General features: G+C 49.2%; 1 protein-coding gene across 1 annotated transcript; it reads left to right on the forward strand.

The window, feature by feature from the left end:
• Positions 1 to 54,418: 54,418 nt before the first annotated feature.
• Positions 54,419 to 118,695, forward strand: LOC145339540 (neuroligin-2-like; the record flags this gene model as incomplete). Its single annotated transcript, XM_080184019.1, has 5 exons — positions 54,419 to 54,439; positions 55,435 to 55,642; positions 58,479 to 58,571; positions 80,629 to 80,778; positions 118,510 to 118,695. Coding segments are annotated over exons 1-5 (658 nt in total), but the record flags the coding sequence as incomplete, so codon positions are not given.
• Positions 118,696 to 123,882: the final 5,187 nt, after the last annotated feature.

Consider the following 123,882-nt stretch of genomic DNA (forward strand, 5'->3'; position numbering starts at 1 on the left):
AGAGAAACGGGGTTCCTGGTTAAAGGTGACCTGTAGTCTCTCGATCCCACAACCCGGACGGTTATAAATTACTTCCAGTGACACTGCTTCTATATTCATGTTTCTACGTTGTTCTGGCGCATATGTGTGTGTGTGAGTGTGTGTGAGTGTGTAAGAGCATGTGCACATGTGTGTGTGTGTGCGCGCACGTGTATTCTCATGTGTAACAGTGTGTGTGCCTGTCGGTGTGAGTTGTGCGAGTGTGTGGAGGTCTGGATGTGTGTGCATGTGTGTGTGTGTGCGCGTGAGTGTGTGGAGACGAGTGTGTCTGTGTGAGTGTGTGTAACTGTGTGTGTGTGAGTGGTAGAGTGTGTGAGAGTGTGTGTGTGTGAAGTTTTGTGTGAGTGCGTGTGTGAATCTGTGTGTTTGAGAGTATGTTTGAGTGTGTGTGTGTTTGCGCGTGTGTGTGTGTGTGTGAGAGTGTGTGTGAGTGTGTGTGTCAGTGAGTGAGCTGGTGTGAGTGTGTGTGTGTGTATGAGAGTGTGTGTGCGAGAGTGTCTGAGAGTGCATGTGTGTGTGTGTGTCTGTGTGAGTGTGTATGTGAGTGTGTGTGAGTATCTGAGTGTGTGTCTGTGTGAGTGAGTGTGTGTGAATGTGAGTATGTATAAGTGTGAGTGTGTGTGCGAATCCTTGTGTAAGTGTGTGCGTGTGCACTTGTGAGAATGTGTGTGTGTGAGTAAGAGAGAAAGTGTGTGTGTGTGAGTGCGTGTGTGAGTGTGTGAGCGGATACGAATGTGCGTGTGTGGGGGTCAGTGTGTGTGTGTGTGTGTGTGTGTGCACGCGCGAGTGTGTATATGGGTGCGCGTGTGTGTGTGAGCATGTATGAGTGTCTGTGTGAGGGCCTGTGTGTGTGTGTGTGTGTGTGTGTGTTTGTGTGTGAGTGTGTGTGAATGTGTACCTCTGACTGTGTGTGTGTGTGAAAGTGTGTGTTGAGTGTGAGAATGTGTGAGTGTCTGTGTGTGTGTGTATGTGAGAGTGTGTGTGTGTGTGAAAATGTGTCAGTGCATGTGTGTGTGTGTGTTTGTGTGTGTGCACGCGCGTGTGTGTGTGTATATGTCTGTGTGTATGAGTGTGTGTGAATGTGTGCCTCTAAGTGTGTGTGTGTCTGTATAAAAGTGTGTTGAATGTGAGAATGTGTGAGTGTCTGTGTGTGTGTGTGTGTGTGTGCGTGAGTGTGTGTGCGTGAGTGTGTGTGTGTTTGTGTGCGTGTGTTTGTGTGCATGCGTGTGTGTGTGAGTGCGTGAGTCTGTGCATGTGTGAGTGCGTGTGAATGTGTGCCTCTAAGTGTGTGTGTGTGTGAAAGAGTGTGTTGAGTGTGAGAATGTGTGCGTGTGTGAGTGCGTGTATGTGTGAGCGTGTGTATGTGTCTGTGTGTGTGACTGTGTGTGAATGTGTGCCTCTAAGTGTGTGTGTGTGTGTGTGTAAAAGAGTGTGTTGTGTGAGTGTGTGTGTGAGTGTGTGTGCGTGAGAGTGTGTGTGCGTGAATGTGTCAGTGTATGTGTGTGAATGTGTGTGTGAGTGCGTGTATGTGAGTGTGCGTATGTGTCTGTGTATGTGAGTGTGTGTGAATGTGTGCCTCTAAGTGTGTGTATGTGTGTGTATGTGAAAGAGTGTGTTGAGTGTGAGAATGTGTGAGTGTGTGTGAGTGTCTGTGTGTGTGTGTGCATGAGAGTGTGTGTGTGTGTGAATGTGTCAGTGTGTGTGTGTGCTGGTGTGAGTGTTTGTGTGTGTGCGCTCGCGTGTGTGTGTGTATGTGTGTGTGTGAGTGTATGAGTGAGTGTGTGTGTGTGTGTGCTGGTGTGAGTGTGTGTGTGTGTGTGAGAATGTGTGCCTGTGAGTATGAGTGTGTGTATGCGAGTGTGCCAGTGTGTGAGTGTGTGTGTGTGTGTGTGTGTGTGTGTGCACTCGCGCGTGTGTGCGCGCGCGCGCTGGTGTGAATGTGTCAGTGTGTGTGTGTGAATGTGTCTGTCCAGTGTGTGAATGCATGCCTGTGAATTTGAGTGTGTGTATGTTGACTGTGCCGGTGTGAGTATATGTGTGTGTAAGTGTGTGTGCTTGTGTATGTGAGAACATGTTTGTGAGTGTGTGTGAGCATGCATGTGAGCGTGTGTGTGTGCCTGCGTGTGTGAGTGTGCGTGTGTGTCTGTGTGTGTGTGTGAATGTGTGTGTGTGTGTGTGAAAAAGTGTGTGTGTGAGAAAGTGTGTGTGTTGTGAGTGTGTGTATGAGTGTGTGTCTGTATGTGTGTGTGTGTGTGTGTGTGTGAGAGTGTGTGTGTCTGCGTGTGCATGCGTGTGTGTGAGTGTCTTTGTGTGTGTGTGTGAGTGAGTGTGTGTTTAAGTGAGTGGGTGTGAATGTGTGTGTGAGCGTGTGCCTGAGTGTGAGAGTTTGTGACTGAGTGTTGCATGAGAGTATGTGTGTGTGCGTGTGTGTGTGTGTGTGTGTGTGTGTGTGTGAGAAAGAGTATGTGTGTGAGTATGTGGGTGTGTGTGTGTGAACGTGTCAATGTGTAGGTGTATGTGTGAATGTGTCAGTATGAGTGTGTGTGAGAGTGTGTGATTGTGTGCGACTGTCAGTGTGTGTAACTGTGTGACTGTGAGTGTGAGAGTGTGTGAATGTGTGTGTGAACATGTGTCTGTGTGAATGTGTGCCTGTGAATTTGAGTGTGTGTGAATGTGCCTGAATGTGTGTGTGTTTGTGAGTGTGTGAATGTGTCAGCATGAGTGTGTGTGTGTGTGAGAGTGCCAGTGTGTGTGTGTATGAGAGCGTGTGTTTGAGCGTGTGTGTGTGTGAGTGTGAGAGTGTGAATGAGTGTCTGTTTGAGTGTGTGTGTGTGTGTGAATGTGTGTTTGAGTGTGTGTGTATGTGTGTGAATGAATGTGTGCGTATATGTGTGCGTGAATGTCTGTGAATGTGTGTATGTGAGAAAGTATTTGCGTGACTGTGGGTGTGTGAATGGGTGTGTGTGAGAATGAGTATGTGTGAGAATGTGTGTGAGTGTGAGAGTTTGTGTGTGAGAGTGTGTGAGTCTGTGAATGTCTGTGTGTGTGTATGTGTGTGTGAGAGAGAGAGAGAGAGTATGTATGTGTGTGTGTGTGAAAGAAAGAGTGTGTGTGTGAGTGTATGTGTGAGTGTGTGTGAGTGTGTGTGTGAGTGTATGTGTGAGTGTGTGTGTGAGTGTATGTGTGAGTGTGTGAATGTTTGTACGTGCGCGCACCTGTGTGCGTGAGTCCTATTTTGTGGTCCGCTGATGAAAATAGTTGGTTATTGTTGATAAAAATACGAAGTGTTATAAAGCACTCACATAGGTGCGATTCCCAAAGCCAGGAGGACATCTGTTTCTTATCAAATCCCTGTGGCTCCTCACACACACCCAAACACAAGATCTCCTCGAGTGAAGGTTCAATACTTAGGCTAGCTTGACTCTCAGTTGAACAAATGGCTGTTGAGCATCGGAAACGGGTTCTAATTCAGGTGAAGGTACCTATTGTCTCAGTGGGGGGTTGCAGTGGGTCACCCCTTCATTGCAATCTTTTGGTTGTTCTGCTCCATCAGCCTGCACTGGGCAATCCCTCTTTCCATTTTGGCACTCCCAGTCTTGTCAATCAGCTTCTCGTCTGAATAACTGTCCCTGTTTATTCACTGCAAGAGTCCACCATTGCTCTCCAAGTTCTTGGTCCGTGGGGTTGTTTAGTTTGAAGGTGAGTTCAAAGGGCAAGTGAGGCGGGCCTGTCGTAAGCCTTCAAACCAATCAGCAAAGACCCTTCGCCCATCCCCTGCAGCCGCAGCCAATCCAGATCTCCGATCCTTTTTGCTAGCCTCCATTGACGGGAGGAGTACTTGATTGTCCAATCACAGCCTCTCCTTTGAAAGCTGCCATCTTGGATCCAGTTCCTGTGACTCTGGGAATCTCCGCGGGATTCTTGCGTCCGCTCAGAGAGAAGGGGGGGTGGGGAGTCCGGTCAGAGGGATCGAGGTGTCTTCACTGAGTAATCCCCTTCAGTCCTGGTCCAGCTCCTATGGGGGGGGGTGGGTGGGTGGGTGGCAGATGTGGGGGGTAAGGAATGAAGAAAGCTCGTTTTGTCCCCACAACAGCTACTCGTGCCCCCCTAGAGTCATAGAATTACAGAATCCCAGCAGTACACAGGGAGGCCATTTGGCCCATTGAGTCTGCACCGACCACAATCCCACACAGTCCCTATCCCCGTTAACCCATGCATTTAGCTAAGGGGCAATTTAGCATGGCCAATCCACCTAACCTACACATCTTTGGACACTAAGGGGCAATTTAGCATGGCCAATCCACCTATCCCGCACATCTTTGGACATTAAGGGGCAAGTTAGCATGGCCAATCCACCTAACCTGCACATCTTTGGACATTAAGGAGCAATTTAGCATGGCCAATCCACCTAACCTGCACATCTTTGGACATTAAGGGGCAAGTTAGCATGGCCAATCCACCTAACCTACACATCTTTGGACACTAAGGGGCAATTTAGCATGGCCAATCCACCTAACCTGCACATCTTTGGACATTAAGGAGCAATTTAGCATGGCCAATCCACCTAACCTACACATCTTTGGACATTAAGGGGCAATTTAGCATGGCCAATCCACCTAACCTCATCTTTGGACACTAAGGGGCAATTTAGCATGGCCAATCCACCTAACCTCATCTTTGGACACTAAGAGGCAATTTAGCATGGCCAATCCACCTAACCTGCACATCTTTGGACACTAAGGGGCAATTTAGCATGGCCAATCCACCTAACCTACACATCTTTGGACACTAAGGGGCAATTTAGCATGGCCAATCCACCTAACCTACACATCTTTGGACACTAAGGGGCAATTTAGCATGGCCAATCCACCTATCCCGCACATCTTCGGACTGTGGGAGGAAACTGGAGCACCTGGAGGAAACCCACGCAGACACGGGGAGAATGTGCAGACTCCACACAGACAGTGACCCGACGCTGGGAATCGAACCAGGGTCCTGGCTGTTGTGAGACAGCAGTGCTAACCACTGTGCCACCAGTGCTGCCCATTTCCTGATGCTATCCTCACCCTCCACTTTTTGTAATCCAACAGAAATAACTGTATTTTATGATGGCTCTCTGATCCCTCATTGGTTGACTGGTTCACTCCAGGTTGGCATTACTGTCCAATCAGAATCATTGTTACTAGATTGTGCAGAATTTATTATTGGCCAATCCCGATCTCTGCTACTGACCAATCCCAATCACCGTTACTGACCAATCCCGATCTGTGTTACTGACCAATCCCAATCCTTGTTACTGACCAATCCCGATCACCATTACTGACCAATCCCAATCTGTGTTACTGACCAATCCCAATCCTTGTTACTGACCAATCCCGATCACTGTTACTGACCAATCCCGATCTGTGTTACTGACCAATCCCAATCACTGTTACTGACCAATCCCGATCACCGTTACTGACCAATCCCAATCTGTGTTACTGACCAATCCCAATCACCGTTGCTGACCAATCCCGATCACTGTTACTGACCAATCCCAATCACCGTTGCTGACCAATCCCAATCACTGTTACTGACCAATCCCAATCACCGTTGCTGACCAGTCCCAATCACTGTTACTGACCAATCCCAATCTCTGTTACTGACCAATCCTGATCTCTGTTACCGACCAGTCACAATCACTGTTACTGACCAATGCCTATCACTGTTACTGACCAATCCCAATCTCTGTTACTGACCAGTCACAATCACTGTTACTGACCAATGCCTATCACTGCCACTGACCAATCCTGATCTCTGTTACTGACTAATGCTGATCACCGTTACTGACCAATCCCGACAATGTTATGAACCAATTCTGATCACCATAACTGACCAATCCCAATCTCCACAACTGACCAAACCTGATCACCATTACTGACCAATCCCGATCTCCATTACTCACCAACCCTGATCACCATTACTGACCAATTCTGATCACCATTACTGACCAATCCCGATCTCCATTACTCACCAACCCTGATCACCATTACTGACCAATTCTGATCACCATTATTGACCAATCCCGATCTCCATTACTCACCAATCCTGATCACCATTACTGACCAATCCCGATCTCCATTACTCACCAGTCCTGATCACCATTACTGACCAATGCCAATCTCCATTACTCACCAATTCTGATCACCATTACTGACCAATCCCGATCTCCATTACTCACCAATCCTGATCACCATTACTGACCAATGCCAATCTCCATTACTCACCAATGCCAATCTCCATTACTGACCAATCCCGACAATGTTACGAACCAGATCTGATCACCATAACTGACCAATCCTGATTGCTAGTCCTGATCACCATTACTGGCCGATCCCAACCTCTGTTACTGACCAATTTTGGTCACTGTTACTGACCAACCCCGATCTCCTTAATTGACCAATCCTGATCACCGTTACTGACTAATCCTGATATTTGGTACTGACAATCCCTATCACTGTCACTAACCAATCCTGTACTCCAATACTGACCAGTTCCAATCGTTGTTACTTACCATTCCCGATCGCTGTTACTGACCAATCATGAACACCATTAGTGACCATTCCTGATCTCTGTTACTGACCAATCATGATCACTATTACTGACCAACGCCTATCACTACCACTGACCAATCCCGATCTCTGTTACTGACTGATGCTGATCTCTGTTACTGACCAATCCCGATCGCTGTTACTGACCGATCCTGATCTCTGGTACTGACCAATCCCTTTCACTGTCACTAATCAATCCTGATCTCTGTTACTGACCAATCACAATCACTGTTACTGGCCAATGCCTGTCACTGCCACTGACCAATCCTGATCTCTGGTACTGACCAATTGTGATATCTGTTACTGGCCAATCACAATCACCGTTACTGATCAATGCTGATCTCCATTACTGACCAATCCAAGTTGCTTTTACTGACCAATCCTGATTACTGTTACTGACCAGCCACAATCCCTGTTACTGACCAATCCTGATCAGTGTTACTAACCAATCCCGATCACCGTTATTGACCAATCCCGATCTCGGTTACTGACCAATCCCAATCTCGGTTACTGACCAGTCCCGATCCCTGTTACTGACCAATCCCGTTCTCGGTTACTGACCAATCATGACCACCATTAGTGACCATTCCTAATGTCTGTTAGTGACCAATCATGTTAACTGCTGCTGACCAATCCCGATCTCCGTTACTGACCAATCCTGATCACCATTGCTGACCAATCCCAATCTCTTTCACTGACCAATCCCAATCTCTTTCACTGACCAATCCCAATCTCTTTCACTGACCAATCCTGATCACTGTTACTGACCAATCTTGTTCACCGTTACTGACCAATCTTGATCACCATTACTGACCAATCACAATCTCTGTTACTGACTCATCCCAATCACATTTACTGACCAATCCCAATCACTGTTACTGTCCAATCCGGATCACCGTTACTGACCAATCATGATCACCGTTACTGACCAATCCTGAACACCATTACTGATACTGTCACTAACCAATCCCAATCTCTGTTACTGACCAATCCCCATCACTGTTACTGACCAATCCAAATCACCATTACTGACTAATCCTGATCACTTTTACTAACCAATCCCGATCTCTGTTACTGACGAATCGTGATCTCAGTTACTGACCAATCCCGATCACCATTGCTGACCAATGCTGATCTCTGTTATTGGCAAATTCCGATCACCGTTCCTGATGAATCCTGATCTCCATTATGGACCAATCCCGATCTCTGTTACTGACATAAGAACATAAGAAATAGGAGCAGGAGTAGGCCATCTAGCCCTTCGAGCCTGCCCCGCCATTCAATAAGATCATGGCTGATCTGTCGTGGCTCAGTTCCACTTTCCCGCCCTCTCCCCATAACCCTTAATCCCCTCACTTATCAAAAACCCATCAACCCGCTTCTTAAAAATATTTAGCGAGGCAGCCTCCACCACTTCAACGGGCAGAGAATTCCAGAGATTCACCACCCTTTGAGTGAAGAAGTTCCTCCTCAACTCCGTTCTAAACCGCCTCCCCTTTATCTTGAGGCTGTGCCCTCTAGTCCTACTGTCCTTTCTGAGCAGGAAGAGTCTCTCCACCTCTATCCTATCCATCCCATTCATCATCTTATACGTCTCAATGAGATCTCCCCTCATTCTTCTAAACTCTAACGAGTACAGACCCAGTCTATTTAGTCTCTCTTCATAGTCCAACCCCCTCATCTCCGGTATCAGCCTAGTGAACCTCCTCTGCACTCCCTCCTAGGCCAAAATATCCTTTTGTAAATAAGGGGATCAAAACTGCACACAGTACTCCAGCTGCGGCCTCACCAATGCCCTATACAGCCGCAGCAAGACCTCCCTACTTTTATATTCAATCCCCCTCGCTATGAAGGCCAGCATCCCATTCGCCTTCCTGACCACCTGCTGCACCTGCAAGCTGGGTTTTTACGACTCATGCACAAGGACGCCCAGGTCCCTCTGCACCGTCGCCTGCTGCAGCTTTTCACCTTTTAAATAATAATCCCTCCGACTATTATTCCTGCCAAAGTGGGTAACCTCACACTTGCCAACATTGTATTCCATCTGCCAGGTCCTCGCCCACTCGCTCAGCCTATCCAGATCCCTCTGCAGAATTTCCACACCCTCCACGCAATTCGCTTTCCCACTCATCTTCGTGTCTTCAACAATCCCGGGACCAATCCCGATCACTGTTACTGACCATTCCTGATCTCCGTCACTGACCAATCACAATCTCCTATAGTGACCAATCCCAACCACCGTTACTGACCAATCATAATCACCGTTACTGACCAATCCCAATCATCATTACTGACCAATACCAATCACTGTTACTGACCAATCCTGATCACCATTACTGACCAATCCCGATCTCTGTTTCTGACAAATCCCGATCTCTGTTTCTGACAAATCCCGATCTCTGTTTCTGACAAATCCCGATCTCTGTTACTGACCAATCCCGATCTCTGTTACTGACCAATCCCGATCTCTGTTACTGACCAATCCCGACCTCTGTTACTGACCAATCCCGATCTCTGTTACTGACCAATCCCGATCTCTGTTACTGACCAATCCCGACCTCTGTTACTGACCAATCCCGATCTCTGTTTCTGACCAATACAAATCATTGTTACTGACCAATTGCGATCATTGTTAGTGACCAATCCCGATCACTGTTAGTGACCAATCCCGATCACTGTTAGTGACCAATCCCGATCGCCGTTACTGACTAATGTCAATCTCTATTACTGACCAATCTCGATCTATGTTACTGACCAATCCCGATTGCCATTAATGAGCAATCACTGTTACTGACCAATCGCAATCACCATTACTGTCCAATCCTGATCACTGTTACTGACAAATCTGATCTCCATTACTGACCAACCCCGATCTCAGTTACTGACCAATCCCGATTTCGGTTACTGACCAATCCCGATCTCAGTTACTGGCTGTTGCTGATCAAATTGCGATCTCTGTTACTGGCCAATCCCGATCCCTGTTACTAACCAATCTTGATTTCCAATACTGACCAATTCTGGTCACTGTTACTAATGAAATCTTGGTTTCTGTTACTGACGAATTCTGATAACCATTACTGACCAATCGCGATCATTGTTACTGACCAATCCCGATCATTGTTACTGACCAATCCCAATCACTGTTAGTGACCAATCCCAATCATTGTTACTGACCAATCCCAATCACTGTTAGTGACCAATCCCAATCATTGTTACTGACCAATCCCGATCACTGTTAGTGACCAATCCCGATTTCTGTTACTGACCAATCCCAATCACTGTTAGTGACCAATCCCGATCTCTGTTACTGACCAATCCCGATCACTGTTACTGACCAATCCTGATCACTGTTACTGACCAATCCCGATCTCTGTTACTGACCAATCCCGATCACTGTCAGTGACCAATCCCGATCATTGTTACTGACCAATCCCGATCACTGTTAGTGACCAATCCCGATCTCTGTTACTGACCAATCCCGATTTCTGTTACTGACCAATCCCGATCTCTGTTACTGACCAATCCCGATCTCGGCTACTGACCAATCCCGATCTCGGCTACTGACCAATCCCGATCAATGTTAAGAAACAATTCTGATCACCGTAACTGACCAATCCCAATCTCTGTTACTGACCAATCCCTATCACTGCCACTGACAAATCCCGATCTCTGTTACTGACCAATCCATCTGTCTCTTAGTGACCAATCATGATCACAGTTACTGACCAATCCTGATCTGTGGTCCTGACCAATCACCATCATTCTTACTGACCAATCCCGATCATTCTTACTGACCAATCCCAATCTCTGACTGACAAATCCTGATCTCAGTTACTGACCAATCCCAATCTCTGTTATTGATCATTCCCAATCTCCGTTACTGACCAATCCCAGTGTCTGTTACTGACCAATCCCAATCTCTGTCACTGACCAATTCTGATCAACGTAACTGACCAATCCCGATCATTGTTACTGACCAATCCTGATCACCATTACAGGCCAATCCTGAGCAGTATTACTGACCAATCCCCAAAAAACTGTTACTGACCAATCCTGATCACCGTTACTGACCAATCCCACTCTGTTTCTGACCAATACAAATCATTGTTACTGACCAATTGCAATCACTGTTACTGAGAAGTCGCGATCTCTGTTACTGACCAATCCTGATCACTGTTACTGACCACTCCCGATCACCATTACTGACCAATTCTGATCACTGTTACTGACCAATCCATATCACTGTTGATGACCAATCCCGATCAGGGTTACTCACTAATCATGATCACCATTACTGATCAATCCTGATTTCTGTTACTGACCAATTCCAATCAATGTTACTGACCAATCCTGATCTCTGTTACTGAATGATCCCGATCTCCATAACTGACCAATCCCAATCTCCGTTACTGACCAATCCCAATCACTGTTATTAACCGATCCCAATTACTGTTACTGACCAATCCCAATCTCTGTTACTGACCAATCCCGATCTTTGCTACTGACCAATCCCAATCTCTTTTACTGACCAATCCCGATCACCATTACTGATCAATCCTAACCTTAGTTACTGACCAATCCTGATCACCATTACTGACCACTTCTGATGATTTAACTGACCAATCCTGTTCACAGTTAGTGACCACTCCTGATCACTGTTACTGACCAATCCCGATCTCCGTTACTGACCAATCCCGATCTCCGTTACTGACCAATCCCGATCTCTGTTACTGACCAATCCCGATCTCCGTTACCCACCAATCATGTCACAATCTCTGTTACTGACTAATCCCAATCACTGTTACTGACCAATCCTGATCTCAGTTACTGACTAATCCTGAAGATTGTTAGTATCCAATCCCGATCCCTGATACTGACCAATCCCAATCTCTTTTACTGACGAATCCCGATCTCCGTTACTGACCAATCCTGATCTCTGTTACTGACCAATCCCAATTACTGACTGTTATGGACCAATCCTGATCACAGTCACTGACCCATCTCGATCTCTGTTACTGACCAATCCCAATCTCTGTTACTGACCAATCCCGATCACCATTACTGACCACTTCTGATGACTTAACTGACCAATCCTGTTCACAGTTAGTGACCACTCCTGATCACTGTTACTGACCAATCCCAATCTCTGTTACTGACCAATCCTGATCTCCGTCACTGACCAATCACAATCTCTGTTTCCAACCAATCCCGATCTCCGTTACTGAACAATCCCAAACTCTTTTACTGACTAATCCCGGCCTCTGTTACTGAATGATCCCGATCTCCATAACTGGCCAATCCCAATCACTATTATTAACCGATCCCAATTACTATTACCGACCAATCCCAATCTCTGTTATTGACCAATCCTGATCCCTTTTACTGACCAATCCTGATCTTTGTTACTGACCAATCTCAATCAATGTTACTAACCAATTGTGATCTCCATTACTGACCAATTCCAATCAAAGTTATTGACCAATCCCGATCTGTTACTGAACAATTCCGATCTCCATTACTGACCAATCCAGATCACTGTGACTGACCAATCCAGATCACTGTTACTGACCAATCCCGATCACTGTTACTGACCAATCCAAATATTCTTTACTGACCAATGCTGATCTCTGTTGCTGACCAATCCCGATCAATGTTACTGACCAATCCCAATCACTTTAACTGACCAATCCCAATCCCCGTTACTGAACAATCCTGAATTCTGTTACTGACCAATCATAATCATTGTTACTGACCAATCCGATTACCTTTACTGACCAATCCTGACCTTAGTTACTGACCAATCCCGATCACTGTTACTGACCAATCCTGATCTTAGTTACTGACCAATCCCGATCACTGTTACTGACCAATTCTGATCACCGTTACTGACCACTTCTGATGACATAACTGACCAATCCTGTTCACAGTTAGTGACCACTCCTGATCACTGTTTCTGACCAATCCCGATCTCTGTTACTGACCAATCCCAAACTCTTTTACTGACCAATCCCGATGTCTGTTACTGACCAATCCCAATCACTGTTATTAACCGATCCCAATCACTGTTACTGACCAATCTCAATCTTTGTTGCTGACCGATCCCAATCTTTGTTACTGACCAATCCCGATCTCTCTTATTGACCAATCCCGATCTCTCTTATTGACCAATCCCGACCTCTGGTTACTGACCAATCTCATTCTGTGTTACTGAGCAATCCCGATTTCCATTACTAACCAATCCTGGTGACTGTTGCTGACCAAATCCCATTTCTCTTACTGACAGTCCCTATCCCTGTTACTGACCAATCCCATTCATTTTTATTGGCCAATGCTGATCTCCATTACTGACGGATTCCAGTCTCTGCTTCCAACCAATTCTGATCACTGTTACTGACCAATCCTGATCACCATTACTGAGCAATTATGATCTGAGTTACTGACCAATCACAATCTCTGTTACTGACCAATCACGATCACCATTACTGACCAATCTTGATCTCTGGTACTGACCGATCCCTATCACTGTCACTGACCAATTCCAAAGTCCGTTACTGACCAATCCCATCGCCATTACTGACCAATCCCAATAGTTGTTACTGACCAACCCCAATCTCTGTTACTGACCAATCCTGATCTCCATCACTGACCAATCACAATCTCTGTTTCTGAACCAATCCTAATATCCGTTACTGACCAATCCCGATCTCCGTTACTGACCAATCCCGATCTCCGCTACTGACCAATCCCGATCACTGTTATTAAACGATCCCAATTACTGTTACTGACCAATCCTGATCTTTGTTACTGACCTGATCAGTGTTGCTGACTAATCCTGATCTCTGTTTTGAACCAATCCTGATCTCTCTTATTGACCAATCCCAATCCCTTTTACTGATCAATCCCAATCACTGTTAGTGACCAATCCTGATCTCCGTTTCTGATCAATCCCGATCATCGTTTCTGACCAATCCCAATCTCTGTTACTGAACATTCTCGATCACTGTTACTGACCAATCCTGATCACTGTTACTGACCAATCCTGATCACCGTTACTGACCAATCCCAATCACTGTTACTGACCAATCCCTATCACTGCCACTGACAAATCCCAATCCTCGTTACTGATCAATCCTGATCTCTGTTACTGACTAATCCCGATCACTGTTACTGATCAATCCCTATCACTGCCACTGACAAATCCCGATCTCTGTTATTGACCAATCCTTATCTTGCTTAGTGACCAATCACGATGACAGTTACTGACCAATCCTCATCTTTGGTACTGACCAATCCCAGTCTCTGTTAGTGACCAATCCCGATCTCTGTTTCTGACCAATCCCGATCATTGTTACTGACCAATCCGGATTTCCGTTACTGACCAAACCCGATCCCATTACTGACCAATCACGATTATTGTTACTGACCAATCCCAATCGCAGTTACTGACCAATCATGACCTCTGTTAGTGACCAATCCCTATCACTGTCGCTGACCAATTCCGATCTCCGTTACTTACCAATCCCGATCATTGTTACCAATCCTGATCACCGTTCCTGACCAATCCCGACCATTGTTACTGACCAATCCTGATAATCGTTTCTGACCAATCCCGATCTCTGTTACTGACCAATCCCAATCACTGTTACTGACCAATCCCGATCTCTGTTACTGACCAATCCTGATCACTGTTACTGACCAATCGTGATCTCTGTTACTGACCAATGCCAATCCCTGTTACTGACCAACCCCAGTCTCCATTACTGATCAATCCTAATCTCTGTTACTGACCAACCACGAGCACTGTTACTGACCAATCCCTATCACTGCCACTGACAAATCCCAATCTCTGTTACTGACCAATCCTTCTCTCTCTTAGTGACCAATCACGATCACAGTTACTGGCCAATCCTGATCTTTGGTACTGTCCAATCCCAATCATTCTTACTGACCAGGCCCGATCTCTGTGACTGACAAATCCTGATCTCAGTTACTCACCAATCGCAGTCTCTGTTACTGACCAATCCCAATCTTTGTTACTCAGCAATCCAATCTCTGTTATTGACCAATTCGATCTCTGTTACTGACCAATCCCTATTTCAGTTACTGACCAATCCTGATCACTGTTATGATGAATCCTGATCACTGTTACTGACCAATCCCGATCATTGTTACTAACCAGTCCCGATCATTGATACTGTCCAATCCTGATCACTGTTAGTGACCGATCACGATCATTGTTACTAACCAATCCCATCATTGTTACTGACCAACCCTGATCTCTTCTGATGACCAATCCTGATCATTGTTACTCACCAACCCCGATCACCGTTACTGACCAATCCCCATCATCGTTTCTGACCAATCTCGATATCTGTTTTTGAACAAACCCAATCGCTGTTACTGTCCAATCCCGATCACTGTTACTGACTAATCCCTATTTCTGTTACTGACCACTCCTGATCACTGTTACTGACCAATCCCTATTTCTGTTACTGTCCAATCCCGATCACTGTTACTGACCAATCCCTATTTCTGTTACTGACTAATCCCTATTTCTGTTACTGACCACTCCTGATCACTGTTACTGACCACTCCTGATCACTGTTACTGACCAATCCCTATATCTGTTACTGACCACTCCTGATCACTGTTACTGACCAATCCTGACCTCTGTTACTGATCAATCCTAATCTCTGTTTCTGACCAATCCCGATCTCTCTTACTGACTAATCACAAGCACTGTTACTGACCAATCCCTATCACTGCCACTGACAAATCCCGATCTTTGTTACTGACCACTATTTCTCTCTCTTAGTGACCAATCATGATCACTGTTACTGACCAAACCTGATCTTTGGTACTGACCAATCTTGATCATTCTTACTGACCAATCCTGATCTCTGTTACTGACCAATCCCGATCATTGTTACTGACCAATCCTGAAACACTGTTACTGACCAATCCCGATCTCCGTTAGTTACCAATCCTGATCATTGTTACCAATCCCGATCACTGTTGATGACCAATCTCGATAACCGTTGTTGAACAATTCTGATCAATGTTACTGACCGATCCTGATCTCTGTTACTGACCGATCCTGATCTCTGTTACTGACCGATCCTGATCTCTGTTACTGACCAATGCCAATCCTGATCACGGTTCTTGACGAATCCCAATCTCAGTTACTGACCAATCCTGATCACCATTACTGACCAATCACGATCATTGTTATTGACCGAACCCGATCTCTGTTACTGACTTATCCCGATCATCGTTACTGACCAATCCCAATCATCGTTTCTGACAAATGCCAATCTCTGTTACTGACCAATCCCGAATTCTGTTACTGACCAACCCTGACCGCAGTTACTGACCAACCCGAAACCTTGTTACTGACCAATCCTGATCTCTGATTCTGACCAATCCTGATCTCCGTTTCTGACCAATCTCAATCATTGTTACTGACCAAATCCGATTTCTGTTACTGACCAATCCTGATCCCTGTTACTGACCAATGCCAATCATCGTTACTGACCAATGCCAATCATCATTACTGACCAATCCCAATCACCATTACTGACCAATCCTGGTCACCGTTACTGACCAATCCCGATCACTGTTACTGACCAGTCCCGATCACCATTACTGACCAATCCCGATCATTGTTACTGACTAATCTCAATCATTGTTACTGACCAATTCCGATTTCTGTTACTGACCAATCCTGATCTCTGTTACTGACCAATCATGAGCACTGTTACTGACCAATCCCTATCTCCGTTACTGACCAATCCTGATCAACGTTACTGTCCAATCCCGATCTCATTTACTTACCAACCCCAATCTGTGTTACTGACCAATCCCGAGCTACATTACTGACCAGTCCTGATCACCATTACTGACCAATCCCAATCACTTTTACTGACCAATCCTGATCACCATTACTGACTAATCCTGATGGCTTTTACTGACCAATCCCAATCTCTGTTACTGACCAATCTGGATCATCGTTACTGACCAACCCCGAGCACTGTCACTGACCAAACCCAATCACTGTTTCTGACCAATCATGATGAGCATTACTGACCAATTCTAATCAATGTTACTGACCAATCCCAATCTCTGCTACTGACCAATCCCGATCACCGTTTCTGACTAATCCTGATCACCGTTACTGTCCAATCCCAATCACCATTACTGTATAATCCCAATCATCATTACTGACCAATCCCAATCACTGTTTCTGACCAATCCTGATCACCATTACTGACCAATTCCATTCAATATTACTGACCAATCCCGATCACCATAACTGATCAATCCCAATTTCTGTTACTGACCAATCCCGATCTCTGTTGCTGACCAATCCTGATCACCGTTATTGACCAATCCCAATCGCTGTTACTGACCAACCCCAATCTCAGTAACTGTCCAATCCCGATCTCAGTAACTGACCAATCCTGATCGCTGTTACTGACCAATCCCAATCTCTGTTACTGACCATCCCGATCGCTGTTACTGACCAATCCCAAACACTGTTACTGACCATCCTGATTACTGTTACTGACCAATCCCGATCACTGTTACTGACCATCCTGATTACTGTTACTGACCAATCCCGATCACTGTTACTGACCATCCTGATTACTGTTACTGGCCAATCCCGATTACTGTTACTGACCAGCCCCATCTCTGTTACTGCGCAATCCTGGTCTTTGTTTCTGACCAATCCCTATCAATTTACTGACCAATCCCGATCTCTGTTACTGACCAATGCCGATCTCTGTTACCAACCAATCCCAATCACTGTTTCTGACAATTCCCATAACTGTTTACTGACCTATGCCAATCTCCATTAGTGACCAATCCCGATCTCTGTTACTGACCAATCCCAGTCACCATTACTGACCAATCCTGATCACCATTACTGACCAATCCCAAACTCTGTTACTGACCAATCTGGATCATCGTTACTGACCAAGCCCAATCAGTTACTGACAAATCCCAATCACCGTTACTGACCAATCCCAATCACTGTTATTGACTAATTCCGATCTCTGTTACTGACCAATCCCGATCAATTTTCCTGATCAATCCCAATCTCCATTACTGACCCATCCTGTTCTCAGTGACTGACCAATCACGATCTCTGTTACTGATCCATCCCGTTCTCTGTTACTGACCCATCCTGATCTCAGTAACTGACCAATCCTGATCTCTGTTACTGACTCATCCTGATCCCCACTACTGACCAATCCCGGTCAATATTACTGTCCAAACCCGATCAATATTACTGACCAATGCCAATCAATGTTACCAACTAATCCTGACTACTGTTACTGACCAGTTCCCAATGTTATTGACCAATCCTGATCACTGTTACTGACCAATCCCAATCTCTGTTACTGACCAACACCAATCTCTGTTACTGACCAATCCTGATCTTTGTTACTGCCCAATCCCGATCAATGTTACTGACCAATCCCGATCAATGTTACTGACCAATCCTGATCTCTGTTGCTGACCAGTCCTGATCTCTGTTACTGATCAATCCTGATCTCAGTAACTGACCAATCCCAATCTCTGTTACTGACCCATCCTGATCTCCATTACTGACCAATCCCGGTCAATGTTACTGTCCAAACCCAATCAATGTTACTGTCCAATCCCGATCTCTGTTACTGACCAATCAAGGTCACAGTTACTAACCAATCACGGTCACTGTTACTGACCAATCACGATCACTGTTACTGACCAATCACAGTCACTGTTACTGACCAATCACGGTCACTGTCACTGACCAACACCAATCTCTGTTACTGACCAATCCCGATCTTTGTTACTGATGAAACCCAATCTCCATTAGTGACCAATCCCAATCTTCGTTACTGACCAATCCTGATCTGTTTCTGACCAGTCCCAATCAATTTAATTAGCCAGTCCCAATCTCTGTTACTGACCAATCCTGATCATGGTTACGGACCAATCTTGATCAATATTACTGTCCAATTCCGATTTCTGTTACTGACCAATACCAATCTCTGTTACTGACCAATACCAATCTCTGTTACTGACCAATCCCAATCCCTGTTACTGACCAATCCCAATCCCTGTTACTGACCAATACCGATCACAGTTACTGACCAATCACAATCACCATTACTGACCAGTCCTGATCACTGATAGTGACCAATCCTGATCACTGTTACTGACCAATCTCGATCATAGTTACTGAACAACCCCCACTCGTTACTGACCAATCCTGATCTCCATTACTGACCAATCACAATCACCATTACTGTCCAATCCCGATCACAGTTACTGACCAATCCCAATCACAGTTACTGACCAATCCCGATCACCTTTACTGACCAATCCCGATTACCGTTACTGACCAATCCTATTCTCTGTTACCGACCAATGCAGATCTCTGTTACTGACCAATCTCCATAACTGTTACTGACCAATCCCAATATTCTTCGCTGACCAATCTCCATCTCTGTTACTGACCCATCCTGATCTCCATTCCTGATCTCTGTTACTGACCAATCTCTATCACAGATGCTCACCAATTGTGATCACCATTCCTGGCCAATCCCCATCTCTGTTACTGACCCATCCCGACCTCTGTTACTGACCCATCCTGATCACTTTTACTGACCAATCGCGGCCTCTGTTACTGACCAATCCCGAACTGTTACTGACCAATCCCGATCTCTTGTTTCTGACCAATCCTCTGTTACTGACCCATCACAATCTCCATTACCGACCGATCCTGATCAACGTTACTGACCAATCCCGATCTCTTGTTTCTGACCAATCCTCTGTTACTGACCCATCACAATCTCCATTACCGACCGATCCTGATCAATGTTACTGTCCAATCCCGATCTGTTTCTGACCAATCCCTACCAATTTTCGTGACCAATCCCGATCTCTGTTACTGACCCACCCTGATCACTGTTACTGACCAATACCGATCAATGTTACTGTCCAAACCCAATCACTGTTACTGACCAACCCTGATCACTGTTACTGACTGGTGAGATCAATGTTACTGACCAACACCAATCTTTGTTACTGACCAATCCCAATCTCCATTACTGCCCAATACCGATCTCCGTTACTGACCAACCCCAATCACTGTTACTGACCAATCCTAATAAAATAAAGAACAAAAACAGCCTGGGAAACAGGCCCTTCGGCCCAATGAGCCCGCGCCGCCATCTCGACACCACCAGTCCCCCTCTCCACCCATGACCCTTGTCTAATGTTTTATGGCCATCCAGATTGAGGGAAACTGATTTAGGGACAATTTATTACTGCCAATCAGCCTAACAGCACATCTTTGGGATGTGGGAGGAAACCGGAGCACCCGGAGAAAACCCACGCAAGCACGGGGAGAATGTGCAAACTCCCACAGACACCGGCCCAAATCCACGTGTCTGCACAGCAATCAGCGATAGTCACTGAGCTGTCGTCTTGCCCAGTATCTGGTCCAGTTTAAGCACACACTAACGACATGAAGCACTAGGCCACCCTCAAACATCCAAGAGTAGCCCTCACACGACCCATCGCGTGTACGCCCCTCGTTGATCTCCATTAATGACCAATCCTGATCTCTGTTTCTGACCAGCCCTGATCAGTTTGATTGACCAATCATAATCACAGTTACTGACCAGTCCTGATCTATATTACTCACCAATCCTGATCACCATTACTGACCAATCCAGATAATTTTACTGTCCAATCCTGATCACCGTTACTGACCAATCCTGATCACCGTTACTGACCAATCCTGATCACCGTTACTGACCAATCCCGATCAATATCACTGACTAATCCCGATCAATGTTACTGACCAATCACGATCTCCGTTACTGACCAATCACGATCTCCGTTACTGACCAATCACGATCTCCGTTACTGAGGAATCCCGATCTCTGTTACTGACAAATCCTAATCTCTGTTATTGGCCAATCCCAATCACCATTGCTGACCAATCCTAATCTCTGTTATTGACCAATCCCAATCACCATTACTGACCAATCCTGATCAATGTTACTGACCAATCCAGATCTCTGTAGTGACCAATCTCTATCACTGTAACTGACCAATCCCAATCAACATTACTGACCAATCCCGATCACTGATATGGACCAACACCAATCTCTGTTACTGACCAATCCCGATCTCCATTACTGCCCAATTCTGATCACTCTCACTGGCCAATCCCGATCCCTGTTACTGACGAACCCCAATCACTGCTACTGACCAGTCCCGGTCTACGTTACTGTCATCCCAATCTCTGTTTCTGACCAATCCTGATCTCTGTAACTCACCAATCCTGATCAGTGTTACTGTCCAGTCCATTTCAATGTTACTCACCAATCCCGATCACCATTACTGACCATTCCTGATCTCTGTTTCTGACCAATCCTTATCAATTTTACTGACCAATCCCAATCTCTGTTACCGACCAATCGCGATCTCAGTTACTGGCCCATTCCGATCTCCGTTACTAACCAATCCTGATCAATGTTACTGTCCAATCCCGATCTCTGTTACTGACTAATCTCAATCGCTGTTGCTGACCCATCCCGATCTTTGTTACTGACCAATCCCGATCTCCATTACTGCTCAATTCTGATCACCGTTTCTGACCAATCCCGATCTCTGTTTCTGACCGATCCCGATCTGTATTACTGACCAATCCCGATCTGTATTACCGGCCAATCCTGATCTGCATTACTGACCAATCCCGATCTCTGTTTCTGACCAATCCTTATCAATTTTACTGACCAATCCCAATCTCTGTTACTGAGCAAGCTCGATCACCATTACTGACCAATCCCGATCCCTGTTACTGATCAATGCTGATCTCTTACTGACCAATCCCAATCTCTGTTACTGACCAATCTCAATCACCATTACTGACCAATCCCGATCAATGTTACTGTCCAATCCCAATCAATGTTACTGACCAATCCTGATCACCGTTACTTCGCAATCCCGATGTCTGTGACTGATCAATCCCAATCTCTGTTACTGGACCATCCTGATCTCCATTACTGATCAATCCCGATCAATGTTACTCTCCAAACACGATCAATGCTACTGACCAATCCCGATCTCTGTTCCTGACCAATCGTGATCAATATTACTGTTCAGTCCCAATCCCTGTTACTGACTAATCCCGATCTCTGTTACTGACCAACCCTGATCACTGTTACTGACCGACCCCAATCTCCGTCACTGACAAATCCCAATCACCATTACTGACCAACCCCAATCTCTGTTACTAACCAAACCTGACCTCAATTACTGCGCAATCCTGATCTCCGTTACTGACCAATCCTGATCTCTTTTCTGACCAGTCTGGTCAATTTAATTGGCCAATCCCAATCTCCATTTACTGACCAATCCCGATCAATGTTAATGACCGATCCCAATCTCCATTACTGGCCAACACTGATCACCATTACTGACCAACCCGATCTCTGTTACTGACCAATACTGATCACCGTTACTGACCAATCCAGATCTCTGTTACTGACCAATCCCAATCACCATTACTGACCAATCTCAATCTCCATTTCTGACCAATCCCAATTTCTATTACTGACCAATCCAGATCACCATTACTGATGAATCCCAATCACTGTTACTGCCCAATCCCAATCACTGTTACTGACCAATCACGATCACCCTTACTGACCAATCCCGATCACCCTTACTGACCAATCCCGATCACTGTTACTGACCAATCCCATCTGTTGCTGACCAATCCTGATCCAGATTACTATTACTTACCAATCCTGACCACTGTTACTGACCAATCATGATCACTTTTACTGACCAACCCCAATCTCTGTTACTGACCAATCCTGATCTCTGTTACTGACCATTTCTGATCACCGTTACTGACCACTACTAACCTCTGTTACTGTCCAATCCCCATCTCCATTACTGACAAATCCTGATCTCCGTTACTGACCAATCAATTCTCTGTTACTGACCAATCCCGATCATCATTACTGACCAATACTGATCACCGTTACTGACCAATCCAGATCTCTGTTACTGACTAATCCCAATCATCATTACTGACCAATCCCAATCACCATTACTGACCAATCCCAATCTCCGTTATTGAACAATCCCAATCTCCATTATGGACCAATCCCAATCTTTGTTAAGGACCAATCTCGATCACTGTTACTGACCAATCCCAATCTCTGTTACAGACCAATCCCAATCTCCGTTATGGACCAATCCCGATCTCCGTTACGGACCAATCCCGATCACTGTTAGTGATCGATCCAGATCACTGTTACTGACCAATCACGACCTCTATTACTGACCAATCGCAATCTCCATTTCTGACCAATCCTGATCTCCATCGCTGACTCATCCCGATGTCCACTACGGAACAACCCCAATGTGTGTTATGGACCAATCCCAATCTCGATTACTGACCATTTCCAATCATCATTACTGACCAATAGCAATCTGTTACAGACCAATCTCCATCTCCATTACTGACAAATCCTGATCTCTGTTACTGACCAGCCCCAATTTCTGTTCCTGACCAATCCCGATCATCATTACTGACCAATACCCATCGATGTTACTGACCAATCCTCATCTCCATTACTGACCAATCCTGATCTCTGTTACCTACCAACCCGATCTCTGTTACTGACCAATCCCGATCTCTGTTACTGACCAATCCCAAATCACAGTCGCTGATCCTAATCGATCCCTGTCTATGAGTATTCTAGATCTCCGACCTTCATCATTTGAGATCTGTGATCCGGTCGATTGTCACAGAAAGGGCATTGCAATGTTCTTGTAAGCCTACTTTTCACACTGATAATTAGACTTTAAAATTAAAAAGACCCCAGATCCCAGCTCACGATCACTCTTAATCCTTGTCTCTGAAGATTCCAGATCCCTGTCCCTGATCATTCCAGATCCCTGTCCCTGATCATTCCAGATCCCTGTCTCTGATCATTCCAGATCCCTATCCCTGATCATTCCAGATCCCTGTGTCTGATCATTCCAGATCCCAGTCTCCGATCATTCCAGATCCCTGTCCCCGATCATTCCAGATCCCTGTCCCTGATCATTCCAGATCCCTGTCCCTGATCATTCCAGATCCCTGTCTCTGATCATTCCAGATCCCTATCCCTGATCATTCCAGATCCCTGTGTCTGATCATTCCAGATCCCTGTCCCTGATCATTCCAGATCCCTGTCCCTGATCATTCCAGATCCCTGTCTCTGATCATTCCAGATCCCTGTCCCTGGTCATTCCAGATCCCTGTCCCTGATCATTCCAGATCCCTGTCTCTGATCATTCCAGATCCGTGTCTCTGATCATTCCAGATCCGTGTCTCTGATCATTCCAGATCCGTGTCTCTGATCATTCCAGATCCCTGCCTCTGATCATTCCAGATCCCTGTCCCTGATCATTCCAGATCCCTGTCTCTGATCATTCCAGATCCCTGTCCCTGATCATTCCAGATCCCTGTCTATGAACATTCCAGATCCCTGTCCCTGATCATTCCAGATCCCTGTCCCTGATCATTCCAGATCCCTGTCTCTGATCATTCCAGATCCCTGTCTCTGATCATTCCAGATCCCTGTCTCTGATCATTCCAGATCCCTGTCTATGAACATTCCAGATCCCTGCCTCTGATCATTCCAGATCCCTGTCTATGAACATTCCAGATCCCTGTCTCTGATCATTCCAGATCCCTGTCTCTGATCATTCCAGATCCCTGTCTATGAACATTCCAGATCCCTGCCTCTGATCATTCCAGATCCCTGTCCCTGATCATTCCAGATCCCTGTCCCTGATCATTCCAGATCCCTGTCTCTGATCATTCCAGATCCCTGTCTCTGATCATTCCAGATCCGTGTCTCTGATCATTCCAGATCCCTGTCTCTGATCATTCCAGATCCCTGTCCCTGATCATTCCAGATCCCTGTCCCTGATCATTCCAGATCCCTGTCTCTGATCATTCCAGATCCCTGTCTCTGATCATTCCAGATCCGTGTCTCTGATCATTCCAGATCCCTGTCTCTGATCATTCCAGATCCCTGTCCCTGATCATTCCAGATCCCTGTCTCTGATCATTCCAGATCCCTGTCTATGAACATTCCAGATCCCTGCCTCTGATCATTCCAGATCCCTGTCCCTGATCATTCCAGATCCCTGTCCCTGATCATTCCAGATCCCTGTCCCTGATCATTCCAGATCCCTGTCCCTGATCATTCCAGATCCCTGTCCCTGATCATTCCAGATCCCTGTCCCTGATCATTCCAGATCCCTGTCCCTGATCATTCCAGATCCCTGTCTCTGATCATTCCAGATCCCTGTCCCTGATCATTCCAGATCCCTGTCTCTGATCATTCCAGATCCCTGTCCCTGATCATTCCAGATCCCTGTCTCTGATCATTCCAGATCCCTGTCCCTGATCATTCCAGATCCCTGTCTCTGATCATTCCAGATCCCTGTCCCTGATCATTCCAGATCCCTGCCTCTGATCATTCCAGATCCCTGTCTCTGATCATTCCAGATCCCTGTCCCTGATCATTCCAGATCCCTGTCTCTGATCATTCCAGATCCCTGTCTCTGATCATTCCAGATCCCTGTCCCTGATCATTCCAGATCCCTGTCCCTGATCATTCCAGATCCCTGTCCCTGATCATTCCAGATCCCTGTCCCTGATCATTCCAGATCCCTGTCTCTGATCATTCCAGATCCCTGTCCCTGATCATTCCAGATCCCTGTCCCTGATCATTCCAGATCCCTGTCTCTGATCATTCCAGATCCCTGTCTCTGATCATTCCAGATCCCTGTCCCTGATCATTCCAGATCCGTGTCTCTGATCATTCCAGATCCCTGTCTCTGATCATTCCAGATCCCTGTCTCTGATCATTCCAGATCCCTGCCTCTGATCATTCCAGATCCCTGTCCCTGATCATTCCAGATCCCTGTCTCTGATCATTCCAGATCCCTGTCTCTGATCATTCCAGATCCCTGTCCCTGATCATTCCAGATCCCTGTCTCTGATCATTCCAGATCCCTGTCCCTGATCATTCCAGATCCCTGTCTCTGATCATTCCAGATCCCTGTCCCTGATCATTCCAGATCCCTGCCTCTGATCATTCCAGATCCCTGTCTCTGATCATTCCAGATCCCTGCCTCTGATCATTCCAGATCCCTGTCCCTGATCATTCCAGATCCCTGTCTCTGATCATTCCAGATCGCTGTCTCTGATCATTCCAGATCCCTGTCTATGAACATTCCAGATCCCTGTCTCTGATCATTCCAGATCCCTGTCCCTGATCATTCCAGATCCCTGTCCCTGATCATTCCAAATCCCTGTCCCTGATCATTCCAGATCCCTGTCTCTGATCATTCCAGATCCCTGTCCCTGATCATTCCAGATCCCTGTCTCTGATCATTCCAGATCCCTGTCCCTGATCATTCCAGATCCCTGCCCCCGATCATTCCAGATCCCTGTCTTGGATCATTCCAGATCCCTGTCTCTGATCATTCCCGATCCCTGTCTCTGATCATGCCAGATCCCTGTCCTTGATCATTCCAGATCCCTGTCTCTGATCATTCCAGATCCCTGTCCCTGATCATTCCAGATCCCTGTCTCTGATCATTCCAGATCCCTGTCTTGGATCGTTCCAGATTGCTGATCCTGATGGGAAGCTACCGATCTCCGTGTCGGGCTGGTACAGCTCTCCAGAGTGGAGAATTCTAAAGGGTCCCCAGCCTCTGGGTGAAGAAATTCCTCCTGATCTCAGTGCAGTGTCCTACCTCTCGTTCTGAGACTGCGTGCCCTGGTCCTAGAACCCGACTCCCCGTCCCCTCCCCCGCAGCCAGGACAAGGATACTTTCAAGAGAAAGACAAGATTTTTCCTCAATTTCCTGGTCCATGTTTATCAACCAATCCATGTCACAGGTAGAGTAGGAAGAGGCCATTCTGCCCATCAGGTCTGCACTGACCACAATCCCTCCCAGGCCCTATTCCTAGAAATGCAAATCTTTACACTAGCTAATCCCCCTGACACTAAGGGGCAATTAAGCATGACCAATCCACCTAACCTACACATCTTTGGACACTAAGGGGCAATTTAGCATGGCCAATCCACCTAACCTACACACCTTTGGACACTAAGGGACAATTTAGCATGACCAATCCACCTAACCTGCACATCTTTGGACACTAAGGGGCAATTTAGCATGGCCAATCCACCTAACCTGCACATCTTTGGACACTAAGGGGCAATTTAGCATGTCCAGTCCACCTAACCTGCACATCTTTGGACACTAAGGGGCAATTTAGCATGGCCAACCCACCTAACCTGCACATCTTTGGACACTAAGGGGCAATTTAGCATGGCCAATCCACCTAACCTGCACATCTTTGGACACTAAGGGGCAATTTAGCATGGCCAATCCACCCAACCTGCACATCTTTGGATACTAAGGGGCAATTTAGCATGGCCAATCCATCTAACCCACATATCTTTGGACACTAAGGGGCAATTTAGCATGGCCAACCCACCTAACCTACACATCTTTGGACACTAAGGGACAATTAAACATGGCCAATCCACCCAACCTGCACATCTTTGGATACTAAGGGGCAATTTAGCATGGCCAATCCATCTAACCCACATATCTTTGGACACTAAGGGGCAATTTAGCATGGCCAACCCACCTAACCTACACATCTTTGGACACTAAGGGACAATTAAACATGGCCAATCCACCCAACCTGCACATCTTTGGATACTAAGGGGCAATTTAGCATGGCCAATCCACCTAACCTACACATCTTTGGACACTAAGGGACAATTAAACATGGCCAATCCACCCAACCTGCACATCTTTGGATACTAAGGGGCAATTTAGCATGGCCAATCCATCTAACCCACATATCTTTGGACACTAAGGGGCAATTTAGCATGGCCAACCCACCTAACCTGCACATCTTTGGACACTAAGGGGCAATTTAGCATGGCCAATCCACCTAACCTGCACATCTTTGGACACTAAGGGGCAATTTAGCATGGCCAATCCACCTAACCTGCACATCTTTGGACACTAAGGGGCAATTTAGCATGGCCAATCCACCTAACCTACACACCTTTGGACACTAAGGGACAATTTAGCATGGCCAATCCACCCAACCTGCGCATCTTTGGACACTAAGGGACAATTTAGCATGGCCAATCCACCTAACCTACACATCTTTGGACACTAAGGGACAATTTAGCATGGCCAATCCACCTAACCCAAACATCTTTGGACACTAAGGGACAATTTAGCATGGCCAATCCACCCAACCTGCACATCTTTGGACACTAAGGGGCAATTTAGCATGGCCAATCCACCTAACCCAAACATCTTTGGACACTAAGGGGCAATTGAGCATGGACAATCCACCTAACCTGCACATCTTTGGAGACAAAGGGACAATTCAGCATGGCCAATCCAATTAACTCACACAACGTTTAGACTATTGGAGGAAGCCGGGGAACTCAGAGGAAACCCAGGCAGACGTAGGTGAGAACGTGCAAACTCCACAAAGACAATGACCCAAGCCTGGGATCAAAGCCCAGGTCCCTGGAGCTGTGAGGCAGCAGTGCTAACCAAACCCTACATGGAGTTGATGGAAATGAGCTCCAACAATGTTCGAGTGGTCAATGGGTTTCAGGATTCTCAGTTTGGCTCGATTCCCAATGCCCGAGGTGTGGGCAAAGACGTACATTTTTATAGCCATCTGTCCCATCCTCTTGAAGTGTCACCTCAGTCATTTCAAAAGGCTTTTCACTGTATCCCAATACAATAATAAATCAAATCCTTCTCCTGTATGTACTCTATGAACGGTATGCTCTGTCTGTGTAGCGCGCAAGAAACAATACTTTTCACTGTATCCCAATTCATATGACAATAATAAATCAAATCCTTCTCCTCTATGTACTCTATGAATGGTATGCTTTGTCTGTATAGTGCACAAGAAACAATACTTTTCACTGTATCCCAATACACGTGACAATAATAAATCAAATCACATCAATTAATAACTTAGCAGAAACTATTTGTATTCTATAAGTTGAAGGTCGTGTAGTCAAATATACTTCCTTGCTGCCATCAGACTTTTGAATGGACCTGCCGAACATTAAGTAGCTATGACTGTAACATTCTGCACCCTCACCATGGACAGCATAGTGGCACAGTGGGTGAGCACTGCTGCCTCACAGTGCCAGGGACCCAGGTTCGATTCCCCGCTTTGGGTCACTGTCTATGTGCAGTTTGCACATTCTCCCCGTGTCTGCGTGGGTTTCCTCCGTGTGCTACGGTTTCCTCCCAAACTCTGAAAGATGTGCAGGTTAGGTGGATTGGCCATGCTAAATTGTCCCTTAGTGTCCAAAGATGTGCAGGTTAGGTGGATCGGCCATGCTAAATTGCCCCTTAGTGTCCAAAGATGTGCAGGTTAGGTGGATTGGCCATGCTAAATTGCCTCTTAGTGTCCAAAGATGTGCAGGTTAGGTGGATTGGCCATGCTAAATTGCCCCTTAGTGTCAAAAGATGTGCAGGTTAGGTGGATTGGCCATGCTAAATTGCCCCTTAGTGTCCAAAGATGTGCAGGTTAGGTGGATCGGCCATGCTAAATTGCCCCTTAGTGTCCAAAGATGTGCAGGTTAGGTGGATTGGCCATGCTAAATTGCCTCTTAGTGTCCAAAGATGTGCAGGTTAGGTGGATTGGCCATGCTAAATTGCCCCTTAGTGTCAAAAGATGTGCAGGTTAGGTGGATTGGCCATGCTAAATTGCCCCTTAGTGTCCAAAGATGTGCAGGTTAGGTGGATTGGCCATGCTAAATTGCCTCTTAGTGTCCAAAGATGTGTGGGTTAGGTGGATTGGCCATGCTAAATTGTTCCTTAGTGTCCAAAGTTGTGTAGGTTAGGTGGATTGGCCATGCTAAATTGCCCCTTAGTGTCCAAAGATGTGCAGGTTAGGTGGATTGGCCATGCTAAATTGCCCCTTAGTGTCCAAAGATGTGCAGGTTAGGTGGATTGGCCATGATAAATTGTCCCTTGGTATCAGAGGGACTAGCGTGGGTAAATATGCGGATTATGGGGATAGAGCCTGGGTGGCATTGCGCTCAGTGCTGACCCGATGGACAGAATGGCCTCCTTCTGTAATGTGGGGATTCTATGATTCTCTAACTTCAAGGGCCAGCCTCTTCTCTCAGGACGATATCCAAGAAGTTGTGGTCACGACTGGGAGATGGCTTCCTCACCTCAACCGCCTGGAGTCTTGGCCAACATTCGCCCAACAGAGCCCCCAGAAACAGTTTGCCTGGTCACCCTCAGGTCAATCTCTTTGTGGGATCTTGCTGTGTGCAAATCATCTCCCCCGCACCCCCCCCCGACGCTGGCATTTCCCAACTGTCATAAGCCCTCTGAGGCGGTAGCCCCTTCACTCCAATTTCCTCCATAGCGAATGTTGTCCCATTGTTTAAGAAGGGGAACAGAGACTTTGCCGGGAATTATAGACCAGTGAGTCTTACTTCTGTTGTGGGCAAGGTTTTAGAAAAAATTATTAGGGATAGGATTTATAGTTATTTGGAGAGTAATGAATTGATTGGAGATAGTCAGCATGGTTTTGTAGCGGGAAGGTCGTGCCTTACTAACCTTATTGAGTTCTTTGAGAAGGTGACCAAAGAGGTGGATGGGGGTAAGGCAGTAGATGTGGTATATATGGATTTTAGTAAGGCGTTTGATAAGGTTCACCATGGTAGGCTTCTGCAGAAAATGCAGATGTATGGGATTGTGGGTAATCTAGGAAGTTGGATCAGGAATTGGCTATCAGATAGGAGACAGAGGGTGGTGGTTGATGGTAAATATTCAGCATGGAGTTCGGTTACGAGTGGTGTGCCTCAGGGATCTGTTTTGGGGCCACTGCTGTTTGTAATTTTTATTAATGATCTGGATGAGGGTATAGTTGGGTGGATTAGTAAATTTGCTGATGACACCAAAGTCGGAGGTGTGGTAGATAGTGAGGAAGGGTGTCATAGTTTGCAGGGTGACTTAGACAGGTTGCAGAGCTGGGCCGAGAGGTGGCGGATGGAGTTTAATGCGGAGAAGTGTGAGGTAATTCACTTTGGTAGGAATAACAGATGTGTTGAGTATAGGGCTAACGGGAGGACTCTGAATAGTGTGGATGAACAGAGGGATCTAGGTGTATGTGTACATAGATCCCTGAAAGTTGGGAATCAAGTAGATAAGGTTGTTAAGAAGGCATATGGTGTCTTGGCGTTTATTGGTAGGGGGATTGAATTTAGGAGCCGCAGCGTCATGTTGCAACTGTACACAACTCTGGTGCGGCCGCACTTGGAGTATTGTGTGCAGTTCTGGTCCCCACATTACAGGAAGGATGTAGAGGCTTTGGAGAGGGTGCAGAGGAGGTTTACCAGGATGTTGCCTGGTATGGAGGGGAGGTCCTATGAGGAGAGACTGAGGGATTTGGGATTGTTTTCGCTGGAAAGAAGGTGGCTAAGAGGGGATCTTATTGAAACATATAAGATGATGAGAGGTTTAGATAGGGTGGATGGTGATAGCCTTTTTCCTCGGATGGAGAAAGCTAGCACGAGGGGGCATGGCTTTAAATTAAGGGGTGGTAGTTATAGGACGGATGTCAGGGGTAGGTTCTTTACCCAGAGGGTGGTGAGGGATTGGAATGCCCTGCCTGCTGCAGTTGTAGATGCGCCTAGTTTGGGGGCGTTTAAGAGATCTGTGGATAGGTTCATGGACGGAAAGGGATTGGTTTAGGTTAGAGGGTCATTGTTTTTCTCTTAATTGGTCGGCGCAACATCGTGGGCCGAAGGGCCTGTTCTGCGCTGTAATGTTCTATGTTCTATGTTCCATGTTCAAGACCCAGCGACGTTGTAGAGAGCGCTCCCAGAATGCCGTGTCCGTCCAGGGTGCCAGAGGAACTGGCAGTCCTCTTCCAGTACACAGCACGGGCCTCCCTGATTGGCCCGTCAAGCTGGTCCTCGATCAAGGAGCCCATGCTCAGGGAGGGCCTCCTCAATTTGCCCGATTAAAAACCTCACGCCTCCACCGCAGAGAAGGGGGACGGCCCCCTCCCCAGGGGAAAAGGCGTGGGTGGAGGGGTGGGATGTCGGGGAGGGGGGGTGGGGGATGGGATCACAGAGACGGTGCCTTCGTTTCAGAGCTCCGGGACCACCGGAGCAGGAGCCACGGCCGCTGCCGTGAGGCCGGCAGCCGGGTCGCACAGCAAGATCCCAATCGTAACCCTACGCCATCCCGAGAGTACGTCTATCGGGCCCGACGGATGTCAGTCGAGGGAGGGAGAGGCTGCCCCTCAGGGAGTGCCGCCCTCCCATTCTCCTGGGGGGAAGAAAGATACACAGACTAACCAAACCCTCCCTCCCCCCCAAACCTCCACTCCACCCTAACCACACCCCCCACCCCCAACCCTCCGACCAAGAGAAACAACACTTCTCCTCATCTCCGTCCCAAATGGGAGACCTCCGATTTTAAGCTGGCATCCCCCCTCGTTCTACTCCCCCTGTCGCGTACCTCCCCCCCGCACCCCCCCTCCCGGTCCTCTCAGCCCCCACCTTCTTCAGACACCTCAGGGATCTCGGACCCTTCAATGAGATCACCTCTCAATGTTCTCCAACCTCCAATATCCTAACCACCCTCATAATGAACTCTCTGAGCCCAGGACCAGCCCAGTAAACCTTCTCTGATTTTCTGTCAAACTTGCAGAGGCACAGTGGTTAGCACAGCGCCAGGGACCCGGGTTCGATTCCCAGCTCCGGGTCACTATCTATGTTGAGTTTGCACATACTTCTCCGTGTCTGCCTGAGCTCCCTCCGGGGGCTCCGGTTTCCTCCCACAGTCCAAAGATATGCGGGTTAGGTGGATTGGCCATGCTAAACACTGTCCCCCCCATCAACTACTTCCAGGACAGGTACAGCACAGGGTTAGATACAGAGTAAAGCTCCCTCTACACTGTCCCCCCATCAAACACTCCCAGGACAGGTACAGCACGGGGTTAGATACAGAGTAAAGCTCCCTCTACACTGTCCCTCCATCAAACACTCCCAGGACAGGTACAGCACGGGGTTAGATACAGAGTAAAGCTCCCTCTACACTGTCCCCCCATCAAACACTCCCAGGACAGGTACAGCACGGGATTAGATACAGAGTAAAGCTCCCTCTACACTGTACCCCCATCAAACACTCCCAGGACAGGTACAGCACGGGGTTAGATACAGAGTAAAGCTCCCTCTACACTGTCCCCCATCAAACACTCCCAGGACAGGTACAGCACGGGGTTAGATACAGAGTAAAGCTCCCTCTACACTGTCCCCCCATCAAACACTCCCAGGACAGGTACAGCACGGGGTTAGATACAGAGTAAAGCTCCCTCTACACTGTCCCCCATCAAACACTCCCAGGACAGGTACAGCACGGGGTTAGATACAGAGTAAAGCTCCCTCTACACTGTCCCCCCATCAAACACTCCCAGGACAGGTACAGCACGGGGTTAGATACAGAGTAAAGAGGTGGATGGGGGCAAGGCAGTTGACGTGGTATACATGGATTTTAGTAAGGCGTTCGATAAGGTTCACCATGGTAGGCTTCTGCAGAAAATGCAGATGTATGGGATTGTGGGTAATCTAGGAAGTTGGATCAGGAATTGGCTATCAGATAGGAGACAGAGGGTGGTGGTTGATGGTAAATATTCATCATGGATTACAGTTACGAGTGGTGTGCCTCAGGGATCTGTTTTGGGGCCACTGTTGTTTGTAATTTTTATTAATGATCTGGATGAGGGTATAGTTGGGTGGATTAGTAAATTTGCTGATGACACCAAAGTTGGAGGTATGGTAGATTGTGAGGAAGGGTGTCATAGTCTGCAGGGAGACTTAGACAGGTTGCAGAGCTGGGCCGAGAGGTGGCGGATGGAATTTAATGCGGAGAAGTGTGAGGTAATTCACTTTGGTAGGAGCAACAGATGTGTCGAGTATAGGGCTAACGGGAGGACTTTGAATAGTGTGGATGAACAGAGGGATCTAGGTGTGTGTGTACATAGATCCCTGAAAGTTGGGAATCAAGTAGATAAGGTTGTTAAGAAGGCGTACGGTGTCTTGGCGTTTATTGGTAGGGGGATTGAATTTAGGAGTCGCAGTGTAATGTTGCAACTGTACACTACTCTAGTGCGGCCGCACTTGGAGTACTGTGTGCAGTTCTGGTCCCCACATTACAAGAAGGATGTGGAGGCGTTGGAGAGGGTGCAGAGGAGGTTTACTAGGATGTTGCCTGGTATGGTGGGGAGGTCCTACGAGGAGAGACTGAGGGATTTAGGGTTGTTTTCGTTGGAAAGAAGGCGGCTAAGAGGGGATCTTATTGAAACATATAAGATGATTAGAGGTTTAGATAGGGTGGATAGTGATAGCCTTTTTCCTCGGATGGAGAAAGCTAGCACGAGGGGGCATGGCTTTAAATTAAGGGGGGGTAGCTACAGGACGGATGTCAGGGGTAGGTTCTTTACCCAGCGGGTGGTGAGGGATTGGAATGCCCTGCCTGCTGCGGTTGTAAATGCGTCTAGTTTGGGGGCGTTTAAGAGATCTCTGGATAGGTTTATGGACGAAAAGGGATTGGTATAGGCTAGTGGGTCATTGTTTTTGTAGCTGGTCGGCGCAACATCGTGGGCCGAAGGGCCTGTTCTGCGCTGTAATGTTCTATGTTCTATGTTCTATGTTCTAAAGCTCCCTCTACACTGTCCCCCCATCAAACACTCCCAGGACAGGTACAGCACGGGGTTAGATACAGAGTAAAGCTCCCTCGACACTGTCCCCCCATCAAACACTCCCAGGACAGGTACAGCACGGGGTTAGATACAGAGTAAAGCTCCCTCTACACTGTCCGCCATCAAACACTCCCAGGACAGGTACAGCGCGGGGTTAGATACAGAGTAAAGCTCCCTCTACACTGTCCCTCCATCAAACACTCCCAGGACAGGTACAGCACGGGATTAGATACAGAGTAAAGCTCCCTCTACACTGTCCCCCCATCAAACACTCCCAGGACAGGTACAGCACAGGGTTAGATACAGAATAAAGCTCCCTCTACACTGTCCCCCATCAAACACTCCCAGGACAGGTACAGCACAGGGTTAGATACAGAGTAAAGCTCCCTCTACACTGTCCCCCCATCAAACACTCCCAGACAGGTACAGCACAGGGTTAGATACAGAGTAAAGCTCCCTCTGCACTGTCCCCCATCAAACACTCCCAGGACAGGTACAGCACGGGGTTAGATACAGAGTAAAGCTCCCTCTACACTGTACCCCCATCAAACACTCCCAGGACAGGTACAGCACGGGGTTAGATACAGAGTAAAGCTCCCTCTACACTGTCCCCCATCAAACACTCCCAGGACAGGTACAGCACGGGGTTAGATACAGAGTAAAGCTCCCTCTACACTGTCCCCCCATCAAACACTCCCAGGACAGGTACAGCACGGGGTTAGATACAGAGTAAAGCTCCCTCTACACTGTCCCCCATCAAACACTCCCAGGACAGGTACAGCACGGGGTTAGATACAGAGTAAAGCTCCCTCTACACTGTCCCCCCATCAAACACTCCCAGGACAGGTACAGCACGGGGTTAGATACAGAGTAAAGAGGTGGATGGGGGCAAGGCAGTTGACGTGGTATACATGGATTTTAGTAAGGCGTTCGATAAGGTTCACCATGGTAGGCTTCTGCAGAAAATGCAGATGTATGGGATTGTGGGTAATCTAGGAAGTTGGATCAGGAATTGGCTATCAGATAGGAGACAGAGGGTGGTGGTTGATGGTAAATATTCATCATGGATTACAGTTACGAGTGGTGTGCCTCAGGGATCTGTTTTGGGGCCACTGTTGTTTGTAATTTTTATTAATGATCTGGATGAGGGTATAGTTGGGTGGATTAGTAAATTTGCTGATGACACCAAAGTTGGAGGTATGGTAGATTGTGAGGAAGGGTGTCATAGTCTGCAGGGAGACTTAGACAGGTTGCAGAGCTGGGCCGAGAGGTGGCGGATGGAATTTAATGCGGAGAAGTGTGAGGTAATTCACTTTGGTAGGAGCAACAGATGTGTCGAGTATAGGGCTAACGGGAGGACTTTGAATAGTGTGGATGAACAGAGGGATCTAGGTGTGTGTGTACATAGATCCCTGAAAGTTGGGAATCAAGTAGATAAGGTTGTTAAGAAGGCGTACGGTGTCTTGGCGTTTATTGGTAGGGGGATTGAATTTAGGAGTCGCAGTGTAATGTTGCAACTGTACACTACTCTAGTGCGGCCGCACTTGGAGTACTGTGTGCAGTTCTGGTCCCCACATTACAAGAAGGATGTGGAGGCGTTGGAGAGGGTGCAGAGGAGGTTTACTAGGATGTTGCCTGGTATGGTGGGGAGGTCCTACGAGGAGAGACTGAGGGATTTAGGGTTGTTTTCGTTGGAAAGAAGGCGGCTAAGAGGGGATCTTATTGAAACATATAAGATGATTAGAGGTTTAGATAGGGTGGATAGTGATAGCCTTTTTCCTCGGATGGAGAAAGCTAGCACGAGGGGGCATGGCTTTAAATTAAGGGGGGGTAGCTACAGGACGGATGTCAGGGGTAGGTTCTTTACCCAGCGGGTGGTGAGGGATTGGAATGCCCTGCCTGCTGCGGTTGTAAATGCGTCTAGTTTGGGGGCGTTTAAGAGATCTCTGGATAGGTTTATGGACGAAAAGGGATTGGTATAGGCTAGTGGGTCATTGTTTTTGTAGCTGGTCAGCGCAACATCGTGGGCCGAAGGGCCTGTTCTGCGCTGTAATGTTCTATGTTCTATGTTCTATGTTCTAAAGCTCCCTCTACACTGTCCCCCCATCAAACACTCCCAGGACAGGTACAGCACGGGGTTAGATACAGAGTAAAGCTCCCTCGACACTGTCCCCCCATCAAACACTCCCAGGACAGGTACAGCACGGGGTTAGATACAGAGTAAAGCTCCCTCTACACTGTCCGCCATCAAACACTCCCAGGACAGGTACAGCGCGGGGTTAGATACAGAGTAAAGCTCCCTCTACACTGTCCCTCCATCAAACACTCCCAGGACAGGTACAGCACGGGATTAGATACAGAGTAAAGCTCCCTCTACACTGTCCCCCCATCAAACACTCCCAGGACAGGTACAGCACAGGGTTAGATACAGAATAAAGCTCCCTCTACACTGTCCCCCATCAAACACTCCCAGGACAGGTACAGCACAGGGTTAGATACAGAGTAAAGCTCCCTCTACACTGTCCCCCCATCAAACACTCCCAGACAGGTACAGCACAGGGTTAGATACAGAGTAAAGCTCCCTCTGCACTGTCCCCCATCAAACACTCCCAGGACAGGTACAGCACGGGGTTAGATACAGAGTAAAGCTCCCTCTACACTGTCCCTCCATCAAACACTCCCAGGACAGGTACAGCACGGGGTTAGATAAAGAGTAAAGCTCCCTCTACACTGTCCCCCATCAAACACTCCCAGGACAGGTACAGCACAGGGTTAGATACAGAGTAAAGCTCCCTCTACACTGTACCCCCATCAAACACTCCCAGGACAGGTACAGCACGGGGTTAGATACAGAGTAAAGCTCCCTCTACACTGTCCTCCCCATCAAACACTCCCAGGACAGGTACAGCACGGGGTTAGATACAGAGTAAAGCTCCCTCTGCACTGTCCCCCATCAAACACTCCCAGGACAGGTACAGCACAGGGTTAGATACAGAGTAAAGCTCCCTCTACACTGTCCCCCCATCAAACACTCCCAGGACAGGTACAGCACGGGGTTAGATACAGAGTAAAGCTCCCTCTACACTGTCCCCCCATCAAACACTCCCAGGACAGGGACAGCATGGGGTTAGATACAGAGTAAAGCTCCCTCTACACTGTCCCCCATCAAACATAGAACATAGAACATAGAACATAGAACATTACAGCGCAGAACATGCCCTTCGGCCCACGATGTTGCGCCGACCAGCTACAAAAACAATGACCCACTAGCCTATACCAATCCCTTTTCGTCCATAAACCTATCCAGAGATCTCTTAAACGCCCCCAAACTAGACGCATTTACAACCGCAGCAGGCAGGGCATTCCAATCCCTCACCACCCGCTGGGTAAAGAACCTACCCCTGACATCCGTCCTGTAGCTACCCCCCCTTAATTTAAAGCCATGCCCCCTCGTGCTAGCTTTCTCCATCCGAGGAAAAAGGCTATCACTATCCACCCTATCTAAACCTCTAATCATCTTATATGTTTCAATAAGATCCCCTCTTAGCCACCTTCTTTCCAACGAAAACAACCCTAAATCCCTCAGTCTCTCCTCGTAGGACCTCCCCACCATACCAGGCAACATCCTAGTAAACCTCCTCTGCACCCTCTCCAACGCCTCCACATCCTTCTTGTAATGCGGGGACCAGAACTGCACACAATACTCCAAGTGCGGCCGCACTAGAGTTGTGTACAGTTGCAACATTACACTGCGACTCCTAAATTCAATCCCCCTACCAATAAACGCCAAGACACCGTAAGCCTTCTTAACAACCTTATCTACTTGATTCCCAACTTTCAGGGATCTATGTACACACACACCTAGATCCCTCTGTTCATCCACACTATTCAAAGTCCTCCCGTTAGCCCTATACTCGACACATCTGTTGCTCCTACCAAAGTGAATTACCTCACACTTCTCCGCATTAAATTCCATCCGCCACCTCTCGGCCCAGCTCTGCAACCTATCTAAGTCTCCCTGCAGACTATGACACCCTTCCTCACAATCTACCACACCTCCAATTTTGGTGTCATCAGCAAATTTACTAATCCACCCAACTATACCCTCATCCAGATCATTAATAAAAATTACAAACAACAGTGGCCCCAAAACAGATCCCTGAGGCACACCACTCGTAACTGTAATCCATGATGAATATTTACCATCCACCACCACCCTCTGTCTCCTATCTGATAGCCAATTCCTGATCCAACTTCCTAGATTACCCACAATCCCATACATCTGCATTTTCTGCAGAAGCCTACCATGGTGAACCTTATCGAACGCCTTACTAAAATCCATGTATACCACGTCAACTGCCTTGCCCCCATCCACCTCTTTGGTCACCTTCTCAAAAAAAAACACTCCCAGGACAGGTACAGCACGGGGTTAGATACAGAGTAAAGCTCCCTCTACACTGTCCCTCCATCAAACACTCCCAGGACAGGTACAGCACAGGGTTAGATACAGAGTAAAGCTCCCTCTACACTGTCCCCCCATCAAACACTCCCAGGACAGGTACAGCATGGGGTTAGATACAGAGTAAAGCTCCCTCTACACTGTCCCTCCATGAAACACTCCCAGGACAGGTACAGCATGGGGTTAGATACAGAGTAAAGCTCCCTCTACACTGTCCCCGCCATCAAACACTCCCAGGACAGGTACAGCACGGGGTTAGATACAGAGTAAAGCTCCCTCTACACTGTACCCCCCATCAAACACTCCCAGGACAGGTACAGCACGGGGTTAGATACAGAGTAAAGCTCCCTCTACACTGTCCCCCGCATCAAACACTCCCAGGACAGGTACAGCACGGGGTTAGATACAGAGTAAAGCTCCCTCTACACTGTCCCCCCCATCAAACACTCCCAGGACAGGTACAGCACGGGGTTAGATACAGAGTAAAGCTCCCTCTACACTGTCCCCCCATCAAACACTCCCAGGACAGGTACAGCACGGGGTTAGATACAGAGTAAAGCTCCCTCTACACTGTCCCCCCATCAAACACTCCCAGGACAGGTACAGCACGGGGTTAGATACAGAGTAAAGCTCCCTCTACACTGTCCCCCATCAAACACTCCCAGGACAGGTACAGCACAGGGTTAGATACAGAGCAAAGCTCCCTCTACAGTGTCCCTCCATCAAACACTCCCAGGACAGGTACAGCACGGGGTTAGATACAGAGTAAAGCTCCCTCTACACTGTCCCCCCCATCAAACACTCCCAGGACAGGTACAGCACGGGGTTAGATACAGAGTAAAGCTCCCTCTACACTGTCCCCCCCATCAAACACTCCCAGGACAGGTACAGCACGGGGTTAGATACAGAGTAAAGCTCCCTCTACACTGTCCCCCCCATCAAACACTCCCAGGACAGGTACAGCACGGGGTTAGATACAGAGTAAAGCTCCCTCTACACTGTCCCCCCATCAAACACTCCCAGGACAGGTACAGCACGGGGTTAGATACAGAGCAAAGCTCCCTCTACACTGTCCCTCCATCAAACACTCCCAGGACAGGTACAGCACGGGGTTAGATACAGAGTAAAGCTCCCTCTACTCTGTCCCCATCAAACACTCCCAGGACAGGTACAGCACGGGGTTAGATACAGAGCAAAGCTCCCTCTACACTGTCCCTCCATCAAACACTCCCAGGACAGGTACAGCACGGGGTTAGATACAGAGTAAAGCTCCCTCTACACTGTCCCCCCCATCAAACACTCCCAGGACAGGTACAGCACGGGGTTAGATACAGAGTAAAGCTCCCTCTACACTGTCCCCATCAAACATTCCCAGGACAGGTACAGCACGGGGTTAGATACAGAGTAAAGCTCCCTCTACACTGTCCCCCATCAACTCGGGAATCTCAGGACTGAAATCACATCTTAGGGATGTTTCGCACCTGCACAAGTGAATACATGGAGAATGTCTCGATATTGGAGTTTAACATATCCTTGTAATTATACCCTTGTGCAGTTTATTCAGAAAAGTGCCAGTCCCAATTCTTATTGACATCCCGGAGATAAACAGATTATTTGCACAGCTGTTTCCTCGTCCGCCCAACTCTCTGTTTCAGAGGCGGCCAAGACATGAGTTCTCCAGTTGCCTCCTGGTGTTGTAATTACGAGCTTGACGAGAGAAGGCTCCCAGTTTCATGGGAATCGCCCCAAGCACTCACCATTCAGCTTTAGGTTCACGCCTTCCTCCCCCCTCCCCGAACAACGAACCCCGAGGAATTAGGGGAGCAAACTGACCCCTCACTCCGAGGGGGAAGGAGTTTATAAGGCAGAATTCCATTCAAAGAGCAAATTGGGTATCGTTCTTCAAGTGAGGCTGGCGTTAAGGGGCAAAAGGGAGGTGTAGAGGGAGCTTTACTCTGTATCTAATCCCGTGCTGTACCTGTCCTGGGAGTGTTCGATGGGGGGACAGTGTAGAGGGAGCTTTACTCTGTATCTAACCCCGTGCTGTACCTGTCCTGGGAGTGTTCGATGGGGGGACAGTGTAGAGGGAGCTTTACTCTGTATCTAACCCCGTGCTGTACCTGTCCTGGGAGTGTTTGATGGTGGGGACAGTGTAGAGGGAGCTTTACTCTGTATCTAACCCCGTGCTGTACCTGTCCTGGGAGTGTTTGATGGGGGGACAGTGTAGAGGGAGCTTTACTCTGTATCTAACCCCGTGCTGTACCTGTCCTGGGAGTGTTTGATGGTGGGGACAGTGTAGAGGGAGCTTTACTCTGTATCTAACCCCATGCTGTACCTGTCCTGGGAGTGTTTGATGGGGGGACAGTGTAGAGGGAGCTTTACTCTGTATCTAACCCCGTGCTGTACCTGTCCTGGGAGTGTTTGATGGGGGACAGTGTAGAGGGAGCTTTACTCTGTATTTAACCCCGTGCTGTACCTGTCCTGGGAGTGTTTGATGGGGGGACAGTGTAGAGGGAGCTTTACTCTGTATCTAACCCCGTGTTGTACCTGTCCTGGGAGTGTTTGATGGGGGGACAGTGTAGAGGGAGCTTTACTCTGTATCTAATCCCGTGCTGTACCTGTCCTGGGAGTGTTTGATGGGGGGACAGTGTAGAGGGAGCTTTACTCTGTATCTAATCCCGTGCTGTACCTGTCCTGGGAGTGTTTGATGGGGGGACAGTGTAGAGGGAGCTTTACTCTGTATCTAACCCCGTGCTGTACCTGTCCTGGGAGTGTTTGATGGGGGAACAGTGTAGAGGGAGCTTTACTCTGTATCTAACCCCGTGCTGTACCTGTCCTGGGATTGTTTGATGGCGACAGTGTAGAGGGAGCTTTACTCTGTATCTAACCCCGTGCTGTACCTGTCCTGGGAGTGTTTGATGGGGGGACAGTGTAGAGGAGCATTCAGTGACCTTTTCTAGGTTGTCTCTAAGATGGCCAAGAACAATAATAGGTCAGAGACTTGGGAGCAGTTGAGAATTCAGCCTAAAAAGACCAAGGGATTGATTAAGAAAGGGAAAATACAGTGCGAAAGTTGGCTTGTTGAGAACATAAAGACTGACATGAGGTGTTTCCATCGATACATGAAAAGAAAGATGTTGGGGATGGCAAATGTAGGTGTCCTACAGACAGAAGCGGGGTAATGTATAACAGGGGATAAGTAAATGGCTAAGCATGACAGGGATATGGGGGTAGGATCTAGGCGGATCTATGAATCCAAGTATGACTTTGGTTCTGTCTTCACAGAAGAGGACAGAAATCAGATGCCAGAAATGTCGGTAAGCGCAAGATTCAGTGAGAAGGAAGAACTGAATATTAGTAGAGAAATGGCGCTGGAAAAAAATTGATGGGATTGAAAGCAGACAGATCCCCAGGGCCTGATAATCTACATCTCAGGGTACTTAGGGAAGTGGCTTTTGGAATAGTGGCTACGTTGGTGGTCATCTTCCGGGATTCTATAGGCTCTGGAATAGTCCTCGCAGGTTGGGAGTGTAGCGAATTGTCACTTCAATATTGAATCAGGGAGTTAGAGAGGAAACAGGGAATTATAGATCAGTAAACTTAACGTTGGTGGTGGGGAAAATTCTCAAATCCATTATCAAGGACTTTATAGTGGAACATTTCAAAAGCAGTGACAGGGTCAGACAGAGTTAGCATGGATTCATGAAGGGGAAATCATGTTTAACAAATCCGTTGGAATTCTTTGAAGATGTAACTATGAGGGTAGACAAGGGGGAACCAGTCGATGTGATATATTTGGACTTCCACAAAGACCCGCACAAGAGATTAGCGTCCAAGATTAAAGTGCATGGGATTGGAGGAAGTGTGTTGAGATGGATGGAAGGCTGGTTGGCAGCGAGGAAACAAACAGTCGGAGTTAATGGGTGCTTTACAAATTGGCAGGCAGTAGCTAGTGCGATGCCACGGGGATCGGTGCTGGGGCCCCAGTTATTCACAATATATATTAATGATTTGGATGAGGGAACAGAATGTGACATCTCAAAGTTTGCAGACGATACCAAGTTGGGTGGGAAGGGTGAACTGGGACTGGGATGCAGAGATCCCGCAGAATGATCTGGACTGGTTGGGTGAGTGGGCAAATCGATGGCAGATGCAGTATCGTTTGGATAAATGTGAGGTTATTCACTTTGGAAGCAAAAACAAGAAGGCAGATTACTACCTGAGTGACTGTAAATTGGGAGAGGGGGAGAGTGCAGAGGGATCTGGGCGTCCTGGCGCACCAGTCGCTGAAGGTAAGCGTGCAGGTGCAGCAGGCGGTAAAGAAGGCGAATGGCCTTCATTGTGAGAGGTTTGGAGTACAGGAGCAGGGATGTGTTGCTGCAACGATACAGGGGCCTTGGTGAGGACACACCTAGAGTATCGTGTGGGCAGTTTTGGTCCCCTTTTCGGAGGAAGGATGTTCTCTCTCTGGAGGGAGCCCAGCGAAGGTTTACCAGGCTGATCCCGGGGACTGATGTACGAGGAGAGATTGACTCGGTTGGGATTGTTTTCCCTGGAGTTCAGAGGAATCTCATAGAGACTTATAAAATTCTAACAGGACTAGACAGGGGAGATGCAGGGAGGGTGTTCCTGATGGTGCGGAGGGGTCTGAGGATTGGGGGGTAGACCATTTAGGGATGGAGATGAGGAGACATTTCTCCACCCGGTGTGGAATTCATTCCCACAGGAAGTAGCTGATGGCAAAACATTGAATGTATTCGAGAGGCGGCTGGATATAGCACTTGGGGCGAATGGGGTCAAAGGTTATGGGGGAGGAAAGCAAGATTAGGCTACTGAGTTGGACAATCAGCCATGATGGCCATGAATGGCGGGGCAGGCTCGATGGGCCAAATGGCCTCTACGTTTCTATGACCTTGGGCAGGTTTGAAAATGTCTACAGTTATTCCCCCTCACACCCTCGCCTTGCTTCATATCTCCTGCGCGCGCGCGCGTGTGTGAGTGTGCGCACGCGCGCTCGTGTGTGAGTGTGCGCACGCGCGCTCGTGTGTGAGTGTGCGCACGCGCGCGCGTGTGTGAGTGTGCGCACGCGCGCTCGTGTGTGAGTGTGCGCACGTGCGCTCGTGTGTGAGTGTGCGCACTCGCGCTCGTGTGTGAGTGTGCGCACGCGCGCTCGTGTGTGAGTGTGCGCACGCGCGCGCGTGTGTGAGTGTGCGCACGCGCGCTCGTGTGTGAGTGTGCGCACGCGCGCTCGTGTGTGAGTGTGCGCACGCGTGTGTGAGTGTGCGCACGCGCGCTCGTGTGTGAGTGTGCGCACGCGCGCGCGTGTGTGAGTGTGCGCACGCGTGTGTGAGTGTGCGCACGCGCGCTCGTGTGTGAGTGTGCGCACGCGCGCGCGTGTGTGAGTGTGCGCACGCGTGTGTGAGTGTGCGCACGCACGCTCGTGTGTGAGTGTGCGCACGCGTGTGTGAGTGTGCGCACGCGCGCTCGTGTGTGAGTGTGCGCACGCGCGCTCGTGTGTGAGTGTGCGCACGCGCGCTCGTGTGTGAGTGTGCGCACGCGCGCTCGTGTGTGAGTGTGCGCACGCGCGCTCGTGTGTGAGTGTGCGCACGCGCGCGCGTCCGTTCAGTGGTAGTCAGGCTCAGAGTCCGCTGCCTTTGCCAGCTGATGACGGTCATGTCAGAGTGTTGGAGCGAAACCCCGCGGGCACTGCCAACAAGTTGGCAGCAAAATCTTTTGGCAGCTCCGTGCAGTCAGAGGCAGAGTGGCACACTGCCCCCAGTGGGCATCTGAGCCACAGAGAGAGACAGAGAGAAAACATGGGGTCGCACCGTCCCTGCTGCAGTGTGGGAACGGTCAGGTTTTACACAGTGAGATCCCACAGGCAACACCATGACCAGATCGTAACTGCTTCTCTCATTAGGAACACATCACACCCCCTCAGCACTGACCCTCTGACAGTGCGGCACCCCCTCAGCACTGACCCTCTGACAGTGCGGCACTCCCTCAGCACTGACCCTCTGACAGTGCGGCACTCCCTCAGCACTGACCCTCTGACAGTGCGGCGCTCCCTCAGCACTGACCCTCTGACAGTGCGGCGCTCCCTCAGCACTGACCCTCTGACAGTGCGGCGCTCCCTCAGCACTGACCCTCTGACAGTGCGGCACTCCCTCAGCACTGACCCTCTGACAGTGCGGCGCTCCCTCAGCACTGACCCTCTGACAGTGCGGCGCTCCCTCAGCACTGACCCTCTGACAGTGCGGCGCTCCCTCAGCACTGACCCTCTGACAGTGCGGCGCTCCCTCAGCACTGACCCTCTGACAGTGCGGCGCTCCCTCAGCACTGACCCTCTGACAGTGCGGCGCTCCCTCAGCACTGACCCTCTGACAGTGCGGCGCTCCCTCAGCACTGACCCTCTGACAGTGCGGCGCTCCCTCAGCACTGACCCTCTGACAGTGCGGCGCTCCCTCAGCACTGACCCTCTGACAGTGCGGCGCTCCCTCAGCACTGACCCTCTGACAGTGCGGCGCTCCCTCAGCACTGACCCTCTGACAGTGCGGCACTCCCTCAGCACTGACCCTCTGACAGTGCGGCGCTCCCTCAGCACTGACCCTCTGACAGTGCGGCACTCCCTCAGCACTGACCCTCTGACAGTGCGGCGCTCCCTCAGCACTGACCCTCTGACAGTGCGGCACTCCCTCAGCACTGACCCTCTGACAGTGCGGCGCTCCCTCAGCACTGACCCTCTGACAGTGCGGCACTCCCTCAGCACTGACCCTCTGACAGTGCGGCGCTCCCTCAGCACTGACCCTCTGACAGTGCGGCACTCCCTCAGCACTGACCCTCTGACAGTGCGGCGCTCCCTCAGCACTGACCCTCTGACAGTGCGGCACTCCCTCAGCACTGACCCTCTGACAGTGCGGCACTCCCTCAGCACTGACCCTCTGACAGTGCGGCACTCCCTCAGCACTGACCCTCTGACAGTGCGGCACTCCCTCAGCACTGACCCTCTGACAGTGCGGCACTCCCTCAGCACTGACCCTCTGACAGTGTGGCAACTCCCTCAGTACTGACCCTCTGACAGTGCGGCACTCCCTCAGCACTGACCCTCTGACAGTGCGGCACTCCCTCAGCACTGACCCTCTGACAGTGCAGCGCTCCCTCAGCACTGACCCTCTGACAGTGCGGCACTCCCTCAGCACTGACCCTCTGACAGTGCAGCGCTCCCTCAGCACTGACCCTCTGACAGTGCGGCGCTCCCTCAGCACTGACCCTCTGACAGTGCGGCACTCCCTCAGCACTGACCCTCTGACAGTGCGGCGCTCCCTCAGCACTGACCCTCTGACAGTGCGGCGCTCCCTCAGCACTGACCCTCTGACAGTGCGGCGCTCCCTCAGCACTGACCCTCTGACAGTGCGGCACTCCCTCAGCACTGACCCTCTGACAGTGCGGCGCTCCCTCAGCACTGACCCTCTGACAGTGCGGCACTCCCTCAGCACTGACCCTCTGACAGTGCGGCGCTCCCTCAGCACTGACCCTCTGACAGTGCGGCACCCCCTCAGCACTGACCCTCTGACAGTGCGGCGCTCCCTCAGTACTGACCCTCTGACAGTGCGGCACTCCCTCAGCACTGACCCTCTGACAGTGCGGCACTCCCTCAGCACTGACCCTCTGACAGTGCGGCACTCCCTCAGCACTGACCCTCTGACAGTGCGGCACTCCCTCAGCACTGACCCTCTGACAGTGCGGCGCTCCCTCAGCACTGACCCTCTGACAGTGCGGCACTCCCTCAGCACTGACCCTCTGACAGTGCGGCACTCCCTCAGCACTGACCCTCTGACAGTGCGGCACTCCCTCAGCACTGACCCTCTGACAGTGCGGCACTCCCTCAGCACTGACCCTCTGACAGTGCGGCACTCCCTCAGCACTGACCCTCTGACAGTGCGGCACTCCCTCAGCACTGTCCCTCTGACAGTGCGGCACTCCCTCAGCACTGACCCTCTGACAGTGCGGCACTCCCTCAGCACTGACCCTCTGACAGTGCGGCACTCCCCCAGCACTGACCCTCTGACAGTGCGGCGCTCCCTCAGCACTGACCCTCTGACAGTGCGGCGCTCCCTCAGCACTGACCCTCTGACAGTGCGGCACTCCCTCAGCACTGACCCTCTGACAGTGCGGCACTCCCCCAGCACTGACCCTCTGACAGTGCGGCACTCCCTCAGCACTGACCCTCTGACAGTGCGGCGCTCCCTCAGCACTGACTCTCTGACAGTGCGGCACTCCCTCAGCACTGACCCTCTGACAGTGCGGCACTCCCTCAGTACTGACCCTCTGACAGTGCGGCGCTCCCTCAGCACTGACCCTCTGACAGTGCGGCGCTCCCTCAGTACTGACCCTCTGACAGTGCGGCACTCCCTCAGCACTGACCCTCTGACAGTGCGGCACTCCCTCAGCACTGACCCTCTGACAGTGCGGCACTCCCTCAGCACTGACCCTCTGACAGTGCGGCACTCCCTCAGCACTGACCCTCTGACAGTGCGGCACTCCCTCAGCACTGACCCTTTAACCTTTAGTACAAAGAACAAAAAGTATAGCACAGGAACAGGCCATTCGGCCCTCTGCACTGACTGATCTAAAACCCCTACCCTTCCGGGGACAATATCCCTCTATTCCCCATCCTATTCATGTGTTTGTCCAGATGCACCTTAAAAGTCACTATCGTATCTGCTTCCACTACCTCCAGCGAGTTCTAGGCACCCACCACCCTCTGTGTAAAATACATCTCCTTTAAACCTTACCCCTCGCACCTGAAACCTGTGCCCCCTCTAGTATTTGACTCTCCCACCCTGGGGGGAGAAAGCTTCTGACTATCCACTCTGTCCCTCATAATCTTGTAGACTTCTTATGAGGTCAACCTCCAGTGAGAACAAACCAAGTTTCTCCAACCTCTCCTCGTAGCTGATGCCCTCCATACCAGGGGCAACATCCTGGTAAATCTTGTCTGTAACCCTCTCCAAAGCCTCCACATCCTTCTGGGAGTGTGGGCCACCAGAATTGAAGGCTATATTCCAAGTGCGGCTCAACTAATAAAGCTGCAACGTGACTTGCCAATTCTCAAACTCAATACCCTGGCCAATGAAGGCAAGCATGCCCTATGCCTTCTTGACCACCTTCTCCACCCGCGTTGCCACTTTTCAGTGATCTGTGTGTGATTGGTTGATCTCAGTCTGAGAAAATAAGGCTGCTGTGACTTCTCCGAGTTCTCCTGCCTCATATCTCAACCCCGAAAGCATCTTCGTAATAGGCAGACTCTGTCGCTACTTCCACTGCGCCAGTGCTGATCTCCGACTCACTCTTAATCTTATAAGCAATCTCACAGGACAGAAACAGGCCCTCCAGCCCATCTACTCCGTTCTGGTGTTTCTGCTCCATACCAGTTCCCTCTCACCCACTCCCCTCGTCTCCATCTCACCGTATCATTCTGTTCCTTTGTCCCCCATGTGTTTATCCAGCTTCCCCAAACCCCCCCCACATTACATGCCTCAACACTATTCACCTCTCCCACTCCCCCGTGGGAGTGAGTCCCACATTCTCCCCCACTCCCCCGTGGGAGTGAGCCCCACATTCTCCCCCACCCCCCATGGGACCGAGCCCCACATTCTTTGCATTGATTTATTTGGGATTATCTGATATTGATAGCTCTGAGCTCTGGCCTCATTTTCTACCTCGCCGCTAATAGACTATTTGTTGAATTTGATCACCCTGTTACTTCTTTCTCTCGTCGAAAAGAATGCCCCACTCTGTTCAGTAAAACCCTCTGTTACTGTGCCCAGTGCAGTGGGTATAGTAGGAAGTTTTACAACACCAGTTTAAATTCTGGGTGGCACGGTAGCACAGTGGGTTAGCACTGCTGTTTCACAGCTCTAGGGTGCTGGGTTCGATTCCCAGGTCGGGTCACTTGTCTGTGGGGAGTTTGCACATTCTCCTCGTGTCTGCGTGGGTTTCCTCCGGGAGCTCTGGTTTCCTCCCACAGCCCAAAGATGTGTGGGTTAGGTGGATTGGCTGTGTCAGGATCCTGTGACTCTAAAGTCCAACAGGTTTATTCGGAATCACGAGCTTTTGGTGCACTTCACCAGGTGATTCCAAGAGAACCTGTTGGACTTTAACCTGGTGCTGTGAGGCTTCTTACTGTGTTTATCCCAGTCCAACACTGGCGTCTCTACCTCCCAGTTGTGGGACATTTTTCTGTTACAACTTTTGCAGTGTGTGTATGGAAGTCGATAAATATTCCCAATAACTCCCAGGACCGGTTCTAACCCAAGTTCCAATTCTAGTTTGAGTTACTTCTCTGCTTTTCAATTCTGTCTCTCTCAGAATTAACCCTTTGGTACATCTTACTTGTTGCGTTGCCTCATTGCACTGGGTCAGTCGTGCATCTCTATCTCTTGGCCATTCCCTCTCTTTCTCCATCCCTGGGCAGTTCTCTTTTCCATTTCCACCACCACCTTAACCTTCTGGCAGGAATTAAATGTCCCCCCAGACTAGCCAATACATTGACTTGAAGAGCAGATCACACAAACCAGCCTCCCATCCATTGACTCTGTCTACACTTCCCGCTGCCTCGGGGAAAAGCAGCCAGCGTAATCAAGGACCCCCACACACCCCGGACATTCTCTCTTCCACCTTCTTCCATCGGGAAAAAGATACAAAAGTCTGAGGTCCCGTACCGACCGACTCAAGAACAGCTTCTTCCCTGCTGCTGTCAGACTTTTGAATGGACCCACCTCGTACTAAGTTGATCTTTCTCTACACCCTAGCTATGACTGTAACACTACATTCTGCACCCTCTCCTTTCCTTCTCTATGAACAGTATGCTTTGTCTGTATAACGCGCAAGAAACAATACTTTTCACTGTATCCCAATACATGTGACAATAATAAATCAAATCAAATCCTTCTCCCCTATGTACTCTATGAACAGTATGCCTTGTCTGTATAGCGAGCAAGAAACAATACTTTTCACTGTATCCCAATACATGTGACAATAATAAATCAAATCCTTCTCCCCTATGTACTCTATGAACAGTATGCTTTGTCTGTATAGTGCGTAAGAAACAATACTTTTCACTTTATCTCAATACATGTGACAATAATAAATCAAATCCTTCTCCCCTATGTATTCTATGAACGGTATGCTTTGTCTGTGCGGAGTTTGCACATTCTCCTCGTGTCTGCGTGGGTTTCCTCCGGGTGCTCCGGTTTCCTCCCACAGTCCAAAGATGTGCGGGTTAGGGTGATTGGCCATGCTAAGAAATTGCCCCTTAGTGTCCAGGGATGTGTGGGTTAGAGGGATTAGTGGGTATAATATGTAGGGATATGGGGGTAGGGCCTGGGTGGGATTGTGTTCGGTGCAGACTCGATGGGCCGAAGGGCCTCTTTCGGCACTGTCGGGCTCTATGATTCTATGGTGAGCAAGAAACAATACTTTTCACCGTATCCCAATACATGTGACAATAATAAATCAAATCCTTCTCCCCTGTGTACTCTATGAATGGTATGCTTTGTCTGTATAACGCGCAAGAAACAATACTTTTCACTGTATCCCAATACACGTGACAATAATAAATCAAATCCTTCTCCCCTATGTACTCTATGAACAGTATACTTTGTCTGTATAGTGCACAAGAAACAATACTTTTCACTGTATCCCAATACATGTGACAATAATAAATCAAATCCTTCTCCCCTATGTACTCTATGAACAGTATACTTTGTCTGTATAGTGCACAAGAAACAATACTTTTCACTGTATCCCAATACATGTGACAACAATAAATCAAATCCTTCTCCCCTATGTACTCTATGAACAGTATACTTCGTCTGTATAGTGCACAAGAAACAATACTTTTCACTCTATACCAATACATGTGACAACAATAAATCAAATCCTTCTCCCCTATGTACTCTATGAACAGTATGCTTTGTCTGTATAACGCGCAAGAAACAATACTTTTCACTGTATCCCAATACATGTGACAATAATAAATCAAATCCTTCTCCCCTATGTACTCTATGAACAGTATACTTTGTCTGTATAGTGCACAAGAAACAATACTTTTCACTGTATCCCAATACATGTGACAATAATAAATCAAATCAAATCAAATCAAATCTAAGATCAGAGGCTGGGAATCCTGCGGAGAGTAACTCACCTCCTGACTCCCCCCCAAAGCCTGTCCACCATCTACAAGGACACAAGTCAGGAGTGTGATGGAATACTCCCCACTTGTCTGGATGGGTGTGGCTCCCAACAACACTCGAGAAGCTCGACACCATCCAGGACAAAGCTCGATCGACACACTAACCACAGACTTCCACTCCCTCCACCACCAACACACAGTGGCAGCCGTGGGTACCGTCTACAAGATTCAGCGACTCACCAAGGCTCCTTAGACAGCACCTTCCAAACCCACCACCTCTACCATCTAGAAGGACAAGGGCAGCAGATACCTGGGGAACACCACCACCACCTGGAGGTTCCCCCTCCGAGTCACTCACCATCCCGATTTGGAAATATATCAGCCTTTCCTTCACTGTCGCTGGGACAAAATTCTGGAACTCCCTCCCTAACAGCACTGTGGGTGCACCTACATCTTGGAATCCACAGTGTCCATAGATTCCCTACAGTGCAGAAGGAAGCCATTTGGAGTCTCCATCGACCCCAATCCCACCCAGGACCTATCCCCATAACCCCACATACTGACTCCGCTAACACTAAGGGGCAATTTAGCATGGCCAATCCACCCAACCCGCACATCTTTGGACTGTGGGGGAGAAACCGGAGCACCCGGAGGAAACCCATGCAGACACGGGGAGAATGTGCAGTCTCTGAACAGTCACCCGAGGCCGGGAATCGAAGCCGGGACCCTGGCGCTGTGAGGCGGCAGTGCTAACCCACTGTGCCTACCCAAAGCCACAGGGGCGGCAATGGATTCAAGATGGCGGCTCACCCACCACCTTCCCAAGGGGCAATTTGGGATGGGCGGTAAATGCAGGGGCCCTGGCCCAGTGACCCCAATGTCCCCTAAATAACCTTCAAAAAAATCCTCCTCTGAACCACCTCCGAACCATTTACCTTCTCCCTCTATGTCAGGAGACCAAATTTGTGTTCAGGTTTTCGGATGTGGTCTCACCACTGCCTTGTATAACTGAAAATTAGCTTAGAATCATAGAATACAATCATCAAATCATAGAACCAGGCAGAAGGAGGCCATTCGGCCCATCAAGTCTGCGCCAACTGCAATCCAATCCCATCCAGGCCTTTTTCCCATAACCCCACATACTTATCCTGCTAATCACCCTGACACTAGGGTTAACTTAGCATGGCCAGTCCACCTAACCTGCACATCTTTGGACACTAAGGAGCAATTTAGCATGGCCAATCCACCTAACCTGCACATCTTTGGACACTAAGGGACAATTTAGCCTGGCCAATCCACCTAACCCGCACATCTTTGGACACTAAGGGACAATTTAGCCTGGCCAATCCACCTAACCCGCACATCTTTGGACACTAAGGGACAATTTAGCATGGCCAATCCACCTAACCTGCACATCTTTGGACACTAAGGGGCAATTTAGCATGGCCAATCCACCTAACCCGCACATCTTTGGACACTAAGGGGCAATTTAGCATGGCCAATCCACCTAACCTGCACATCTTTGGACACTAAGGGGCAATTTAGCCTGGCCAATCCACCTAACCTGCACATCTTTGGACACTAAGGGGCAATTTAGCATGGCCAATCCACCTAACCTTGACATCTTTAGACACTAATGGGCAATTTAGCATGGCCAATCCACCTAACCCGCACATCTTTGGACACTAAGGGGCAATTTAGCATGGCCAATCCACCTAACCTTGACATCTTTAGACACTAATGGGCAATTTAGCACAGCCAATCCACCAAACCTGCACATCTTTGGACACTAAGGGGCAATTTAGCATGGCCAATCCACCTAACCTTGACATCTTTAGACACTAATGGGCAATTTAGCATGGCCAATCCACCTAACCTACACATCTTTGGACACTAAGGGACAATTTAGCATGGCCAATCCACCTAACCTGCACATCTTTGGACACTAAGGGACAATTTAGCATGGCCAATCCACCTAACCTACACATCTTTGGGACACTAAGGGACAATTTAGCACGGCCAATCCACCTAACCTACACAACTTTGGACACTAAGGGGCAATTTAGCATGGCCAATCCACTAAACCCGCACATCTTTGGACACTAAGGGACAATTTAGCATGGCCAATCCACCTGACCAGCACATCTTTGGACACTAAGGGGCAATTTAGCATGGCCAATCCACCTAACCTACTCATCTTTGGACACTAAGGGGCAATTTAGCATGGCCAATCCACCTAACCTGCACATCTTTGGACACTAAGGGACAATTTAGCATGGCCAATCCACCTAACCTTGACATCTTTAGACACTAAGGGGCAATTTAGCATGGCCAATCCACCTAACCTGCACATCTTTGGACACTAAGGGACAATTTAGCATGGCCAATCCCCCTAACCTACACATCTTCGGGACACTAAGGGGCAATTTAGCATGGCCAATCCACCTAACCTTGACATCTTTAGACACTAAGGGGCAATTTAGCATGGCCAATCCACCTAACCCGCACATCTTTGGACACTAAGGGACAATTTAGCATGGCCAATCCACCTAACCTGCCCTTCAGCCTGTGGGAAGAAACCGGAGCACCCGGGGGAAACCCACACATGCACAGGAAGGATATGCAGATCCCACACAGACGATCACTCAAGTTGGCAATCGAACCCGGGTCCCTGGCGCAGCGCTAACCCACTGTGCCACCCCCCAAATCATCGTGACTTTCCTGTTCGGCTCCTTTGAGAAATGAAGGATAAGCAGCCCGTTCGCCCTCTGTGTGCTAGCCCGCCAATACTCTTCCAGCAGGCGGGCTAGCACGCAGTCAGCTGAATGGCATGCGGTAACCATTCCACCATTTTGTATACCTTTGACCTCTGGTCAGTGATGCAGTGTGGGTAATGTGACAGTTGATTGGCGGGTGTTGGGGAGAGCGGGGGTGGTGGGTGGAGAGGTTGGTACAGTAGGTTGCCAGGAATAACCTACCCCTCTTGCGAACGAGAACATCGATGGCTGGGCTGACATGGAATGGCCGTGGCTAATTGGGTGTTCCACCACCATCTTGAGAAGGCGGTGGTGGAACGCCCCCCCCCACCCTTGAATTGAGTGTCTCGCTCGCCAATTTCTAAGAGAAATTGGGAGTCAACCACATTGCTGTGGTTCAGGAGTCACGTGGAGGCCAGACCAAGTAAGGACGGCCGATTTCCTTCCCTAGAGGAACGTGAGTGAGCCAAGATGGGTTTTCCCCGACAACCGACGATGGTTTCACGGTCACCATTGGTAACGACAACTTTTATTCCATGCTTATTTGATTCATCACGTGTAAATTTCCTTCTGCCCCGGATGGGATTCGAACCCCCTGAATGCCACAACACGATCCTGTCCCCCTGGCCTCCAACCCTGAGGAGAGGCCATGAAGATAAGCAGGTCAGGTGACCCAGTGGTGGCAGAGTGGGGCATGATGGAACAGGGCAACAAGGGAAGACTCATAGAACATAGAACACTACAGCACAAACAGGCCCTTCGGCCCACAAGTTGCGCCGATCATATCCCTACCTACCAGGCCTATCTATAACCCTCAATCCCATTAGATCCCATGTACTCATCCAGAAGCCTCTTAAAAGACCCCAGCGAGTTCACCTCCACCACCACCGCCGATTCCACTCACTCACCACCCTCTGAGTGAAAAACTTACCCCTAACATCTCCTCTGTATCTACTCCCCAGCACCTTAAACCTGTGTCCTCTTGTAGCGTCCTGGGAAATAGCCTCCGAGAATCCACCCTATCTATTCCTCTCAACATCTTATAAACCTCTATCAGGTCGCCTCTCAACCCTCGTCTCTCCAGGGAGAAGAGTCCCAGCTCCCTCAACCTATCCTCATAAGGCATGCCTCCCAATCCAGGCAACATCCTTGTAAATCTCCTCTGCACCCTCTCAATAGCCTCCACATCCTTCCTGTAGTGAGGTGACCAGAACTGCGCACAGTACTCCAAGTGGGGTCTGACAAGGGTCTTATAAAGTTGCAGCATTACCTCCCGACCCCTAAACTCAATCCCTCGATTAATGAAGGCCAGTACACCATACGCCTTCCTGACCACATCCTCCACCTGCGAGGCCCATTTAAGAGTCCTACGGACCCGGACCCCAAGCTCCTTCTGCTCCTCAACACTCGAGCCGTCTTGCCGGCTATTCAGCTATGTGGGCCTCGCATGCAGACTTCAACCAATGCCCCCGCCCCGCCTCACCCAACTGTCTCCTCTTGACCAATCCCAGCTCTCGGCTTTGCGGGGTGCGTTTGACGAGCAGGGCTCCCATCTCGAGAAAGTCTGGAGTTGGGGCAAGGCCCAGGATCCCAAATGTATCCATTGGCAGCCCCTCAAACCCCATCTGCCAAATCGGATAAATGGTAGCCAATATCCACTTGACCGCCATCTTGGTTCGCTCAACCTGACCATCCTTGCGATCAGGAAGAACATTCATGGTAGGATAGAGAGGGGGTTGAGGGGGTGAAACCATTTAGCCTCTCCAATCCGTTCCGCCATTCGAAAAGCTCTTCCACCTCAACTCCAACCCTCCGTCCCCCTGCTGTCACATTCCCTCGCCTCGATCATAGCGGCCCTCCGGGATGGTGAGGGGAGGCAGCGGGGGAAGAGAACTCCAAATCAGCGGAGAGATTTTCCCCTCCCCTCAATCCGAGATGGCCCCTCCTTCGCATCTCCCCACTACGGCGGTCCATTCCCCCTGCCCCGTCGAACGTTGAAGCTTTTTGCATGCCTCGACTCCAAAGGGGGTCCAAGTTCCACGCAATCCCTCCCCACGCGACAACTCTCTGACAATAAGCCACCTCAGCCCTCCCCTCCTCGTATAGGAGGCTGGTTTCCTCGACTTGGGCCCCGTGGCTCAGCCTTCGATTAATTACGCCTGGGTAGAGCAGACAATCCGGCCTAAAGGCGGCCATTTTGTGTCGAGGGCAGCGCGAGTGGGGGGGGAGGGGAGGGGGTTGCAGAGCTGGGGAGGGCAAAGGTTAAGATGATGATCATGCGGGGAGGCAGTGGCGTAACGGTATTGTCACAGGGCTGATCAGCCAAAGATCGAGGGTAACGTTCTGGGGAACTGGGTTCGATTCCCACCCAGGCAAGATGATGGAATTTGATAAAAATCAGGAATTAAAAATCTAAAGTTGACCATGAAGCCATCGTTCTCATAGAATCCCTCTAACACAGAAAGAGGCCATTCGTCCCATTGAATCTCCGGTGACAATAATCCTGCCCAGGGCCTATCCCCGTAAACCTACACATTTACCCTGCTAATACCCCTGACACTAAGGGGCAATTTACCATGGCCAATCCACCTAACCTGCACATCTTTGGACACTAAGGGGCAATTTAGCATGGCCAATCCACCTAACCTGCACATCTTTGGACACTAAGGGGCAATTTAGCATGGCCAATCCACCTAACCTGCACATCTTTGGACACTAAGGGGCAATTTAGCATGGCCAATCCACCTAACCTGCAAATGATTGGACACCAAGGGCAACTCATCACGGCTAATTCACTAAACCTACACACCTTTGGACACTAGCAGGGAATTTAGTATGGCCAGTCCATGTAACCTGCATATTTTGGGTCATTAAGGGGCAATTTAGCATGGCCAATCCACCTAACCTACACATCTTTGGATACTAAGGGGAATTTAGCATGGCCAATCCACCTAACCTACACATCTTTGGATACTAAGGGGCAATTTAGCATGGCCAATCCACCTAACCTGCACATCTTTGGACACTAAGGGGCAATTTAGCATGGCCAATCCACCTAACCTACACATCTTTGGACACTAAGGGGCAATTTAGCATGGCCAATCCACCTAACCTGCACATCTTTGGACACTAAGGGGCAATTTAGCATGGCCAATCCACCTAACCTGCACATCTTTGGACACTAAGGGGCAATTTAGCATGGCCAATCCACCTAACCTGCACATCTTTGGACACTAAGGGGCAATTTAGCATGGCCAATCCACCTAACCTACACATCTTTGGACACTAAGGGGCAATTTAGCATGGCCAATCCACCTAACCTACACATCTTTGGACACTAAGGAACAATTTAGCATGGCCAATCCACCCACCCTGGACATCTTTGGACACTAAGGGGCAATTTAGCATGGCCAATCCACCTAACCTACACATCTTTGGACACTAAGGGGCAATTTAGCATGGCCAATCCACCTAACCTGCACATCTTTGGACACTAAGGGGCAATTTAGCATGGCCAATCCACCTAACCTGCACATCTTTGGACACTAAGGGGCAATTTAGCATGGCCAATCTACCTAACCTGCACATCTTTGGACACTAAGGGGCAATTTAGCATGGCCAATCCACCTAACCTACACATCTTTGGATACTAAGGGGAATTTAGCATGGCCAATCCACCTAACCTACACATCTTTGGATACTAAGGGCAATTTAGCATGGCCAATCCACCTAACCTGCACATCTTTAGATACTAAGGGGAATTTAGCATGGCCAATCCACCTAACCTACACATCTTTGGATACTAAGGGGCAATTTAGCATGGCCAATCCACCTAACCTACACATCTTTGGATACTAAGGGGCAATTTAGCATGGCCAATCCACCTAACCTACACATCTTTGGATACTAAGGGGAATTTAGCATGGCCAATCCACTTAACCTGCACATCTTTGGACACTAAGGGGCAATTTAGCATGGCCAATCCACCTAACCCGCACATCTTTGGACACTAAGGGGCAATTTAGCATGGCCAATCCACCTAACCTGCACATCTTTGGACACTAAGGGACAATTTAGCATGGCCAATCCACCTAACCCACACATCTTTGGAGTATGGTAGGAAACCAGAGGAAACTCACGCAGACACTGGGTGGGGTGTGGTTGGGGCAGAGTATGTGCAGACTCTAGCCAGACAGTGACCCGAGGCTGGAATCGAACCAGGGATCCCTCCACGCCGAACTCGAGTTGTCGGAAAAACACTTTGAGGGAAGGAACTCTGCTGCCCTTACCCGGTCTGGCCTCCGTGGGACTCACCGTCCGAAATAGCCCTATGGACAAGGGGGTGGACAACCAAATCTTAGGTCCACATCCCGGGAATTAACCGGGGACAATCTCGGAGGTTCAGAACGCAGACTGATGGTGTTCTTCGAACTTGTTTGGTGGGGCGTTGGGGGGGGTGGGATTGGAGGGAGGGAGGGGGGGATCTGTTGTGAGAGTTTTTTCTTTCTCCTTACTTTCTTCAGTTCTCTCCCTCTGTTCCCTTTTATCGTTCCAGACCCCCTTCCGCTGATGGCCCGCAGGAGAGCTGGTAGGGGCCAAGCATCTTCCAGCTTCGGCTCGGGTTCAGCTAGTCAGCACAGCCAGCCAAGTACGCTGTTTGCCTCCTCAACTCTCTGCTCATCCGCGCGCACCCCCCCCCCAAAACCCTCACCTACCGCGACTGGCGCTTGAGGGAATAAGTGACGGAATCATCCAGAAGGTTGTGGGTGGAGCGGGAGAGGGGTGGGGGGGGTGGCGGTTTGGGGGGGGAGGTGGGAGGTTTACGGGGGATAGGGGCTGGGCAGAATTGTTGTCACCAGAGGTTGAATGGGCCAAATGGCCTCTTTCTGTGTTGGAGGGATTCTACGATCTGCCATATCACACAAGAGGATTGCCAGGATTAGGAGAGAGAGCTGTTCTACCCCTCCTTCCCCCCCCACTCCAAACACTTTCTGGTCTAACTACCCCCCCCATCAAGTTTTTAGGTGTCCAGATTATCAACAACCTGTCCTGGTCCCCCCCAGGCCGACACTATAGTTAAGAAAGCCCCACCAACGCCTCTACTTTCTCAGAAGACTAAGGAAATTTGGCATGTCCGCTACGACTCTCGCCAACTTTTACAGATGCCCCATAGAAAGCATTCTTTCTGGGTTGGATCACAGCTCGGTCTGGGCTCTTGCTTTGCCCAAGGCCACAAGGAACTACAAAAGGTCATGAATGTAGCCCAATCCATCACGCAAACCAGCCTCCCATCCATTGACTCTGTCTACACTTCCCGTTGCCTCGGGGAAAAGCAGACAGCGTAATTAAGGACCCCACACACACCGGACATTCTCTCTCCCACCTTCTTCCGTCGGGAAAAAGATACAAAAGTCTGAGGTCCCGTACCGACCGACTCAAGAACAGCTTCTTCCCTGCTGCTGTCAGACTTTTGAATGGACCTACCTCACGTTAAGTTGATCTTTCTCTACACCCTCGCTGTGACTGTAACACTACATTCTGCACCCTCTCCTTTCCTTCCCCCTATGTGCTCTATTGTTATGACGCAGAAGTGGTCCGTCCCCACCCTGCCTTTGAGTAATAATCCCCCAAAGAGGAATCCCTCACCTCCTAATCTGTTCAAAGTGTGTGGGAACGTGCCAACGGCCCTTCAGTGAGTAACTTACAGGAATATCTGACCCGCACTTTTAATTCTTAATTTAGTTATTTAACTAAACAGGAGCTGTAACTAAACAAGTAACATCTCGAATAAAATAAGATTCTAATGGAACGCTGTTCAAATAAATACAAAACTCATTCATTAACCAAAAGTATAGTAACGGAATTTTGTCATTTTCAAAGACATACAACCAGGTTTTGTGGCTTTCGGGATCTTTTGGAGTTGCTCTGTTGATTCCTCTGTTTGTAAGCTCTTTCTGATTTGGTACCTTTTGTTAGTTAGATGGTTCGTGCTCTGAAGAAATGTCTAATGCTGGTAGAGTGAGAGCTACTCTCTTTCTCTCTCCCTCTTGATTTGTGAGAGGTGCTAGTTCTTCTGTTGTTTTTGCCCCCCTTTTATACCTGTGATGACTTATTGATTTTCGGACAGTGGGTTTGGTTTGATGTTGTCCGCACCATCAAATTCAAATTTGATAGGTTCCTGGTAGCAGAGTGCCTTCTTTAAATTCATTGGGACAGGTCGTCAAGACTACTGCCTGACCTTTTGATACAAATCTTTTAGTTTGGACCCTGGATGTACCTTGCATTTTAAATCTCCAAAAGTTGAAAGCAAACCACAGCTTTTAAAGGGACAAAGCAATTTCTTTCCCCCCTCACATTTTTGCGATATTTTACATCTCTTCCAAGGTCAAGTTCCAACTGCATAAGCTCAACTTTGCAATAGTATAAACAGTATGCTTTGTCTATATAGCACACAAGAAACAATGCTTTTCACCGTATCCCAATACATGTGACAATAATAAATCAAATCCTTCTCCCCTATGTACTCTATGAACAGTATGCTTTGTCTGTATAGTACACAAGAAATAATACTTTTCACTGTCTCCCAATACATGTGACAATAATAAATCAAATCCTTCTCCCCTATGTACTCTATGAACGGTACGCTTTGTCTGTATAGCGCGCAAGGAACGATACTTTTCACTACCCCCACAATCAGACATGTTTCAATAAGATCACCTCTCGTTCTTCTAAACTCCACAGGCTACAGGAGTTAGCTCTCCCCAAAAGACAAAACCCCCTTTATCGCACTCCCACGAAACCTTCTCTGAATCGAGTAGCATACAATCCTAGAATCCCTACTGTGCAGAATGAGGCCATTCGGCCCATCATGTCTGCACTGACCACAATCCCACACAGACCATATTCCTGTAACCCTGCATATTTACCCTACCTAGTCCCCCAACACTAAGGGGCAATTTAGCATGGCCAATCCACCCAACCTGCACATCTTTGGATACTAAGGGGCAATTTAGCTTGGCCAATCCACCCAACCTGCACATCTTTGGACACTAAGGGGCAATTTAGCATGGCCAATCCACCTAACCTGTACATCTTTGGACACTAAGGGACAATTTAGCATGGCCAATCCACCTAACCCGCACATCTTTGGACATTAAGAGGCAATTTAGCACGGCCAATCCACCTAACCTGTACATCTTTGGATACTAAGGGGCAATTTAGCATGGCCAATCCACCTAACCTGCACATCTTTGGACATTAAGAGGCAATTTAGCACGGCCAATCCACCTAACCTGTACATCTTTGGATACTAAGGGGCAATTTAGCACGGCCAATCCACCTAACCTGTACATCTTTGGATACTAAGGGACAATTTAGCATGGCCAATCCACCTAACCTGCACATCTTTGGACATTAAGAGGCAATTTAGCACGGCCAATCCACCTAACCTGTACATCTTTGGATACTAAGGGGCAATTTAGCATGGCCAATCCACCTAACCTGTACATCTTTGGATACTAAGGGGCAATTTAGCATGGCCAATCCACTTAACCTGCACATCTTTGGACATTAAGAGGCAATTTAGCACGGCCAATCCACCTAACCTGCACATCTTTGGGACTGTGGGAGGAAACCAGAGCACCCGGAAGAAACCCACACAGACACAGTGAGAATGCGCAAACTCCACACAGGCAGTGATCCAAGCTGGAAAAGGAACCTGGGTCCCTGGTTCTGTGAGGTAGCAGCGCTAATCACTGGGCCACCATGCTGCCCCCAAATCCCTCCTTGAATATGGAGACCACAACCATGTGCAGTACTCCAGCTGCAGTCTCACCAGTACCCTACACTGTCCGAGCAAAACTTCCCCACTTTTATACTCCATTCCCCATTTCAACAAAGCCAATGTTACCTTAGACTTCCGACTCACTTCCTGTACCTGAGGTCAAGGGGCAACAGGACATTTGATCTCCTACTCACTTCCTGTACCTGAGGTCAAGGGGCAACAGGACATTTGACCCCCTACTCAGTTCCTGTATCAAAGGTCAAGGGGCAACAGGAGATTTGACCTCCGACTTATTTCCTTTACTTGAGGTCAAAGGGCAACATGACATTTGACCCCCTACTCACTTCCTGTACCTGAGGTCAAGGGGCAAACAGCCTTGACCTGAATGACACAAGCAAAACGTCGCCATTGGCCAAAGTGCTGGTTGAAGCTTCCCTTGGGATTTATCCCGAGGGAAGAGGGAGTCCACCTCCTTGACATTGGTTGTTCAATAAAAGGAATGGGAAGGTGGCCTGAGGTGGTTTTAGAGAACATCCAGGCAATATTTCGAAATGCTTCGAGATCTCAAGCCATCCTCTCTGTCCCGGAGACCCTCACCCATAAGAATTGGAAGAACTAGGGTTTGATTTGATTTATTATTGTCACATGCATTGGGATACAGTGAAAAGTATTGTTTCTTGCGCGCTATACAGACAAAGCATACTGTTCATAGAGTACATAGGGGAGAAGGATTTGATTTATTATTGTCACATGTATTGGGATACAGTGAAAAGTATTGTTTCTTGCACACTATACAGACAAAGCATACCATTCATAGCGTACATAGGAGAGAAGGATTTGATTTGATTTATTATTGTCACATGTATTGGGATACAGTGAAAAGTATTGTTTCTTGCGCACTATACAGACAAAGCATACTGTTCATAGAGTACATAGGGGAGAAGGATTTGATTTATTATTGTCACATGTATTGGGATACAGTGAAAAGTATTGTTTCTTGCGCGCTATACAGACAAAGCATACCATTCATAGCGTACATAGGAGAGAAGGAAAGGAGAGAGTGCAGAACATAATGTTATAGTCACAGCTAGGGTGTAGAGAAAGACCAACTTAATACATTTGATTTGATTTATCACTGCCACATGTATTAGGAGACAATGAAATTTATTGTTCCTTGCACGCTATACAGACAAAGCATACCGTTCATAGAGAAGGAAAGGAGAGAGTGCAGAATGTAGTGTTACAGTCATAACTAGGGTGTCGAAAAGATCAACTTAATAATTCAACCCAAAAGTCTGACAGCAGCAGGGAAGAAGCTGTTCTTGAGTCGGTCGGTACGGGACCTCAGACTTTTGTATCTTTTTCCCGACAGAAGAAGGTGGAAGAGAGAATGTCCGGGGTGTGTGGGGGGGTCCTTGATTACGCTGGCTGCTTTTTCCCGAGGCAGCGGGAAGTGTAGACGGAGTCAATGGATGGGAGGCTGGTTTGTGTGATGGACTGGGCTACATTCATCACCCTTTGTAGTTCCTTGTGGCCTTGGGCAGAGCAGGAGCCCAGACCAAGCTGTGATCCAACCAGAAAGAATGCTTTCTATGGGGCATCTGTAAAAGTTGGTGAGAGTTGTAGCGGACATGCCAAATTTCCTTAGTCTTCTGAGAAAGTAGAGGCGTTGGTGGGGCTTTCTTAACCATAGTGTCGGCATGGGGGGGGGGACCAGGACAGGTTGTTGGTGATCTGGACACCTAAAAACTTGAAGCTCTCGACCATTTCTACTTCATCCCCGTTGATGTAGACTGGGGCAAGTTCTCCTCTACGCTTCCTGAAGTTGACAACTATCTCCTTTGCTTTGTTGACCTCGGTGGACATTCAGTCCTCTCGAGCCTTCTCCACCATTCAATAGGACGGGTGGCACGGTAGCACAGTGGGTTAGCACCGCTGCTTCACAGCTCCAGGGTCCTGGGTTCGATTCCCGGCTCGGGTCACTTGTCTGAATGGAGTTTGCACATTCTCCTCGTGTCTGCGTGGGTTTGCTCTGGTTTCCTCCCGCAGTCCAAAGATGTGCGGATTAGGTTGTTTGACAATGCTAAGAAATTGCCCCTTAGTGTCCAGGGATGCGTAGGTTAGAGGGATTAGTGGGTATGATACGGGGGGGTAGGGCCTGGGTGGGATTGTGCTCGGTGCAGACTCGATGGGCCGAAGGGCCTCTTTCTACACTGTAGGGTTGTATGATTCTAGGACCACAGCTGATCTCACCTCATCTCCACCTGACTTGGATAAGTTGCAGAGCTGGGCCGAGAGGTGGCGGATGGAGTTTAATGCGGAGAAGTGTGAGGTAATTCACTTTGGTAGGAATAACAGATGTGTCGAGTATAGGGCTAACGGGAGGACTCTGAATAGTGTGGATGAACAGAGGGATCTAGGTGTATGTGTACATAGATCCCTGAAAGTTGGGAATCAAGTAGATAAGGTTGTTAAGAAGGCATACGGTGTCTTGGCGTTTATTGGTAGGGGGATTGAATTTAGGAGCCGCAGCGTCATGTTGCAACTGTACACAACTCTGGTGCGGCCGCACTTGGAGTATTGTGTGCAGTTCTGGTCCCCACATTATAGGAAGGACGTGGAGGCTTTGGAGAGGGTGCAGAGGAGGTTTACCAGGATGTTGCCTGGTATGGAGGGGAGGTCCTATGAGGAGAGACTGAGGGATTTGAGGTTGTTTTCGTTAGAAAGAAGGCGGCTAAGAGGAGATCTTATTGAAACATATAAGATGATTAGAGGTTTAGATAGGGTGGACAGTGATAGCCTTTTTCCTCGGATGGAGAAAGCTAGCACGAGGGGGCATGGCTTTAAATTAAGGGGTGGTAGTTATAGGACGGATGTCAGGGGTAGGTTCTTTACCCAGAGGGTGGTGAGGGATTGGAATGCCCTGCCTGCTGCAGTTGTAAATGCGCCTAGTTTGGGGGTGTTTAAGAGATCCGTGGATAGGTTTATGGATGGAAAGGGATTGGTTTAGGTTAGAGGGTCATTGCTTTTTAACTGGTCGGCGCAACATCGTGGGCCGAAGGGCCTGTTCTGCGCTGTAATGTTCTATGTTCTATGTTCCTGCTCGCTCCCTGTAACCCTCTATCCCATTAAAAACCTATCTATCTATCTCCTCAAATGTGTTCAGCGTCGTGGGTTCTGCTGAGGTGAAGATTTAACCATCTTTGGAGTGAAGTAAATCCTCTTCATTTGCTGTTTCCAATCTGCCGACCCTGAAAAAACCCTTTGGCCCATCAAGCCTGTGCTGGCACGTGACGTCTTTCTTAACTAGAGACCTTTTGCCTCTACGCGGCCCCTATCCCTCTGTTCCCTGCCCACTTACGCATCTGCTAAGCTGCCTTGTAGACGTTGCTATTGTATCTGCTTCCACCACCTCCTCTGACAGCGTGTTACAGACCCTACTAAAACAAAAGTTGCCTCTCACATCTCCCCCTTTCACTCTAAACCTGTCCCCCAGTAATCCAAGCCTGGGGAAAAAAGGACTCCAACTAGCCTTCATCGCGAGGGGGATTGAATATAAAAGTAGGGAGGTCTTGCTGCAGCTGTATAGGGCATTGGTGAGGCCGCAGCTGGAGTACTGTGTGCAGTTTTGGGCGCCGTACTTACGCAAGGATATTTTGGCCTTGGAGGGAGTGCAGAGGAGGTTTACTAGGCTGATACCGGAGTTGAGGGGGTTGAGCTATGAGGAGAGGCTGAATAAACTAGGCTTGTACTCGTTAGAGTTTCGAAGAATGAGGGGAGATCTCATTGAGACGTATAAGATGATGAATGGGATGGATAGGATAGAGGTGGAGAGACTCTTCCCGCTCAGAAAGGACAGTAGGACTAGAGGGCACAGCCTCAAGATAAAGGGGGGGCGGTTTAGAACGGAGTTGAGGAGGAACTTCTTCACTCAAAGGGTGGTGAATCTCTGGAATTCTCTGCCCGTTGAAGTGGTGGAGGCTGCCTCGCTAAATATTTTTAAGACGCGGGTTGATGGGTTTTTGATAAGAGAGGGGATTAAGGGTTATGGGGAGAGGGCGGGAATGTGGAACTGAGCCACGACAGATCAGCCATGATCTTATTGAATGGCGGGGCAGGCTCGAAGGGCTGGAAGGCCTACTCCTGCTCCTATTTCTTATGTCCTTATGTAACTATCCGCGCCTCTGCTCAAACGATGGCCTCCGGTTCTAGGATGTTCCAACAGTGAGAAGCGCCCTCTCTTATCTCAAGTGGGGAAGCGGGGTCCGGAAGCTTTCGTCACTGAGGGCTCAGTGGGTGGGGAGGAAAGCTAACGGCCTTCATGGCACATGGACTTGAGTGCAAAGGTCACAGAACAGTATAGCACAGGAACAGGCCCGTTGGTGCCTCCAAGCCTGTGCCCATCATGACCTTTTACACTTCGGGAGCCCGTATTCTTCCATTGCCATCCTATTCATGCATTTGTCTAGATGCTATTGTATCACCTCCCCGGGCAACGCGTTCCAGATATTCACCACCCTCTGTGTCAAAAAAAAAACCCGCCTCTAAACTTTTCCCCACGTGTGTCTCCGAGAACTTGGCTTTCCTACCCTAGGAAAGAGCATCTGACTGTCCGCTCTGTCTATGCCACTCATAACCTCTATCAGGTCACCCCTCAACCTCCCTCAGTGAGTTTCTCCAACCTCTCCTCATAGCTAGTGCCCTCCACGCCAGGCAGACTCCCGATAAATCTTCTCTGGACCCTCTCCGAAGCCTCTACACCCTTCTGGGTAGTGTGGCGACCAGAATTGAACATTAAATTCCAAGTGCGGCCTAACTAAGGCTCTACGGCGCGACCTACCAATGTCTAAACTCAATGCCCCAACCGATGAAGGCAAGTGTGTCGTATGCTTACCTTATGTAGGGCTGTAGGAATAAAGATGTCTTGCTACAGTTATACAGGGCCTTGGTGAGGCCGCACCTTGAGTATTGTGGGCAAGTTTTGGCCTCCAATTCGGAGGAAGGACATTCTTGTTATTGAGGGAGTCCAGAGAAGGTTCACCAGGTTGATTCCTGGAATGGCAGGACTGACAAATGAAGGGAGGCTGGATGGAACTGGGCTTGTCCTCACTGGAATTGAGAAGAACGAGAGGGGTTATAGAACATAGAACATAGAACATTACAGCGCAGAACAGGCCCTTCAGCCCACGATGTTGCGCCGACCAGTTAAAAAGCAATGACCCTCTAACCTAAACCAATCCCTTTCCATCCATAAACCTATCCACGGATCTCTTAAACGCCCCCAAACTAGGCGCATTTACAACTGCAGCAGGCAGGGCATTCCAATCCCTCACCACCCTCTGGGTAAAGAACCTACCCCTGACATCCGTCCTATAACTACCACCCCTTAATTTAAAGCCATGCCCCCTCGTGCTAGCTTTCTCCATCCAAGGAAAAAGGCTATCACTGTCCACCCTATCTAAACCTCTAATCATCTTATATGTTTCAATAAGGTCTCCTCTTAGCCGCCTTCTTTCTAACGAAAACAACCTCAAATCCCTCAGTCTCTCCTCATAGGACCTCCCCTCCATACCAGGCAACATCCTGGTAAACCTCCTCTGCACCCTCTCCAAAGCCTCCACATCCTTCCTATAATGTGGGGACCAGAACTGCACACAATACTCCAAGTGCGGCCGCACCAGAGTTGTGTACAGTTGCAACATGACGCTGCGACTCCTAAATTCAATCCCCCTACCAATAAACGCCAAGACACCGTACGCCTTCTTAACAACCTTATCTACTTGATTCCCAACTTTCAGGGATCTATGTACACACACACCTAGATCCCTCTGTTCATCCACACTATTCAGAGTCCTCCCGTTAGCCCTATACTCGACACATCTGTTATTCCTGCCAAAGTGAATTACCTCACACTTTTCCGCATTAAACTCCATCCGCCACCTCTCGGCCCAGCTCTGCAACTTGTCCAAGTCTCTCTGTAAACTATGACACCCCTCCTCACTATCTACCATATATATCTCATAGAAACATATAGAATCCTGTTGGGACTGGACAGGCGAGATGTGGGGAGAATGTTAAACAAAGAACAAAGAACAAAATCAGCCTGGGAAACAGGCCCTTCGGCCCAACGAGCCTGTGCCGTCATCTCAACACCACCAGTCCCCCTCTCTACCCACGACCCCTATCTAACGTTTTATGGCCATCCAGATTGAGGGAAACTGATTTAGGGACAATTTATTCCTGCCAATCAGCCTAATAGCACATCTTTGGGGTGTGGGAGGAAACCGGAGGACCCGGAGAAAACCCACGCAAGCATGGGGAGAATGCGCAAACTCCCACAGACACCGGCCCAAATCCATGTGTCTGCACAGCAAACAGCGATAGTCACTGAGCTGTCGTCTTGCCCAGTATCTGGTCCAGTTTAGGCACACACTAATGACGTGAAGCACTAGGCCAATCTCGAACAACCCCAGTACGACCCATCGCGTGTATGCCCCTCGTTGGACACAAGGTGGACCGACTTAAAACCTGTGAATGAAAAGAGAAAAAACATTATTATCATACTATACCCATTTACATTACCAGGGATGCCCCAATGCTAATGACCCTTATTTAAAAGGATCTCCTATATCCACCCATCTCCAACTCAGTCATGTGCCTGTCTAAGTTACTCTTAAATGACTCTAGCGTGTTTGCCTCCACCAACTTACTTGGCAGAGCATTCCATACCCCCACTACCCTCTGTGTGAAAAACCTCCCTCTAATATCTGTGTTGTGTTCCCAATAGTGGGGAAGTCGAGATCCAGGGGATCACAGTCTAAGAATGAGGGATAAACTTTGGCAGGAATAACAGATGTGTAGAGTATAGGGCTAACGGTAGGACTCTGAATAGTATGGATGAACAGAGGGATCCAGGTGTATGTGTACATAGATCCCTGAAAGTTGGGAATCAAGTAGATAGGGTTGTTAAGAAGGCATACGGTGTCTTGGCATTTATTGGTAGGGGGATTGAGTTTAGGAGCCGCAGCGTCATGTTGCAACTGTACACAACTCTGGTGCGGCCGCACTTGGAGTATTGTGTGCAGTTCTGGTCCCCACATTACAGGAAGGATGTGGAGGCTTTGGAGAGGGTGCAGAGGAGGTTTACCAGGATGTTGCCTGGTATGGAGGGGAGGTCCTATGAGGAGAGACTGAGGGATTTGAGGTTGTTTTCGTTAGAAAGAAGGCGGCTAAGAGGGGATCTTATTGAAACATATAAGATGATTAGAGGTTTAGATGGGGTGGATAGTGATAGCCTTTTTCCTCGGATGGAGAAAGCTAGCACGAGGGGGCATGGCTTTAAATTAAGGGGGGGTAGTTATAGGACGGATGTCAGGGGTAGGTTCTTTACCCAGAGGGTGGTGAGGGATTGGAATGCCCTGCCTGCTGCAGTTGTAAATGCGCCTAGTTTGGGGGCGTTTAAGAGATCCGTGGATAGGTTTATGGATGGAAAGAGATTGGTTTAGGTTAGTGGGTCATTGCTTTTTAACTGGTTGGCGCAACATCGTGGGCCGAAGGGCCTGTTCGGCGCTGTAATGTTCTATGTTCTTAAACCATTCAGGATTGAGATGAGGAAGAATTTCTTCACTCAGAGAGTTGTGAACCTGTGGAATTTTCTACTACAGAAAGCTGTTGGGGCCAGTTTGATAGATAACGTTAAAGAGGGAGCTGGACATGGACCCTGCGGCTAAAGGGATCAAGGGGATATGGAGAGAAAGTGGGAATGGGGTACAGAAAATGCATCACCAGCCATGATCAGCTACAAGAATACAAGAGTAGGGATGTACTTTTGAGGCTGTAAAAGGCTCTGGTCAGACCCCATTTGGAGTATTGTGAGCAGGTTTGGACCCTGTATCTAAGGAAGGATGTGCCGGCCTGGGAAAGGGTCCAGAGGAGGTTCACAAGAGTGATCCCTGGAATGGAGAGCTTGACGTACGAGGAACGGGTTGAGGACTCTGGGTCTGTACTCGTTGGAGTTTAGAAGGATGAGGGGGGGGATCTTATTGAAACTTACAGGATACTGCGAGGCCCTGGATAGAGTGGACATGGAGAGGGTGTTTCCACTAGTCGGAAAAACTAGAACCAGAGGGGCACAACCTCAGGCTAAAGGGGCAATCCTTTAAAACAGAGATAAGGAGGAATTTCTCCAGTGGGGAATCTGTGGAACTCTTTGCCACAGAAGGCTGTGGAGGTCATCGAGTGTCTTTAAGACAGAGATAGATCGGTTCTTGATTAATAAGGGGATCAGGGGAAAAGGCAGGAGAATGGGGATGAGAAAAATATCAGCCATGATTGAATGGCGGAACAGACTCGATGGGCCGAGTGGCCTAATTCTGCTCTCATGTCTTATGGGTCTTATCATATTGAAGGGTGGCGCAGACTCGAAGGGCAGAATGGCCTGCTCCTGCCCCTATTTTCTATGTTCCTGTGTACGGCATACTTGCCTTTGTCAGTCAGGGCACAGAGTATAAAAATTGGCAAGTCATGTTGCAATTGTATAGAACTTTAGTGAGGCTGCATTTGGAATATTGCGTACAGTTCCGGTCGCCACACTCCCAGAAGGATGTGGAGGCTTTGGAGAGGGTACAGAAAAGATTTACCAGGACGTTAGAACATAGAACGTAGAACATTACAGCACAGTACAGGCCCTTCGGCCCTCAATGTTGTGCCGAGCGATGTCCAATCCCAAGATCAGGCTATCCCACTCCATGTGCCTATCCAATAACCGCTTGAAAGTTCCTATAGTGTCCGACTCCACTATCACAGCAGGCAGTCCATTCCACATCCCAACCACTCTCTGAGTGAAGAATCTACCTCGGATATCCCTCCTATATCTCCCACCTTATAGTTATGCCCCCTAGTAACAGCTACATCCACCCGAGGAAATAGTCTCTGCACGTCCACTCTATCTATCCCCCTCATCATCTTATAAACCTCGATTAAGTTGCCTCTCATCCTCCTCCGCTCTAAAGCCCCTGCTCCCTCAACCTTTCCTCATAAGACCTACCCTCCAAACCAGGCAGCATCCTGGTAAACCTCCTCTGAACCCTCGCCAATACTTCCACATCCTTCTTATAGTGAGGTGACCAGAACTGAACATAATATCCCAAATGTGGCCTCACCAACGTCCGGTATAGTTCCAGCATAACCCCACGGCTCTTAAACCCAAACCCCCTGTTAATAAATGCTAACGCTATAAGCCTTCTTCACAGTTCTATCCACTTGAGTGGCAACCTTCAGAGATCTGTGGACATGAACCCCAAGATCTCTCCGTTCCCCCACATTCCTCAGAACCCTGCCGTTGACCCTGTAATCCGCATGTTGCCTGGTATGGGAGGGTATTATGTGCAGTTCTGGTCCCCACATTACAGGAAGGATGTGGAGGCTTTGGAGAGGGTGCAGAGGAGGTTTACCAGGGTGTTGCCTGGTATGGAGGGGAGGTCCTATGAGGAGAGACTGAGGGATTTGAGGTTGTTTTCGTTAGAAAGAAGGCGGCTAAGAGGGGACCTTATTGAAACATATAAGATAGAACATAGAACATAGAACATTACAGCGCAGAACAGGCCCTTTGGCCCACGATGTTGCGCCGACCAGTTACAAAATAATGACCCTCTAACCTAAACCAATCCCTTTTTGTCCATAAACTTATCCATGGATCTCTTAAACACCCCCAAACTAGGCGCATTTACAACTGATTAGAGGTTGAGATAGGGTGGACAGTGATAGCCTTTTTCCTCGGATGGAGAAAGCTAGCACGAGGGGCATAGCTTAAAATTAAGGGGGGGTAGTTATAGGACGGATGTCAGAGGTAGGTTCTTTACCCAGAGGGTGGTGAGGGATTGGAATGCCCTGCCTGCTGCAGTTGTAGATGCGCCTAGTTTGGGGGCATTTAAGAGATCCGTGGATAGGTTTATGGATGGAAAGGGTTTGGTTTAGGTTAGAGGGTTATTGTTTTTTAACTGGTTGGCGCAACATTGTGGGCCGAAGGGCCTGTTCTGCGCTGTAATGTTCTACGTTCTATATTCTATTAGCTACGAGGAGAGGTTAGAGAAACTTGGTTTGTTTTCGCTGGAACGTCGGAGGCTAAAGGGTGACCTGATAGGAGTCTACAAGACTGTGAGAGACACGGATAGATTAGATAGCCGGAATCTTTCTCCCAGTGTAAAAATGTCAGTTACTGGGGGACATAGGTTTTAAGTTAAAAGGGGGACAGTTTAGAAGAGTGAGAGGGGGGATCTCATAGAATCTTATAAAATTCTAACGGGGTTAGACGGGGATAGATTCAGAAAGAATGTTCCCGATGGTGGGGGCAGCCCAGAACTAGGGGGTCATCGTTTGAGGGTAAGGGATAAACCTTTGAGGACTGAGGTGAGGAGAGATTCCCTCAACCAGAGAGGAAAGTAGTGAGGACAAAATGTTGTATAATTTTGAGAAGAAATTAGATATCGCTCTTGGGACTAAAGGGATTGCGGGATACGGAGGAAAGGTGCGGGGGGTGGGGATCAGGATATCGAATTTGATGATTGGGGTTCTCTGGCCTCGCTCGAGTGTGGTTATAAAATGCCGCCCGAGTTCAAGGGACGTCTGCGATGCCCGCCCTTCACCCGTTCCGAGTCCGCGATGGGCAGGATGGCAAAATTCCGACGTACGTTTCTGCGTTGAACCTCAGCAAGAAAAGTGTCCGCTAGTCACAAAACTACCCCAACCCAGATTGTTGGGAAAACCCATCCGGTTCCCTTTTGGGAGGGAAATCTGCCGTCCTTACCCCAGTCTGGCCTACACGTGACTCCAGAGCCAAAGCCAATGTGGTCAACTCTCAGATACTCCTCCCGGATGTTGCAGTGAGGCCCATCGTCCTCTCCAGGGGGGGGCGCAGGGGGTGGATTAAGAATAGAAAATGAACACTTTGATGATGAAAGCGTTGAAATAAATTGTTGTTCCATCTTTCGAAAGTTCCCATTTTCATTTAACCCCCTGTATGGTTTCACCTTAACGTCCCTATCCTCCTCCAGCCCCTAAAGCCCTCCCTATCTCTGTGATCACCTCCAGTCCTCTACAACCTTCCCTATCTCTGTGACCACCTCCAGTCCTCTACAACCCTCCCTCTCTCTGTAACCTTCTCCAGTCCCTACAACCCTCCCTCTCTCTGTAACCTTCTCCAGTCCCTACAGCCCTCCCTCTCTCTGTAACCTTCTCCAGTCCCTACAACCCTCCCTCTCTCTGTAACCTTCTCCAGTCCCTACAGCCCTCCCTCTCTCTGTAACCTTCTCCAGTCCCTACAGCCCTCCCTCTCTCTGTAACCTTCTCCAGTCCCTACAACCCTCCCTCTCTCTGTAACCTTCTCCAGTCCCTACAACCCTCCCTCTCTCTGTAACCTTCTCCAGTCCCTACAACCCTCCCTCTCTCTGTAACCTTCTCCAGTCCCTACAACCCTCCCTCTCTCTGTAACCTCCTCCATCTCCCTACAACCCTCCCTCTCTCTGTAACCTTCTCCAGTCCCTACATCTCTCGCCATCTTTCTAATCTCCTCCAGTCCCATACAACCTTCCCTATCTCTGTACATCCTCCAGCCCCTACAACCCTCCCTATCTCTGTAACCTCTTCCAGCCCCATGCCCCTCCCTATCTCTGTAACTTCCTCCAGACCCTACAACCCTCCATATCTTTGTAGTCTCCTCCCTACAACTCACTGTCTCTGAAGCCTCCTCCAACCCTGACACCCCTCCCTACCTATGTAACCTCTCCAGCCCCTACAACCCTCCCTAACTCTGTAACCTCCTCCAGCCTCCACACCCCTCCCTATCTCTGTAACCTCCTCCAGCCTCCACACCCCTCCCTATCTTTGTAACCTCCTCCAGCCCCTACAACGCTCCCTATCTCTGTAACCTCCTACAGCTCTCTCTATCTTTGTAACATCCTCCAGCCCCTACAACTCTCCCTATCTCTGTAACCTCCTCCAGCTCCTACAACTCTCCCTATCTCTGTAACCTCCTCCAGCCCCTACAACCCTCCCTAACTCTGTAACCTCCTCCAGCCCCTACACCCCTCCCTATCTCTGTAACCTCCTACAGCCCCTACACCCCTCCCTATCTGTGTAACCTCCTCCAGCTCCTACAACCCTCCCTATCTCTGTAACCTTCTCCAGTCCCTACACCCCTCCCTATCTCTGTAACCTCCTCTAGCCCCCTACACCCCTCCCTATCTCTGTAACCTCCTCCAGTCCCCCTACACCCCTCCCTATCACTGTAACCTCCTCCAGCCCCCTACACCCCTCCCTATCACTGTAACCTCCTCCAGCCCCTACAACCCTCCCTATCTCTGTAACCTCCTCCAGCCCCCTACACCCCTCCCTATCTCTGTAACCTCCTCCAGCCCCTACACCCCCTCCCTATCTTTGTAACCTCCTCCAGCCCCCTACAACCCTCCCTATCTCTGTAACCTCCTACGACCCCAAAACCCTCCAAAATCGCTGCGTTCCTCCAATTCTGGCCTCCACTCACCCCCCCCTCCAATTCCCACTGCTTTGCCATTGACACAGTGGTTAGCGTGCTGCCTCACAGTGCCAGAGACCCGGGTTCAATTCCCATCACTGTCTGTGCTGAGTCTGCATGTTCTCCCCATGTCTGCACGGGTTTCCTCCCACGGTCCAAAAGATATGCCGGTTGGGGTGGATTGGCCGTGCTAAGTTCTCCCTCAGTGTTACCCGAACTGGCGCCGGAGTGTGGCGAGTAGGGGATTTTCGCAGTGACTTCATTGCAGTGTGAATGTAAGCCGATTGAATATAAAAGTAGGGAGGTCTTGCTGCAGCTGTATAGGGCATTGGTGAGGCCGCAGCTGGAGTACTGTGTGCAGTTTTGGGCGCCGCACCTGCGCAAGGATATTTTGGCCTTGGAGGGAGTGCAGAGGAGGTTTACTAGGCTGATACCGGAGTTGAGGGGGTTGAGCTATGAGGAGAGGCTGAATAAACTAGGCTTGTACTTGTTAGAGTTTAGAAGAATGAGGGGAGATCTCATTGAGACGTATAAGATGATGAATGGGATGGATAGGATAGAGGTGGAAAGACTCTTCCCGCTCAAAAAAGACAGTAGGACTAGGGGGCACAGCCTCAAGATAAAGGGGGGGCGGTTCAGAACGGAGTTGAGGAGGAACTTCTTCACTCAAAGGGTGGTGAATCTCTGGAATTCTCTGCCCGTTGAAGTGGTGGAGGCTGCCTCGCTAAATATTTTTAAGACGCGGGTTGATGGGTTTTTGATAAGAGAGGGGATTAAGGGTTATGGGGAGAGGGCGGGAAAGTGGAACTGAGCCACGACAGATCAGCCATGATCTTATTGAATGGCGGGGCAGGCTCGAAGGGCCAGATGGCCTACTCCTGCTCCTATTTCTTATGTTCTTATGTTCTTATGTTCTTACTTGTGAGTAATAAATTAACTTTAGCTCTGGAATTCCCTCGCTGAACCCCTCTCTATTTGCCTGCGAAAACCTCTTTGTCCAATTTACGAGTCACCTGCCCAAATATCTTGTAAACTGACCTCTTTGAACGAGCTTTGAGTCATCTGACCCTAAGATCTCCTGTCGTGATTGTTGAATTTGGTTTGGTGATGACTCCAGTGAAACCCATTGAAATTTTCATTCCTGTATCTTGAAGTTGTCAAATATATAAGAACAGAAGGCGATTGCAGAGCCTCTGGCTCTGATCTTCAGGTCGTCGTTGGTCACAGGTATAGTGCCAGAAGATTGGAGGATAGCGAATGTTGTCCCATTGTTTAAGAAGGGGAACAGAGACTTCCCTGGGAATTATAGACCGGTGAGTCGAATTATAGGGCCTGTTCTGCGCTGTAATGTTCTATGTTCTATAAGAACTCGGAGCAGGAGTAGGGCCATCCAGCCCCCCTCGAGCCTGCTCCGCCATTCAATAAGATCACGGCTGATCTTTTCATGGACTCAGTTCCACTTACCCGCCCGCTCACCATAACCCTTCATTCCTTTACTCTTCAAAATTTTATCTATCCTCGTCTTAAAAACATTCAACGAGGTAGCCTCAACTGGGCAGGGGATTCACAACCCTTTGGGTGAAGAAGTTCCTCCTCAACTCAGTCCCAAATCTGCTCCCCCTTATTTTGAGGCCATGCCCCCTAGTTCTAGTTTCACCCACCAGTAGAAACAGCTTCCCTGCTTCTATTCCCTTCATCATCTTATCTGTTTCTATAAGGTCACCTCCTCATTCTTCTGAATTCCAATGAGTATAGCCCAAGTCTACTCAGTCTCTCCTCATAAGCCAACCCTCTCAACTCCGGAATCAACCTCCTCTCCAGTGCCAGTATATCCCTTCTCAAGTAAGGAGATCAAAACTGTACACGGTGCTCCAAGTGTGGTCTTACCAGCACCTTTGAATTTTTCTTGGGCAAAGCTTGGTGTGTGTGTGTGTGTGTGAGATTGTATAGTGACGGGAGTGCGTATCTACATGGTTACCAACATGAATAGAGCGCCTTTTATTTATTCATTTGTGTGACACGGGTGTTGCCCAACCCTAGTTACCCCCTGAGGAGGCGGTGGTGAGCTGTCTCCTTGAATCGCTGCAGTCCGTGCACTGTGGGTTGACCCACAGTGCCGTTAGGGAGGGAATCCCAGGATTTCGACCCAGCGACTGCGAGGGGACGGCCGATATATATCCAAGTCGGCGAGTGGCTCGGAGGGGGAACCTCCAGGTGGCGGTGGGGTGTTCCCCGGGTATCTGCTGCCCTTGTCCCTCTAGATGGTAGAGGTGGTGGGCTTGGAAGGCGCTGTCTAAGGAGCCTTGGTGAGTCGCTGCATCTTGTAGATGGTACCCACGGCTGCCATCAGTGTTGGGGGGGTAGTGGGTGTTTGTGGATAGGGTGCCAATCAAGCTTTGTCCTGGATGGTGTCGAACATCTTCTGTGTTGTTGGACCGCACCCATCCAGGCAAGACCAGCAAAGGGTTAAACATCTTTGATACCTGGGTCTTTAACAGTTCTGGAACCTGCGTGTACTGATGCCACCCTCCCTCCCTCTCTTTCTCTCTGTCTCTCAATATCTATCTCACTCTGTCCCTCCCTTTCTCTATCTCTGTCTCTATTCTCTTTTTCTCTCTCTCTTTCGTAGAATCTCTATAGTGCAAAAGAAGTCCATTCAGCCCATCAACCAGAATCCCACCCAGGTCCTATCCCCATAACCCCGTGCATCTACCCTAGCCAGTCCCCCTGACACTAAGGGGCAATTTAGCATGGCCAATCCACCTAACCCGCACATCTTATCTCTCTCTCTTCCCCTCTCTCTCTATCACTCTCACTCTGTCTCTCTCTATCTCGATCTTTCACTCTCACTTTGTCTGTCTCTCTCTGTGTCTCTCTCTCTCTCTCTCACTCTGTCTCTCTCTCTTTCTCTATTTATCTATCTCTTTGTCTCTCCCTCTATCTTTTCCTCTCACTGTCTAACACTTTCTGTCTTTCTCTCAATTTTTTGATCTTTCTCTGTCTCTTTCTCTCTCTATCTCTGTCTCTCTCTGTCTGTCTGTCTGTCTCTCTCTCTATCTATCTCTTTCCCTCACTGTCTATTTCACTGTCCCTCTCTCTCTCACTATCTCTGAGTCCCACTCTGTCTATTTATCTCTCTCTCTCTCCATCTCTCCCCTTTTCTTTCCAACCGTCCCTTTCTCTCTCTCTATATCTCTTTCTCTCATTGCCTATCTCACTCTGTCTCTCTTATCTTTCTCTCCCCTCCATCTCTCCATCCCTCCCTCTCTCTCTCTCCGTCTGCCTCTCTCTCTCTCTTTATCTCTGTCTCTGTCTCTCCCCCCTCACTATTCTCTCAATCCCTCTCTCTCTCTCTATGTCTTTACCTCACTGCCTATCTCACTCTGTCTCTCCCTCTATTTCTGTCACTCTGTGTCTCTCTCTATCTCTGTCTCACTCTCTCTCTCACTCTATTTATCTCTCTCTCTCTGTCTCTACCCTTCTGTCTGTCTCTCTCTCTCCATCCCTCCCTGTCTCTCTCTCTCTCTGCCTCTCTCTCGCTCTCTGTTTATCTCTGTCTCTGTCTCTCCCCCGCTCTCCATCTCTCTCTCTCTATATCTCTTTCCCTCACTGTCAATCTCACTCTGTCTCTCCCTCTATTTCTGTGTCACTCTGTGTCTCTCTCTTTCTTGTCTCACTCTCTCACTCTATTTATCTCTCTCTCTGTCCCTACCCTTCTGTCTGTCTCTCTCCATCCCTCCTTGTCTCTCTCTCTCTCTCTGCCTCTCTCTGGCTCTCTGTTTATCTCTGTCTCTCCCCGCGCTCTCCATCCCTCTCTCTCTATATCTCTTTCCCTCACTGTCTATCTCACTCTGTCTCTCTATCTCTGTGTCATTCTGTGTCTCTCCCTATCTCTGTCCCATTCTCAGTCACTCTATCTCTTTCTCTGTCTCTACCCTTCTCTCTCTCTCTCTCCATCCCTCTCCCTCTGTCTCTCTCTATTTCTCTTTCTCTCTTTATCTATCTCACTCTGTCTCTCTCTCTATCTCTCTCTCCGTCTCTCGCCCCCTTCCCCTCTCTCTCCATTTGATCAGAATGCAGAGAAGATAGAAGCAAGTGGAGGCCATTTGGCCCTCGGAACCTACTCCACCATTCACCATCAACATGGTTGATCTCCAACTCAATGGCCTTTCTCCCCATAACCTTTGAACTCACTCACCCTCTGTTGACCAGGAACATAGAACATTACATAGAACGTTGGCCCTCAATGTTGCGCCAACCTGGGAAACCAATCTAAAGCCCATCTAACCTCCACTCTTCCAATATCATCCACACTAGGGGGCATAACTATAAGGTTGATGGTGGGAGATATAGGAGGGATGTCCGAGGTAGATTCTTCACTCAGAGAGTGGTTGGGATGTGGAATGGGCTGCCTGCTGTGATAGTCGGACGCTATAGAAACTTCCAAGCGGTTATTGGATAGGTACATGGAGTACACCAGAATGATAGGGAGTGGGATAGCTTGATCTCAAAGATCAAGATCAATCTCAAAGATCTCATTGAGACGTATAAGATGATGAATGGGATGGATAGGATAGAGGTGGAGAGACTCTTCCCGCTCAGAAAGGACAGTAGGACTAGGGGGCACAGCCTCAAGATAAAGGGGGGGGCGGTTTAGAACAGAGTTGAGGAGGAACTTCTTCACTCAAAGGGTGGTGAATCTCTGGAATTCTCTGCCCGTTGAAGTGGTGGAGGCTGCCTCGCTAAATATTTTTAAGAAGCGGGTTGATGGGTTTTTGATAAGAGAGGGGATTAAGGGTTATGGGGAGAGGGTGGGAAAGTGGAACTGAGCCACGACAGATCAGCCATGATCTTATTGAATGGCGGGGCAGGCTCGAAGGGCTAGATGGCCTACTCCTGCTCCTATTTCTTAATATCTTAATATTCTTAATATTAATATCTTGGGTTTGGACATAGCTTGGCACAACATTGAGGGCCAAAGGGCCTTCACTGTGCTGTAATGTTCTATGTTCATCCAATGACCATTTAAGTGCCCTTAAAGTTGGCGAGTCCACAACTGCTGCAGGCAGGGCATTCCACGCCCTTACTACCCTCTGAGTAAAGAACTTACCTCTGACATCTGTCCTACCGAGGGGGCGACACGGTGGCACAGTGGGTTAGCACTGCTGCTTCACAGCTCCAGGGTCCTGGGTTCGATTCCTGGCTCGGGCTCACTGTCCGTGTGGAGTTTGCACATCCTCCCCGTGTCTGCGTGGGTTTGCTCCGGTTTCCTCCCACAGTCCCAAGATGTACGGGTTAGGCGGATGGGCCGTGCTAATTGCCCCTTAGTGTCCCGGGGTTGCCTGAGTTAGAGGGATTAGTGGGTGTAATTTGGGGGGAGGGCCTGGGTCGGGATTGTGTTCAGTGCAGACTCGAGGTTGGGGAGACCAACGTAACCAAGCTCGTCCTGGGCAGGGACAGGTAGCGTGTCAACTAGAGCCCCCGGTTCAAAGCCCGCCCCAGTTCACGGCTTGCAAATTGGACGGAGAGCGCGCGCGGAAGAGAGAGTCTTTGTGAAGTCAGTTCCAGCTGGCACGGAAAGGCCGCTCGAGAAACGGATCAGGAACGTGGGAAGCTGTGTCGATCCGTGGTGAGGCCATAGCTGGTTGATGGTGGTCCAGTTACGCCGTGAGAGAGCGAGAGACTCACCGGAGAAAACCATCAGACAAACGTGTTAAAGGGCAAATTGGAAATGAGAACTGACACGGAGGGGAGGGTGACATCTGTAAAATTCTGAAGGGGGTTTCGATTGGGGCGGCACAGGGATATGTTCCCCCTTGTGCGCAGACCAGAACTCAGGGCCATCGATGTCGGATAATCTCGGATTAATCCAATGAGGAGTTCAGGAGAAGTATCTTTGCCCAGAGAGTGGGGGAGAATGTGGGACTCACTCCCACGGGGAGTGGGGGAGAATGTGGGACTCACTCCCACGGGGAGTGGGGGAGAATGTGGGACTCACTCCCACGGGGAATGGGGAGAATGTGGGACTCACTCCCACAGGGGGAGTGGGGGAGAATGTGGGACTCAGTCCCATGGGGAATGGGGGAGGTGAATAGCATTGAGACAGTAAAGAGGAGGGGAGGAATGGTGGATAAACATGTTGGGGAGAGAGGAATAGGGTAGGTTGAGTGGGGAGGGCATGGGGGGAGGTTGGTGGGGATTATGATAAACATTTGTACTGATCCAAATGATTGAATTGAGTATCTATGTGTATGTTTTGTATCACTCCAGCATGCATTCCAGCTGCCTTGAGTTGAATTGAATGTAGTTTCGATCTAAATTCAGGGCTATTCCTGCGATTATATTATCTTAGCGGAATGTATTGGTAACACGCTGTATCTCTCTCTCTCTCAGATATCCGAGACAGCGGCCCCAAGCCGGTAATGATGTTTGTCCACGGGGGTTCCTACATGGAGGGAACGGGGAACATGTTCGAGGGGAGCGTTCTGGCAAGCTACGGCAATGTTATTGTCGTCACCATCAACTACAGACTGGGCGTACTCGGTGAGTATCGGAATCCCCCCCGCTCCACAACTTACACTCAGTCTGCACTGAACTCTGGTCGGACCACACTCGATTTGATTTATTATTGTCACGTGTATTGGGATACAGAGAAAAGTCTTGTTTCTTGCGCGCTATACAGACAAAGCATACCGTTCATAGAGTACATAGGGGAGAAGGATTTGGGACTATTACTTACGGGGCGAAAAACTGCAGCAGGCGACGGTGCAGAGGGACCTGGGCGTCCTTGTGCACGAGTCGCAAAAACCCAGCCTGCAGGTGCAGCAGGTGGTCAGGATGGCGAATGGGATGCTGGCCTTCATAGCGAGGGGGATTGAATATAAAAGTAGGGAGGTCTTGCTGCAGCTGTATAGGGCATTGGTGAGGCCGCAGCTGGAGTACTGTGTGCAGTTTTGGTCGCCGCACTTGCACAAGGATATTTTGGCCTTGGAGGGAGTGCAGAGGAGGTTTACTAGGCTGATGCCGGAGTTGAGGGGGTTGAGCTATGAGGAGAGGCTGAATAAACTGGGCTTGTACTCGTTAGAGTTTAGAAGAATGAGGGGAGATCTCATTGAGACGTATAAGATGATGAATGGGATGGATAGGATAGAGGTGGAGAGACTCTTCCCACTCAGAAAGGACAGTAGGACTAGGGGGCACAGCCTCAAGATAAAGGGGGGGCGGTTTAGAACGGAGTTGAGGAGGAACTTCTTCACTCAAAGGGTGGTGAATCTCTGGAATTCTCTGCCCGTTGAAGTGGTGGAGGCTGCCTCGCTAAATATATTTAAGACGCGGGTTGATGGGTTTTTGATAAGAGAGGGGATTAAGGGTTATGGGGAGAGGGCGGGAATGTGGAACTGAGCCACGACAGATCAGCCATGATCTTATTGAATGGCGGGGCAGGCTCGAAGGGCTGGATGGCCTACTCCTGCTCCTATTTCTTATGTTCTTATGTCCTTGATTATGCTGGCTGCTTTTCCCCGAGGCAGCGGGAAGTGTAGACAGAGTCAATGGATGGAAGGCTGGTTTGTGTGATGGATTGGGCTACATTCACGACCCTTTTGTAGTTCCTTGTGGTCTTGGGCAGAGCAGGAGCCCAGACCAAGCTGTGATACAACCAGAAAGAATGCTTTCTATGGGGCATCTGTAAAAGTTGGTGAGAGTCGTAGCGGACATGCCAAATTTCCTTAGTCTTCTGAGAAAGTAGAGGCGTTGGTGGGCTTTCTTAACCATAGTGTCGGCATTGGGGGGGACCAGGACAGGTTGTTGGTGATCTGGACACCTAAAATCTTTAAGCTCTCGACCCTTTCTACTTCATCCCCGTTGATGTAGACAGGGGCACTTTCTCCACTACACTTCTTGAAGTCAATGACAATCTCCTTTGTCTTGTTGACATTGAGGGAGAGATTATTGTCACCGGTTCACCAGATTCTCTGTCTCATTCCTGTACTCTGTCTCGTCATTGTTTGAAATCGGACCCACGAGGGTGGTGTCATCGGCAAACTTGAGAATCGAATTGGAGGGGAATTTGGCCACACTTGTAGGTGTATAAGGAGTATAGCAGGGGGGCTGAGAACACAGCCTTGTGGGGCACCCAGTGTTGAGGACGATCGTGGAGGAGGTTGCCTATCTTCACTGATTGTGGCCTGTGAGTTAGGAAGTTCAGGGTCCAGTCTCAGAGGGAGGAGCCGAGGGCCCAGGCCACAGAATTTGGGGATGAGTTTAGTGGGAATAATGGTGTTGAGGCTGAGCTGTGGTCAATAAATAGGATTCAGGAATAAATAGGGCCAGGAAATGGCAAATGGAATTTAATGTTGGCAAGTGTGAGGTGGTCCACTTTGGTAGGAATAATGGTAGGAAGGATTATTACTTACGTGGCGAAAAACTGCAGCAGGCGACGGTGCAGAGGGACCTGGGCGTCCTTGTGCATGAGTCGCAAAAACCCAGCTTGCAGGTGCAGCAGGTGGTCAGGAAGGCGAATGGGATGCTGGCCTTCATAGCGAGGGGGATTGAATATAAAAGTAGGGAGGTCTTGCTGCAGCTGTATAGGGCATTGGTGAGGCCGCAGCTGGAGTACTGTGTGCAGTTTTGGACGCCGCACTTGCGCAAGGATATTTTGGCCCTGGAGGGAGTGCAGAGGAGGTTTACTAGGCTGATGCCGGAGTTGAGGGGGTTGAGCTATGAGGAGAGGCTGAATAAACTAGGCTTGTACTCGTTAGAGTTTAGAAGAATGAGGGGAGATCTCATTGAGACGTATAAGATGATGAATGGGATGGATAGGATAGAGGTGGAGAGACTCTTCCCGCTCAGAAAGGACAGTAGGACTAGGGGGCACAGCCTCATGATAAAGGGGGGGCGGTTTAGAACGGAGTTGAGGAGGAACTTCTTCACTCAAAGAGTGGTGAATCTCTGGAATTCTCTGCCCGTTGAAGTGGTGGAGGCTGCCTCACTCAATACTTTTAAGACGCGGGTTGATGGGTTTTTGATAAGAGAGGGGATTAAGGGTTATGGGGAGAGGGCGGGAATGTGGAACTGAGCCACGACAGATCAGCCATGATCTTATTGAATGGCGGGGCAGGCTCGAAGGGCTGGATGGCCTACTCCTGCTCCTATTTCTTATGCTCTTATGTCCTTAATTATGCTGGCTGCTTTTCCCCGAGGCAGCGGGAAGTGTAGACAGAGTCAATGGATGGGAGGCTGGTTTGTGTGATGGACTGGGGCTACGTTCACAACCCTTTGTAGTTCCTTGTGGTCTTGGGCAGAGCAGGAGCCCAGACCAAGCTGTGATACAACCCAGAAAGAATGCTTTCTATGGGGCATCTGTAAAAGTTGGTGAGAGTCATAGCGGACATGCCAAATTTCCTTAGTCTTCTGAGAAAGTAGAGGCGTTGGTGGGGCTTTCTTAACTATAGTGTCGGCATTGGGGGGGGGACCAGGGCAGGTTGTTAGTGATCTGGACACCTAAAAACTTTAAGCTCTTGACCCTTTCTACTTCATCCCCGTTGATGTAGACAGGGGCACTTTCTTGAAGTCAATGACACTTCTTGAAGTCAATGACAATCTCCTTTGACTTGTTGACATTGAGGGAGAGATTATTGTCACCAGTTCACCAGATTCTCTGTCTCATTCCTGTACTCTGTCTCGTCATTGTTTGAAATCGGACCCACGAGGGTGGTGTCATCGGCAAACTTGAGAATCGAATTGGAGGGGAATTTGGCCACACTTGTAGGTGTATAAGGAGTATAGCAGGGGGGCTGAGAACACAGCCTTGTGGGGCACCCAGTGTTGAGGACGATCGTGGAGGAGGCTGCCTATCTTCACTGATTGTGGCCTGTGAGTTAGGAAGTTCAGGGTCCAGTCTCAGAGGGAGGAGCCGAGGGCCCAGGCCACGGAGTTTGGGGATGAGTTTAGTGGGAATAATGGTGTTGAGGCTGAGCTGTGGTCAATAAATAGGATTCAGGAATAAATAGGGCCAGGAAATGGCAAATGGAATTTAATGTTGGCAAGTGTGAGGTGGTCCACTTTGGTAGGAATAATGGTAGGAAGGATTATTACTTACGTGGCGAAAAACTGCAGCAGGCGACGGTGCAGAGGGACCTGGGCGTCCTTGTGCATGAGTCGCAAAAACCCAGCCTGCAGGTGCAGCAGGTGGACAGGAAGGCGAATGGGATGCTGGCCTTCATAGCGAGGGGGATTGAATATAAAAGTAGGGAGGTCTTGCTGCGGCTGTATAGGGCATTGGTGAGGCCGCAGCTGGAGTACTGTGTGCAGTTTTGGTCGCTGCACTTACGCAAGGATATTTTGGCCTTGGAGGGAGTGCAGAGGAGGTTTACTAGGCTGGAGATGAGGGTGTTAGCTTATGAGGAGAGATTGAATAGACTGGGCCTGTACTCGGAGTTTAAAAGGATGAGGGGGGATCTTATAGAGACGTATAAGATAATGAAGGGGACGGATAGGGTAGAGGCAGAGAGATTCTTCCCGCTTAGAAAGGACAGCAGGACTAGAGGGCACAGCCTCAAGATAAGGGGGGGTTGGTTTAGAATGGAGTTGAGGAGGAACTTCTTCACTCAAAGGGTGGTGAATCTCTGGAATTCTCTGCCCGTTGAAGTGGTGGAGGCTACCTCGCTAAATATATTGAAGTCACGGGTAGATAGGTTTCTGATAGACAGGGGAATTAAGGGGAGAAAGCGGGAAAGTGGAACTGATCCACTATCAGATCAGCCATGATCTTATTGAATGGCGGGGCAGGCTCGAAGGGCTAGATGGCCGACTCCTGCTCCTATTTCTTATGTTCTTTTGTAACCTGACTCCCACTTAATGATATCACAGCAATGTTTCACTGCAATTGTATAGGATGTTGGTGAGGCCATGCCTGGAGTATTGTGTACAGTTTTGATATCATTATCTAAGGAAGGATGTCCTTGCTACTAAGAGCAAAGAACAAAGAAAATTACAGCACGGGAACAGCCCTCTGCACCGACCATACTGCCCCGACTGAACTAAAACCCCCTACCCTTCCGGGAACCATATCCCTCCATTCCCATCCTATTCATGTATTTGTCCGGATCCCCTTGTATCTGCTTCCACTAATTCCCCCAGCAGTGACTTCCAGGCGCCCACCAGCCTCTAGGTAAAAAAGATCTGTCTCGTACATCTCCTTTAAACCTTGCCCCTCGCACTTTAAACCTGTGCCCCCCTAGTAATTGGCTCTATCACCCTGGGGGAGAAAGCTTCTGACTATCCACTCTGTCCCTCATAATCTTGTAGACTTCTTATCAGGTCAACCTCCAGTGAGAACAAACCAAGTTTCTCCAACCTCTCCTCGTAGCTAATGCCCTCCATACCAGGGCAACATCCTGGTAAATCTTTTCTGTACCCTCTCCAAAGCCTCCACATCCTTCTGGTAGTGTGGGCGACCAGAATTGAACACTATATTCCAAGTGCGGCCTCACTAAGGTTCTATAAAGCTGCAACATGACTTGGTAATCTTTAAACTCAATGCCCTGACCAATGGAGGCAAGCATGCCTTCTTGAGTACCTTGTCCGCCTGTGTTACCAGTTCCAGTGGCCTGTGTATCTGTACACCCAGACAGCCAAGGTTTACCAGACTGATTCCTGGGGTGGCAGGTCTATCAAATAAGGAGAGGCTCAGTTGGTCAGGGATATAAGAACATAAGAAATAGGAGCAGGAGTAGGCCATCTAGCCCTTCGAGCCTGCCCCGCCATTCAATAAGATCATGGCTGATCTGTCGTGGCTCAGTTCCACTTTCCCGCCCTCTCCCCATAACCCTTAATCCCCTCTCTTATCAAGAACCCATCAACCAGCTTCTTAAAAATATTTAGCGAGGCAGCCTCCACCACTTCAACGGGCAGAGAATTCCAGAGATTCACCACCCTTTGAGTGAAGAAGTTCCTCCTCAACTCCGTTCTAAACCGCTCCCGCTTTATCTTGAGGCTGTGCCCCCTAGTCCTACTGTCTTTTTTGAGCGGGAAGAGTCTCTCCACCTCTATCCTATCCATCCCATTCATCATCTTATACATCTCAATGAGATCTCCCCTCATTCTTCTAAACTCTAACGAGTACAAGCCTAGTTTATTCAGCCTCTCCTCATAGCTCAACCCCCTCAACTCCGGTATCAGCCTAGTAAACCTCCTCTGCACTCCCTCCAAGGCCAAAATATCCTTGCGTAAGTACGGCGACCAAAACTGCACACAGTACTCCAGCTGCGGCCTCACCAATGCCCTATACAGCTGCAGCAAGACCTCCCTACTTTTATATTCAATCCCCCTCGCTATGAAGGCCAGCATCCCATTCCATATCTTCACTGGAATTCAGAAGAGTGAGAGGGGATCTCATAGTAGCTTATAAAATTCTAACAGGGTGGACATAGGCATTGCTGCTAAGTTGAAGACACAAAGATATGTAGAAGGGATATGTAATATTGAGGAATTTGGGGGGGGCGGGCAGCTGTAGAGGGACTTGGGCAGGTTGGGAGAGTGGGCAAAGATATGACAGATGAAATACAATGTGGGAAAGTGTGAGGTTATTGCACTTCAGAAGGAGGAAATGGAGGCACAGACTATTTTCCAAATGGGAAAATGCTTAGGGAATCAGAAACACAAAGGGCCTTGGGATTCCTTGTTCAAGATTCTCTGAAGGTTAACGTGCAGGTTCAGTCGGCAGTTAGGAAGGCAAATGCAATGTTAGCATTCATCTCGAGAGGGCTAGAATACAAGAGCAGGGATGTACTTCTGAGGCTGTATCAGGCTCTGGGCAGACCCCATTTGGAGAATTGTGAGCAGTTTTGGGCTCTATATCTAAGGAAGGATGTGCCGGCCTTGGAAAGGGTCCAAGAATGATCCCTGGAATGAAGAGCTTGTCGTACGAGGAATGGGTTGAGGACTCTGGGTCTGTACTCGTTGGAGTTTAGAAGGATGGAGGGGGGGATCTTATTGAAACTTTGAGGATACTGCGAGGCCCTGGATAGAGTGGACGTGGAGAGGATGTGTCCACTAGTGGGAAAAACTAGAACCAGAGGGCACAACCTTGGGCTAAAGGGACGATCCTTTAAAACAGAGATGAGGAGGAATTTCTTCAGCCAGAGAGTGGGGAATCTTTGCCGCAGAAGGCTGTGGAGGTCATCGAGTGTCTTTAAGACAGAGATAGATCGGTTCCTGATTAATAAGGGGATCAGGGGGAAAAGGCAGGAGAATGGGGGATGAGAAAAATATCAGCCATGATTGAATGGCGGAACAGACTCGATGGGCCGAGTGGCCTAATTCTGCTCCTATGTCTTATGGTCTTATAGACATAGAATTCCTACAGTGCAGAAAGAATCCACATCGACGACAAGCCCATCCAGCCCCTATCCTGATAACCCGATGCATTTACCCTAGCTACTAGTCCCCCCCACACCAATGGCCAATCCACCGAACCCGCACATCTTTTGGACTGCGGGAGGAAACCGGAGCGCCCGGAGGAAACCCACGCAGACACGGGGAGAACATGCGGACTCCACACAGCCAGTGACCCGAGGCCAGGATTGAATCCAGGCCCCTGACGCCGCGAGGGCAGCGTCAGGGGCACTGGGTCATTGTGCTGCCCCTGGGTTAGACAGGGTAGGTTCAGAGAGAATGTTCCCGATGGAGAGGGGGGTCACAGTTTGAGGATAAGGGGGTAAACCCTTTAAGACTGGGGTGGGGAGAAATTTCTTCACCCAGAGGGTGGCGAATGTGTGGAACTCACTTCCACAGAAAGTAGCTGAGGCCAAAACGTTGTGTGATTTCGAGAAGAAATTAGACATGGATCTTGGGGCTCAAGGGATTGAGGGATATGGGGGGAGAACATAAGAAATAAGAAATAGGAGCAGGAGTAGGCCATCTAGCCCTTCGAGCCTGCCCCGCCATTCAATAAGATCATGGCTGATCTGTCGTGTCTCAGTTCCACATTCCCGCCCTCTCCCCATAACCCTTAATCCCCTCTCTTATCAAAAACCCATCAACCCGCTTCTTAAAAATATTTAGCGAGGCAGCCTCCACCACTTCAACGGGCAGAGAATTCCAGAGATTCACCACCCTTTGAGTGAAGAAGTTCCTCCTCAACTCCGTTCTAAACCGCCCCCCCTTTATCTTGAGGCTGTGCCCCCTAGTCCTACTGTCTTTTTTGAGCGGGAAGAGTCTCTCCACCTCTATCCTATCCATCCCATTCATCATCTTATACGTCTCAATGAGATCTCCCCTCATTCTTCTAAACTCTAACGAGTACAAGCCTAGTTTATTCAGCCTCTCCTCATAGCTCAACCCCCTCAACTCCGGTATCAGCCTAGTAAACCTCCTCTGCACTCCCTCCAGGGCCAAAATATCCTTGCGTAAGTACGGCGACCAAAACTGCACACAGTACTCCAGCTGCGGCCTCACCAATGCCCTATACAGCTGCAGCAAGACCTCCCTACTTTTATATTCAATCCCCCTCGCTATGAAGGCCAGCATCCCATTCTGGGAAGTGGGGAGAATTTGATGATTAGCCGTGATCAAAATGAATGGCGGAGCAGGCTCGAAGGGCCAAATGAACTCTTCCGGCTTCTAATTTCAGTGCTCCTGTTCCTCTAAGCCATGAGGACGACCAAATCTCATTTCCAACACTTGTACATCACCAAAGCCAGTGACTCATCACGCTTGCAAAATCACGCCTTCACGAAATAAATGTTTTTAAAAATAGAGTGCCTGAAAATGGCCACATATTTAGAGAGCAGGACAGGCGTGGGTGGCATTGGCAGTGCCCGCTGAGAGATCTATCTGCTCCACAATGACAGATACCATCGAAGCTGAAACCATAGAATGGCGGGATAGAAATCATAGAAAATCCTACAGTGCAGAAAGAGGCCATTCGGCCCATTGAGTCTGCACCGAACACAATCCCACCCAGGCCCTACATATTATACCCACTAATATTTATTACCCACCCCCCCCCGATCCCTAATTGAGAAGGTGGTGAGTGTACCCGCCATCTTGAACCCGCTGCAGTCCCACGCGGTGTAGGTCCACCCGCACTGCCGTGACGGAGGGAGATCCAGGGAGATCGTGAAGGAATGGCCGATATCTTTCCGAGTCAGGATGGCGACTGCCTCATAAGGGCATTGGAATCCTAGAATCCCGACACAGCAGAAGGAGGCCGTTCGGCCCATCGGGTCGACACCGACCACAATCCCACCCAGCCCCTATCCCCGTAACACCATGCATTTACCCTAGCTAATCCCCCTGACACTAAGGGGCAGCTTAGCATGGCCAATCCACCTAACCCGCACATCTTTGTACACCAAGGGACAATTTAGCATGGCCAATCCATCTAATCTGCACATCTTTGGACACTAAGGGGCAATTTAGCATGGCCAATCCATCTAATCTGCACATCTTTGGACACTAAGGGGCAATTTAGCATGGCCAATCCACCTAACCTGCACATCTTTGGACACTAAGGGGCAATTTAGCATGGCCAATCCATCTAATCTGCACATCTTTGGACACTAAGGGGCAATTTAGCATGGCCAATCCACCTAACCTGCACATCTTTGGACACTAAGGGGCAATTTAGCATGGCCAATCCATCTAATCTGCACATCTTTGGACACTAAGGGGCAATTTAGCATGGCCAATCCACCTCACCTGCACATCTTTGGACACTAAGGGGCAATTTAGCATGGCCAATCCACCTAACCTGCACATCTTTGGACACTAAGGGGCAATTTAGCATGGCCAATCCACCTAACCCGCGCATCTTTGGACACTAAGGGGCAATTTAGCATGGCCAATCCACCTAACCTGCACATCTTTGGACACTAAGGGACAATTTAGCATGGCCAATCCACCTAACCTGCACATCTTTGGACACTAAGGGGCAATTTAGCATGGCCAATCCACCTAACCTGCACATCTTTGGACACTAAGGGGCAATTTAGCATGGCCAATCCACCTAACCCGCGCATCTTTGGACACTAAGGGACAATTTAGCATGGCCAATCCACCTAACCTGCACATCTTTGGACACTAAGGGGCAATTTAGCATGGCCAATCCACCTAACCTGCACATCTTTGGACACTAAGGGGCAATTTAGCATGGCCAATCCACCTAACCCGCGCATCTTTGGACACTAAGGGACAATTTAGCATGGCCAATCCACCTAACCTGCACATCTTTGGACACTAAGGGGCAATTTAGCATGGCCAATCCACCTAACCTACACATCTTTGGACACTAAGGAACAATTTAGCATGGCCAATCCACCTAACCTGCACATCTTTGGACACTAAGGGACAATTTAGCATGGCCAATCCACCTAACCTGCACATCTTTGGTCACTAAAGGGCAATTTAGCATGGCCAATCCACCTAACCTGTGCATCTTTGGTCACTAAAGGGCAATTTAGCATGGCCAATCCACCTAACCTGCACATCTTTGGACACTAAGGCAATTTAGCATGGCCAATCCATCTAACCTGCACATCTTTGGACACTAAGAGGCAATTTAACATGGCCAATCCAACTATTCTGCACATCTTTGGACACTAAGGGGCAATTTAGCATGGCCAATCCACCTAACCTACACATCTTTGGACACCAAGGGGCAAATTAGCACAGCCAATCCACGTAACCCGCACATCTTTGGACACTAAGGGGCAATTTAGCATGGCCAATCCACCTAACCTACACACCTTTGGACACTAAGGGGCAGTTTAGCATGGCCAATCCACCTAACCTGCACATCTTTGGACACCAAGGGGCAATTTAGCATAGCCAATCCACCTAACCTACAGACCTTTGGACACTAAGGGAGAATTTAGCATGGCCAATCCACCTAACCTGCACATCTTTGGACACTAAGGGGCAATTTAGCATAGCCAATCCACCTAACCTACAGACCTTTGGACACTAAGGGGCAATTTAGCATAGCCAATCCACCTAACCTACAGACCTTTGGACACTAAGGGGCAATTTAGCATAGCCAATCCACCTAACCTACAGACCTTTGGACACTAAGGGGCAATTTAGCATAGCCAATCCACCTAACCTACAGACCTTTGGACACTAAGGGGCAATTTAGCATGGCCAATCCACCTAACCTGCACATGTTTGGACTGCGGGAGGAAACCGGAGCACCCGGAGGAAACCCACGCAGACTCATGGAGAACGTGCAGCCTCCACAGAGACAGCGACCCCATCCGGGAATCGAACCCGGGTCCCTGGCGCCGTGAGGCAGTAGTGCTAACCACCCACATCTTTGAACCCCGAGGAGGGGGGGGGAACCTGTGAAACGAGTTTTGCTTTCAAGAGAGGCAGCGTCGTTTCCCCCCCCGACTCCCTCTAAACCCTTCCCAACCTCCCCTCACCACCTTCCACCTGCAATATTCATAACTAACCACCCATAGCATCTGTGGCAATTTTAATTTCATTTCTTTGGGTGAGAATCATCCACTTTATTTCAGTCGTAGGGACTGGGCGACCCCAGGTTCGCTGGCATCCGTAGCCCAAAGGTAAAATCCCGGGATCAGGAGCTCTTTGGAGAGCCTGTATAACCTGGGATTGTGAGTGTTTTATAATGAGATTCTCGACCGCACAGAGGCATCTTTGACTGATGTGCCTACAGCTGTTGTGCCGAACTCACATGAATAACGTCTCTCAGCACACAAGCCCTCACTGTCATCATACATTATCCACCCACCCTTCATGATAAGACGAGCTCCCTCTCAGACGCAGGCGTCTTGTTCACCCTCTAGCCGACATCTCTGGCACCCTTCGCAGACACTGCTCCATCGTGGGAGGGGTGGGTTGTCGGGGAATCTTGGCAGCGTGGAGTTTGCACGTTCTACCACCAGCCCCCCCCCCAACCCCGTGTCTGCGTGGGTTTCCTCCGGGTACTCCGGTTTCCCTCCCCCCGAGTCTGAAAGACGTGCTGGTTAGCTGCTCAATTCTTCCCCAGTGTTGTACAGGCGCCAGAGTCTGGCGACTGGGGGATGTTCACAGTAACTTCATTGCAGTGTTAATGTACGCCAACCTGTGACACGAATAAATAAACTTTAACTTGAGGACGTCTTGCTGCAATTGAGCAGGGCACGGGGCAGATCACATCTGGGGAACTGCGAGCAGATTTGATTCCCTTATTGAAGGAAAACATTATTTCATTGGACGCAGTTTTGAGAAGGTTCACTCTAATTTTTTTGATTTGATTTAGTTTGACTTCTTGTTGTCACATGCATTGGGATACAGAGAAAAGTATTGTTTCTTGCACACTGTGCAGACAAAGCATACCATTCATAGAGTAAGAACATAAGAAATAGGAGCAGGAGTAGGCCATCCAGCCCTTTGAGCCTGCCCCGCCATTCAATAAGATCATGGCTGATCTGTCGTGGCTCAGTTCCACTTTCCCGCCCTCTCCCCATAACCCTTAATCCCCTCTCTTATCAAAAACCCATCAACCCGCGTCTTAAATATATTCAGCGAGGCAACCTCCACCACTTCAACGGGCAGAGAATTCCAGAGATTCACCACCCTTTGAGTGAAGAAGTTCCTCCTCAACTCCGTTCTAAACCGCCCCCCTTTTATCTTGAGGCTGTGCCCCCTAGTCCTACTGTCCTTTCTGAGCGGGAAGAGTCTCTCCACCTCTATCCTATCCATCCCATTCATCATCTTATACGTCTCAATGAGATCTCCCCTCATTCTTCTAAACTCTAACGAGTACAAGCCTAGTTTATTCAGCCTCTCCTCATAGCTCAACCCCCTCAACTCCGGTATCAGCCTAGTGAACCTCCTACACAGTGGAAAAGGATTTGATTTGATTTATTATTGTCACATGTATTGGGATACAGTGAAAAGTATTGTTTCTTGCGCACTATACAGACAAAGCATACCGTTCATAGAGTACATAGGGGAGAAGGATTTGATTTATTATTGTCACATGTATTGGGGTACAGTGAAAAGTATTGTTTCTTGTGCACTATACAGACAAAGCATACCGTTCACAGAGAAGGAAAGGAGAGAGTGCAGAATGTAGTGTTACAGTCATAGCTAGGGTGTAGAGAAAGATCAACTTAATGCGAGGTAGGTCCATTCAAAAGTCTGACAGCAGCAGGGAAGAAGCTGTTCTTGAGTCGGTCGGTACGTGACCTCAGACTTTTGTATCTTTTTCCCGATGGAAGAAGGTGGAAGAGAGAATGTCCGGGGTGTGTGGGGTCCTTGATTATGCCGGCTGCTTTTCCCCGAGGCAGCGGGAAGTGTAGACAGAGTCAATGGATGGGAGGCTGGTTTTTGTGATGGATTGGGCTACATTCACGACCCTTTTGTAGTTCCTTGAGGTCTTGGGCAGAGCAGGAGCCCAGACCGAGCTGTGATACAACCAGAAAGAATGCTTTCTATGGGGCATCTGTAAAAGTTGGTGAGAGTCGTAGCGGACATGCCAAATTTCCTTAGTCTCCTGAGAAAGTAGAGGCGTTGGTGGGGCTTTCTTAACTATAGTGTCGGCATGGGGGGGACCAGGACATGTCGTTGATAACCAGGACACCTAAAAACTTGAAGCTCTCGACACGATTAGAACATAGAACATAAAACATTACAGCACAAACAGGCCCTTCGGCCCACGAGTTGCGCCGATCACATCATCACCTACCAACCTATAGACCTATCTATAACCCTCAATCTCATTAAACCCCATATACTCATCCAGAAGTCTTTTAAAAGACCCCAGCGAGTTCGCCTCCACCACCACTGACGGCAGCCGATTCCATTCACTCACCACCCTCTGAGTGAAAAACTTACCCCTAACATCACTTCTGAACCTCCCTCCCCGCACCTTAAATCTGTGTCCTCTCGTAGCGACCATTTCAACCCGGGGAAATAGCCTCTGAGAGTCCACCCTATCTATTCCTCTCAACATTTTGTAAACTTCTATCAGGTCGCCTCTCAACCTTCGTCTCTCCAGGGAAAAGAGTCCCAGCTCCCTCAACCTAACTTCATAAGGCATGCCTCCCAGTCCAGGCAACATCCTTGTAAATCTCCTCTGTACCCTCTCAATAGCTTCTACATCTTTCCTATAGTGAGGTGACCAGAACTGCGCACAATACTCTAAATGAGGCCTGACAAGGGTCTTATAAAGTTGCAGCATTACCTCCCGACTCCTAAACTCAATCCCTCGATTTATGAAGGCCAGTACACCATACGCCTTCTTGACCACCTCTTCCACCTGCGAGGCCGATTTAAGAGTCCTGTGGACCCGGACCCCCAGATCCTTCTGCTCTTCAACACTACTAAGACTTCTGCCCTTGATAGTGTACTCGTTCATCCCATTGGTTCTGCCAAAATGGACGACTACACATTTATCCGCGTTGAAGTCCATCTGCCACTTCTCCGCCCAGTCCTGCATCCTATCTATGTCCTGCTGCAACTTTTGCCATCCTTCCAGACCATCCACAACACCACCGACCTTAGTGTCATCAGCGAACTTACTTACCCATCCCTCCACTTCCTCATCCAGGTCATTTATGAAAATGACAAACAACAAGGGTCCCAGAACAGATCCTTGAGGCACACCGCTGGTGACTGACCTCCATTCAGAAAAAGCCCCATCCACAACCACTCTCTGCCTTCTGCAGGCAAGCCAGTTCTGGATCCACAAGGCCAAAGGCCCTTGGATCCCATGCCCTCTCACCTTCTCAAGAAGTCTTGCATGGGGGACCTTATCAAATGCCTTGCTGAAGTCCATGTACACTACGTCCACGGCACTTCCTTCGTCAATGTGTTCAGTCACATTATCGAAGAACTCAACTAGGCTCGTAAGGCACGACCTGCCCTTGACAAATCCATGCTGATTAGTTAGCTTGTGCGTGGAAAAGCTGACAGAACCATATTGTTGTCAAGGTGCTGATGTCATACTGCCTCCTTCCTCATCCCCATCCCTCCAGAAGGCCCCCCACCCCCTCCACCACACCATCTCACCACCCCCACCCCACCCCCTCGTTCAATTCATTCGCGATTAGAACCAATTCTCTTGGCAACAGGCCGAGGACAGAGGGAATGGCCTGTGAGCTTTAAAGAGCGTTACTTTGCGAGTCACTTTGCAAGTGTTATGAGGGATTTGGGAATATGAACAGTGCAGAGTCAGGGAGGAGAGAAAACGTCAGGAGAGAGAGAGAGAGAGAGAGAGACACGCGCGACATTCTCAAGGCCGTTCACCCGCGTCCTTTCAGACTGGGCCGAAACCCCTTTTGCCACCCTGGCATCCCCTCTCCCCTGGCCGTCAGTTTGAACGCGAGGCCTAAATTAGGCCTCAACTGAGGCCTGGATGGACGTGGCTTTGTTTTTGGTGAAATTCGTTGGCCCGACTGTGCTTTCTCTGAAAAGATATTTCACGAGACATTAGCCGAGCACCTCCAGGGGGAATTAGTGAAGGGGACTCGAAGAGTTGGTAATCCATTTTTGTCCGGTTGCCGTGGAAACAGGCTGGCTGGAGAATCATGTGACCCGCTGTTTGTTGCTCTCATTCAGAACTGCGGTTCGCCTCCTTGAACATTGAGGACTTAATTCAGAAGAATAAAAAAGACAGGCTTGGGGCCTAGCGACCAACACAAAGGGTTCAGAGGTCATTGTGAACCAGTTAGATTAAATATAGAAGAATAGATTGTGTATGTGTGAGTTACGGACTGGAATCTAATCGAGGGGTTCGGGGTGGTTTATATATAGAATAACAGATACCCGGGAGTGAGTTACAGACTGGAATCTAATCGAGGGGTTCGGGGGGGTTTATATATAGAATAACAGATACCCGGGAGTGAGTTACAGACTGGAATCTAATCGAGGGGTTCGGGGTGGTTTATATATAGAATAACAGATACCCGGGAGTGAGTTACAGACTGGAATCCAATCGAGGGGTTCGGGGTGGTTTATATATTGAATAACAGATACCCAGGAGTGAGTTACAGACTGGAATCTAATCGAGGGGTTCGGGGTGGTTTATATACAGAATAACAGATACCCGGGAGTGAGTTACAGACTGGAATCTAATCGAGGGGTTCGGGGTGGTTTATATATAGAATAACAGATACCCGGGAGTGAGTTACAGACTGGAATCTAATCGAGGGGTTCGGGGTGGTTTATATATAGAATAACAGATACCCGGGAGTGAGTTACAGACTGGAATCTAATCGAGGGGTTCGGGGTGGTTTATATATAGAATAACAGATACCCGGGAGTGAGTTACAGACTGGAATCTAATCGAGGGGTTCGGGGTGGTTTATATACAGAATAACGGATACCCGGGAGTGAGTTACAGACTGGAATCTAATCGAGGGGTTCGGGGTGGTTTATATATAGAATAACAGATACCCGGGAGTGAGTTACAGACTGGAATCTAATCGAGGGGTTCGGGGTGGTTTATATATAGAATAACGGATACCCGGGAGTGAGTTACAGACTGGAATCTAATCGAGGGGTTCAGGGTGGTTTATATATAGAGTAACAGATACCCGGGAGTGAGTTACAGACTGGAATCTAATCGAGGGGTTCGGGGTGGTTTATATACAGAATAACAGATACCCGGGAGTGAGTTACAGACTGGAATCTAATCGAGGGGTTCGGGGTAGTTTATATATAGAATAACAGGTCCCCGGGTGTGAGTTACGGACTGGAATCCAATCGAGGGGTTCAGGGTGGTTTATATATAGAATAACAGATACCCGGGAGTGAGTTACAGACTGGAATCTAATCGAGGGGTTCGGGGTAGTTTATATATCGAATACCCGGGAGTGAGTTACAGACTGGAATCTAATCGAGGGGTTCGGGGTAGTTTATATATCGAATAACAGATACCCGGGAGTGAGTTACAGACTGGAATCTAATCGAGGGGTTCGGGGTGGTTTATATATAGAATAACAGATACCCGGGAGTGAGTTACAGACTGGAATCTAATCGAGGGGTTCGGGGTGGTTTATATATAGAATAACAGATACCCGGGAGTGAGTTACAGACTGGAATCTAATCGAGGGGTTCGGGGTGGTTTATATACAGAATAACAGATACCCGGGAGCGAGTTACAGACTGGAATCTAATCGAGGGGTTCGGGGTGGTTTATATACAGAATAACAGATACCCGGGAGCGAGTTACAGACTGGAATCTAATCGAGGGGTTCGGGGTGGTTTATATATAGAATAACAGATACCCGGGAGTGAGTTACAGACTGGAATCTAATCGAGGGGTTCGGGGTGGTTTATATATAGAATAACAGATACCCGGGAGTGAGTTACAGACTGGAATCTAATCGAGGGGTTCGGGGTGGTTTATATATAGAATAACAGATACCCGGGAGTGAGATACAGACTGGAATCTAATCGAGGGGTTCGGGGTGGTTTATATATAGAATAACAGATACCCGGGAGTGAGTTACAGACTGGAATCTAATCGAGGGGTTCGGGGTGGTTTATATATAGAATAACAGATACCCGGGAGTGAGTTACAGACTGGAATCTAATCGGGGGGTTCGGGGTGGTTTATATATAGAATAACAGATACCCGGGAGTGAGTTACGGACTGGAATCTAATCGAGGGGTTCGGGGTGGTTTATGTATAGAATAACAGGTACCCGGGAGTGAGTTACACACTGGAATCTAATCGAGGGGTTCAGGGTGGTTTATATATAGAATAACAGATACCCGGGAGTGAGTTACAGACTGGAATCTAATCGAGGGGTTCGGGGTGGTTTATATACAGTATAACAGATACCCGGGAGTGAGTTACAGACTGGAATCTAATCGAGGGGTTCGGGGTGGTTTATATACAGAATAACAGATACCCGGGAGTGAGTTACAGACTGGAATCTGATCGAGGGGTTCGGGGTGGTTTATATAAAGAATAACAGATACCCGGGAGTGAGTTACAGACTGGAATCTAATCGAGGGGTTCGGGGTGGTTTATATACAGAATAACAGATACCCGGGAGTGAGTTACAGACTGGAATCTAATCGGGGGGTTCGGGGTGGTTTATATATAGAATAACAGATACCCGGGAGTGAGTTACAGACTGGAATCTAATCGAGGGGTTCGGGATGGTTTATGTATAGAATAACAGATACCCGGGAGTGAATTACAGACTGGAATCTAATCGAGGGGTTCGGGGTGGTTTATATATAGAATAACAGATACCCGTGGTGAGTTACAGACTGGAATCTAATCGAGGGGTTCGGGGTGGTTTATATATAGAATAACAGATACCCAGGTGTGAGTTACAGACTGGAATCTAATCGAGGGGTTCTGGGTGGTTTAGATATAGAATAACAGATACCCGGGAGTGAGTTACAGACTGGAATCTAATCGAGGGGTTCGGGGTGGTTTATATATAGAATAACAGATACCCGGGAGCGAGTTACAGACTGGAATCTAATCGAGGGGTTCGGGGTGGTTTAGATATAGAATAACAGATACCCGGGAGTGAGTTACACACTGGAATCTAATCGAGGGGTTCGGGGTGGTTTATATATACAATAACAGATACCCGGGAGTGAATTACAGACTGGAATCTAATCGAGGGGTTCGGGGTGGTTTATATATCGAATAACAGATACCCGGGAGTGAGTTACAGACTGGAATCTAATCGAGGGGTTCGGGGTGGTTTATATATAGAATAACAGATACCCGGGAGTGAGTTACAGACTGGAATCTAATCGAGGGGTTCGGGGTGGTTTAGATATAGAATAACAGGTCCCCGGGAGTGAGTTACAGACTGGAATCTAATCGAGGAGTTGAGGGTGGTTTAGATATAGAATAACAGGTCCCCGGGAGTGAGTTACAGACTGGAATCTATTCGAGGGGTTCGGGGTGGTTTAGATATAGAATAACAGATACCCAGGTGTGAGTTACAGACTGGAATCTAATCGAGGGGTTCGGGGTGGTTTAGATATAGAATAACAGATACCCAGGTGTGAGTTACAGACTGGAATCTAATCGAGGGGTTCGGGGTGGTTTAGATATAGAATAACAGATACCCGGGAGTGAGTTACAGACTGGAATCTAATCGAGGGGTTCAGGGTGGTTTAGATATAGAATAACAGATACCCGGGAGTGAGTTACAGACTGGAATCTAATCGAGGGGTTCAGGGTGGTTTAGATATAGAATAACAGATACCCAGGTGTGAGTTACAGACTGGAATCGAAATGCATTTCCACAGTTTGATTGCTAAGTGCAATATGAGGGTGAATCCATTAGCTACCAAGACAATTACTCACTCCCAGATATATTTATAAAAGTGTGAAAAATTAAAATCTGATAATAACTTCCATCATTAGCCAAGAATGATGCCTGCCCTGCTAAACGTTTTTCTAAATTAGCTCCCCGTGTTGAATGACATTGAGGAGTATTTATACCCAGTGTGAGCTAAGGCATAGTGTTATATAATGTCTTCACAATCACTACCCACCTGAACACAAAAAGCAATCCGCAAATCTGAATATAGCTCCCCATTGGGGGTGGGCAGGCAAATAGTGAGCATCGTAGGGTATATGGGTATATCAGAGTGTTACAGTGAGGGGTTTGGGATATATCAGAGTGTTACAGTGAGGGGTGTGGGGTATATCAGAGTGTTACAGTGAGGGGTGTGGGTATATCAGAGTGTTACAGTGAGGGGTGTGGGTATATCAGAGTGTTACAGTGAGGGGTGTGGGGTATATCAGAGTGTTACAGTGAGGGGTGTGGGGTATATCAGAGTGTTACAGTGAGGGGTGTGGGGTATATCAGAGTGTTACAGTGAGGGGTGTGGGGTATATCAGAGTGTTACAGTGAGGGGTGTGGGGTATATCAGAGTGTTACAGTGAGGGGTGTGGGGTATATCAGAGTGTTACAGTGAGGGGTGTGGGATATATCAGAGTGTTACAGTGAGGGGTGTGGGGTATATCAGAGTGTTACAGTGAGGGGTGTGGGATATATCAGAGTGTTACAGTGAGGGGTGTGGGATATATCAGAGTGTTACAGTGAGGGGTGTGGGATATATCAGAGTGTTACAGTGAGGGGTGTGGGGTATATCAGAGTGTTACAGTGAGGGGTGTGGGATATATCAGAGTGTTACCGTGAGGGGTGTGGGATATATCAGAGTGTTACAGTGAGGGGGGTGTGGGGTATATCAGAGTGTTACAGTGAGGGGGGTGGGATATATCAGAGTGTTACAGTGAGGGGGGTGTGGGATATATCAGAGTGTTACAGTGAGGGGTGTGGGATATATCAGAGTGTTACAGTGAGGGGGGTGTGGGATATATCAGAGTGTTACAGTGAGGGGGGTGGGATATATCAGAGTGTTACAGTGAGGGGGGTGGGATATATCAGAGTGTTACAGTGAGGGGGGTGTGGGGTATATCAGAGTGTTACAGTGAGGGGTGTGGGGTATATCAGAGTGTTACAGTGAGGGGGGTGTGGGATATATCAGAGTGTTACAGTGAGGGGGGTGTGGGGTATATCAGAGTGTTACAGTGAGGGGTGTGGGGTATATCAGAGTGTTACAGTGAGGGGTGTGGGTATATCAGAGTGTTACAGTGAGGGGGTTGTGGGTTATATCGGAGTGTTACAGTGAGGGGGGTGTGGGTTATATCAGAGTGTTACAGTGAGGGGGGTGTGGGGTATATCAGAGTGTTACAGTGAGGGGTGTGGGGTATATCAGAGTGTTACAGTGAGGGGTGTGGGGTATATCAGAGTGTTACAGTGAGGGGTGTGGGGTATATCAGAGTGTTACAGTGAGGGGTGTGGGGTATATCAGAGTGTTACAGTGAGGGGGGTGTGGGATATATCAGAGTGTTACAGTGAGGGGGGTGTGGGTTATATCAGAGTGTTACAGTGAGGGGGGTGTGGGGTATATCAGAGTGTTACAGTGAGGGGTGTGGGGTATATCAGAGTGTTACAGTGAGGGGTGTGGGATATATCAGAGTGTTACAGTGAGGGGTGTGGGATATATCAGAGTGTTACAGTGAGGGGTGTGGGGTATATCAGAGTGTTAGAGTGAGGGGTGTGGGATATATCAGAGTGTTACAGCGAGGGGTGTGGGGTATATCAGAGTGTTACAGTGAGGGGTGTGGGATATATCAGAGTGTTACAGTGAGGGGTGTGGGGTATATCAGAGTGTTACAGTGAGGGGTGTGGGATATATCAGAGTGTTACAGTGAGGGGTGTGGGGTATATCAGAGTGTTACAGTGAGGGGGTGTGGGATATATCAGAGTGTTACAGTGAGGGGTGTGGGATATATCAGAGTGTTACAGTGAGGTGTGTGGGATATATCAGAGTGTTACAGTGAGGGGTGTGGGGTATATCAGAGTGTTACAGTGAGGGGGGTGTGGGATATATCAGAGTGTTACAGTGAGGGGGTGTGGGATATATCAGAGTGTTACAGTGAGGGGTGTGGGATATATCAGAGTGTCACAGTGAGGGGTGTGGGATATATCAGAGTGTTACAGTGAGGGGGTGTGGGATATATCAGAGTGTTACAGTGAGGGGTGTGGGATATATCAGAGTGTTACAGTGAGGGGTGTGGGATATATCAGAGTGTTACAGTGAGGGGTGTGGGGTATATCAGAGTGTTACAGTGAGGGGGGTGTGGGGTATATCAGAGTGTTACAGTGAGGGATGTGGGATATATCAGAGTGTTACAGTGAGGGGTGTGGGGTATATCAGAGTGTTACAGTGAGGGGTGTGGGATATATCAGAGTGTTACAGTGAGGGATGTGGGATATATCAGAGTGTTACAGTGAAGGGTGTGGGGTATATCAGAGTGTTACAGTGAAGGGGGTGTGGGATATATCAGAGTGTTACAGTGAAGGGGGTGTGGGATATATCAGAGTGTTACAGTGAGGGGTGTGGGATATATCAGAGTGTTACAGTGAAGGGGGTGTGGGATATATCAGAGTGTTACAGTGAGGGGGTGTGGGATATATCAGAGTGTTACAGTGAGGGGTGTGGGATATATCAGAGCGTTACAGTGAGGGGTGTGGGGTATATCAGAGTGTTACAGTGAAGGGGGTGTGGGATATATCAGAGTGTTACAGTGAGGGGGTGTGGGATATATCAGAGTGTTACAGTGAGGGGGGTGTGGGATATATCAGAGTGTTACAGTGAGGGGTGTGGGATATATCAGAGTGTTACAGTGAGGGGGGTGTGGGATATATCAGAGTGTTACAGTGAGGGGGGTGTGGGATATATCAGAGTGTTACAGTGAGGGGTGTGGGGTATATCAGAGTGTTACAGTGAAGGGGGTGTGGGATATATCAGAGTGTTACAGTGAGGGGGTGTGGGATATATCAGAGTGTTACAGTGAGGGGGGTGTGGGATATATCAGAGTGTTACAGTGAGGGGGGTGTGGGATATATCAGAGTGTTACAGTGAGGGGTGTGGGATATATCAGAGTGTTACAGTGAGGGGTGTGGGGTATATCAGAGTGTTACAGTGAGGGGGGTGTGGGATATATCAGAGTGTTACAGTGAGGGGTGTGGGGTATATCAGAGTGTTACAGTGAAGGGGGTGTGGGATATATCAGAGTGTTACAGTGAGGGGGTGTGGGATATATCAGAGTGTTACAGTGAGGGGGGTGTGGGATATATCAGAGTGTTACAGTGAGGGGGGTGTGGGATATATCAGAGTGTTACAGTGAGGGGTGTGGGATATATCAGAGTGTTACAGTGAGGGGTGTGGGGTATATCAGAGTGTTACAGTGAGGAGGGTGTGGGATATATCAGAGTGTTACAGTGAGGGGTGTGGGATATATCAGAGTGTTACAGTGAGGGGTGTGGGGTATATCAGAGTGTTACAGTGAGGGGGGTGTGGGATATATCAGAGTGTTACAGTGAGGGGTGTGGGATATATCAGAGTGTTACAGTGAGGGGTGTGGGGTATATCAGAGTGTTACAGTGAGGAGGGTGTGGGATATATCAGAGTGTTACAGTGAGGGGTGTGGGATATATCAGAGTGTTACAGTGAGGGGTGTGGGGTATATCAGAGTGTTACAGTGAGGGGGGTGTGGGATATATCAGAGTGTTACAGTGAGGGGGGTGTGGGATATATCAGAGTGTTACAGTGAGGGGTGTGGGATATATCAGAGTGTTACCGTGAGGGGTGTGGGATATATCAGAGTGTTACAGTGAGGGGGGTGTGGGATATATCAGAGTGTTACAGTGAGGGGGGTGTGGGATATATCAGAGTGTTACAGTGAGGGGGGTGTGGGATATATCAGAGTGTTACAGTGAGTGGTGTGTGGGATATATCAGAGTGTTACAGTGAGGGGTGTGGGATATATCAGAGTGTTACCGTGAGGGGTGTGGGATATATCAGAGTGTTACAGTGAGGGGGGTGTGGGATATATCAGAGTGTTACAGTGAGGGGGGTGTGGGATATATCAGAGTGTTACAGTGAGGGGGGTGTGGGATATATCAGAGTGTTACAGTGAGGGGGGTGTGGGATATATCAGAGTGTTACAGTGAGGGGTGTGTGGGATATATCAGAGTGTTACAGTGAGGGGGGTGTGGGATATATCAGAGTGTTACAGTGAGGGGGGTGTGGGATATATCAGAGTGTTACAGAGAGGGGTGTGGGGTATATCAGAGTGTTACAGTGAGGGGTGTGGGGTATATCAGAGTGTTACAGTGAGGGGTGTGGGGTATATCAGAGTGTTACAGTGAGGGCGGTGTGGGATATATCAGAGTGTTACAGTGAGGGGGGTGTGGGATATATCAGAGTGTTACAGTGAGAGATGTATTGTTTTTTTCAGGATTTCTCTGGCCTCTGTGTTTTTGCTGTGGCTGTGGGCATTATTGTGTAAACTGCGTTCCATTTTGTTTTAATTGGCAGTAATTTGAGCTTACTGGGTACTGATCTGATGTGTTCTCAGTTCCCAGTGGCGATGCGGTGTGTAATCGTCTCCTTGTTTTGTAACATGTCCTGTCTGGGAAATCGATAACTGCTGGAGTGAGTGATTATGTGTGTCTCCCAGTCGGGATGGTGAGTGACTCGGAGGGGGAACCTCCAGGTGGCGGTGGGGTGTTCCCCGGGTATCTGCTGCCCTTGTCCTTCTAGATGGTAGAGGTGGTGGGTTTGGAAGGTGCTGTCTAAGGAGCCTTGGTGAGTCGCTGAATCTTGTAGATGGTACACACAGCTGCCATCGGTGGTGGGGGGAGTGGGTGTTTTTGGATAGGGTGCCAATCAAATGGGAACTGCTTTGTCCTGGATGGTGTCGAGCTTCTCGAGTGTTGTTGGGAGCCGCACCCATCCAGGCAAGTGGGGAGTATTCCATCACACTCCTGACTTGTGTCCTTGTAGATGGTGGACAGGCTTTGGGGGGGGAGTCAGGAGGTGAGTTACTCTCCACAGGATTCCCAGCCTCTGACCTGCTCTGGTAGACACAGTGTTTACACGGCTGGGTCCCAGTTCAGTTTCTGGTCCATGGTAACCCCCAGGATGTTGACAGTGGGGATTTAGCAATCGTTATGTCATTGAAAATCAAGGGGATGATGGTATCTATGCGTGTGTGTGAGTGTGTGTGTGTGTGTGAATATCTGAGTGTATATGTATGTGAGCGTGTGAGTGCGCGTGTGTGTGTGAGTGCGCGTGTGTGTGTGAGTGCGCGTGTGTGTGTGAGTGCGCGTGTGTGTGTGAGTGCGCGTGTGTGTGTGAATATCTGAGTGTGTATGTATGTGAGCGTGTGTGTGTGAGTGAGTGAGTGAGCCTGTGTGTGTGAATGAGCCTGTGTGTGTGAGTGAGCCTGTGTGAGAGTGTGTGTGTATGAGTGTGTGTGTGTGTACGAGTGTGTGTGTGTGTGTGTGTGTGTATGAGTGTGTGTGTGTGTGTATGAGCGAGTGTGTGTCTGAGTGTGTGATTGTGAGTGAGTGTGAGTATGAATGAGTGTGTGAGTGTGAGTGAGTGTGTGTGCGAGCGAGTGTGCGTGCGAGCGTGTGCGTGCGAGCGTGTGTGTGTGTGCACGAGTGTGTGTGTGTGTGCGCGCGCAAGTGTGTGTGTGTGCGCGAGTGTGTGTGCACGAGTGTGTGTGTGTGCGAGTGTGTGTGTGTGCGCGAGTGTGTGTGTGAGAGTGTGTGTGTGTGCGCGAGTGTGTGTGTGCGCGAGTGTGTGTGTGTGTGCGCAAGTGTGTGTGTGTGAGTGTGTGTGTGCGCGAGTGTGTGTGTGTGCGCGATTGTGTGTGTGTGTGCGCGATTGTGTGTGTGCGTGAGTGTGTGTGTGTGTGCGCGATTGTGTGTGTGTGTGAGTGTGTGTGTGTGCGCGAGTGTGTGTGTGCGCGATTGTGTGTGTGTGCGTGAGTGTGTGTGTGTGTGCGCGAGTGTGTGTGTGTGCGTGAGTGTGTGTGTGTGTGCGCGAGTGTGTGTGTGTGTGCGCGAGTGTGTGTGTGTGCGTGAGTGTGTGTGTGTGTGCGCGAGTGTGTGTGTGTGCGTGAGTGTGTGTGTGTGTGCGCGAGTGTGTGTGTGTGTGAGCGAGTGTGTGTGTGAGCAAGTATGTGTGAGCGAGTATGTGTGTGACCGAGTGTGTGTGTGTGAGTAAGTGTGTGTCTGAGTGTGAGTATGAATGAGTGTGTGAGTGTGAGCGAGTGTGTGTGAGCGAGTGTGTGCATGAGTTTGAGCGAGTGTGTGTGTGTGTGAGCATGTGTGTGTGTGAACGTGTGTGTGTGCGAGCTTGTGAGCTTGTGTATGTGTGTACGAGCGTGTGCGCGCAAGCGAGTGTACATGCGAGCGTGTGTGCGTGCGAGCGAGTGTGTGTGTGTGTACGTCAGTGAGTACAATCATGTCCTTCCTATAATGTGGTGACCAGAACTGCATACAGTACTCCAGCTGTGGCCTCACCTTCGTTCGATACAACTCCTCACCTTCCTTGCTTTAGTAATCTCAGCCTCGATTGAGAAAGGTAAATGTTCCACGTGCCTTTTCTCACCAGCCTACTAACAGACCCTTCTGTCTTCCGAAACCTGTGGACAAGGATTCTTTGTTCCACAGAAATTCCTGTACTATCTTCTCAACTTCCTCCTCTATAGAAGGGTATAGAAGATTGAGGACTGCCCTTCCTGAGAGGCGAAGAAGTAACTTCTCAGGGACCTGCACTGACTTCCGTTGGGGGAACGGGCAAAGCAGTGGGTCCTTAACGACATGGTGGTTGTCATTATAAGGGCACATCACCCCCCCCCACTGATGCCCACCTGTAGGAATGGCACAAGTCAGCCCTTTCAGTCAGGGCCTCCACGTGACTCCTGTCCCGTTTTGACGGAGGAAGTGGAGAAAGATCTCTGGCCTAGTGGTTAGCACTGCTGCCTCACAGCGCCAGGGACCCAGGTTCGATTCTCGGCTCGGGTCACTGTGTGGAGGTTGCACATTGTGGGGGGGGGGGGTCATAGAATCCCTACAGTGCGGAAGGAGGCCATTTGGCCCATCAAGCCTGCACCAACTACAATCCTACCCAGGCCCTCACCCCACAGCCCCAAATATTTACTCCGCTAAACCCCCTTATACTAAGGGGCAATTTAGCATGGCCAATCCTCCTAACCCACACATCTTTAGACATTTAGCGGCAATTTAGCATGGCCAATCCACCTAACCTACACATCTTTGTACACTAAGGGGCAATTTAGCATGGCTAATCCACCTAACCTACACATCTTTGGACACTAAGGGGCAATTTAGCATGGCCAACCCACCTAACCTGCACATCTTTGGACACTAAGGGGTAATTCAGCATGGCCAATCCACCTAACCTACACATCTTTGGACACTAAGGGTCAATTTAGCATGGCTAATCCACCTAACCTACACATCTTTGGACACTAAGGGTCAATTTAGCATGGCCAATCCACCTAACCTGCACATCTTTGGATACTAAGGGACAATTTAGCATGGCCAATCCACCTAACCTGCACATCTTTGGATACTAAGGGACAATTTAGCATGGCCAATCCACCTAACCTACACATCTTTGGACAGTAAGGGGCAATTTAGCATGGCCAATCCACCTAACCTACACATCTTTGGACAGTAAGGGGCAATTTAGCATGACCAATCCACCTAACCTACACATCTTTGGACACTAAGGGCCAATTTAGCATGGCCAATCCACCTAACCTACACATCTTTGGACACTAAGGGTCAATTTAGCATGGCCAATCCACCTAACCTGCACATCTTTGGACAGTAAGGGGCAATTTAGCATGGCCAATCCACCTAACCTGCACATCTTTGGACACTAAGGGTCAATTTAGCATGACCAATCCACCTAACCTACACATCTTTGGACACTAAGGGTCAAATTAGCATGGCCAATCCACCTAACCTGCACATCTTTGGATACTAAGGGACAATTTAGCATGACCAATCCACCTAACCTACACATCTTTGGACACTAAGGGTCAATTTAGCATGGCCAATCCACCTAACCTGCACATCTTTGGATACTAAGGGACAATTTAGCATGGCCAATCCACCTAACCTACACATCTTTGGACACTAAGGGTCAATTTAGCATGGCCAATCCACCTAACCCGCACATCTTTGGACACTAAGGGGCAATTTAGCATGGCCAATCCACCTAACCTACACATCTTTGGACACTAAGGGTCAATTTAGCATGGCCAATCCATCTAACCTACACATCTTTGGACACTAAGAGGCAATTTAGCATGGCCAATCCACCTAACCTACACATCTTTGGACACTAAGGGTCAATTTAGCATGGCCAATCCATCTAACCTACACATGTTTGGACACTAAGAGGCAATTTAGCATGGCCAATCCACCTAACCCGCACATCTTTGGACAATTTAGCATGACTAGTCCACCTCATCCGCACATCTTTGTGGTGTGGGAGGAAACCGGAGCACCCGGAGGAAACCCACGCAGACACGGGGAGACTGTGCAGACAGTGACCCGAGCCGGGAATCGACCCTGGCGCTGTTGAGACAGCAGTGCTAACCACCATGCCACCAAACATTCTGTGGAAGTGGACCGTACCTGTGTGTGTTTATCTGTTTGGGGTGTGTGATGGTCTGAGTTTGGATGTGGTTACTCAGTGTGTGATGAAGTGGATTTGGAGGGGAAAGCTTGAAGGGTGATTTATTCTGGCCTTGTTTATCAGTGGTCTGAGCCAGCGGGTGTGACAGTGGAATCAGCTGTCTACCTTTGGGGGAAAGGTTGCCCGCTGATGTATATTTTCAAGGAGCTCCCCCTGTTCAGTGAGTGTTCCTTCAGCATCAGGGTGAGAAGACACTGAAATTTACCCAGAGCAACAGAGAGAATCACTGAGGACTTATTTGATTCCATCCTCCTCCTTCTTCACATCTCTCTCCCACTTCCTCAGCCCCCGTCTACGTGAGAGACAGAGAGAGACAGAGAGAGACAGAGAGAGAGACAGAGAGAGAGGGATATAGAGAGAGACAGAGAGGGAGGGACAGAGAGAGAGACAGAGAGAGACAGAGAGAGAGAGACAGAGAGAGAGACAGAGAGAGAGAGAAAGAGAGAGACAGAGACAGAGAGAGATAGAGAGGGAGAGATCGAGAGAGAGAGAGAGACGGAGATAGAGAGAGACAGAGACAGAGAGGGAGAGACAGAGAGAGAGAGATATAGAGAGAGACAGAGAGAGAGAGATATAGAGAGAGACAGAGAGGGAGAGATATAGAGAGAGACAGAGAGGGAGGGACAGAGAGAGACAGAGACAGAGAGAGATAGAGAGAGAGAGATCGAGAGAGAGAGAGAGACGGAGATAGAGAGAGACAGAGACAGAGAGGGAGAGACAGAGAGAGAGAGATATAGAGAGAGACAGAGAGAGAGAGATATAGAGAGAGACAGAGAGGGAGAGATATAGAGAGAGACAGAGAGGGAGGGACAGAGAGTGACAGAGACAGAGAGAGATAGAGAGAGAGAGATCGAGAGAGAGAGACGGAGATAGAGAGAGACAGAGACAGGGAGGGAGAGACAGAGAAAGAGAGAGAGAGAAAGAGAAAGAGACAGAGAGATAGACAGAGACAGAGAGAGGGATATAGAGAGAGACAGAGAGGGAGGGACAGAGAGAGACAGAGAGAGATAGAGAGAGAGAGATCTAGAGAGAGAGAGACAGAGAGACGGAGATAGAGAGAGAGAGAGACAGAGAGACAGAGAGGGAGAGACAGAGAGGGAGAGACAGAGAGAGACAGAGACAGAGAGAGATAGAGAGAGAGAGATCGAGAGAGAGAGAGAGAGACAGAGAGACGGAGATAGAGAGAGACAGAGACAGAGAGGGAGAGACAGAGAGACAGAGACAGAGAGTGACAGAGAGGGAGAGACAGAGAAAGAGAGAGAGAGAAAGAGAAAGAGACAGAGAGATAGACAGAGACAGAGAGAGGGATATAGAGAGAGAGACAGAGAGGGAGGGACAGAGAGAGACAGAGAGAGATAGAGAGAGAGAGATCTAGAGAGAGAGAGACAGAGAGACGGAGATAGAGAGAGACAGAGACAGAGACAGAGAGGGAGAGACAGAGAGAGACAGAGACAGAGAGAGATAGAGAGAGAGAGATCGAGAGAGAGAGAGAGAGACAGAGAGACGGAGATAGAGAGAGACAGAGACAGAGAGGGAGAGACAGAGAGAGAGACAGAGACAGAGAGAGACAGAGACAGAGAGACAGAGAAAGAGAGAGAGAGATAGACAGAGACAGAGAGAGGGATATAGAGAGAGACAGAGAGGGAGGGACAGAGAGAGAGATAGTGAGACAGAGAGAGCTAGAGAGACGGAGAGACAGAGAGAGAGACAAAGAAAGAGAGAGACACAGAGAGAGAGAGAGACATTGATTCTTTGTAGAGATCTCTTTAATCAGTTGCTGATTTGTCTGCCAATTCATTTAGCCTCAATCAATTTGCCGCCAGCTGAAGCTGGAACTTTCCCCAGTTGAATTTTTAAGTTTGAAACTTTAGCCTAAATTGGATTTTGTCCTTTCTCTACAACCCTCGCACAAATTCCCTCTTCCTGCGGGATTAGTCTGCTGACAGGAGTCTCCCAGATATCTCCACTTGTAGCAGAGTGGGCTGTACTCATAAATCTGGCAGGGAAGTCCGGAGAATCTTTGGCCCAGGATTCTCCAGTCTCGCCCAGGGCTGGGATTCTCCAGTCCCGCCCAGGGCTGGGATTCTCCAGTCCCGCCCAGGGCTGGGATTCTCCAGTCTTGCCCAGGGCTGGGATTCTCCAGTCTCACCCAGGGCTGGGATTCTCCAGTCTTGCCCAGGGCTGGGATTCTCCAGTCTCGCCCGGGGCTGGAAATTTCCAGTCTCACCCAGGACTGGGATTCACTAGCCTCACCCAGGGCTGGGATTCTCCAGTCTCGTCCAGGGCTGGGATTCTCCAGTCTCGCCCAGGGCTGGGATTCTCCAGACTCGCCCAGGGCTGGGATTCTCCAGTTTCGCCCGGGGCTGGAATTTTCCAGTCTCACCCAGGACTGGGATTCACTAGTCTCACACAAGGCTGGAATTCTCCAGTCTCGCCTGGGGCCAGGATTCTCCAGTCTTGCCCAGGGCTGGGATTCTCTGAACACACCTGGGGCTGGGATTCTCCAGTCTCACCTGGTGTTGGGATTCTCCGAACTAGCTCGGTGCTGGGATTCTCCTGTCTCACCTGGGGCCAGGATTCTCCAGTCTCGCCCAGGGCTGGGATTCTCCTGTCTCACCCAGGGACTGGAATTCTCCATCCTCGCCCGGGATTGGGATCCTCCAGCCTCGCCTGGGCCTGGGATTCTCCAATCTCGCCCAGGGTTGGGATTCTCCAGTCCCGCTGCTAGCAGCATTTGTGTGGCATACCGGACCTGGAAAATTCTGGCCTTTATTTTTATCCATGCAAGGGAATGTTGGTGTCACTGGCTGCGCCAGCACATAGTGCCCATCCCTAGTTGCCCTTGGAGGGCAGTTGAGAGTCAACCAATTGCTGAGGCTCTGGATTCACGTGTAGGCCAGACCGAATAAGGATGGCAGATTTCCTTCCCTAAAGGACATTGAACCAGATGTGTTTTTCCGACAATCGACAATGGTTTCACAATCATCAGTGGATTCTTAATCCTAGATATTTTTTATTGAATTCAAATTCCACCATCTGCCATGGCGGGATTTGAACCCAGGTCCCCCAGAACATTTGTTGAGTTTCTGGATTAATAATCAAGCGATAATATCACAAGACCAATGGGAAAATTGGCTTCTGTAGAGCTGTGCTGAACAGACCTCATCAGACAATCCATAGACTTCCTACAGGGCAAAAGGAGGCCATTTGGCCCATTGGGCCTGCACCGACTGTCCAAAAGAGCTTCTTGCCCAGATCTACCCCTGTGTCCTATCCCTGTAAACCCATACATTCATCATGGCCAATCCACCTAACCTGCACATCTTTGGACACTAAGGGGCAATTTAGCATGGCCAATCCACCCAACCTGAACATCTTTGGACACTAAGGGGCAATTTAGCATGGCCAATCCACCTAACCTGCACATCTTTGGACACTAAGGGACAATTTAGCATGGCCAATCCACCTAACCTGCACATCTTTGGACACTAAGGGACAATTTAGCATGGCCAATCCACCTAACCTACACATCTTTGGACACTAAGGGACAATTTAGCACGGCCAATCCACCTAACCTACACATCTTTGGACACTAAGGGACAATTTAGCATGGCCAATCCACCTAACCTGCACATCTTTGGACACTAAGGGACAATTTAGCATGGCCAATCCACCTAACCTGCACATCTTTGGACACTAAGGGACAATTTAGCATGGCCAATCCACCTAACCTACACATCTTTGGACACTAAGGGACAATTTAGCACGGCCAATCCACCTAACCTACACATCTTTGGACACTAAGGGACAATTTAGCACGGCCAATCCACCTAACCTACACATCTTTGGACACTAAGGGACAATTTAGCACGGCCAATCCACCTAACCTACACATCTTTGGACACTAAGGGACAATTTAGCATGGCCAATCCACCTAACTTACACATCTTTGGACACTAAGGGACAATTTAGCATGGCCAATCCACCTAACCTACACATCTTTGGACACTAAGGGGCAATTTAGCATGGCCAATCCACCTAACCTACACATCTTTGGACACTAAGGGACAATTTAGCATGGCCAATCCACCTAACCTACACATCTTTGGACACTAAGGGACAATTTAGCACGGCCAATCCACCTAACCTGCACATCTTTGGACACTAAGGGACAATTTAGCATGGCCAATCCACCTAACCTACACATCTTTGGACACTAAGGGACAATTTAGCATGGCCAATCCGCCTAACCTACACATCTTTGGACACTAAGGGGCAATTTAGCATGGCCAATCCGCCTAACCTGCACATCTTTGACACTAAGGGGCAATTTAGCATGGCCAATCCGCCTAACCTGCACATCTTTGGACACTAAGGGGCAATTTAGCATGGCCAATCCACCTAACCTACACATCTTTGGACACTAAGGGACAATTTAGCATGGCCAATCCACCTAACCCGCACATCTTTGGACACTAAGGGGCAAATTGGATGCAGAGCCATGGTGTCAGCAGGAATTATTACTCCAATTATCTACAACTGCTGAGTCCAGTGTTTGCAGAACTTGCTTTGTTCCTTACAATTCTCCAAGGCTAACATCTTGGAAAAGACATGGATTTCTTTATCCGCAGTCGGTGGGGGGGGACTTCAGGATTCCCACACACCTCCAGAGATGCACTCAGAATCACAGACTAACAACAGATAATGGTTTACTGCATAAACAGGGGCCATTCAGGGAAGGCAGTTCATGTTGATTTGATCCAGGATAATCCCAAACCAATCTCACTATTTTTGGCGATTTCCCCATAACCCTGTATCAATCCCCAAACTAATCCCACTGCCCCACTCTCTCCCCATAGCCCTGTATCAATCCCCAAACTAACCCCACTGCCCCACTCTCTCCCCATAGCCCTGTATCAATCCCCAAACTAATCCCACTGCCCCACTCTCTCCCCATAGCCCTGTATCAATCCCCAAACTAACCCCACTGCCCCACTCTCTCCCCATTGCCCTGTATCAATCCCCAAACTAACCCCACTGCCCCACTCTCTCCCCATAGCCCTGTATCAATCCCCAAACTAATCCCACTGCCCCACTCTCTCCCCATAGCCCTGTATCAATCCCCAAACTAACCCCACTGCCCCACTCTCTCCCCATAGCCCTGTATCAATCCCAAACTAATCCCACTGCCCCACTCTCTCCCCATTGCCCTGTATCAATCCCCAAACTAATCCCACTGCCCCCACTCTCTCCCCATAGCCCTGTATCAATCCCCAAACTAATCCCACTGCCCCACTCTCTCCCCATTGCCCTGTATCAATCCCCAAACTAATCCCACTGCCCCCACTCTCTCCCCATAGCCCTGTATCAATCCCAAACTAATCCCACTGCCCCACTCTCTCCCCATAGCCCTGTATCAATCCCCAAACTAACCCCACTGCCCCACTCTCTCCCCATAGCCCTGTATCAATCCCCAAACTAATCCCACTGCCCCACTCTCTCCCCATAGCCCTGTATCAATCCCCAAACTAACCCCACTGCCCCACTCTCTCCCCATAGCCCTGTATCAATCCCAAACTAATCCCACTGCCCCCGCTCTCTCCCCATAGCCCTGTATCAATCCCCAAACTAATCCCACTGCCCCGCTCTCTTGTCATAGCCCTGTATCAATCCCCAAACTAACCCCACTGCCCCACTCTCTCCCCATAGCCCTGTATCAATCCCAAACTAATCCCACTGCCCCGCTCTCTCCCCATAGCCCTGTATCAATCCCAAACTAATCCCACTGCCCCGCTCTCTCCCCATAGCCCTGTATCAATCCCCAAACTAATCCCACTGCCCCACTCTCTCCCCATAGCCCTGTATCAATCCCCAAACTAATCCCACTGCCCCCACTCTCTCCCCATAGCCCTGTATCAATCCCCAAACTAATCCCACTGCCCCACTCTCTCCCCATAGCCCTGTATCAATCCCCAAACTAATCCCACTGCCCCACTCTCTCCCCATAGCCCTGTATCAATCTCCAAACTAATCCCACTGCCCCGCTCTCTCCCCATAGCCCTGTATCAATCCCCAAACTAATCCCACTGCCCCACTCTCTCCCCATAGCCCTGTATCAATCCCCAAACTAATCCCACTGCCCCACTCTCTCCCCATAGCCCTGTAATCCCCAAACTAATCCCACTGCCCCGCTCTCTCCCCATAGCCCTGTATCAATCCCAAACTAATCCCACTGCCCCGCTCTCTCCCCATAGCCCTGTATCAATCCCAAACTAATCCCACTGCCCTGCTCTCTCCCCATAGCCCTGTATCAATCCCCAAACTAATCCCACTGCCCCGCTCTCTCCCCATAGCCCTGTATCAATCCCCAAACTAATCCCACTGCCCCACTCTCTCCCCATAGCCCTGTATCAATCTCCAAACTAATCCCACTGCCCCGCTCTCTCCCCATAGCCCCGTATCAATCCCCAAACTAATCCCACTGCCCCGCTCTCTCCCCATAGCCCTGTATCAATCCCCAAACTAATCCCACTGCCCCACTCTCTCCCCATAGCCCTGTATCAATCCCAAACTAATCCCACTGCCCTGCTCTCTCCCCATAGCCCTGTATCAATCCCCAAACTAATCCCACTGCCCCACTCTCTCCCCATAGCCCTGTATCAATCCCCAAACTAATCCCACTGCCCCACTCTCTCCCCATAGCCCTGTATCAATCCCCAAACTAATCCCACTGCCCCACTCTCTCCCCATAGCCCTGTAATCCCCAAACTAATCCCACTGCCCCGCTCTCTCCCCATAGCCCTGTATCAATCCCAAACTAATCCCACTGCCCCGCTCTCTCCCCATAGCCCTGTATCAATCCCAAACTAATCCCACTGCCCTGCTCTCTCCCCATAGCCCTGTATCAATCCCCAAACTAATCCCACTGCCCCGCTCTCTCCCCATAGCCCTGTATCAATCCCCAAACTAATCCCACTGCCCCACTCTCTCCCCATAGCCCTGTATCAATCTCCAAACTAATCCCACTGCCCCGCTCTCTCCCCATAGCCCCGTATCAATCCCCAAACTAATCCCACTGCCCCGCTCTCTCCCCATAGCCCTGTATCAATCCCCAAACTAATCCCACTGCCCCACTCTCTCCCCATAGCCCTGTATCAATCCCAAACTAATCCCACTGCCCTGCTCTCTCCCCATAGCCCTGTATCAATCCCCAAACTAATCCCACTGCCCCACTCTCTCCCCATAGCCCTGTATCAATCCCCAAACTAATCCCACTGTCTCACTCTCTCCCCATAGCCCTGTATCAATCCCCAAACTAATCCCACTGCCCCACTCTCTCCCCATAGCCCTGTATCAATCCCCAAACTAATCCCACTGCCCCACTCTCTCCCCATAGCCCTGTATCAATCCCCAAACTAATCCCACTGCCCCACTCTCTCCCCATAGCCCTGTATCAATCCCAAACTAATCCCACTGCCCCGCTCTCTCCCCATAGCCCTGTATCAATCCCCAAACTAATCCCACTGCCCCACTCTCTCCCTATAGCCCTGGATCAATCCGCAAACTAATTCTCCTGGGCCACTCTCTCCCATGACACTGTGATGAACACTCAACCCTTGAGTCTGGACAGTTTGAATTGTGGATTTCAGATCTGGATTGGGTAGCTTTTAGTTAGCTAGGGGGAATTAAGGGTTACAGAACCAAGGTGCACTGCCCCAGTGAAGGTATAGATTTCTCCATGACTTGACGGAGTAGGCAGGGGTCTCGGTACCTTGGGAACCTGGTGCCTTTGAGGATGTCCCTGTAGAAATCGTCATGTTACATGTATGAGTTCCAGCATGTGTGACGGCTTCTTCTGGGGAATGCGGAAGTGTTTGGGGGGGGGTGGTGAAATTGCAATTAACTCGCCCCCCCCCCCAACTCCCCTAATCAGTACTTACATCACATCCTTTGGTTTGATTTATTATTGTCACATGTATTGGGATACAGTGAAAAGTATTGTTTCTTGCGTGCTATACAGACAAAGCATACTGTTCATAGAGTACACAGAGGAGAAGGATTTGATTTATTATTGTCACGTGTATTGGGATACAGTGAAAAGTATTGTTTCTTGTGCGCTATACAGACAAAGCATACTGCTCATAGAGTACATAGGAGAGAAGGATTTGATTTGATTTATTATTGTCACATGTATTGGGATAGAGTGAAAAGTATTGTTTCTTGCGCACTATACAGACAAAGCATACCATTCATAGAGAAGGAAAGGAGACGGTGCAGAATGTAGTGTTACAGTCATAGCTAGGGTGTAGAGAAAGATCAACTGAATGCGAGGTGGGTCCATTCAAAAGTCTGACAGCAGCAGGGAAGAAGCTGTTCTTGAGTCGGTCGGTACGGGACCTCAGACTTTTGTATCTTTTTCCCGATGGAAGAAGGTGGAAGAGAGAATGTCCGGGGTGTGTGGGGTCCTTGGTTACGCTGGCTGCTTTTCCCCGAGGCAGCGGGAAGTGTAGACAGAGTCAATGGATGGGAGGCTGGTTTGTGTGATGGATTGGGGGCTACATTCACAATCCTTTTGTAGTTCCTTGCGGTCTTGGGCAGAGCAGGAGCCCAGACCAAGCTGTGATCCAACCAGAAAGAATGCTTTCTATGGGGCATCTGTAAAAGTTGGTGAGAGTCGTAGCGGACATGCCCAAATTTCCTTAGTCTTCTGAGAAAGTAGAGGCGTTGGTGGGGCTTTCTTAACTATAGTGTCAGCATGGGGGGGATATTTCGGTTAGTAGGAGAGACTTGGACCCGTGGGCGCAACCTGAGATTAAAGGGAAAACCGTTTGCTGTGGTGGGAATTTGAACCTGGGTCCCCAGAACGTGAGGGGAGTTCCTAGATTAACAGTCTCGCGATAATACCACTCGGATGTTGCCCTCCCCATACAACAAACTGGTCGCCTCACTACAGGAAGGATGTGGAAGCTATTGAGAGGGTGGAGAGGAGATTTACAAGGATGTTGCCTGGATTGGGAGGCATGCCTTATGAAGTTAGGTTGAGGGAGCTGGGACTCTTCTCCCTGGAGAGACGAAGGTTGAGAGGCGACCTGATAGAGGTTTATAAGACGTTGAGAGGAATAGATAGGGTGGATTCTCGGAGGCTATTTCCCAGGGCTGAAATGGTCGCTACGAGAGGACACAGGTTTAAGGTGCTGGGGAGCAGGTACAGAGGAGATGTCAGGGGTAAGTTTTTCACTCAGAGGGTGGTGAGTGAGTGGAATCCTTGTGCACGAGTTGCAAAAACCCAGCTTGCAGGTGCAGCAGGTGGTCAGGAAGGCGAATGGGATGCTGGCCTTTATAGCGAGGGGGATTGAATATAAAAGTAGGGAGGTCTTGCTGCAGCTGTATAGGGCATTGGTGAGGCCGCAGCTGGAGTACTGTGTGCAGTTTTGGTCGCCGTACTTACGCAAGGATATTTTGGCCTTGGAGGGAGTGCAGAGGAGGTTTACTAGGCTGATACCGGAGTTGAGGGGGTTGAGCTATGAGGAGAGGCTGAATAAACTAGGCTTGTACTCGTTAGAGTTTAGAAGAATGAGGGGAGATCTCATTGAGACGTATAAGATGATGAATGGGATGGATAGGATAGAGGTGGAGAGACTCTTCCCGCTCAGAAAGGACAGTAGGACTAGGGGGCACAGCCTCAAGATAAAGGGGGGGCGGTTTAGAACGGAGTTCAGGAGGAACTTCTTCACTCAAAGGGTGGTGAATCTCTGGAATTCTCTGCCCGTTGAAGTGGTGGAGGCTGCCTCGCTAAATATTTTTAAGACGCGGGTTGATGGGTTTTTGATAAGAGAGGGGATTAAGGGTTATGGGGAGAGGGCGGGAATGTGGAACTGAGCCACGACAGATCAGCCATGATCTTACTGAATGGCGGGGCAGGCTCGAAGGGGCTAGATGGCCTACTCCTGCTCCTATTTCTTATGTTCTTATGAATCGGTGGTGGTGATGGAGGCGAACTCGCTGGGGTCTTTCAAAAGATGAATACATGGGGTTTAATGGGATTGGGAGTTACAGGTAGTTCTATGGCCTGGTAGGTAGGGATATGATCGGCGCAACTTGTGGGCCGAAGGGCCTGTTTGTGCTGTAGTCTTCTACGTTCTATGTAAACTCTTCCTCTCCTTCCTTTCTCAGGCTTCCTAAGCACAGGAGACATGGCTGCCAAGGGTAACTATGGCCTACTCGATCAGATTCAGGCCTTGCGCTGGCTGAGTGAGAACATTGGCTTCTTTGGCGGTGACCCCATGAGAATCACTGTCTTCGGATCGGGTGCGGGTGCCTCGTGCGTCAACCTGTTGATTCTTTCTCACCATTCTGAAGGTAACCGTTGGAGCAATTCAACAAAAGGTATTCAGCCGGCTCAAACCATTTGACAATTTTGGTGTCTGCATGCTGCTGTCGTAGTCTCAAAAAGGGAAAACTGAACCCTGGTTACGAAAAAAAAAACCCCAAAAAAGCAGCAAAAAAAAAACAAAATGGCGGGTGAGGTGAAAGGTCACTCGCCGCGGTGGTCAAGTTTTCGTTGCTCCTTGCTCCTGCCCTCCGCCCTCCGCCCTCCGCCTCGGCCTAACGTGGGCCCAAGGCCTGCTCCCGGGTTTTATCCCACCTGGGTCTGCACCGGAATTGTTTTCAAGGCGTTGTATTCCGGGACAGGCCATTCCGGCCTACACTGCAACCGCCCCCCCCCCCCCGCCCCCCCCCCCTCCCCACCCAGGCCAGTCTGTGGGAAATTGTTACCCCCACCCCACCCCCAAACGCTCCCGGGTCAGTCCAAGGGGAATTGTACCAGTTACTTTACTCAGGCTTTTGTTGTCGAGGCCTATGAGGCCTTTCCAGGGTTGAACAGCAACGTCCTGCTGTTCCCCAGGCATTTTCCTAGCTCCCGGCTGAGTTTAACTAGCCATAAAGTTCTCCCCTTGGGCGCTCTGGCTCAGGGTCAACTGTCCGATTCACTGAGCTTTCCGATCCTTCCATAAGGCCCTGGTTTAAAGGCAAGGCCTTCATCCTCCAACCCCTCTGAGGGAGAGGTCCCAGGCCCGGTGAGGGAGAGGGCAAAGGTCGCAGGAGCTGGGCTCCTTTCTGATCATAGCAACCGGGTCAAAGGTGGAGATGTGGTAACATCACGGGTCTAGCGACAGGAATTGTGATGGCATTGGCACAGCAACAAGGATTGTCCGGTTGTGGTGCCATTGGCATAGCAACAGGGATTGTCCAGTTGTGATGCCATTGGCATAGCAACAGGGATTGTCCGGTTGTGATGCCATTGGCATAGCAACAGAGATTGTCCGGTTGTGATGCCATTGGCATAGCAACAGAGATTGTCCGGTTGTGATGCCATTGGCATAGCAACAGAGATTGTCCGGTTGTGATGCCATTGGCATAGCAACAGGGATTGTCCGGTTGTGATGCCATTGGCATAGCAACAGAGATTGTCCGGTTGTGATGCCATTGGCATAGCAACAGGTGTTCCCCTGTTGTGATGTCATTGACATAGTGATGTCATTGGCGTAGCAACAAGAGTTGTCCTGTTGTGATGTCATCATCATAGCAACAGGTGTTCCCCTGTTGTGATGTCATTGGCATAGTGATGTCATTGGCATAGCAACAAGAGTTGTCCTGTTGTGATGTCATCATCATAGCAACAGGTGTTCCCCTGTTGTGATGTCATTGGCATAGTGATGTCATTGGCATAGTGATGTCATTGGCGTAGCAACAGGGATTGCCCTGTTGTGATGTCATCAGCCTAGCAACCATACCCGGACCTCAATCTGCATTCATGTGACGCTTTTACCCTCCCCTCGGCCAACTCCCCTCCACTTTTGCCGAGGCCGTCACTCCAAAGGAAGGCAAAGGCATGCCGACTGGCGTCGTGGTCCTGGTGCCCGCCATGGAGGCCGGGTACCGCTGTTGGCAAACCCAGGGGTGCGGCCATTCCACCCAGGCCTGATGGAGACAATTGGGTTGGGTTGGGGTGGGGGGGGGGGGTGGTGCTGGTTGGGGGGTGCGGCCTAGCACCCTGCCCCGGGACTGAAAGACGGAGCAAGTTGGCACGGGGACGAGGGGGCCTTCCCCTCCCCACCCCCAACAAGTCAACGAGCAACCCGAAAGCTTGTGCCGAGGCCTAGATAGCACGCCCCCCCCACCTCCCTCTTCCCCCCTTCCCCCCACCTCCCCACTCACCCCCCCACCCCCCCAACGACCCCCAAGAAACCCGGCCATCATCCTAAGGGGGGGAGGAAGAAGGATGGAGCGCATCGACCGTCGCGACGAGCTGAACTTTGACCTCACCCCCGAACGCTAACTAAGGTTGAGTCACCCTTTACTATGACAGGTCACACACATTTGACCACGCGACATATTTTGAAGGCGGGGTGGGGGGGGGTGGGGTGGGGGGGGAAAACGGGGCTTTTTGGGGGGGGGTGGGGGGGGGGGAGAGAGCTGGGGAAACCAGCGACCTTTTCATCTTTTTTTTTTTCTTTTTTGACTTCGATCGGACGGCTCAATCGATACCAAAAACCACCCCCCCCAACCCCCCCAAGACTTATTTTTTTTGCCTGTGTGGTGGGTTGGGGAATGGAGGGGGTGGGGGGGAGGTGTCGGTGGAGTTGTGGTGTCTCTCAAATTGGCTGCTCGTTCCATCGTGTTTCTCTATTTGGCTTGTGAGTTGGTGGGAGGGAGGGGGGGGGTTTGTTTTATATTTCCCCCAGCTTTGCGGGGGGGGGGTGGGGGGAGGAGGGGTGCGGTTTTTGTCTCTCTCTCTCTCTCTCTCTCGGGCGAGACGGCTCGGGGTGGGAGTCCGGAGCTGATGTCGGTGGGGGGGGGGGGGGGGGGGGGGGTGGAGGGAGGTGTGTGGGGCGGAGAAAATTGGCCAAACTTAAAGGAAGGAAAGAGAGAGACAATCGCAGGCCCCCCCAAGCCTTTGTCCGCTTGAGGCGGGTGCCGAGGGAACGAGACGGTTCCGAGCAGCCGGTGAAGATTCGAACCACCAAACCGACGCCAAACCGAAAACCGAAAGCAAAAAAAAAGCCAAATTAGAAACCAGCTGCTTTGGGCCACATTGCTGGTGTCTGCGACCCCCACACACACACACACACGTTACACACACACACCCACACAAAGAACACAGAAAAAAAATGTAGTCAGGCCTAAATTGCCGCTGGGATTTCCGAACGGACCCCAAACCGAGAAAGGCCCTCTTGCCAAACCGAAAAGAAACACAAACGCAAAGCGAACGTTAATCGCCTGACTACACGTTCTGGTCTCGATCCGCGGAACAAGAGGGCTGGGCGAGGATTCAGGCAATGCTTTCTGCGCCTCAGGAGGGGCTGGGCTGGGAGGCGAGGCCTAGTGGCGGAAGGCTTCGGGCCTACGCAGGAACCCCACCCCCCCCGGGGCGCCTTCGAGCGAGCCGGGCAGGCCACGGGAAGCAGGGCAACTTTCGTATAGGGTCGTACAGTCCCCACAGCGCAGAACATAGAACATAGAACATTACAGCGCAGGACAGGCCCTTCGGCCCACGATGTTGCGCCGACCAGTTACAAAACAAAAAAAAAGGAGGCCACTCGGCTCGTCGGGTCTGCGCCGATCACAATCCCACCCAAGCCCTATCCCCATAACCCCATACATTTACCCTCCTAATCCCCCTTATTATTAAAGGGCAATTTAGCATGGTCAATCCACCTAACCTGCACATCTTTAGACATTAAGGGACAATTTAGCATGGCCAATCCACCTAACCTGCACATCTTTGGACACTAAGGGGCAATTTAGCATGGCCAATCCACCTAACCTGCACATCTTTGGACACTAAGGGGCAATTTAGCATGGCCAATCCACCTAACCTGCACATCTTTGGACACTAAGGGACAATTTAGCATGGTCAATCCCCCTAACCTGCACATCTTTGGACACTAAGGGACAATTTAGCATGGCCAATCCACCTAACCTGCACATCTTTGGACACTAAGGGACAATTTAGCATGGCCAATCCACCTAACCTACACATCTTTGGACACTAAGGGGCAATTTAGCATGGCCAATCCACCTAACCTGCACATCTTTGGACACTAAGGGACAATTTAGCATGGCCAATCCACCTAACCTACACATCTTTGGACACTAAGGGGCAATTTAGCATGGCCAATCCACCTAACCTGCACATCTTTGGACACTAAGGGGCAATTTAGCATGGCCAATCCACCTAACCTGCACATCTTTGGACACTAAGGGGCAATTTAGCATGGCCAATCCTCCTAACTGTCACATCTTTGGACACTAAGGGGCAATTTAGCATGGCCAATCCACCTAACCTGCACATCTTTAGACATTAAGGGACAATTTAGCATGGCCAATCCACCTAACCTGCACATCTTTGGACACTAAGGGACAATTTAGCATGGCCAATCCACCTAACCTACACATCTTTGGACACTAAGGGGCAATTTAGCATGGCCAATCCACCTAACCTGCACATCTTTGGACACTAAGGGGCAATTTAGCATGGCCAATCCACCTAACCTGCACATCTTTGGACACTAAGGGGCAATTTAGCATGGCCAATCCTCCTAACTGTCACATCTTTGGACACTAAGGGGCAATTTAGCATGGCCAATCCACCTAACCTACACATCTTTGGACATGAAGGGGCAATTTAGCATGGCCAATCCACCTAACCTGCACATCTTTGGACACTAAGGGGCAATTTAGCATGGCCAATCCACCTAACCTGCACATCTTTGGACACTAAGGGGCAATTTAGCATGGCCAATCCACCTAACCTGCACATCTTTAGACACTAAGGGGCAATTTAGCATGGCCAATCCACCAAACCCACACATTTAGACTGTGGGAGGAAACCAGAGCACCCGGAGGAATCCCACGCAGACACAGGGAGAACTCCACACAGACAGTGACCCAAGGCCAGGAATCGAACCCGGGTCCCTGGCACTGTGAGGCAGTGGTGCTAACCACTGTGGCCACGGTGCTGCACATGGTCCCTCTCGTCTATGATGCCCATTGGGTTACCAGTTCCACAGGAGGTCCAACCTGTTCCGCTGCAGAGTCCCCACCCCCCCCAAAGGCTAACCAGAAAGGAGAATAGACACCTCACCACCTGCCCAGGTGGTTCCACACCTGAGTCAAACACCATGAGAAGTCCACAGTTCCCCAAAACCAGCTGTAAAATCGATCTGAGAAACTTAACCACAAACAGAACTCTCCATCAGTATTTAACACTCCAGTCTAGGCCTCACAACTGTGTGCTTGAAAGTTTGCAGAATTCCTCCACAGTTCGGGATATAATGCCTCAAAGAATGTGTCAGCGTTTGTAGGGAGCTCCTTGGGGACTGTGTCAGTATTTACAGGGTCTCCCCGGGGTGTGTGTCAGTATTTACAGGGTCTCCCCGGGGTGTGTGTCAGTATTTACAGGGTCTCCCCGGGGAGTGTGTCAGTATTTACAGGGTCTCCCCGGGGAGTGTGTCAGTATATATAGAGTGCATTTGTGTCTGT

This window comes from Carcharhinus amblyrhynchos, unplaced genomic scaffold (genome assembly GCF_965287045.1).
Source record: "Carcharhinus amblyrhynchos unplaced genomic scaffold, sCarAmb.v2.hapA scaffold_524, whole genome shotgun sequence".
NCBI lineage: Eukaryota > Metazoa > Chordata > Chondrichthyes > Carcharhiniformes > Carcharhinidae > Carcharhinus > Carcharhinus amblyrhynchos.